Here is a 122,703-nt window from a genome sequence, read left to right on the forward strand (position 1 = left end):
TTTGCCTATTCTAGAAGTTCATTTAAATGGAATCATACAGTATATACTCTTTTGCATAAGGCTGCTTTCACTCAGCTTAATGTTTTTGAGATTCATCTATACTGTTATACATATCAGTAATTTGTTCCTTTTCATTGGGTAGTATTCTGCTGTAGGAATGTACCACAGTTTGTTTGCCCATTCTCCCACTGATGGATACGTGGGCTGTTCCCAGCTTGGAGCTATTGTGAAGAAGATGCTATGAACACTCTTTTACAAGCTCGTTTGGAAATATATGCTTTTATTTCTCTTGAATAAATACTTAGGAGTGCGCTTTGTTATTATAAAAAACTGACATCCTTTTCCAAAGTGATTGATCATTTTCTGTTACCACCAAACATGAATGAGAGTTCCAGTTGCTCCACTATCTTGTCAACATTTGGTATTGTCAGTCTCTTTAATGTTCCAGATAGGTATGTACTAATATCTCATTGTGGTTTTAATTTATATTTCCATGACAAGGTGGCTATAGCTCCTTGCCAAGGGTCACAGCTTAGCAAGCAGAGTACATGCTCTCTTGCGCAGACCACATCCTGTCCAACTGTACATGGCATCCCTGATTCCCATCTTCCTGTCTAGTGGGCACAGTGAATAAGAGCCAGCCCTCGAAGTACCATCTTTATTTTAAAGAAAGATAGCATTTATAGTGGTTGAGAATGGCCTTTGCAGTCAGACTGCCTGGACGCAGATCCCAGCCTCACCACATACCAGCTGGGTGGTGATGAGCAAATTACTTAACATTTCTAACTTGTTCTCTCAAACCTACTCATAGGTTTGTTGTGAAGATTAAGGAGATAATACACATAATATGCTTAGCACAGTGCCTGGCACACAGTAAACACTAGTAAATGTTAGCTGTTTTGTTATTGCTGTATCTGACTAGAAAAGTTATATATGATTATTGTAGAAAACTTAGAAAGTAAATAAAAGTAGAAAGAAGTTTAAAGTCATCCTAACCCCACTACTCAAAAATAACTGTTATTAACACTTGGTGCTTTTTTTTTTTTTTAGTATTTCCTATGTAAAATTTTTTAAAAAACACAGTTGACGTCATACGCTATATACAGTTTCATATCCTCTTTCCTATATTTAACTCGACATCATTAACATCTTGCCATGTCATTGCATACTCTTTGAATATTCTACACTTAAAGGGTGTGTAATGTTCCAGCAACAGATGTACCACATTCAGAATGTGTCCTACGTGTGTAAGGTGATAAGGCAGTGAGTTCAGGATCAACGACTCTAGGTATAGCCTTTACTACATGGGATATTTCCTTAGGAAATTTTTAAAGCCATTGACAAACATTGCCAAATTGGAGCACCATGTTAAAAACCTATCTTTTCACTTTTCCCTGAACATAAATGTATGTGGCAATAAAAAACGAAAAAAAAAAATGTTGTAAAGAAAAAAAGTGAGACAATACACGAATGTGAAAAAATACTCTACAATATAGAAAGTAAAAGCCTCTCCTCCCTCTCTTTATAATCCCACTAGTAAAGGACAATCACTTTGACATACACGCTTCCAGACCTTTTTTCCGTACATATACAACCATAGGTACAAGTATACTAACCCAAGGGTATGGGGGTTCTGGATCCTGCCCAAGCCTGCTTCCAGTCCTGACTCTGCCATGTGTAACTGTGTGACCTTGGGCAAGTTAACTAGCCTCACCGGGCCCTGTTTTAAAGGTCTCAGGCTATTGTTTCTGTAGGGATTTTCAAACATCTCCAAGGCCCTCAACCTCCTCAACCCTGGATAGCAAAAGGAAAGTGGATGAGAGCCCATTCTTGAAGCTGGGAGTCACCTGAGCCCCTTGGGCCAGACTTCCCTGCTGAACTGCTTCCCCAGACCCCCCACACCACGGGCAAATTTGGGGCCCCCGAGAATTGCAGCAGCTAGAATGGATTCACCTGGGCAAATGGGAAATTGCACAAATTTCCTATGCAGATGGGCGGCTTACCGAGTTACCCAATGCTCACCCAGGAGGGTGTGGTTACCTGGGAATAGGTGGGTGTCTGGGCCTCCCGTACCACTTAGAGGCCCAATCAAAGTCACCCTGTCCCTGTCGTGGGGGTGGGAGGGATACCACCACTTAAAGCTTCCTCAAAAACACACATCACCCTCTCCAGCCCAGGGAGTCAAGCTGTGGTTGTCACTGTGGCACAGGGGGACAGCTTACCGGACTTCTTTTTTTAATTTAATTTTTACTTTACATTGGAGTATAGTTTATTTACAATGTTGTGTTAGTTTCAGGTGTACAGCAAAGTGATTCAGTTACACATAAACATATATCCCCTCTTTTTCAGATTCTTTTCCCATGTAGGTTATTACAGAATGTTGAGTAGAGTTCCCTGTGCTATACAGTAGGTCCTGCTGATTATCTCTTTTATATATAGTAGTGTGTATCTGTTAATCCCAAACTCCTGATTTATCCTGGACTTTTAAATAAATGTGCAGCAAGTCACACTGAGCAACCCTCACCTCGCTTAGGTCTTCACCAGGAATTGCCAAATGCCGCCTCCAGTTTACTCGCCCAGGATCCCAGTCACATGGGTGTTTTCATTACCTCTCCAAGCTGACCTTATTCAACAACACAAGGAAAATCAATGGTGTGATTAATTATTAATCAGTGGTGTGATGAATTGAACTAAAACCACAAGACACGCCCTGTTTTGTCTGGAGACTCCGCAGAGCTGCCTCCTCCAGGGGGAGGGAACTGGGCCACTTGTTTGGCTTATTTACTTACGTGCACGCATCTGGCCTACTACATCGCATAGTGATTCAATTCAGGACAGGTCCATCGGATGGGCCAGCACCCAAGGTGGAACCAGGCTGGGAAAGGATGCTGGAATCCGGGAATCAGCTTCCCTGTAACCTCAGCAGCAGAATTCTCCTGTTTTCCATTCACCCTCTCTCTCCTTCATGATGTGTTTCCTCCCCGGAAATCTCATTAACCCTGAGACTTTCTGAACATTTTCCCCAGGTAGATGGGGCTGGCCCTTGGAGGGAGGGGTTACTCAGGTTGAGTTTCCAGAAAAACCCCACGTGCTCAGGATGCATCTGTGGACCCCCGGGAAAGTTACATAACCTCCTCAAGCCTCAGTTTCCTCATCTGCAAGAGAAGTTTCCTTGTGGGGCGTTGCAGGGTTTCAATAAAATGACACCGTGTGCCAGGCTTGCTTCCGGGCCTTTGCACATGCTGTCCACTCTCCCTGAGACACAGTTCCCCTCTGCCCACCGCAGCCCTAGCCCCTCCACTTGATTGACACCAACAATCTTTCCAGCGGGAGGCAAATGCTATTTCTTCAGAGAACACCCACAGCGTGGTCAGGTGCCCGGTAAAGAGCACCCACAGTTCCTCCTACTTGCCGTCCCCAGCCTCATCACAGCTATGATTTAAGTAATGTCCACCTCCTCGGCCCATACTGGGGGTCCCACAGAGCAGGGCTGGGTCTGAGTGGCTCATCCCTCCGTCCCCAGTCCCTGCACAGGTCGGAGGCTCGGTGGGCACTCAGGGAACATCAGAGTCCTTTTCAGAACCACGGCCTGTGGATCTGAAACCTCCGACACCTGCCTGAGGCCCTTAGGCTTGGCATCTTGTGGGATGAAGTTTGGGCGGAGGCCAAGGAGACTGTGGCAGAAGCCTCGGAGTACAGCCTGGGGTGCCTCGTGGCTCTGAGCCCCAGGCTGAGCTCCCCTGGAACTTGGGGTTCAGTCTGTTCCCTGATTCTGTGGTCAGATTAGGGGTGGGCAGGCTCAGACAGGCCAATTCTGAAGCACAGTCCACCGGGGCGGGCAAACCCTGGGCCTCACCCTGTACCCAGCGCACACGCAGGCTGCTACACGCCTGGTGAGACCCAGAGGGCTGCTCTCCCCATGCAGTTCCACCTTGTGTCCATTCCGAGAGAAAGGAAAGCGCCTGACAGAGTGTGGTCCCATCAGGCTCCTGCCCAGAAGGGAAAACACACAGACACACAGGCTAATAAGCACACACGTGCACACACACACTCGACTCAGAGAAAACTCTGGAGCCAGGCCCAGCCCTCTGCTGTGGTTTTTCACGGGCCCAAATATTTCTCCTCCTTGGGTTATGGGCTGAGGAGGGTGGGAATCCTGATAAACACGGCCCAGGGCCACGGGGACCTGGTTGTCTGTGTGCCCTGGGCAGTTACACTGAGAATAAGAATAATGCCAACAGCAGCAGGCCTTTTATCAAAGACTTATTATGTGCCAGGCACTGCGCAAGGCTCTTGGGAGACAGCAATGAACAAAAGAGGTAAGAAGCTCTGCCCTTGTGCAGCTTATGGTTGGAAAGACAGCTGATAAATGAACTAAATAAGTACCTTATATAGCGGGTTAGGTGACAAGTCCTACGTAGGAAAATAAAACAGGAAAGAAATGTGGGGCTGGGCAGGGGATGCTGAAAGTCTAAACAGTGTGACCAGGAAAGGCCTCCCTGAGAAGGTGACCCCTCATGGTCTCACGTAACCTTCTTAACAAGCTCTTGAAGTTATTACGATTTCATCCCCATTTTATGGATGAGGGAACTGAGGCTGAGAAGGGAAATGAACTTGCTCTGTGAGGGCAGAGTCGGAATTTGAACCCAGGCCTTCCTGACATCAAAGCCCTAACCTGCCCTGAGAGCCTGCCTGCCGGCCCCGAGGCCCCAGCCTGCCATGCCCCTTGAAGTGCAGACCTGCAGGACCCGGAGCTGTGTTCAAAATTCCAGCTGCTGGGTTACCTGAAGAGGGCCGGGCATGTGTCTCCAAGTCAGACCTGTTTGGGCTGGACAGCCAGGCCCCTGAAAAAGTTCTTTTGTGCTTTCTCAAAGGGCCTCTCAAGAGGGTTAAACACCCTCACATTAGTGCTAATTTGGGGCTGCCTTTCCTATTCAGCCAGTGACAAAGCCGGGTGTTTGCACAAGGGCCTGAGGAATGGGACCACACGCACTGCCAGGGAGCAGGCTCCGTGCCCGCAGCCACCCTGCCCTCCCAGGCACCTGTTTCTCTCTGCAGAGATTCCTCGTCCTCCTGCTCTAGCTCTGCCCCGCCACCATCTGAACAAGCCTTTGTCCCCCCCCCCCATCCCCGTAAAAACCCACTGGGGAACAACAGAAGCCCCATGTACAAAGGAGACCGTTGGATCTTGATTCAGTTACAAACCCCCATTGACATGAACCAAAAATGTTTGTCATAACGAAAAATGGAAACAACCTCATTGTCCATCGAAGGGGGAAATGGTTAAATAAACGAGAGAACATGCACACCAACAGATATTTAAAAAGAGTGAGGCAGATCTGAGGGTACAGAAACACACAAAGTGCTGCGCAACCTGCTGTTATGTGAAGAAAGAAAACTGCAAAATAATATATGTATATAGTGGGCTCTTATTTAGGCTGATTTAAAAACAGTCCCAAGTAGGTGCCTATAGCCCTTGATATGATCGTAAACACATAGGAGTCTGATGAAGAAGATTTAAAAATCATTGCACTTTGGTCAGAAAAATAATAAAAATATGCTATAAATGCTTAAAAATATAGAGGGTCTGAAAAGAATCCATCAAATTGTTAATGGGGAAGGAGCAACTGGCTGCAGGTGGGGATGGAGAAATGAAGGCAGACTTGCAATGTTTTGTTGCATTTTCCTCTGAAAGTTTTAAAATAATGGGAATATATGTGCGTATATATATGTATTTATGTATGAATATATCTGTGTGTGTGTGTGAGAGAGAGAGAGAAGTACTTTTTTTAAAAATAAATTTATTTCTTTATTATTTTTGGCTGTGTTGGGTCTTGGTTGCTGCGCGTGGGCTTTCTCTAATTGCTGTGAGGGGGGCTACTCTTCGTTGTGGTGCGCAGGCTTCTCATTGCGGTGGCTTCTGTTGCGGAGCACGGGCTCTAGGCGCGCAGGCTTCAGTAGTTGTGGCACATGGGCTCAGTAGTTGTGGCACATGGGCTCAGTAGTTGTGGCTCGCGAGCTCTAGAGCACAGGCTCAGTAGCTGTGGCGCACGGGCTTAGTTGCTCCGCTGCATGTGAGATCTTCCCGGACCAGGGCTTGAACCCGTGTCCTCTGCATTGGCAGGCGGATTCTCGACCACTGCACCACCAGGGAAACCCGAGAGAAGTACTTCTAATGAAGAACTCCCATTTTGTTATGCGCAGCCAATTCTCGTTATTTGTGACAGTTACATCCTATGACGTTGCCACGAACCAATGAATTGAATGAGACAATTCTGAACCAGTGATCCTACAGGAAATACAGGGTTAAGTTCCTGCAAGCCTCTGATCACAATATTTTCATCCACTGATTAACATACAACCTTGTTTTGTGTGTTTCTGTTTAAATGCATCTTATTTAATATAAATCGTTGACTCACTAATATCGACCCCAGCCTGTAACTCGTGGCCGATTGAAGCTTCTGACACATGTGTGTTCTCCGTCAGCCCCCTCACGGCTTTCCTGCTGTAGGACACCGGACAGAACTTCAGCACTATGCTTGGGAGCCATTTTAAACAGCGAAATCAGCAAGAAAGAGCACAAAAATGTGAAAAGCGCGATACCAAATAGTGCACAAAAAGGATCCGTGTTTATTTATTTATATTTTTCTTTTCCAGCCGCACTGAGTGCTTGTGGGATCTTAGTTCCCCAACCAGGCATTGAACCCGGGGTCCTCGGCAGTGAGAGTGCTGAGTCCTAACCACCGGCCTGCCAGGGGATTCCCCAGGACCCGTGTTTACAGTATAAGAACTGACATGAGAAGGCAGAGCCATGGCTGGGAATGTGCTGCTGGGCGACTCAGGTTTTTGTCACTTTGTGCATGTCCCAGGATGATCACGAAAGTGCCTTGAGTATTGATTTGGGGATTACAAAGAAATTTTAGCGAGTAGGCATGTTCACAAATGGGGATTGACTGTATATACTTCAGCCTTCCTCCCACACCTGGGATCACTCTCATCTTGGGTTTTTAAGGTTCCATTTGGCTTCTGCAAGCTCCCTGGTGCTCACGCCAGACCACTGGCAGGCTGTGTGATCAACATCTGAGCTCAGTTTCCTCTCCCTTGCAGGGTGGAGCATCTGCACACTGCCTAACAGAGTGCCTGACGTGTAGCAGGTGCTCAAAAACGGCCACTGTTACCATCACCACCATCGCCCCGTGATGGGCACTGGGGGTTCCACTGAGGTTTGACAAAGGGCTGTTTACACCAGAACTCCAGGCTGGCATCCTTTCCATGTATTCTTTGTCCCACCTTTCCCTTCTCTGGCTGCACCAACAAAAGCAGACAACAATCTGAATATTGGAACACTGAAGGCAATAAAATTACTTCCTGACACCAGGTTGAATGGGAACTTTTCCCCTTTGAAATGATGGTCCTCTTCTCTTCTCTCCCATCACCTCAGGTGTGACCCTGGGGCTCTGCTCTCGCCTTGGTATTCCCATGAGACTGCTTAGCACAGATCTCTCTGGCTTATGGTTAACAGTCAAAAAAAAAAAAAAAAAAAAAAAAAAATGCTTCGGGCTCAGAGCCAGGATGGCAACTCACTAGGGCTCGGCTGCTGCTTACTCATCAATATTCCCTGTGCTCAGCACAGATCAGTGCCTCGTGAAAGGCTATCAGCTGAAAAACTAGGGCCCAGGAGTGAACGGAGCTTCCCACTCCAAACCTCCCCCAGTACCAAGGAGAAGGCAAAGATCATGTGTCAGCAGTGTGTGCTCAAGAAGCAGTATCTCACTTACTGATATTTTCAGCTTAGTCTAGTGTATCTAAACCTCCTAAATGGCCCTAGACAAATTTTTTCACTCTAACGAAACTGTGATTTCATTAGAAATTTCACCCTAATGCAACCTGGGAGAATAATGTAAATTTCAATTTTTAATTTTAAGAAACTTTTAATACTGGAGAGAATAGTCAAGAAACAAAGGGAACAATGGACAGAGTTAGCACTCAAAACATATTTGTGGAGGGGTAGGAAAAGGGAGGAGGCTAAATGCCTGACAACTGGATGACCAGACAAACTAGCAAATGAACCAATGCATGAATGAAATGGAACCACTGTATCTCCCCCACACCTGACCACGGCTGGAAAGGGAGAGTGGTGAAGTGAGTTGGCCAACATAGAACAGGCATTCGCACAGCAGGTATACTTGCTATGTGACTGGTTCTGTGCTGTGCCTTTTGAATGTATTAACTAACTGAAACCTCAAGCCAATTCTAGGAGATAAGTATTACTGTCCCCGTCTTACAGATGAGCAAACTGAGGCCCCTGAGATGCAAAGCAACTTGCCCAACCTCACAAGGCTGGTTAGCAGGGCAACTGGACTTGAACCCACACGGCTGGCTCCGGAAGCTGCCCTCCCAGCCACTACGAGACACTGTCCCTCTGGGCTGTGATGGCTCTGGTCCCTCAGAGACACTCCCAGGAGGCCAACACCCTACCCGGTGGTGTGAGAGAGGGGTTGTGCCCTGCTCAGGATGGTGCCTAGATCCTGCTGCCCAAATCACTGGGTCCGGACTCCTTTGCTGCCTCTTTCCCATTTCTCCACAGTCTGGTTCCAACAGAACTTTTTGCATCTTATCTCCTTCTTCTTCTTTTCCTGCACCGAATGCTGCGTCCCAGCCCGGCTGCTCCCTGGTCACACCCATGCGTTCCTGTCTCTCCGCCTATCCTACTGCTGCTCCTGCCCTGGCCCAGAATGTGTTCTATTGCAATCCTCCCCACGTCTCCAAGCCAAGCTTCGATGCTACCTAGCCCATGAAGCCCTCCTTGGTTGTCCCTGCTGGAATGCATCACACCTTGCCTGCCTTTAGGCGTCAGTAGCTGACTCTTATCATACCCCCCGCCCCCCCCTCCGACCTGGTCCTCTCCCCCTCCGCCCACCATTCCCACCTTAAGAAAGTCTCATTGACCAACAGCCTGCGCTGCACCTTCACACCCCTCCCCGCCCCAGACCTTAAGATGCTGGAGAGCAGGGAGCTTAGACTGCCTCATGCCCTTGTCCCCACAACCTGGCACTGCAACTGACATAGTGAATGAACGTACTTCTGACCTCTTGGTTATAATGAGGGTATTAACAGTAAAAGTCGATGACAGTTTAAAAGTCATCTGCTCCATGAGTCCATGTTCCGCTGCTAGCTGCTAATAACATGCTGGCGTCCCAAAGTCCTTAATTCCAGGACTCCTTAAGGCTCCCTCAGTACACACCACTTTTCATCACGCTTCTGTGCCTTTGCCATGCTGTTCCAATATTTGGAATGTTCTTTCCCATCTCAGTTGCTCAGAGAGAGAATCCAATCCTTGTAAACTTGGTTCAATGTCCCCTCCTCTAAGAAGCCTTCCCTGACCACTCAGGGCCCTCTTTTGCCCCAGAGTGAACCACTTCTTCTTTCGAGTTTCTCTGCACGTCACACCTACCTGGGTGGTTACCAAGCTTGCTGCTGTACTGCAATGGATATTTCCGTGTGTCTGTCCCCTGATAGCTCTTTGAGGCCAGGAACATGTCACATCATCTCTATGGCCCCAGGACCAAACATGGTAATGTTCAAGCATATTTTGGGGTAGATTTCTCCAAAAGAAAATCTATGTGTATCAGGATAAATTACTACACATGTAGTGCTTAGAACAGTGTCTGGCACATAATAACTGCTACAGACATATGAGCAATTGATACAGCCCAACGGAGCTGTGGTGAGGATTAGATCAGATCATACTTAAAATGTGCCCTGTCCAGAGCCTGGTGTATGGTAAGATTTCAATTGACAGAAGCTGTTATTTAGTATGAATTTAGCTCAAATTCAGCACATTACATATGAGCTCTTGGGGGAAAAAAACAAACCTGGACAGAAACTCCAAGGCTTTCGATCTCACTCTGCAGTCTCCTGTGAAAGGGAAGTGGGTGTGTCCTGCCGCCTGACTCAGAGAAGGGCGCCCCCTCCCACCTGGTCCTACCCGTCTTCTTGTGTCTGCCCATCCGTGCGGTGATCAGACTTGACCCTGGAGAGTAGCAAAGATCCTATCACTGCCCCAGGGTGGGGGCTGGCAGGAGGGGTTATAATTATGGGTTTCACTGAAATCGTGGATATAATGAATGCTGCTTTCTGCGGCTCCTCTAAGGGTTCTGTGGGCCCCTCCACGACCCCTCCTGCCTGGGTGCCCCCAGAAGCCGGCACTCCCAGCCCAGCGACTAACTTAACTCACTGTGTGTGCTAAGCACTTTATGTGAAGTATCTCATTTAATGCTCACAAAGGGCATTCTTTTCCCCATTTCACAGATGAGGAAACCGAGGCTCAGGGAGGCAAAGGGGGTGGCCAAGACAGGCTCCAAGGTCTTTTTGACCCTCGGGCCTGTGATCTTAACCTCTACCCCAGTTTGCATCCCAAATGGTACCAAAATCTGGTAGTAATCATACAGTTAAGAAACTGGGCTCTGGACCCCAAGAGCCCTGGGTTTGATTCTTGGCTCTGATCTGTGTCATCCTGGGCAGTCACATCACCTCTCTGAGCCTGGGTTTCCTTCCAGGTTTGTTGTGAGGACTAGCTGAGAAAATGTATGTAAGTGTCCGTAAGTGCCTGGGACAGATGAGGGTTCAGTAAGAGTCGGATAACATTCATTCACTGTCATTGTCGTTGTTAGGCTGCAGAGTCCTGAAATCACCGTCTACATACATACAGACATCAAGGCGTTAAGAAACCTCTTGGTATTAGACATGCCGCATGTGACATTTCCAATTTTGTCCAGATCCTGAGTCATGAAAAAATGCACTGAGTCCTGGGGTTTCCATTTCGCTTTTATTAAGCCATCAAGTTGTGGGATGTATAGTTAAGCAACAGGATCTTGAATGGAAAGCAAATGAAATGGATCCCCCGATTTGCTGTGTGAGTTGCATCCAGTCAATGAACCTCTCCGTTCCTGAGTTTCTCTCTGAGGCTCGTAGTGACCATAGGGTAGAGCCTGGAGCTCTTGGAGGGAAAGGGGTTTTAGAAGCCCTGGGTCATCCTGTCCTTGTTTCCCTTTTCCTGTCACCTGTTTCCGTGATGAATGCCTGGGAGGGGAAGATGTGCAACAGGGAGGAGGAAAGGAAGGGGACTGTTATTTACTGATCTGGGAGCACCTCTTCAAGACAAAGCACAGAGCCTCATGTCTCCTGTGACCCACTTCCCTCTGTGGCCCCGAGCAAGTATCACCCTGGCTCGCGGTGACTATGCTACGATCACCTCCCTCCAACTTACTCACCTCTCCCGGCGAGGCAGGAAGGAAATACCGCGCCTGGCATTGGGCAATGCCAAGGCCCAGGCAGGGCTCCATTAAACCCTGAAATGAACCCTGGGTCCCATCTGCCGGGCCCCATCCCCAAGTATGCTGGGGCTTCCTAGGTAATTTGTGAGCTTCTTCACTTTGCCTGTTATTATGTTCCTCTTATTAACGAGTGGGCTTAGGACATTCAGGACTTCCTTAATTATGGCTTCCTCCTTCCTGAGCATTCTGTCTTAGGATTTTTGACACTGTACCGGACAACTCGGTCTTTCCACTGGAAACGGCAAGGTGTGGGTTGAGAGACGGAGATGCCCGGCTCTTTCCAGTGGGCAGACGGGGAGCTACTTCAGCTCAGGCCCAGACGGGCTCTTGCTCCCAAGGGCCACCAGCCCACCACCTCCTGTCCCCGGCGGGCAAACCCCACACACAACCAGAGTGGAACTGGGGAGATTCTGTACACACATTTCTTTTAAAATTCAGAGGCCCAGCACTTGGTCTCTAAAGGTAGTAGAGTTCTATCTGGTTCACTGCTCTTTTGAGCTTCCTGGTTTCTGAGGTAGGTCTGTGGGGCAGCTTTTAACTTTTGAGGCACTTTTCCCTCAATTTCTCTTGGGCTGAGATCAGTGGGGGGAAGGGTTGGAGGTGAGGGGACACAGTCCCAGTGAACAAAAACGCCTTTCTTTTCATTCCATGGCATTCGACACACCAGCACGCTTAATAAAACAGGTGGCAGGCCCGGCGAATCCAGGTGCTGATTCAGCCCTGACACCACTTCCCTTTCATCTTGGGCCTCGACTGTTTAACAGCCGCTTAAGGAGAAGAGATGGAAGAGTTTATCTCCTTAATACGCCATCCTGAAACTGCTGTGTGTAATCGTGCTCGTCTCCCCAGAGGCTGGGGGCATCATTTCTGGTTATATTAGTAATTTATCTGGTGTGTCTAAGAACTATTGATGAGGTCATCCTAAAAAACAACAACGACAAAGATGAACCATTGATATGGTTTTTTTGGGGGAAAAAAAAGTAAGTTTATAAAACACAGTATCTGGTGTGCAATTCCATTTTTTGGTAGAAAAAAGATCCACTTTGGACAGAAATACAGTTTGGAAGGTTTAAAAGATAGCATTGAATGGTGGTATAATGCGGTTTTTAAATTTTTTAGTTATTTATTGCCTTTGGCGATTTTGAAAAATTTCTCCAACAAACATACATCATTAGAAATTTTCTTAAAAAAAGAGAAACCCACAACCCCCAGGATATCCATGGTTAATCAAACCCAGGCTTAGCTTAAACTGTCTCTCCAACGCAGACAAAAAATCTAGATGTCAGTAGCTAATTTCCACTTTTATCCCTCATTCCTCAATTCAGGCCCACCTCCCCCCAAGCCCAGGGGGTTGAAGCTAATGAGAAATTATCGTTCATCATTTGTGTTTGACTCTGTAGCACATTTTTTCCCCTAGCCCTGGCTTCTCCCCATAATGAGAGCTGTCACCGAAGTACGCAGGGGTGGGAGCGGCTGTCTTTCCACAGCCCTAAAATGTTTAGTTTCCCCAGCCTCTGCTTTCTCCTGAAAGGCCAGGGATTAGAACTACTGTTCCGTTCTCAGAGGGGGTTTGTTTATAAAAATTTTCTGTTTAAACCTGGTTTGAGGCAACCAGAACCTTGAGCGTGGAACCAGCCTTCTCTCTCCCGTCTGTCTGGGGCTGTGTCCTCTGCAGAAGCCAGGAACAAGCGAGGCCTCAAAGAGAGGCTTCTGTTACGGTCTCTTCCGCTTTCTCGAAAATGGTCTGCCTCCCCCCTCACCTGAAGTTAAGCCTGGAAAGTCTTGACATCACGTCACTTTAAGGAAGGAGAAGGGCTTATAAAAAAGATCTAGAAGATCGGGAAGATGACAACCGGTCGTTTGAGAGTAAAACAACATTTTTGGCTGATGAAGCTTGAAAACTGATTTTGAAACCCCAGATCCTAGTTCCCAGGGGAAGGGGAGAAAAAGCCTCCAGGCAGGAGTCAGCTACCGTGGGCCATTGCTCCTCAGCTGTTCTCCTGAGCCTCGCTTCCACTCACGGTCACAAAGCACCGCGGCCCGTGAGGAGGGCCTTCCGAGTGGCCCAGCGCTCCCTTGGACCTGCTGCCCTGCTGCTGTTTCAGATGACAGGATGCACGCTTCAGAGGGAGGCAACCTCCCAGGAGATTATATTCACCCCAAGGAAGACTTGTGTGAGGAGGGCTTGGGGGAGACAAGAGTATTCGAATGCATACCACGTGCACGGTGGGCACTCGATAAATGAATCTTGGAAAGCTGTCATTAGGAACGTGAACTTTGGAGCTGGTGGATCTGGGTTCACAGCCCGGTGCTGGCACTGAGACCTGAGCGGTCCTGAGCAAAGGAGAGCTGAATGCCCATGACCTAGGGCTGCTGGGGAGATGAAGTAGGAAAGCTGTCATGCGGTGCAGAAATGAAAGCGTAAAACAATACCTGGCAGCACGAGGGAACTTAGGGAGTGTCAGAACTGGTCTGTATCTTGATTGTGGTGGAGGACACACAGCGTGATGCATTGTCAAGACCCACAGAACTGCGCACCGCGAAGAGTGAATTGTGCTTGATGTAAATTTTTTAAAAATTGGTTATCTCAAAGATTTCTTCTGGTTTTGACATTCTATGGATTTCCTCACCTGTAAGACAGAGTTGTTATTGGAAAGGAATGATTAAACTGATATGTTTCTGCATTGTGATGGGAAAAAAAGATGTGTATCCTTTTATAATTTCATTCTTTCACCTCAGTGTCCTGATACCCGTCTGCCTCTGGTCCCTTCGGGATTTACCCAGGCCAGAGATGGCCAAGGGTGCCACTCAGAGCCTCCTGTGGTCACCTGGAGCAGCAATACCTCAGCGCTGCACCGTCCAGTATGGTAGCCCTGGCGTATGTGGCTGTTGAGACTTGAAATGTGGCTACTGCTACTGAAGAACTGAATATTAAATTTTATTTAATTTTTAATTAATTTACATTTAAACTTGGAAACTGAATCAGTGTAAAATATTTTCCTATTAAAGACAACTTTATTCAGACAGAGAAAGACAAATATCATATGATATCACTTATATGTGGAATATAAAAAAATGATACAAATGAACTTATTTACAAAACAGCAACTGACTCACAGACTTAGAAAACAAACTTATGGTTACCAAAGGGGAAAGGTGGCAGGGTGCAGGGTGGAGGATAGATTAGAAGGTTGGGATTAACATATACACACTACTATATATAAAATAGATAATCAAAAAGGACCTAGTGTATAGCACAGGGAACTCTACTCAATACTCTGTAATAACCTATATGGGAAAAGAATCTGCAAAAGAATAGATATATGTATATGTATAACTAAATCACTTTGCTATACACTTGAAACTAACACAACATTGTAAATCAAATACACTCCAAAAGAAAAAAGAAAAAAAGAAGAAAAAGACAAAAAAAAGACAACTTTATTGCTTTGGTAGGACTACATTTTTATTTTTAATATATTGTATAATTAATTTTAAAAATTGAGATATAATTACTATATCATTAAATTCACTATTTGAACGTATACAACTCAAAGGCTATTCATACATTCGCAAGGTTGTGCAACCATCACCACTAATTCTAGAACATCTCTTCACCCCCAAAAGAAACCCTGTACCTATTAGCAGTCACTCCACAATCCCCCCGACTCCCAGCCCCTGGCAACCATCATCTACTTCCTGTCTCTATGTATTTGCCTATGCTGGACATTTCATATAAATGGAATCATGCAACATATGGTCTTTTGTGTCTGGTTTCTTTCCCTTAGCCTCTGTTTTCAAGGTTTCCTCATGTTGTACTTTATTCCTTTTTAAGGCTGAATAATACTCCATTGTATGAATATACCACCTTTTGTTAATTCACCAGTTGGTGGACATCTAGGTTTTTCCACTTTTTGGCCATTAGCCCTTGAAAATGTAGCATCCAAATTGAGATGTGTTATAGTATAAAATATATACCAGATTTCAAAGACTTGTACAAAAAAAAGGAATATAAGATCTCCTCATTAATACTTTGTTTATACTGACTACACATTGAAACTATTTTTAATACGTTGGGTTAAATAAAATATATCATTTTTTTAAAAGAGAGCCTAAGAACAAGGCAGGGGAGGTGTGAGCTGTTGAGGAGGGGGCGGGGCCTGTCCCCCCAGGATCTCGCCCTTCAGTGCCCCCTGCCCAGTGGTGAGCCTGAATGAGGAGCAGGGTGGGCCGGGCAGCAGCAACAGTCACTCTTGGAGTCACCCTGCCTTGGCACCGAGGGGAGCTGCAGAGAGGACAAGTCCAGGCAGGAGGTGGTGAATGATCTCCCCCCTGGGAGGGGAGCCGGGACTGCAATTATTGGACAAAAGGAGTAATTGGAGCGGCCTGTGACAACAGCGGCTTCTCCTTGCATCTGGCCTGTGCCGGCCCACAGAGTTGCTCAAGTCCCCACGAGCTCCTGGGCTCCTCTCCTCGCCTGGGAGCAAGGGCAGCTATGGGAGAGGCTTTTTTCCTCTGGGCACCAGGTGGCTGGCTCCTGAGCAGCCATTGCGAGGCTGGAGCCCAGGCCCTGCTCTGTCACTACCTTGCTGTGTATCCCCGGGCAAGTCCCTTCCACTCTCTGGGCCTTGTCAGAACTGGATTAGATGATTTGGAAGGTGTTTTCCAGCTTTAACGTTTTAGGGCTCTGCAAAAAGTCCTGAGTTAGATGGATGTGAGCTCAGTCCTGGCTTTATCCTTACCAGCTGCGTAACTTCTCTGTTCCTCATTTCCCCGTCTTTAAGATGGAGAAAATAGGGACTTCCCTGGCGGTCCAGTGGTTAAGACTCCCCGCTTCCAATGCAGGGGGCGTGGTTTCGATCCCTGGTCGGAGAACTAAGATCCCTCATGCTGCATGGTATAGCCAAAAAAAAAAAAAGATCGAGAAAATAATTGTTACCTCACAGTGATACTGCAAGTGTTAAAAGAAATAGTCATTGCTGACACTTAGCACTCACTATGTACCAAGCACTGTCATAAGTGCTTTGCACGGATGAGTTTATTTAATCTTCCCACCAAACCCTCTAAGGCAGGTCTCATTAGTCCCATTGTCCAAATTTTCATATAGTGAGGATGCTTCAGAGCAAGGGTTTTGAACCCACAATGCCCAGCTCCAGAGTCTGTTTCCTTATCCGCATGCCAACCTGCCTCCAGCACAGATGGGAAGCATAATAAATCCTCGATAAATGTTGGAAGGGAGAGGAAGGCAGAATCCCATGATTGTTAAAATACCTCTGTTGGAATCACTATTGAGCAGATGAGGACACCAAGCCCCAAAGGATAAGGTGATGTGTCCTGGGCCACCGCCAAAATGGTGACAGTGTGAAACCCGAGTATCCTGGCTCAGAGCTCCCCTAAGTATTTGAAACTGGAGTGGATCTCTAGTTATACATGCAAATCTGCTGGCAGATACAGAGCCCCGGCCCAGGCTGATCTCAGAACTTATCACATGGCTGATTAATATCTGAATATCAGGGCAGTGCTTCCGGAACTGCCTTTGCCTTCCTCTGTGCATAGTCTCTGAATTTCCTCCAGGTACCATTCTTAGTTGTTAGGTTTTGCATTATTAAGAACTGGCTGTTCAGGGCACTTAAAGTCACTCTGTCTTCTGAGACTCAGTTCAGATATTTCGTGAGTGTTTATTATGAATAGAGCATGTACTAGGCATGGGAGCTACACATAGAAGGAACTGCCTCCCTGCCCTGCCCTCTGGGAGTTCCCAGTTGAATCAGACAGATAGAAGAAATCTCCTTGCTCAAGAATAATTGCTTATAGATGGACAAAAATGATAAAAGCCAGTGTTGGTGATGGTACAGGGAAACAGTCACTCTCATTCCTTGCTGATGGGGAAGGAACTTGGTGCAAACTTTCTGGAGGGCAGTTTGGTAACAGGCATAAAAAATCATAAAATTGTGCCTACCCTAAAAACCCCTGCAATTCTACTTCTTGAAATTGGCCCCAAGGAAATAATGATGGCTGGGCACAAAGATTTAGCCATAGTTAATTTCACACAGCATTGTTTATAATAATGAAATATTGGATATGACCTAAATATCCATCAGTGGGGGACTGATAAATGAGGTCAGTCTTCCATATAAAGGTCGTCATGGAATATCTGATGTTGGAAAGAGATTCACATTGTTGGCTAGTAGGGGTAAAAAAGCAGGTTACAAACAGTATCTATGGTGTGATGGCACTTTTTTTTTTTTTTTGGAAGAATATGCATTTGCTGTAATAAGAGCTAACTTTTTTTTTTTTTAAGAGGTAACATTTGTTGAGTCACTTTTAGGCATTGTTTCAACCCTATAACATAGATGCTCTGTTTAAAATTTAAAACATTTTTTTATATCATAGATGCTCTTTTTATTTTCATTTTACAGTTGAGGAAATGAGGCTCAGAAAGGTCAAGAGACTAGCCCACAGGTATATAGCTAGGATTAGAGTCCAGCCAGAGAGGCTGTGCATTTAATTGTGGGGCGATGGTCTTCCTCTAAACAGAATAAAGGGTAGGAAAGAACAATGGTGGTTCTCTTTCGATGGAAAATTATCAGAATTTAATTTTTTTCTTCATTATATTTACCTGCATTTTCATTTTCTCCCCCTCTCAAAGACCAAGGGTTGCTTTTGAAATGAGAAAAATCATTATTTTATTTCAAAAAACACTGACCTGTTGAATTCTACAAATCAAAGAAACCAAAAGCTTGACCTGTCAAGAGGGTTTTTCCCTGGCAAGTCCTCCACTTGCCAGAGGGTTGTTTCAGGCTGAGGGCAGAAAACCCTAAGTTCTGATCTTTAGAACTGTAATGGGGGAACCTCATCCCCCGCCAGCCCCCCTCAGGCAGAATCCCAAAGGGCAAGGTTCCAGCTGGTGGGTTCCAGTCTTCCCATCAGCCCCTGAATTCCAAGGCCTGGACTTCACCAGCAATTCAAAGGTGGGCACTCAGGTCATAGTGGCCCCATTCTTCATATTGCAAGGCTTCCAACCAATCCATTTCAGAATGAGGTAGGCAAGGAGAAGCCCAAAGCAGGTGGCAAAGATACTTAAAAAACAAAAGAAAGATTTTTTTTGTCCCAGATCAGCTAGGGATCCCCTGGAGTCACCCCCACCAGGGAGTTAGCTGACATTTTTTTCCTCTTGGGCTGACTGGCTGCTGTGATGTGTTTATGATGAAAGTATCTGTCACAACAGCTCTTAGAGGACTATAGCCTGTGTTTCCACCCTCTGAGGAAGGGAGGGGTTGGGAGCAGGCCAAAGCACTGTTGGGGGAGGGGGGAGGAGGAGGCAGGGAGTCGTAATCATAATAAAAATAGCAAAATGATAATAATAATACGCTCAACAAACATTTACTGAGAACTCACACATTCTGAGAGGTTTACATGCATTGTCTCATTGAATGAACCCTCCCTTAAAAGCCATGAGGTAGGCACTGTTATTATACCAGTCTCGAAGGTGGGAGAACCCAGGCTGAGTGATATTAAATAACTTGCCCATGGTCATGTTGTGCGGCTGATAAATGGTAAAGTTAGGGTTATAAACCCAAGTCCTCCTCTTGTTAAGTACCCACTTCCTGGAGCTGTGGGAGCCCCCCAAAGCCTTTACATTTCCCAGAAAACACACACACACACACACACATTTTCAATTTCAGGGAAACTGCTGTTTTCAAGTCTCTTGGCTAGAAAGATGTCACATTTCTCCTGGATTTATGTGATGCCACTTTGGAGACAGTCCAGCTAAATGGCTCTGAGATCAGGCAGTCCTGGGTTTGCATCCTATTTCCAGCACGACACGTTTCTGTGACCTTAGGTCTCAGTATTCTCGGTGTACAATGGAGACTCATAATAATAATACATACACACACACACACACACACACACGCATACGATCACATAAGCTTGGAAACAAAGATACTATTAATTTGCCTGTATTATAATGTAACACAGCTAAACCATTCACATTTGTTATGCATGTTTTTCTGTTTTCAGACTTAATGGCTACTCTGAATTTATCCCATGGGGTGTGTGTGTGTGTGTGTGTGTGTGTATACCTATATATACTTGTGTAAACACATGCATATATATATAATTAAATATATGTGTAAGGAACTTAGCACACAGCTTGGCACACAGTAGGTGCTTAATACATGATAGCCGTTTTTGTTGTTCTTTATTTTTATGAATCTAGCCTCAACTCAATCTCGCAAACATTTGTCAAATACTTGCTGTGTGAGGGCCTTCCATGAATAATTCTCATGGAAGGCTGTCTATGTTGAGTGATGGGCTGCCAGTATAGACAGAGTGCTTTGAGAGAATAACAGACAAAGGAGTGCATTCTTGGCAGGGAGATCTAACTGGTAAGATTTTAATTTTTAGATTAAATTTACAATACAGGGAAATACACAAATCTTAAATGTACAACTCAATGAATTCTGACAAATGTACACACTCATATAATCACCACTGGAGTCAAGATATAGAGTATTTCCATACCTGAAAAGCCCCTTTGCGTCCCCTCCAATCAATCATACTCCTCAAAGGCAACCACAGCTCTGATTGTTGTTTTCCACGATAGATTAGTTTTGCTTATTTTTGATCTTCGTATAAATGGAATCATTTATAATGTCCTCTTTTTGTGTCTGGCTTTCATTTAACATGGGTGGCGGGTTCTGAACTGAGCCTCGTTGCTAGGATTGAATAAGTATCAGTGGGGGCAGGGGAGGGAATCTGAGGCAAAAAGAATAGCCTGAGAAAAGGCAGGAAGGGAGAAAGACAAACATAATGTGTTTTGGGGGAGGTGCTGTGACTAGAATAAGGGGTACTCAATGGGAAGTAGTAAGAAAGAAGGATGAAAAGGTAGGTTGGAGTTTTATTTTGCAGGGTTTTAGATGCCAGGTCAAGATATGTGGACTTGATCCTGAAGGAAGCAGGTTGCCACACAGGATTCCTGGACAGAAAAGTGGACTGATGAGATCTGGGTTTTGAGACGATATATACACAGCAGGAAGCATAAAATGGAGTAGGAAGAGTCTGGAGGCCAGGAGACTAATTATTTGATCATTCATTCATTCACCCAAAAAGTATTTATCTGATTCTGGGCTCTGGACTTTGATTATTCTCCAGTACATTCCATCCCTGGCTCTGGTCCTTGGAATAGGAAGTGAATAAGTGTTGTAAACCCTGTCTGCTGGTTGTTTCAAATTCTACTCCACCTCTTCCCAAGTTCTGAAAAATCCCTGATTTTTTTCTGAAAGTAGCATCCTCATCAAGTCTTGTTAACAGAATCTTCATCCCCATTTAGTATGTATTTCTCAAAGACCCTACTGAGCAGACATCACCTTAGATTATTTTGCATGTTAGACTAGCCCAGAGAAATATGAAGGTCAATTTTCTGCTTTGGTGGTGGGCTGGGGGTAGCATTTCTCTAAGTGTGTTTCACAATGGATCACTGGTTCTATGGGTTTTATAGGCATGTGGTGGAGATGGGGGCAGGGGGAGATGATTTCATGGTCATCTCAGTTTGGGAAACCTTGGGTTGAAAAAACAAAACAGGATTCCTAACTGCAGAAATTTTCAGAGACTTGACTTGATAGCTGTATATTGTTAATTTCTAATAAGAGCATCTGGTATGAAGCTTTTCCCAAGTATTTCGATCCCAGAACCTTTTCTGCCTGGAGCATCTTTGGCATTCTTGGGTCTCCCAGAATGCATTTGTAGGATTCCCTGACATGACTTGAGAGGACTCAGAAGCAGTTTGGGCCCAGGAGAGTTACAGAGCAAACTGCCCAGGAAGGTTGAGCCAGAGCAGGGTAGAGCCCACGGCTGTGAAGAAGAGGGAGCTACTTCCTCAGGAAGGCATAGGGAAAGGAGCAAAGGAAGTGGGCTTGAGCTGGGCCTAGCAGTTACACAGAAGTAGGAAGAGGAAAGAAACTTCCAGCTAGAGAAGGAACTGGCTCAGGGCTAGACTGGAGCCTGGAAAGGACATCCACACTGCAGAATTCTTACAGAAACTTTATCTTCAAAACTGGCTGCATCTGGACCCTGCATTTGCTGGACAGGAGGAAAGGGTCCATGGTTACTGGCCATTGGACATGACAGTGATCAGGAAAGAGCGTCCCCCATCGCAATATCTATCCCTAGAACCAGCCTCTTTCCCACAGACAGAGGAGCCCTGAGCTGTCAAAGGACTAAAAGATGATCAGGTGGGTCTTCCAGAAAACAGAGTCTGAGATTTCATAAAAGGTGAGCAGATCTCTGCCTGGGCAGACTTCACCAAGAAAGCTTCACTTAAGTTTGCACACTGAAGTCATGGCTGCAGCAGATGTTCTGCAATAACACAAGTCCCAGCACCACCACTTACTCTAAGCAAATCACTTTACTTCTCTGGACCTCAGTTTTCTCACCTGAAAAATTAAAATAATATTTTTTCCCCACAGTGAAGCCAATATTTTTTTTTAAGTAAGATAATGGGTATAAGATGTCTGGTACGCTGTTGGGTACTCAGGGCTTCATAAAAGATACCTCTGTTTGTTAGTTACCACCAATAAATTCCTCTTAGGCCCACTGTCTCTGTAGAGGGAAATTTGTTACGTTAAAATGGTTAAGTGATGTTTTACTATAGAGGGTAAAAACTGGTAGAACGAGTTGAAACCAATTGCTTTTCATTTTCTGCAAATCCCACACATCTCATCCCCCTGCGGGTTCAAACAGAGCATAAGAATAACTCAGTGGGACTCTGCACTAACGGAGACTCACTGGGGAGGGACTCTTGTTCTTAGGGATGCTGAACGCCTCCTCCATTCCCAGCATCTGTCTCCTGCAGGGGGTGGCTCAGACTGCTTGGGGGGCCAAGAAGGGGGGTAGGGTCAGAGGTCACTAGACCAAAAAGAAAGCGTTCTAGTTCCCTGGCGGGGCCTGTTTTACGACAGATCAGAACATTCCCAGCCTCCAGAGGAAATATCCTTCCCTTGTCATAAACTAATCCATTCTGGTAGAGTGAAGGGTGATGCTTGCTCAAGGCACAGAAGGGTAAAATCCCAGGGTATGATGTTGGGGGCTGGCTAGTTCATTGTGACGCTTGCTTTGCTTTCTACACGGAGTCCTGGCTGTGGCTCTAGAAAGCATCTTGGGGTCTTTTTAACAGTTCCTTGGGTCGAGAAGCTTCAGCCTAGAGGCTGCTGGATGGGGTGGCTTTTGACGATGGTGTCAAGGTCCTGGGATTTGTGAAATGTAGTCTTGGCAGATAAAGGCATCTGGTACTAATTCTTTTTTCCTTTCTTTTCTTTTCTTTTTTTTTTTTTGTACCTTCGAAGTCACAGTTCACAGATCTTACACAGCTAGAAAGAACCCAAGTGACCTTCAAACCCAAAACTTTCATTTCACAGTTGAAGAAACTGTGGCTCAGAGAAGGGAGTTAACTTGCCTAAGGTCAACACAGCCAATGAGCAGCAGAGTTGGAACTCAAACCCCAGTCTCTTGACTCTGGGTCCAGCACTGTCTCCCCCACTGCAAGACAATAGTACTGATAACAACTATGTGCTGGGCACTATATTAAATGCTTCACATGCATTTAATCCTCATAACCACCCTATGAAGTAAATACTATTATTATTCCCATTTTACAGATGAGGAAACAGACTCCGAGACACAAGTTATGAAGTTCAGGGTCCCAGCTAACAAAAAGCTGAGCCAGGTTTTGAACCTGGGTCTAGGGCTCTAGAGACCTGGAGCTTGTCATCATTAACACTAAACTATCTAATGCACAATAAGTCTTTAAATTGAGAGCTTTAACTTTCAACACCCCAAGCCACCTCATAGGCTTCAGGGAACCCCCAGGGACTGGAGAGTGGAAGAGAGTGAAACATAAGCTCCCGAGCTTGTCCCATCCAGACAGGGCTGTGTCTGAGATGCCACTTAGTCCAAATGAAATACTGTGACCCTCTATTGCCTCATCAATCCAGAGGCCACTAGTAGTTTGGAAATATGTACAAACAGCCAAAGCCACTGGCTAGAGAGTCAAGTCACTGTCATCTGCCTATCAAGACTCTTATCTCCATGGAGATTTCCCTAGGGCCCATCAATGGGTAAAACTGTGGGTATCTGCACATGACCTCGGAGGGTACGAATGACTGAGTTTATTGTGAAAGGGGAGTAGGTTGAGGCTGAAGGAAATCTCTCTTTAGGGAGAGCTGTCAAGCCGTGACTCAGATTTCAAAGGCTCCTGGGCAGAGGGGAACACTTATGCTCACGTCCCCTGTGAGGCTGGGGAACCTGGTGACTAAGTTCCATCACCAGGCACACCTGCCCTAGGCTGAGTGGCAGGAGCAAAGGAAGAGGCAAGAGAGGAACTCACTGTTTCACTGGGGAGGCCAGATAGGCCCATCCCTAATGATAGCAACAATAGCTCACTTTATCAGGACTTAGTGTACAAGAGTGGTGTAAATGTTTGGCATGTGTTACCTCATTTAAAACCCTATAGGGACTTCCCTGGTGGCGCAGTGGTTAAGAATTCACCTGCCAGTGCAGGGGACACCGGTTCGAGCCCTGGTCTGGGAAGATCCCACATGCCGCGGAGCAACTAAGCCCATGTGCCACAACTACTGAGCCCACGTGCCACAACTACTGGAGCCCATGCGCCTAGTGCCCGTGCTCCACAGAAAGAGAAGCCACCGCAATGGGAAGCCCGCGTACCGCAACCAAGAGTAGCCGCTGCTTGCTGCAACTAGAGAAAGCCTGCGCACAGCAACGAAGACCCAAGGCAACCAAAAAAAAAAAAAAAACCCTACAAGGTAGGAGTGACTTTAAAGATGAAGAAACTGAGGATCGAAGACTTGCCCAAGGTCACACAGGTAGTAAATGGTAGAGTCAAGATTTGAACTCAAGTAGTTCATCTCCAGAATCTAAGCTCTCAACTAGATGTGCTCTACCGTCTGTGCGTGTGTGCGTGCGTGCGTGTGCATGCGTGTGTGTGTGTGTGCATGCGTGTGTGTGTGTGTGTGCTGGGGCAGGTGCTCTGCAGTACAGACTCCTGCATCACCTGGAGGCTGAGATTAGAGAACTCTCGTGGAATCCTCCAACACACATGAATCCGTGAAATTCGATAGCAAAAAAGATTTAGCAAAACTCCAGTTGTAGATAGAGAAACGAGGAAAGGTTTTCCCCAGTAGAGGGATTTGATGAAGGTTCACCCACCAGGCTTCCTTGTGGGCAGAAAGAGACAGTATTCGTTTCTCTCCGCAGCCTGTGGTACACATGCTTGACCAGAGCAGGTCCTCACTAAATTGACTGAATGACTGCTTGTTCAGGCAACAGAAAGTGGTGGTTCGGAAATTGAGCTTTTGAGCCAAACAGCCTGAGTTCAGTTTCCAGCTTGGTCACTCTAGGGCCGCGTGACATGATGAGGTTCCTTTGCCTCTAAGCCTGTTTCTACACCTGTAAAACAGAGGTGATGGCTATACCTAAATCTTTGGGCGTTTGTGAGGATTGAGTGGAACAGGGTGGGTAACGTGCTGAGTACAGTCTGGCACATCGTTAAGTATTAAAAAAATTAGAGCTACTCATTAAAGAATACCTTTTTTTTTTTAAGGCTTTTAAATTAATTAATTAATTTGTTTATTTTTGGCTGCGTTGGGTCTTCGTTGCGGCACACGGGCTTTCTCTAGTTGCGGCGAGCGGGGGCCACTCTTCATCGCGGTGCGCGGGCCTCTCACTATCGCGGCCCCTCTTGTTGCGGAGCACAGGCTCCAGACGCGCAGGCTCAGTAATTGTGGCTCACGGGCCTAGTTGCTCCGCGGCATGTGGGATCTTCCCAGACCAGGGCTCGAACCCGTGTCCCCTGCATTGGCAGGCAGATTCTCAACCACTGCGCCACCAGGGAAGCCCAAGAATACCTTTTTTAAATAAGTATTTAAAAAATGAATAATGTGTGAACACAGCTGGGTCAAGAAGTGGAGGAGTTTCCAGAGCAATCGGGGAACGCAAGAGGGGAGGAGATGGAGCCAAATAAATGAGCCTGGTCTGGGAGGGAAAGCCGGCCACAGCATGGCACGTGCCCAGGCAGCGTGGGCAGCCTGTCCAGAACACCGGCTGAAAGGTGAGTTGGGGCAAGTGAGGGGCGGTGAATGGCTGGTGACCTGTGAGTGACCACCTTCCCAAGGGAAGAGCCCGAGGGGCCTGATCCTGGTGTAAGACATGGCTCTTAGGCCCCTCTAGGCCACAGTTTCTAAATCATTCCCCCTTCCCTTCCCCACTGCTTGACCCCCTTACCGCAAACTGAGGGACTTAAAATTCTTCTGGGCAGGCCAGCCGTGGATTCAGAAAAACCCTCCCCTGAATGTCCAAGGTCCAAGGTCAAGCACTTAACCTCTGACCACATGGCCTCTGTCTTCCCCAGAAGGTACTGAGCTCAGAAGGCCCTAGCAAATCCCTTCCCCTCCTACCACATCCCCCTCCAGTGAGATCAGATCTAAACAAACACCAGAGGCAGCCTTGGAAGGAAAACCCTTAAGGAAAAGGAAGGGACCTTATGGGTTAATTGTGCCTATTTGAACCTCCCTGAGCCTGAAGCAGGCCACACCCGGCCCATCCGCCCCACCCGGCCCCACCTCACTCTAACCTAGGAAGACAGCCCTGACCCCAGACACTAACTTCTTCCATTCAGCACTGGGGTACCAGGACCCCCTCTGTCCAAGCCAGGCCTTGGACATTTTTCCTCTGTAGTTCCTCAAGGAAATCCTCATCTGAATCCCCAAGTCCCCAGTTTGACCCCTTCAGATAGATGAAAGAGAGGGGGAAATACATTTTTAGCCTTGTTGCCAGGGTGGTAGGGATTAACAGGTGTTTCTCAGCAAACCTCTCTTATTTGGAAGTGGGCAGTATCTTGTTTAATGGCCCTTTTCCGATGCAGACTGATGATGGCCCACAGTAGCAGGTGGGCTACTAGGGCCCGAGGCCAGGTGCCTGGAAAGAGTGGACCTCAGGGGCTGAGCCAGCTGGGTTCTGTTCTTTCCAGTGGGTCTTCTCCTTCCACGATTGAGGCTACATTCTTCCTGGCACCCCTCTCTCCAGCTGCCTCCTGTTCTGTCTGGTTCCTGGCAACAGAGAAAGAACCTCCAGACAGCACTCTGGCTGCTTCTTCCTTCTCAGCTCAGGGATAAGCCTTCTCTGATTTATTACTCTTTAATAACTGTAAATAGTTTCTTTTTTTTCCTCTATTAACGGAAGAAATAATGTCGACAGATAAGCAAAAAGAATAAGCTATAAATCACCCCTGAGCCTATTACCCATGATACTCTCTGGTATCTCTGGTACTCTCTGGTGTATCTTTCCTCTTCTTTCTCTATTCATGTAAATGGATTTTAAAAATAGGAATGGATTAATTTACTAAAGGTAGAGTAAGTGAAAGACTTAAAGTAGGGAATCAGACCCAGGTTCAAGACCAGCTCAGAGACTCCCTGGAAATGACCTTGGGTAAGTCACTTCACTCCTAGGCCTCACTTTCCTCATCTATAAAATAAGGATAGTAGTACTTACTTCACAGCGTTGTCTTGAGGATTAAATGAGATTAAACAACTGAGCCCGGTGCCTTGCACACAGCAAAAACTCAAAAATGCTAACAATTGTGCTGTAAGTGTAGGAAGTAATTTCCATGGTGCTAAGGGGCCTTCTGTAGCATCCTTTTGAACCATGACTCAGTATCCAACTACAATTCAAGTATCTTAATTTACTTCACTGAGTCTCTGCTGAAGGGTATTTATATTAATTCTGATTTTTCAGGATTGTAACAATGCTCTGATGCATATCCTTGCAGATAACTCTTTGCACACAGATTATTTGCTTAGGCTAAATTCCTATGAGTGAAACTGTTAGATCAAAGGATGGGCTAAAATCTAAAGCCAAAGTTTGGACTGATTCACACTCACTCTAGCAAGGAGAGAGCCTGTTTTCTCTCACCCTTGCCAACACCAGGGTTCAGCATCTTTTCTTTCATCTTTATCAACTTGATAAGTGGAAAAAACAAACAAACAAACCCTACTTGTTTGCTTGTTTCCAGGGTTTTCAGACTTTCTCTTGGTTTTTTTAAGGGGAGCTTTCAGGATGACTTGAGACCCCGTGATTCCTCATGTCCTTCCATTCCTCTAGAAGGAATGTAGGTCATGTTATTGGCAGAACTGTGATAAAAATCTAAAGTACAGAGTGTAAAAGGGCCTAGAGGCTGCCCAGTCCTTGTCCTGACTCTTCATGAGCACAACTTCCAGGTCCTTCCATGCCTTCAAATCAGGGCTATATTCTCTATGTCTGGTGTGTGGCCTATCCCTCCACTTAAGTCCAGGGACAGGGTAGAGAAGAATATTAGGATGAAATAGACCTTTAGGTGAACATCCAGGATGGTACTTACGGGACCCACAGGATCCATAATGGTGTCTATGGTAACGCTTTATCCCAAATTTGAGGTTCCAATCCAAACTCCTTTGCTTAAATAGGGGTGCTTTCTCTGAACCTCAGCTTATGTATCAAATGGGGCCAGTAATACATTCTGCCCCCACCTCTCTGTGGCCTTATCAGAGGAGATAAAGCATAGGAAAACACTTTGTAAACGGAAAAGAGCTTTGCACATAGAAGGGGCTGTTTCTAAGGGAGGTTGAGTGCTGAGTGCTGTGAACTAAGCTGTGTATTGAGGCTAGAAATGGGTGGTGGCTGGGGACCCCTTCCTAAGCTGGGTGCTCACCTATAATACCAGCTACCTACTCCTTGCCATTGGTTCTACATTGAGATCTTATTTAATCCTCAGGTCAACCCCACTGAGGGATGATGGGGACACTGAAATTTACAGAATTGAGTCACTGGCCCAAAGGTATATGCTAATAAAAGGGAGGGCAGGGATTCAAACTTTGGAGGTCTTCCCTGTGGGGTGGGGGTAGAAGGCCACACAGCTGATTTGCCCAGAACGTCAATGATCTTGTGTAAATTATACACATTCACTCATTTTTCATTTATTCAACAAATATTTATTGAACACTTGTTGAGACCTGGGACAGGTGCCATGTGAGATTTATTTTTCCTTGTAGAGTTTCTGCAGTCCAGAAGCTAACAAATCCTTCCCATCTTGCAAATGTTATCAACCGACCTATCTTTCTTCCCTCCTTCCCTCTTTCCTTCCTTCCTTCCATCCGTCCATCCATCCATCCATCCATACTAGGTTTTGTTCCAAAAAGGAACTCAGGAGGCTGACTGTTTCCATGGCTTTGGGGTCAGGTAGAGGTTGCTTTGATCCTATCTCTGTTACTAAGTAGATAGCCAAGTGACCTTAGATGAGTTACCTCACCTCTCTGATTCTGTTCCTCTTCTGTAAGATGGGGATAATTATGACCACTACTCCATAGGACTCAAGAGAATTACATGATATGCAATAAAGCTCCTGGACTGTGCCTGGCATGTACTAAGGACACTGGGTTATCTCCTTTAACCCTCACAGTGATCATTTCACTGAGGAGGAAACATGGGTAATGAGGAGGTGAAGTTGCTTGTCCAAGGTCTCGGGCAGTTGACTCCAGAGTTACTCCTTCAGTAACCTGGCCAGTCTCCAGGAGTTTGCCAATCTCTGCCTGGGATGAATTATGCGATCCCATAATGCAGGGAGGAGTGAGATAAAGCATCTAAAGACAGTATCATAGAGTAAGTGCTCAGTAAATGATAATAATTCTAATTAAGATCCGATCTGATTCCTGAGCTCACTGCCTAGAGCCTGCAGGTTGGACAGCCCCCCAATCTCTATCCATGGACCTCACAGGGAAGCTCTGGACAAGGACTGAGTTTTTACTATCTTTATCTCCATCTTTACTCCAGGAAGAATAGGGACAGGATGACCATTTAGTCAAAGGGCATTTATTTTGGTTTAATGACATTTACACTGGGGCTTTGTTTAGAATTTCTAATTACAAAAGCACCATCAATGCAGAAAATTTGGTGGGAGAGGGGAGATAGGGAAACAATTAAAATCCTGTCATTTCGGCACCCACAGAGAAGCACTGTTGACATTTGGGTATTTGTCTGTTCTATATTTTTATATAGGCCAACAAATTTTCATTAAGTTTGGGATAATCATGAAGTGTTTTTTCTTTTTTATAAATTTATTTATTTATTTATTTTTGGCTGCGTTGGGTCTTCGTTGCTGCGTGCGGGCTTTTCTCTAGTTGTGGCGAGCAGCGACTACTCTTCTAGTTGTGGCGAGCAGCGACTACTCTTCGTAGCGGTGTGTGGGCTTCTCATTGCAGTGGCTTCTCTTGTGGGGCCTGGGCTCTAGGTGTGCAGGCTTCAGCAGCTGTGGCTTGTGGGCTCTAGAGCGCAGGTTCAGTAGCTCTGGCGCATGGGCTTAGTTGCTCCGCGGCATGTGGGATCTTCCCAGACCAGGGCTCGAACCCGCGTCCCCTGCATTGGCAGGCGGATTCTCAACCACTGCGCCACCAGGGAAGCCCAACCATGAAGTTTTAATGTGTTAGAAAAGGAAGGGCTGTTAGCAGGACCATCATGCCCAATAGTGCAGGTCTCCTGCTGTAAACAGCCCTGTGACTGTGCAGTGCACAACCTTCACAGATGTACAAAGCAGCCCTGGCTCTCAGCACTCACTTAACTCATGGTCCTAACCTTTACTCCTCCCCAACATGCCAAGAATGTCACACTCTTTTGGAACAGTGGCTCACGGGCAGTCATGACCCTGGAAAGCAGAGGGAGGAATGAAGGACTGTGCCATCCTCCAGGGGGGCAGATTACGATGTCTGGAGGTGGAATATTTCTTTTACAGAAGTAATCTAGAAAAGAAAACCTAGGTGACAGTATGTACCTCTGCCCTTACAGTGATTCACTCGTCTTGTCTTATAGAGAGGGAAACCAAGGCTCTGAGAAAAGAGATTTACCCAGTCACACAAGCTGGCAAGCAGCCAGTGGTTGGGCAGAACTTGAACCCAGGATAATTCCTAACTTAGTCTAGTTCTACAAGAGTGGAGGTAGAAAGATGTGGGTTCAAATCTCAACTCTTTCACTTAATTAGCTTTTGCCTTTTGCCAAATCATTTAACCCCTCTGAGTCTCAGTCTCTCTGCCTGTGAAGTGAGGTAACAGCTTCCTCACTGGGTTTAAATGAGAATTAAATGAGGGAATAAAAGCTTTCCTAACAATTACTGAGTGCTCTGTGCCAGGCGCTGCACAAGGCACTTCACATACATCATCTCATTTAACTCTCACAATAAGCCTATGAGGGGGATACTATTTTTATAACCATTTACAGGTGAGGAAACAGGCTCAGAAAGCTTAAGTCACTTGCCCAACATCACACAGCCAGTAAGTGGTTGGGCTGGGATTTCAACCCAGGTCTGCCAGTCTCAGAGCAATACTATCGGATAACACAGGTAACTCTTAGCACTCTGTTTGCAAATTACAAACATGAAATAAATAGCAGCCATCATTATTTACTATTATTGTGAATATAATTATTATGTCACATATGATTGGATAGTCTCTGTTTTCAATCTCCTCTGCCAAGAAACCAAGAACTGGGCCAATCTGAGAAGGGGAAGAGACGGCAGCCCAGCCAAGCCCTGGCCACGCCCATGCTACAGAGGAGAAGGAGGGGGGCAAGAGCGGGAGCAAAGCCTGGGTAGTGTCTAAAACCTTGGCGGCTTTCAACGAAGGCCTACAACAGCCAGTACCTCCATATTGGGAGGCTTAGCTCCTGCTGGAGGGGTCTGGTGACCTTATAAACTGGCTCATGGTACCCTGCCTACCTATCCCAGACGACTAGTCCCTCCATCTCATCCAGGGTGCCTTCTGGAGCCTTCCATGTGTGGAGACAAAGAAACCCTCTGCCCCATGATCTGGGCCTCTGCTGATCTCTGCAGATGGGTGCGGGTGATTAAAGACGCAAGATCCAGAGGTAGAGGGAAAGGACCCATTTTAAAGAGCCCAGCGAGCACAGACACGCTGCCTGGAATCCCAGCCTCCACCTGAGCCCAGCCAGCATGAGTCACCCCCACGGCCCTTTACCTGTGAGTTGCAACACAGCTGACAGAAACTCCACAGCTTTTCAGGAGGTGGGCGGACAGGTACACAGACAAGTGTGCCATCCTTTGGGCTATAGTAAGCTTTGCAGTTACAACTGGCACCAAATGGCCCTCCTGCCACCAATAACCCCTGTCGAGTGCTTGGGCACCCAGGCTCTGCTGTCAGATCAGATCCCAGCTCTAGCTCGACCACTCCCAGGCCCTGCAGCTTAAGTAACTTATTTAATCACTTCGTACCTCAGTTTCCTCATCTCTAAAACAAGCATAACAGAAGTGCCCATTGCATAGGGTGGTTGTAAGGATTAGATGAGACAATGTATGCAAAGGCTTAGCAGAATGCCTGACGCACACGGTACACTGAGTGCCCACCACGTGCCAGACACTGTGGAAGGCGCTGAAGATACAGCAGTGAACAAGACAGACAAGGTCTCTGCTCTTATGGAGTTCACACTCTAGAAGAAGGGGAGAAAGACGATAAACAATTAGAAACATGTCCAAAAGTCATAAGGGATTTGCAGAGAACCAAAATTAAGTGGTGGGATACAGTGACTGAATGTCTACTTTAACAAGGGTGGCAGGAGAGGCCTGCTCTGAGGATGTGGCTGCATTAGCAATTATTATTATTATTTACTATTATTTGTCAGGACCCCCTTGGCTATCCCCAACACAGCCTCCAGTGAGAAACCAACCTCTGACAGTTCTCAAACCCGGTACCCCCTTTCCATAGGCCTGACTGCACCCCAAGGGGGCTCCTCTGGATCCTTACTTTACCTTGAAAACCTCCATCAAATTGGCAGGAGTAGCTGAAACCCCGCCTTTCCCTGAGAGAGGAAGGAGTGGGCCAAGGTGAGGCTCCCAGGCACGCAGAGCAAAGAGATAATTTGCCAAAAGGGGGGTGGTGGGGGGAGAACAGAAAGAGAGAGAGGAGAAACAAAAGATACCAAGATTGGCTTAGATTCAATTTCAAATTAATCCTGGTGGAAGCTCTAAAAAAAAGCTCTAGCATTCTCCTGTTTGTGTTTGTGGATCTTCTGGGTTTACCAACCTTGTTTTTTACAGGAGACAGCTCATGGCAATTATTCCACAATTACTTAGTCTAACGGGCATCTGATTTCTCCTGCGTTTCCAACACAGAACGAAGCACTTATTAGAGTTTGTGAAATGACTGGCGAGCTAAGGCTTTGGAGGTGACCGACTTCGACTTTTCCATCCCTTCTGTGCTGGCCGGAGGTATGTGGTTTGCTCACCCCTCATTCAGATCTGTATCACACCAAATAACAGGCTGCCTCCCACCCTACTGCCCCACCCCCCCTGCCACCAACACACCCCCCCCCAGACTATAAACTCCTCTAAGAGCAGTGACCCTGTCTTTTTGGCCTCTGTCACCTCAGAACCCAGAGTAGGGCCTGGCACACCACAGGTGCTCAATAAATGTCTGATGAATTGTGGCCACTGACTTCAGCTCAAAGGGAAAGCCAAATTTGCAGTGGGATGACTGAAGATTCAGATCTGGGCTCTGACACTCACTAGCTCATGCCCTTGGGCAAGTCACGTTACCTCTCTGGCTTCCATTTCCTCACCTGTGAACTGCGTGTATTGGGGAGGAAGAGAGCGTGATAATAACAGCTACCACAGTGGGTCACTGTGAAAGTCAAAAGAAATCACCCGAATAACTGTAGAAGACTATTCAGAAATAAGATGTCGTTATCTTAAAGGGAAGCTCTAGGAAAAAGAAAGGGAACTTCTACAGAGACCCACAGGGGAAGATCTGCTCGCTCCTTTGAGAATTCCCTGGTGGCTGTGAAGTAGTTGATGCTGGGTAGCGGAGGGGCCCAAGGAATTAGCGGGGGTGGGGGGATGTTCCGGGGCATCCACGATGCCCCGGAACATCTTATCTAACTAGAAAGAGGAATCGAGATTTCCTGCAGCCAAGTATCTGTTTGTCCCTGTACTTTTCCTCTGGCTATCTTCTCTCCAACATTTTTTTCTCCTCCCTCCTCCTTAATCTCCACCCCCCACCCCCTCACCAAGGAAGGAATTGGCCAGCTCCACCCATGGCTCCGCCCCCAGCTCGGCAGGCCAAGAGTTAACAGCTGCACCTGTTGAGGTATACCTGCTGTCGCCGGCACCTGTACCTGTAGCCAATCAGAGCCAGAGCTGCCGGGAACCTACCTGTCAGCAGAATCCCGACACTGAAACCTCAACATAAATCAAACACTTCCCTGGGCAGGGAATGTCTGTGTCAGGCAAGAATTAGAGACGAGCGGTCAGCAGAGCCTCGGTGCCCGGTGCCGATCCATCCGTCAAGCCTGGGAGCCTGGGAGCAGGAAGATGTCGAATGAACTTGAGTGAGTAAACACCGGTGGATGCCTGGCGCGCTGTGAGCATGGAGGCTGGATGGGGTTTCTAGAAGAGGAAAGAGCAGGGAGGCTGGCGCCAAGATTCACAGAGCAATTTGTAAGGGTAAATGAATGGGCTGACGATCTCATCTTGGCGTGCTGCGGCAAGCCCCGTCTCAAGCTAGAGCTGAGTGTTTCCCTGGGAAAATAATTTTTTTTTTCCCTTTCTCTCTCTGCTGAGCAGTTTCGAGCCAGGTAGGGAAACACAGGACTGAAACTGTGAAGGCTTTCAGCACCACTTTCTGATACTGTGAAGGGGGCCTTGGAAATCAGAGACAGCTCCAATCCCATCTAGGCTTTCTATCTTCTTGCCAAAAGGAACTTCTTTGAGGTGGTTCTAAGAACTGTCTTAGGCAGAGAGTTGGGTTTCTCTAAAGGGACTTGTTTGTTGGGTTGGAACAGTCCCAAGTGGGAAGGTGAAGTTGCTGGTTAAACACGTGCACTCTTTAGTCAGCTTGACCTAGGTTCAAATCCAGGCTCCATTCCTCATGGGCTGTGATATCTTGATTTGGGCAAGTCATTCAACTGACCTGCGCTTCATTTTCCTCATCTAGAAAATGGGTACAAGAATGTTTTGTAGGATTCTTGAGAGAATTAAGTGTGATAAAGGCTGTAAAATGCTTAGCACAGAGCCAAAGTCTGAAGATGCATTCAATAAAATGTAGTTGATTTCACTCAGAGGCGGTTCTAAGGCTGAGGAGGCTGAGATGTGGTTTTCAGTGAGGTCATCTCTATTGCCTGACAGGACACAGGTGCCTTCCTGCCCATATCTGGGATTTAGAATCCCCACTGGCTGATGATGACTTTCACCATGGACCCCTGGCTTGGGGTCCAGACCTCAGAGAAGGTGGGATGAGGCTGGGATTCTGGGCTGCTGTAGCCTGGGTTTGGGAAGCTGGCAGAAGCCAGGCTTCTAAGATACGGACTATCCTCTTCCTGCCACCCTCAGAGGTGAGTAGGCAGAGTCAAGGATTGAACAATCTTTTTTTCTAGCTACTCCTTAATAGACTGTTTTAAGAACTTGAAGACCTGAGAGTAGAGCAATTGGTGGGTCCTGACTGCAGACAAGTTTCCATGATACCAGTCAGCTCTTGGATTCTCTGGGGTTAGCTAACTATGTTCATGGTACAATAACTGGGCATCGAATTTCTCTTGAATGGGCTCCCTGGGGCTGATAACGTGTTAACAACTAGGATAAGAACAGGGGCAGTGGAGCCAACACCTGGGTTCAAGTTCCAGCTGCCACTAATTAGCTGTGTGACCTTGGCCAAGTCACTTCACCTGTCTGAATGTCAGTTTCCTCATCTGTAAATTGTGGCCATATTGGGACCCACTTAATGGAGCTGTTGGGGTATCCAGTAACTTTAGACAAGCAATTGACTTAAAGGCTGGTAAGGAGCAATCTAAAATAGCCTTGTTACTTCATACAGAAATAACCAATCAATGAGCATTTCTGAACCTCTTGCTTTCTATTTTTCCATACTTTGAAAACAAAAAACATCTTCTGATGTGTCTCCATCCCAGTCAGATCTGTTGGTTGAAACAGCAGAGGCTGCGGACAGAAATGTATTCATTGGTGCCCCTTAGGGGGTAAATGTCCTGAAGCTGGGTTACTTAAACAAAAAGGTTTCCTGCATTTCTCCTCCTTAATGATTTGAGTTTGAAGTCAGAACTCCTGACAGTAGAGGCTTCTCCGGTTGGGGTGGGGTGAGGGGAACCTGTGCCTGCTGTGTAATTGCTGGCAGACTCTGAAGTCACCACTAAAGATTACAATGACAGCGTCTCAGTGCCTGGGGGCTCAAGTGCCTTTACTGATAAGGGGGGTTGAGGGGTGGAATCCGCTGCTTGGCTTGCAAGTTTTGAGCTCCTGCTGCTGCTGCATTCCCCCTAGACGTGTAGAGTTAAGAGGACTGGTCCTAGCATCCATTCTGATCCCGACAGAATGACCACCTCTTGCTGGGCCTCGGTGTAGTAGGAAAAGCCGGACTTGCACATGACTCTAAATTCTGCCACTTAGCAACTTCAGGATCCTGGTGAATCTGCTTCTCCTCCCTGACCCTCAGGTTCCTCCTCTGTCCAATAAGGACTATAAACACCCACCTGGTCAGGGAAACAGTGAGCTCCCGTATGTAGGCCAGCCGGCCCGGAGGAGAAGCTCCATAAACGTGAGCCCTATTACTAGGCCACTTCGAAGGCCGGCGCTTGAAGAGCATGGAGGCCAAGGTGGTGGAGTTAAAAGCCAGCTCGAGGCAGCTGGCGGGTGGAGCGCCCGGGACTTTTATGTGGTCGGGCTGGGAGCATCTGCCAGCCTCCAGGACTCCGCAAACCTCCGGTGCCTCCATCCCGCTGTTCTCGGCGCCTCGGGGGCTAGAGCCGGTCGCAAGGGATGCTGGGGCGGCGAGGGCGCAGGAAGTCGCTGCCGGACGCCCACTTCTCGCGGGAAAAGAGCTTCCGGAGCGGGCGAGGGGCCCCAGGCCGGCCGCCATGTTTGGAGTCCCATCTTTAGAGTGCGCGAGGGCCTACTGGGTGCCCGGCCGGCCCGCGCTGTCCCGTCCAGCCCGTCGAGGATGTGAGGGAATTAAGATTAAGTGATCAGCACGTAGTAGATCTATCGAATGGAGGAGAGAGAGGGAAGTGAGCGAGGCGCGCCAGGATCCCCCTCTGCAGCCCCGCTCGGGCCGCAGTCTGGGCCCCCAGCCGCCGTCTGGAATCATCTTCCTCCCCGAAATCTTGGAGAGCCGAAGCAGAGGGAGGGAGGGGCACCCGACCCATCCACCGCTCCACCCAAGCTCCGGGAGCGCTGAGCTGCAGACTGCCTGCAGCGCTGAAAGAGTTAACTAGGAACGCCTCCCGCTGTGGTTTTGTGGTCGAAACCATGATTGCCAGGAGCAAATTTTTGTCGTGCACGAGGTGTGTTATTAAAAGTCGGAGCTACGCTGCTGGTGAATGAAAAGTTAAAAATCCTCGTTAAGGCCGGGCTGTAGAACAGGCGGACTGGACCCACAGTCCGAGAGGCCCCTCGACGACCCAAACGGCGGCGGTCCCTGCCACTCGGCCCGCTACCCTCGCCCAGGAGGCCCGGTCGGTGCCTGGAGCCAACAGGGTCTTGAGGGCTCCACAAAGAGGAGGAGGAGGGGGAGGAAGGGCCGCAGGGCTGAAAACACAAGTAACATACCCGAAGCGCCCTTCGGTTAAAACAAAAATAACAGCCAAGCCTTTACTTGAGCGCTGACTCCACATCGGACACAGTGTCCGGTACTTGATAAATACATCACCTCCTGTAACCCTCCCAGCAATCCACTGAAGGATGGGAGTATAAATATAAGGATGAGGGGATTTAAGCTTGCCCCAGGCAATATCTTCCCAACACCTCGCTGAAGAGCTGAGATCTTACCAGGGGCCAAAAGACATCTCGCTGAAGAGCTGAGATCTTACCAGGGGCCAAAAGGATGCCCACACCAATGTGCTACCCTGCTTCCTACCAGCACAGATGTTGAAAAAAGACTAGGAGATATGCCAGACTGCTAACAGTACTTATTTCTGAGCAGAGGAATGCAGGTGAATTCTAGCCTCTGCTTCTAATTTTTCTATATGTTCCATATTTTATATATTGTGTTTTACAAATCCGTGTTACTTTTGAAATGAGGCAAGGAAGGAAAGAGTCATTATTTTTAAAAGAGAGAATTGTTGGTTCCCCTAATTAAAGAAAAAACGGTGTTCTCGAAGTGTGGTCCTTGGACCAGCATCCTCAGCATCATTACCCGGGAACTCCTTAGAAATGCAAATTCTCAGCCCCACCCCAGACCTACTGAATCAGAAACTCTGGGGGTGGGGTTCAGCAATATGTGTTTTAACAGGCCCTCCAGGTGATTCTGATGCATGTTCAAATTTAAGAAACATCGGCCTAGAAGACCTGCCAGAGGATTGGAAGGCAGGAGATTCCCAGATCCACCGCTGACCTACAGTGTAGTAGCTGAGTCAGCAGGCCGAGAGCTTTGCTATGGGGTCACACCTGTGTTTGAGCCCAGCTCTGCCATGTACGGACTGGGTGACTTTTGGATGAGCTCCTTAACTCTGTAAGTGAGCTCTCTGAGCTCTGTAAGTGTCAGTTTCTGCATATGTAAAATGGTGATAACACCCACCTCACGGCATGTATGAGAACGAAAAGGCACAAGGCCTGACACATAAAATAACTTAGCTCCTTTCCTTCCCTTGTCTTCCCTCCCCTTTCTGGAACTCAGCTTTTCCATTTGTAAAATGGAGCAAATAATCCTGGCTGGCTGCCCCCTTGTTCTATTCCTTTTGCCTCCTTAAAAAGGTCAGAGCAACTGATCTAGTGAAAATCTTGAAGGGAAATTCTCTCACAAACATTTGATGTTATTTCACTGAGCCTTCCTAGGAGGTCAGCAAGAATTGGGAACTTTTGAGGGTGGGGACAGCATGATATTTACCTTTGTGTCCCAGTACCCAGCACAGGGTCTATTCAGCAGAGTGAATGAATGAATGAAAGGATGTGGTGCCCTGGGTCTAGAGGTAGATTGCAACTTCTTTCACATCTCAATTGAACAAAAGAGGAAAAAAATAGGAAAATTGGACAGGAAACCAAGAGGAGACTATAGCATGAAAGAAAAGGAGGGAATTTTCAAAGGGGAGAAAGTGAGTTTCTGGTATAATTAGAAAATGGCATATGATTAATTTACATGCAGCTAGAGGCTTTGGCTGGAGCCTGACGGCTCTCAGTTAACTTGCCCACCTGGATCCAGATGATGAAGCTGGCAATGCTTGCCCCTCTTTATCTGGGAATCTCCAAGCATCAGGTCTCCTTCTGCCACTAGTAGAAGGAGAAAGTGAGGCTGTGAGTTGTCATGCAATTTTCTGGGGGCTACCCCACAAAGTGAGTATTAGTAGTAATAGTTCACGTTATTATGTGCTGGCATTGTGCTCATCACTTTGCCTCCATTATCCCATTGCATTTTCTAACAGTAATACTTCACAAAGTTCTCAAGATTAAACAAAATGATGACTAGAAATTGTTGGGCCAGCACCTGGCACTTAGTAAGCCCTCAGTGAACAATAGCTATCATAACTCTGTGAGGTTAGTGCTCTCACCTTCCCCCATTTTTTTACGGGTCAGAAAATTGAGGCACAGAGAGGTCAAGTTGCATAAAGTCACACAGCTAGTAATAGCAGAGCTGAAACTGGAACCCAGATCAGCATAGCTCTGGGGCCCACCCTGTAACTATTAGTTCACACTGCCTCATTCAAACTGGAGTCATTATAGAGCCATGCCCTAGGCGCTGCCATTTCCCAGCTGAGGCCCCCAAGTGAGCCCCAGCATGTGATAAGGCACATTTCACAACCTGTGCATCCAGAAACCAGATGGGCCACTGTCAAGCACAACAACCCCGGAGCGCTCCTGTCATGCCCGGGGAACACCTTACATGGGGATGACTGAAAAATGATTCCTCCATGAGCAGCTGTGGCAGGGCCGCCCTGTGGGTAATTAGTGAATGTGATTGATCACTGCTGATGAGGCTGGGTGGCTCACAACAGAGTTTGACAAGTCATGGGGTGTATCTGGGTGTCAACACCCAGCTCAGGCAGCCCCTGGAACTCTTCCTCCTCAGGCTGGAGGGAAGTGGGGCCCAGATCACTGGATCTGTCCTGTGTCAGGCACCTCCTCTGGTGGGGTTTGAGGCTGCCCCCTTGGTGGTGAGTTTTCTTCCCCCATCTGTAAGATTGAGTCAGAGGCCTTACTTTTCCATCTCTGAATTACTGAAATGTCTTTGAGATAAGGTAGTGATTGAGCTGAGTACTGGACAGGAAGCTAGGAGACTTGATCCCAATCCTGCTCTGTGCTGTGTGTCCTTAGGCAAGTCACACCTGCTCCCAGAGACTAGATTTCTAGGGAATTCTCTGGCGGTCCAGTGGTTAGGACTCGGCTCTTTCAATGCTGAGGGCCTATGCTCGATCCCTGGTCAGGGAACTAAGAGCCCATAAGCTGCGTGACGCAGCCAAAACAAACAAAACTAAAAAAAAAGAGATAGACTTGATTTCTAAAGTCTCTTTGCACCCTAACTGGAACCCAAAAAATCTCAACTAATGGCTGAGACACATTCACTTACTCTCACTGGGAGTTTTAAGTGGCTCAGCCAGAATGCAGTGAGCATTAGGGTCTGAAAGGACTTGGGATGAAACCCTACTTCACCACTCTAGGCACTTCACCACTCCAGGCTTCTGAGGAGGCAGCCTTGTGAAGGTTCTTGATGATGGAAGACAGAGACCTCTGTTCTAGGCCTGGCACCATGAGATGCCAGCTGGGTGGCCTTAGGCAAACCAGTGGCCTTCTCTGTGGCTCATTCTATCCTGCTATCAAATGGGGATAGTCATACCTTCTCTCCCTACCTTACAGGGGCGTTGCAGGATCAGAGGTGATGACAAATGTATGAGAAGCATGTTGAAAAATATAACACGCTATGCAAATGTGAGGGATTATCAAATCTCAGACTTGAGTTTCCTTTTTAATGGGCTGGCCTTCCTTGAAACAAGGCAACATATGCAAAAAACCTGGCTCACACCTGTCACACAGTAGGCAGACAAGCTCTGGGAGCTGTCCCAGGCTTATGCCTTTGTCTTGCCTTTCACCTGGAAAGTCCAAGATCCTCCCCACCCATCTTCACGCCCCTCTCCCCCTCCACCCCTCTTCTCAGCCAACATCTAGCCATTCCCCAAAGTTTAGGCAGGTCAGAAGTCCTCCTGCTTCTTTTCCTTCATAGCTTTCTTCACCTGATAGTATCTGTCCATTTGTTTTTGTGGTCATGTCTGTCTTGCCTGCCACTAAAATGCAACCTCTATGACAGTAGGGATCTTGTTGTCTTGCCCACCTAGGACAAAGCCTGGCACATAGTATAATAAATATTGATAAATATTTATTAAAATGAAGCGTAGATGGTTAGGTGGATGGATGCCACCCAGATTTATTGTTTTTTCCCCTCTCTTCTACATCCCTTCTTGGAAACTAGTGGTTGGTGGAAAAGTGACTAGTCATGGAATTAGATTCCAGGAGTCTGGCTTTGTAACTCCCTCAGCCAGTCCCCTGGAACAGGTCACCTAACGTCTCTTTCCCTTGTCTATTTCCTGGTCTGTAAAGTAGAGATAATAACATGTCATATATGTCGAGAGGCTCCAAGAGATAATGAATGTGAAAGTCAAGGCAAGGGGTTATTACAGTGTCTCTTTTGTTTTTGATGTGGAACCTGGTTCACAAACAGGAGGCTTGGAGAGGATGTTAGTTTAAGAACCTCAGGCAGAGTCTCCGCTTTACTTTCATTTGGGGGTTCTAAGAAGATGATGATCATGATGGTGATGACGGTGATGATGCCAATTATTTACTAAGCGATGATTCTTTGGCAGGCTCTGGGCCAAACACATTTCTTATGTTAATGTACTTAATTCTCCCAACAACCCATGAGATTATCCCCACTCTAAAGTAGCCAGCCCTGGTAACTCCATCACGTGACTGTGCTCTAATTTTCTTCACAGCACTTGTCACTAACTAAAATTAACTCATTTATCTACTTGTTTACGGTCAGTCTTCCCCAATTAGATTGCAAATTCCAAAGGGAGAAGAGCCTTATCTGTCTTGTTCTTGGCTGATTCCCCAGTGCCTAGAAGAGTCCCTGACTGGCACACGGAAGATGCTCAATAGACCCATTTAACAGATAAGGAAATAGGCTTGGAGGGGCTAAGTACCTTACCCAAGGACACACAGTTACTCGGGTCTGTCAGGCGATGACCCTGTTGCTCTTCCTCCCATGGTGCTACAGATTCTTCTGTGCTGCGGCCTGGTGGAGACCTGATGGCTAGAAGGCTGCCCAGAGCCACTTCCTCTCCCTATACCCTCCTCCCCGGTTTCCCTTTCACCTTCTGATGGCTGAGGAGTTTGGCCTTGGACAGGGACACCAACAGAGAGTTTGTGGAGGCCCTCGGGGAAGGTGACCGCATAGGTTGCAGTCAGCTGGTTTCCCCTCTTTGTTCTGGCTCTGTCTCCCATTAGTAGGGCTCACTCCTTCCTGGAACACTTTTCACATCCTCACCCACTGGGCCCTCAACTCTCAATTCTAATCTTTAAGAGAACAGGGAGCCAAAAGTTTTTGGATCAGTATTTGGCACTGAGTCAATGCTAACTAACCTTATCCATCGCCAAGACTTTCTAGAAGCCAAATGCTTAGTCTTGGAACGTGACACTGATTGGTAGCATACTTGGGAACCAGGACTCTAGAGCTCCCAGCGCCTGGCCAGAAACTCTTCCACTCATCACGCTTCCCCACTTAGTCCCTCTTGACTTGTGTGGGTGGCAAATCCCTTTCTGTCTTGCAGTGGAGGATTGGTTCAGTTTATTCCAGGGGAGGGGAATTGCCAGAATAAAAGAGGCATTTAAAAGGAGACTAGCATGGGGTTAGGAGCTGCATCTTGGAGTCCAACAAGTCCAGGTTCAAGGTGAGCCTCTGCCACTTACTAGCTGAGTGACCTTGAGCAGGTAATATCACCTGAGTCTCAACTTCCCCTAAACCTATTGTGCAGAGTAGATATGATGATGCAGAATAATAGGTGGAACAGTATCTGCCTATGGTAAATTCTTGAGGTATGGTAACTGCTGTGTATCAAGGAATCAGACTTTGGGATCCCAACAGGATGGATTGGAGACCACTGTAGACCAGAAGAACCCCCCAAATGAATAGCAAACATTGCCTGTCCTTTCGTTTCTGATGTGACTTTATCATTGTCTTCTAAAAATTAACTTTTGAATAGGGTAAGATAACTGATAGCTCATCAAAGCTGATAATGGTCATTCCACCAGAGTCAGCAAATTGGGGCTCCAGGCCCAGATCTGCCAGTGATTTGCAGGGTGACCATGTCTTGTACCACGTTGCAAGCCTTTGATGTCTAGCTCCAAGCTGGACCGAGAGCACAATTTTTTTTTTTTTTGGCATATTACTCCTTTATTAGAAATTATAAATGAGGAATTATTTCAACACCTGAAGACCAAACTACAGCATAAGATTCCATAGGCTCAAGATTTTTGACATTCTGGAAAGAGTGTTCTGTAAAGTATATCCTTTCCGTGGCATGGCAACATCATTCTTTTTGTATTAAGCACTTGTTGTGTGCCAGAGACAGTTTTAAGCATTTTTCCTGTGATGTTGCACTCAATCCTCACATCCTACATGGTGGGTGCTTTTATTAGACACATTTTATAAACAGGGAACGGTGCTAAGCGCTGGGATTCCTTGTTGACCCAGAGAGTGGTCCACCAGGCCTTTCCCTGCTTCTCCTATGCCCCCTTGGCTTAGGAGTTCCGTGTAGGCTGGGACTGGGAGGGGTTGGGGGCAGCCACCTGGGCTTGCTCTGTGAGTTCCTCTAACCCCAGGCCCAGGAGGCAGCTGGGAGGGGCCTTTTCTCACCTCTCCATCTTAAGGCCCTTGATTTATAGAAGCAGAAACTTGAGGTGTGCCTCCCTCTACATGCCCCTGGAGCAGGAAGGTTTCTGTCATCTCTCTTTCCTGTGTGACAGCTCCCTCTCCCTCCCTTTCAGAGCCCAATACCCCACACCCTGGCGCTCAGTGAGATGGGAGACGCTGCCCTGGAAGAAGCCCCTGGTTGAGTGCCACCCCCGACCTGTCTGGCTGTGGCCTGTCTGCTGTTCCCTCTGTGTCTGAGAATGCAGGCTTGAGCCGCGGGGCAGCAGGAGGGCACTTCCTGTGGTGTGATTTGTGACGGTCCTTGCCCACCCACCAGTCTGCCACAGTGCCTGCGATTCCACAACTAGAGCATTTCTCTGTTGTGGTAGGGATTGCCCTCTTGCACTATGGTAAAGCTGTATGGCTTAGTGGAAAATGTGTGGCTTTGGTACTAGACAAGCCTGGGTTTAAATCCTGGTTGTGTCATGGACTAGTTGGGTGATTTGGGGGCATTTTCTTATCTCCTCCGAGTCTTGGGTCTCTCCATCTGTGAACTGCAGCACATGATCCTTACCTCTAAAGTTCTTGTAAGGAGCAGAGCTGATGAGTGGAAAGTGTTCATATATAGTGTAGTAAACGGCAGCTGGCATTACTCCTATGTCTCTAGCATTAGAGAATCTATGAGACTCACCTAGAAAGGGGGGCACCGGGGCACCAGGACACCAGTCTCAGGAGTTCTCTTTTCTCAGTCTGGCTGTCCCCAGCTTCTCACCTACCAGTATCCTTCACACATTCTTTGCTCTAAAGTGAACATAAGCAGGACTTTCCCACCTCTATGCCCTTGCTCATGATTAAGAGCATGTTCTACACCAGTGATTCACAAAGCGTGGTCCCCAAACCACCAGCATCAGCATTACCAGGGAACTTAGGGGTGGGGCCTGGAAATCTGTGTTTTAACAAGCCCTCCGTGTCATTCTGAGGCAGCAAAAGTTTGAGAACACTATTCTATATTACAGCATCATCCTGCTTAAGCTTGAATCCCCTCTGGGCCACTCACTAACCCACTAACTGGGACCTTGGGCAACTCCCTTAACTTCTCGGAGCTTCAGTTTCCTCATGTATAAAATAGGGAAAATAATACTACATGCCTCACAGTGTTGTGGTGAGAATTAAATGAGATAATCCATGAAAAGTGCTTAGCTCAGTGCCTAAAACATGGTCAGTGTTCAATAAAGATTAGACATTATTTTTATCATCATCATCATTAATCTGTATTATGTTCCTATTCCTGGGACACTCGCCCTACATATCTGAGTGATATAATCCCCCGTGCGGAGTGTCCCCAACTAAAATGTCTGCCTCCTCCAAAGAGTCTTTCCTGATCTCTTACCTTTGAGCCTATGTGGCTTGTATTTGTCCAAGTTCTCAGCACGGCGCCCAGGTTCTGCCTGCCTAGGGGTGCCCTGCAGCATTCCACTCCAGTTCCTGGCATCTGAGCAGCTGCTTGGGCGCTCTACAATAAATGTTGGTCTGAAATGCCATTTCCCAAGACCAGGTTCTGCCTGTGGGCTTCCTTGCTCGGGCTCTTTCTGTTCCTCACCACACTCTCTAAGTTGAAATGATCTCCAGCCTTCTGTGTCTTTCTCGGTCTTGAGGAGAAGTTCATCAGAAGAACTCATGCTGAGTTACCTGGAAATTTTATTCTCTGCAGCTTTTCATTGTTACTTCCCATCCTTGTTACACTAATTCCCCTTGAGTAAGTATCTACCATGGAAGCATTTTATTGAATCTTCTCTGAAGCCTTGCGAGGTTGGGATTACAGTCTTCATGTTGTAGATGAGGGAACTGAGGCCCCAGGTCTACAGCTTCTACGTGGTAACATTTGGTGGTGACCCAAAGCATCTGGCTCCAGAGTGTGGATACATTCTACTGCTCCATCTGCCCAGTGATGACAGAAGAAGCAGTTTCAAGTTTTCAAGGCTGATAACTCTCTGAATTCCTGGGTGTTGCTCTGAGGCTGACCATTCACAGAACTTCTGCTGGGACAGCCTAAATTTGACCTTCCCTACTTGCCTTTCAGTTTCAGATCCGTACGGCTGCTAAAGAACGACCCAGTTAACTTCCAGAAATTCCCCTACACTAACGAGGATGAGGCCTGGAAGACCTACCTTGAAAATCCCTTGACGGCGGCCACGAAGGCCATGATGAGAGTCAATGGAGACGATGAGAGCGTTGCGGCCCTGAGCTTCCTCTACGATTACTACATGGTACGTTCGCCACCTCTGGGCATGCCCCCCTCTAACGGACTGTGTGTCTTCGCTTTCAGGCCTCATGGCTCACTAGCCCACCATGACCACCCCTAACCCCTCACCATGTTCTTTCACACCTCTGGGCTTTTGCACATGCTGTTCCCTCTGCCTGGTACCCTCCCCTTTCCCCTAGCTAAACCGTGCTCTCAGCTTTGGGCCTCAGCTTCAATGTCAGCTCATTCCACCAGAGGCGAGGAAGGCTTTCCGGGGTCTCCCATTCTGTGCCTCCTCTGGGCACCCTCAGCAACCACCATCCTTTTCCTTGAAGCTCTCCTTAGAAACTTGCTGTTTGTGCATTTATTCCTCCATCTCCCCCATGACACTGAGCTCCTGGAGGGCAGGAATCATGTCATGATCATTACTGAGCCCCTAGCACCCCATACTGCCTGCCACACAGTGCTCAATACGTGTTGATTGAATGGATCAAGGCCTTGGCCTTACACACCACAGCAATACCCCCAACCTACCATCTTCTTTCTGCCCCTGTACCTTAGGTCATCCCAGTTGCCCTGTCATCCCTACCTGCCTATTCTAACCCCACCACCTAGAACATGCCTTTTCCTCTTGAATCCATTCCCTTCTTTCAGGACCCTTCCCAAGGCCCACCTTCTCTTGGAAGCCATGCTGCCACATCACCTCTCCCTCTCCTGAGTGTCTCACTATCGTTCATACCCTCGCTGCCATTATATGCATTGTAATACCTCCTGACAGACCATCTTTTATTGTTCTCTAATTGTTTCCTGGGCCTTGGCCTTGACTCTGGGAGACTGTCAGTTCCTGAGAACAGGAATTAGGCACTCTCATATATGATAAGTGTGCTTAAAGCTGTCAGTAACCACAAGTACATTACACACGACATCACCCCTCTTCCAGTGCCTGTGCCAGACATTGCTAATGGATTACAAACTGTATTCTCACTGAGGGTATATGAGGACACAAAATCTTTTTCAACCTAGTAGTCCAGGCAGCCACTACCCATCTGTCTGAATTGTCATATGACAGCAAACTTTCTTGCTCTTCCTAGGCTGGGTTATTTCTCCAAGAGACTTTCCCAGATCTGAGGCTGGGGGACATGAATAGCTAAATATTGTGATAACTGAATCTGAACTTGAAGATTTAAAGCCACCTTGTAAATAAGCCCTCAAATTCACAGGCCCAAGAAGTAGTTTACCTATTCTGCTACACAAAGGAAGGTAAACTCTCTGTAAATTCAGAGGCCAAGGGGGGAAGTGGCCTCAGATATGAGAAAGCCCCAAATTATCTCTCTGGCTTTGGTTCTCATCCTGGAGTGGTATGGTTACCCTACCTTACCTTCTCCCCAGCAGACTGATAACATCCTCATAGCATTTGATGGAAAAGAAATTGGAACTAACTGCCTCAGCCTGGCGACATGGTAGGAGCCAGAATTCTAGGTCTGAGCTTAAACTCCAGCCTGTGATATATAGCTTGAAGTTGGGCCGTAAAATAAAATCTAGCATCATCTCCCCTGGGCAAGAGGCCGTTCCCAGGGCCAGAGTGGTGGGGACAGGCTCTGAAGGTGACGCTTGCAGTGGTTTATTGCAATATAGTGTTCCGGTGAGATACACCTGCCCCCCTCTTCCCATCCCAGAGCATGTTAGATTCAGAGCAGCACTATGTATAGTAAAGACATGATCTAATGGTGTGGAAAGAGCACCAAGTTGGGAGTTCGAGACCTGTTCCTACCACAAGCTGGCAATGTGGCTTTGAGCAATATAGTCCTAGAGGTGACCACTTACCATTTCTTACTGAATGCTGGGCACTGTGCCAGGCACCTTTCCTCATGCTCTTCCACGGGGTGAGACTAAGAACCCAGGCGTTGGAGTCACTAGGCTGGGTCGGAGACCTTGTTCTGGCTTTATTAGCCTTAGGGAGAAATGACCTGGATGCTCTAAGATACAATATTATGACCATAATCATGAAAGATAACATTTACATAGTCCCCTCCATGTGTCAGGTGCCGGTCTAAACACTCACAGCAGTCCCAGGGGTTGGTATCACTATTATTATTCCTGTTTTACAGATGAGGACAACGAGGTGCAGAAAGGTTAAGGGACTTGCGCAAGATCACACAGCCAATACGTGGCAGATCTAGGAACTAAACCCAAGAGGTCCACACTCCTAATCACTAAGATGACGGAGCCTCTCTTGGCTTCAGTTTCCTCATCCATATAAGGGGGATAACATTAGTAGACATCATAGAGTTGTTGTAGGGATTAAATTAGAGGACACAGAGAAGGCACATAGCACAGGGTCCAGTGCATAGGAAGTACTCCATTAAAAAACAGTAAACATTATTTTTATTAATAAATCTTCGCAATCCCCTTGAAGTAGAGTTCATGATCCCCCACTTGACATATGAAGAAACTGAATCTCAGAAAAGCACTGTCATTTATCCAGAGTCACACAGCACTTTTAAGTGGTAAAGCTAGAACTTAAGCTAGGCCTGCTTGACTCCAAATTCCATGATTCCTAACTGCTAATCTTGGGGTACTGCTCCCCACTCTGTAACTTGGGGCTCAGACTAAATGATGGCCTGACAACTCGAAGGACTGGTGGGTTTTCTCCCAGTGACCAAGATAGCTACCCTGCCTGGCCAAGTTCCCCGGAGGGGGTTGAGGCTCCTAACAGCCAGATCGTACCCAAGAGCCATGCATAAATCCTTCCTTCCTCTCCTCTCAGGGCCCCAAGGAGAAGCGGCTACTGTCCTCCAGCACTGGGGGCCGGAACGACCAAGGAAAGAGGTGAGGCTCGCCGGCGCCACCATCTCTGTCCCTTTGCCCTTCCCCACCCCCACCTCTAGGCCCCTTATCCCCTGGGCACAGGAGGTACAGTCCTTAGGGCCCACCGTACTCTTAGGGGCCCACGAAGGCATTGTAATCTATTTTAAAGTCAGAAGAAAACAATGAATATGATCCAACCTGGGTTATATTTGTATTTATACCAATGCAATTGTAAAAGGTTTTTAAAATATTTTTATGGAGGAAGGGATCTATGAAGGCAAAAGAGACTAGGGCCCACAAAATCATAGTGAGACCTTGCTTGAACACACAGACACACAGACACACAGACACACACACACACACATCCTAGGTGCCTGCAGGCCACGTGAGCTGGAGTTTACTGAAAACAAACTTCAAAGCCATAGTGGTGGAAAAGCCCTGATGGAAGCTTTTCTGTCCTAGCTCCAAAACCCTCCCTGCAGCCTCAAGGGGAGGGGGCACCTATGTTCCCATATTTCTTTCCCTTGGCTCTCTTGGGCCTCTGCCTGGCATTAGTGCCTCGGGGCACTGATGTTCCTTTTCTTGTAGAAAGCAGCCCAGGCCGTGCTTATGGCCAGATGGGCACTGGAAGGACCCTGCCCCCCTTGCTCCACTTTTCCTTTCCCCGCACTGGGCAGGGCTTCTGCTGGGAAACCTTCTGGTCTCCTCTCTGCCCTCGAGAACATCCAAACTGCTAAGGCAGGCATTGCGACTCTTGCGGCTGGCTCAGGGCCCCTGCACTGCTAGAAACAGTGGGCTTCGGTGCAGGAGACTTTTCTCAAAACTAATTTTTTAAAATGTTGTTAGCTTTTCTGATTATAAAATAATACCTACTTGTTATAAAATATTCAAACTCTGTAGAAATGTATAAAGTAAAAAAGGAAGAAAGGAAGGAAGGGGAGGAGGGAGGAATGAACTGGCGGATTACATAATATATTTGTTCATCTGAAGAAAATTGTTTATAGGTGTATGACAGTTTTAGGGAAATTATGAATAGATAAGTAGAAAATTATAAAATGAAAAAACTCATTAATATCATAATTCCAATAACAACAAAAGTTGTTCTAAGAAAAGTTATAGTAAAATTTTTGGCCAGCCAGGAAACAATATTTGTATAATTATAATAATTAAACTATTGTTGTAACTATTTTTAAATTTAGTTTACTTTTTAAAAATAAATTTGGTATAGTAACAAAATAAATATCCATACTGGGGCTGGGCATTGAGAAACAGAAGTATGGTGGTGGGAATGGAAGACTGGCACAATTAAAGGAGAGCACCCACTGATAATAGAATCATCTTATTATAAGGTCTGTGTGTTCACTCAGTGTCTCTGATTCTGTGAATCTCTGGGCCTTATGTGTGAAAATAGTCTATCTGGCTCTTTTGACAACCAAGTGAGGACCATATGTAAAAATTCTTTGGATTCTGTAAAATTAAATGCATTAAAGTCACTGTTATTTTTGCTAAAAAAATAAATAAAGTAAAAAAATAAGTTTCTTGTAATCCTACTTCCCTGCCCCCCTTAATAGTTTGGGGTATATCCTTTCAGACCTTTTTCTCAACGTACATTAACTGTACTCACAAATACCCACTCTTGCCCACACCATGGATGACTCAATACGGTTTTTTTAGTGTGGGGACATTTGACTCTGGATAAGAAATAAATAATTAAACTTTCAGTTTTTTTAATTACCAAGTACTGTAATGGATAAAGCAGACATTTGCCCCCTGAACTCTGAGCCTGTACTTGGTTCCATTCTTGACCCCCTCCTCCCTGCTCATCCCTGTGACACACTGGCTTGCTGCAGTATCTTGTTTCACACATGTTGGTAAGACCTAACATTACATTGGATTAAAGGAGGTCAGTATGTCAGTGTGATGGTCACCCTCCAATCCAGCCAAGGAACCCCCGCCCCTCAGAGAGAAGAGGTGCACCCACTTATCCCTCCTGTCTCTCCTCAGGTACTACCATGGCATGGAATATGAGATGGACCTCACTCCCCTTGAAAGTCCCACGCACCTCATGAAATTCCTGACAGAGAATGTGTCTGGAACCCCAGAGTACCCAGATGTGCTCAAGAAGAATAACCTAATGAGCTTGGAGGGGGCTGCACCCACACCGGGCAAGGCAGCTCTCCTCACCCCAGGCCCCAGCAAGCTGGAAGCTGGCTCTGTGGACGGCTACCTGCTGCCCACCAGTGATGTGTATGATAATGGCTCCCTCAGCTCCTTGTTTGAGAGCATTCATGGGGTGCCTCCCACACAGCGCTGGCAGCCTGACAGCACCTTCAAAGATGACCCACAGGAGGTGAGGGCCCACCCCCATATCCCTCACAGCATCCCTGGGTGTAGTCACACGTGTACGGAAGGAGAGAAGACAGTGAGGCGGTCAGAGCTTTGGAATGCATGGGAGAAAGAGTCCTTGAGCTGAGGCAGGGCTGCCATGTACTGTTGTCCAGGTTGTACACTATACAACCTTCACAGTTGTATGCAGTGGCCCTGGGCTGAGGTCCCAGCAGAACTGAATGTGGTCATTTATTTTCTCTGGATTGTGTTTCTCTGCAGTCGCTGCTCTTCCCAGATATCCTGAAATCATCCCCGGAACCCCCGTGTCCAGAGGACTATCCCAGCCCCAAGAGGTAAGTCAGCCTCCCTGGACCCTTGGCCACCTGGGCAGTGGGCTGCCAGAAAGACCCTACTGTCCCCAGAACAGGCATCGTCAGTGAATGAAAAGAGGGGAGTGAAGGCACATAAAAGAATAGAGTCATTTCTACATCCCTTTCCTGGGCTGTGACAAGGACCTCAGAGCTCAGCACCCTGTTAGAAAACCAAGGTTCTGTTGTCCTAGTCTTCCCTATAACTTTGTCACCCCTCAGGGGTCTCTGGTTTCCACTATTCATTATTCAGGAGGACTGTGGCTCAATAAAGCCATTAAATAGAAACTCTGAAAAAGAGGAAACTGAGTCCCCAGGAAGTAAAGTGATTTACTGAGGTCACATAGTAAGGCCATAGCAGAGCCTCGGGCTTCCTGCCCCACCGCCCTTTGGGATGCTCCTGCCTGGGAGCCCAGCCTCACTCTCCTCCCCCTCCTCCCCGCAGTGACTTTGAGTACACCCTGGGCTCCCCGAGAGCCGTCCACCTCAAATCGGGCGAGTCGCCCATGGCCTACCTCAACAAGGGCCAGTTCTACCCTGTCACCCTGCGGACCCCAGCAGGCGGCAAAGGCCTTGCCTTGTCCTCCAGCAAAGTCAAGGTACTTGGGCAGTTGGTGCGGGGGTCGGGTCAGCCCTGCCGGCCAGGGACCCCAGGGAGAGGGTGCTGTTGTGTGACTGCCCATCGCCACGGAGCGGGGGAAACTAAGCCAAAGGGCTGGGCCGCTTGACCCGGGCTCTGGCGAGGGATGAGGCTGCCTGGGCCTCTTCTGAGGCTGGGGGTCACAGTGACTGCTGTGCTTGCAGAGTGTGGTGATGGTGGTCTTCGACAACGAGAAGGGCCCGGTGGAGCAGCTGCGCTTCTGGAAGCACTGGCATTCCCGGCAACCCACCGCCAAGCAGCGGGTCATCGATGTGGGTAAGAGCCCGCCCGAGCCCTCCGTCCCGGTCTCTCTTCCTCTGTCTCACAACAGACACACACACACACACACACACACACACACACACACGCACACACACACACCCCCCACTTAGGCCTTGCTTGCTGTGCCCCTTTTTCCCAGCCCCCTCTGACCTCTGCAGGACTTATTTCTGACTCCAGCCGCCTGCCTGGCCTCTGTCTCCAGGTCAAACGCTGTGGGGTTTGCAGGGATTTGCATCTGTTGGCTGGAAGCAATGACCTCTTTTCTGTGTTGCTTTGGGATAAACAGGACCCTGGGGACCCTAGCAGTGTCAGATAAATACACCCCTGGGATGCTGACCTGCTTGTCCCCATCAGGGGGCTTGGCCAATTGAGACACAAATGCATAACAGTGCAGGCAGTGGGTGATTTGGAAGGCTTGAAGCACAGTGCAAGGGCAGTTCTGCCTTGGAAGCCGGAACCTTTGGGCTTTGTCAGAGGGAAGGGGACAGGGGGAAGGCCTTCTGTGTGTGCCACCTTGTCCCGGGCCCCGCGATGAGCGGGAGGCACTGTCCATCCTCAGATCTCCAGGTTGTGGCTCTATCACTCTCTTCCTGGCTGTGTGGCCTGTGTCACCTCCCCTTCCTGGGCCTTGGTTTCTTCCGCTGTCAACTGGAAAAACGGCAGCTGCCCTGCCTGCCTACAGAGCTGTTTCTGCCTTGGAGCCACGTGTACTAGAGAACATAATACAAATAGGGATGATTCAGTGACTTATCTGAGAGGCCAGTTAGTAAAGTGGTTAGGAGCCTGGGTTCAGGAGCCAGACAGAGCCGGGCTCCAGTCCTTACTCTGCCTTTTATTAGCTGTGTGACCCTGGGCAAGTGACCAAACTTCTCTGAGCTTTGTTTTCCTCATGTGTAAGCTGAATATTCATAATATTGTTGTGAGGATTAACTGAAGGCTTGCCATATTGTAAGTGTTCGATAAATGACAGTAGTACTATCATTTATTTAACATTACTAGTTCAATACTAGTAGTACTGGTACTACGACTTTTACTATGGCTATTACTACCACTATTACTGCGATTATTACTACTACTACTACTGCTTTGTCTGGGAGATGTCCTAAATCACAATCCCATGAAAAGTATAAGCTCCACCACAAAATCATGAGGGCCCTGGCCTAGTTGGCAAAGTTAAGGAGTCCTCTGGAGTTTGGACAGATCTGCTTCTCAGGCTGGACCTCAGTTTTTCCACCTGTAGCCCAGGGCACAATAACTAATTTCCTCCCTGCATTGAAGCATGGTCCTTGGGGGAGAGGATACAAGTCCCTGCCAAGAACAAGGCCCACCCCCTAAATGACCCCTCCCCATGGGGCCCCCAAATCCCTTCCCTTCTGACTCTCCTTCTGGTCTCCTGTGGTTTCAGCTGACTGCAAAGAAAACTTCAACACTGTGCAACACATTGAGGAGGTGGCCTATAATGCACTGTCCTTTGTGTGGAATGTCAACGAGGAGGCCAAGGTCAGTGCTGGGGGCATGGCCAGAATGGGGCTAGGCTGCCAGGAAGTCCCCATCCTGGGAAAAGGGCTTGCCTGTACCTATGATTGTGGCAGCTGCTCCGATGAGGGCACCAGTGGAGGAGGCAGGATACCTAGTGTGGAGAAGCCAGGAACGCTGGGCCCACTTCCCAGCTCTGTGACCTTGGACAGATGTCTTAGCTGAAAATTGGGGTGTAACCATAGCACCAACTGATAGGTTGGCGTGAGGATCAGGTGCGATAAGGAAAAGGTAGAGCACAGCCTGGCACAGAAGCGGTGGCTGTTGTTAATTAATCCAATCCACCTATTTACCAGACAGGAAAACTAAGCCTTGCGCGTGGCCACACAGCAAGCTGCTGCTGACGCCAGGTTTCCTGACTTGTGGGCTAGTGCAGAGAGTTGCAGGAGAAGTGCTTTGGAGTCTGGTAGATAAGGGCTTAAACCCATTACCTCACTTCTTGAGCGCATAGGAAGGGAAGAATAATCTGCCTCTGCCTCCTAGAGTTGTGGTGAAGATCCTACGAGATCACGCACGTCAAAGAGACAGGCACGATGCCAGGCCCATCGGAGAGACCTGAGAAATGGAGCCTCTGGTGATTTTTTTTCACACCAGTGATTAAGCCGTTTAGTGCTTGAGACCAGACTTGAACTCACCTGTGCTGCAGTGTCCCTCTGTGTCTTGGTTTTCTGTTTGGACAGGTGGCATCATGGAAAGGGCACTAGTCTGCAAGTTGGGGACTGGGTAACCCTGGGCCTGTCCCTTCACCTACCTGGGCCAGACTTACCCCATCAGACCAAGGTTGGATCCGGCTCTTGGCAAGGGCCTTTCTGGCCTAGAAAAGCTGGGGGCCTAATCCCTGTCTCCCTGCCTTGCCTCATGGGGCGGTCCAGGCTGCCTGGAGAAAATGGAGGTGAAGGGGCTCTGAAAACAACAAAGGGAGGCACAAAGGCGAGGGATTATTATTATTCAAACAGACACCAGGGACTGAGGGAGGAGCTGGGGCCTCCAGTTCAGGGAGGGGGGAAATGAGTTTCGTGGGAAGGGAGAGGTGGGTTTCGGTTGGGATTTTCTCACAGCCTCTTAAGCCCCCAGGCTTGGGTCTTTCTCAGGCGTGAGCTGGGTGGGGGCTGCATTAGGGCTGAGCTGGCTGAGGGGGAGGTATGTCTGGCATGCACCTGTGGGCCTGGTCCCCCCCAGCCAGGGAAGGAAGGGGGTCTGCTCAGGTACCACACCCCACCCCCACTTGTGCAAGTCAGGGTCATTTCCAAGGGAAATGCCGCAAAGAACAGGGGCCAGCCTGGAGTGGGGTCTGGCCTAGTGTCCCACGGAGGAGTCAGCAGTAGGCAATTGCTAGGTGAGCTTGCCAAGAGATGCCCAACTAAGACTGACCCCAGGCTGCCATCAGCTGCACATAGGCACATGGGTTGAGACTCCAACTGTCCCACTTACAACAACAGTTACAAAATATCCAAGCCCCCTAGATTTTCTACCAGCCTCACAGCCACAAGAGGTAGGTTTAATTGTCCCCATTTTGCAGATAAAGAAACTGAGGCCTGTGAGATTAAAGGACTTATCCAAAGCCAGATGGCTTGAGAGGCAGAGGTCTAAGTGGCCCGATGTCCAGGCTCATTCCACCATGCCACCCTGCCCAACTCCCTGTGGAAACGTTAACAAGTCACATCCATGCTCAGAGCCTCAGTTTCCTCAGCTGTACAATGGGGGTGACTGGTTCAGCTATGGCTAGAGCTGGTGGTTGCCGCGCAAAGGGGCAGTGTCTCACTCTCTGTGGCCCAGGGCCAGCAGGAAAGTGGTCTTCTGGAGCTGGCGGGGAGGGGGATTTGGCCCTTCTCTACCTCCTTGCTCTGAGTTGCAAAAAAATGGGCTCTGGATTTTAAGCTCCTAAAGGACCCTTAGTCTCCCTCCCAGGGCCTTGAGCCTTTGGGCTGCCCTTGGCAATCTAGTGGAAGCTGCATTGTCCACTGATGAAGACCTGAGCTCAAACTCCGGTTCCCTTACACATTCCCTGTGCCGCCTTGGAACAGCTGCCACCCCTCTCTGAGCATCAGTTTCCCCGTCTGTAAAAGAGAGGTGGTGATGTTTGCCTTCCAGAGGCGTTGTGAAGTTAAGGGTGCCCACCAGGCACACGGTAGGCTCCATAATTACACAGGGTGGTTATGGGACAGCAGGCCTGGTGACCTGGGTCAGCTGTTTAGCTAGCTCCCTCATCTGTCCCCAGGTGTTTATCGGCATCAACTGCCTCAGCACAGACTTCTCCTCGCAGAAGGGGGTGAAGGGTGTCCCCCTGAACCTGCAGATCGACACCTACGACTGTGGCTCAGGCACTGAGCGCCTGGTACACCGAGCTGTCTGCCAGATCAAGATCTTTTGTGACAAGGTGGCTGCGGTGGACCCTCTGCTGGGCCCTGGGAGGGAGAAGGGCCAGCCCCCACCTGTGCATCCTCCCCAGCCATTCTGGGGGTGTCTGTCTCTGTTTCTTGCTCTCTGAATGTCTCTCCCTGTGTGCTTGTCATTTGTCTTGGTTTCTCTATGTATATTTTCCTCTGCTCTCTGCATTTCTGTCTCTCATCCCTTCCTCTTTCTGAAGATCTCTTTCTAGATCTCTGTAAATAGTTCTCCAGGTTTCTTTTTCTCTGTGTCTGTCTGTCTTTTTCACATTTCTCTTTCTTCTTATCTCTCTCCGAGTCCCTTTCTCTTTTCTGTTTCTCTCTCTGTTCCTCTCTCCCCACACCTCTCTGTCTCTCTCAATTTCTTCTTTCTCCGTCTTTCTATTTCTCTGTCTCTCATGGTCTACCTGACCTCAGGGCTGGGCTGCACTGGGCTGGGCCGAGTGCTGGTACCTTCCCGTTTCCTGGTCTCACTCTGGGAAGAAAGCAACACCAGAGGGCTGGTCCACATTTAAGAGGCAAAGCAGCCAGCCCCTCCCGAGACCACTGGTGACCCCTTTCCCTCGTCCCCCACAGGGAGCGGAAAGGAAGATGCGGGATGACGAGCGGAAGCAGTTCCGGAGGAAGGTCAAGTGCCCCGACTCCAGCAACAGTGGTCAGTGGGGATGGGTCACAGCGGGGCTGGGCTGGGGTGAAGGGTATCGGAGACTAGAGCGCAGCGGTCGGAGGCGTGAATGGAGGGACCTCAAGGCACAATGCCTTCCTTTTCCCATCAGGCGTCAAGGGCTCCCTGCTGTCCGGCTTCAGGGGCAATGAGACCACCTACCTGCGGCCTGAGGCAGACCTGGAAACCCCGCCGGTGCTGTTCATCCCCAACGTGCACTTCTCTGGCCTGCAGCGCCCTGGAGGGGTGAGTGTCTTGGGCTGAGAGAGGGTTGTGGCCCCTGGGTGGGGCTGTCTTAGCACAGACCTGCAACTCGACCATTACAGGCCAATTTAGATGTTGATAGGTCCTGATATCATCAAATTATCTTTACTGAATCCCAGGGGACTAAAAAAATGTATATATGGTCATATAACTTCAGTGACCTTTTCTACTGAAGAGAAGAATGTTAATAAAGAAATGGACTTCATACCCATCGAAATGTTCACTCCTGGAGCACGCACAGGGCAGGTTTCTAATATCTGAGTCCCAAGTTAGACTGTAGCCGCATCAAAGCTGGGTGGCTAATAATCGTCACAGCAACACTTGTGAGCGCTCACTTTACTCCAGGCGCTGCTCTAAGTGCTTTCCATGCGTTATCTCCTTTAGCCCTCACTACCTCCCTGGGAAGTTGATAATATGATTCTCCCTGGATTCATGGCATGGAGATTGAGGCTTTGAGACCAAAATTACATAGGACGTGGCAGAGCCAGGATTGGGACCCAGGCAACCTGGCTTCAGAAACAGTGCCCGTTACCATGAGTTACACCACCTCTCAACACAGGGAGCCATTTACCAAGCACCTTGACCGGCCAGCGGTGCTGGGCCCAGCCTTTTGCTGCATTGTCTCGTTTCCCCCTCACCTCACCTGGGCAGCCCAGCCCAGCCATCCTTTGTGGTAGAGACTGTTATTCCCACTTTCCAGGCAAGGTCACTCAACAAGTCATTGGCAGAATCAAGACCCCAGAGCCTGTCTGTGAGTTTGCTTTCATATTAAACAATCTGACTGTTGCCTTCCACTGAGCTCCCACCGTTTAGGTGGGAATGTTTGCAGAAATGGCCCTCGGTGTACAGATGTGTTCAGTGCAGTGACTTCAAACAATAAGACAGATTATGGTGCTGAAAGAGCAGCCAGTCCTGAGGTCAGCCCTGGCACACATTCAAAGCCTTCTCTGTGTCCGCCACACAGCCTTCACTGCCCTGAAGTAGTTCTGTGGCCCCCATAGCACAGGAGGCTGCAATAACCCACTCTCTCTCCCCAGCCAGAGGCCTCAAGTAGGGAGATGACCACCTGGGCGCAAAGCTCCCTTGTGGGAGGAAGAAGTGGGGCACCAGTGCTTGTACCTGTGAGCCTGAGAGGGGGGCCCAGCGGAGCGGGAAGAGCAGAAAGGCCGGTTCTGAATCCCAGTTCTGCCTCCTGTGGCGTGTTGCCCCCGAGGCTCTGCCCTCTCGGGCCCGGGGGCCTACCGCACAGGACTGGGGATGGCTGCACCAGGTAGCACGGCGCCAGGCGCACGTGAGGGTTCAGAAAGACTGCCTCTTCCCCTTCCACTTCTTTTGCCTCCGCTCCAGCTACCTAGTTACCAGCTGCAGGACAGTCTGCAGTGCCAGCCCTTCTGGGCATGCTGGGGCTCAGATGCGACTCACTGATTCTGCCACCCTTTCCTTAGCGCCTCATGTGTTCACTGAGTCCCGACTCATCCAACCGGGGCTTGGTGCTTCCTTTCAACTCAAGGTCTCAGCTCACTTTGAGGGGACACACCTGCGCAGAATGAGCTAGAAAGCCATTGAAACTGCATTCCCCCGTATCTCCCCACAAAGATGGTTCATCCCAGAAACCTCCAGCAGCTGAGGGCTACTCTCATCTTCCTGTATGTGATGGAAAATGTCTTTCTCTCCATTGCAGGCAGTGCCCTCAGCAGGACACGGCACATCCAACAGGTACGGAGAGAAGCAGCCAAGGGCCTCACCTCCCTGCCTGTCCCCCCTTTACTGCTCGTAAGCTCCCAGCCTGCCCTTCCCTTTGCTGTCCCCCAAGCCAGAGGCCGGGCCCAGAGGAAGCAGCCTTGAGACTCTGCCCCCAACCCCCAAGCTAGACTCATGCTCCTTTCTCACTGAGATTGCCTGAGTTTTTATGGGTTTGTTTTATTTGAAAAGTTGGAGAATCTTTGGCGAGACACCTGCTTGTAAAATGGGAAAGAGAAAACCTCTGAGATGGTGCAGATTTGGAGAGTAAGGAGGGGCGCTGTGTGGGAGGACTTAGGGGAATCAACCCCGTGTCCCCTCCCCCCACACCCACCAGACTCCAGGAGGCCAAGCGGGGTGGCCAGGGCCCCTTGGCCCTTCAGCCTAGGATGGACCTCCACGTCCTTCCCTCTGTCAGCCACAGTCCCTTCACCTCCTCAAGCGTCAGCTAGAAATCTGTCAAAGGAGGCAAATGGCCTCCTGAGGATGAGGCAGACATGAGAAGCGGCATGTAATAGAATCTTTGCAGACGGGAAAGCGCTTCATGAAGACCATGTATTGTCGGTATCTGTCTCCTCCTTTTTTTTTTTTTTTTTAGAAGAATAAACCAAAAATTTAGTAAAAGAATCCCACATGTTAAAAATTGGTAAAATGTAAAGAATAACCAGAGTAGGTCAGCCAGGATGATCAGGAAGTCCTCTCTCAAGAAAGAGTGAATTCGGGAGAGCCCCACAGGTGAGTCAGTCTCCTCCTTATAAACAAGAAGTACTTTTCATAAGGTTCTTTCACACCAAATTATATCACTTATTACCTCACGACAGCCCCAGTGAGTCAGGCAAGCAGGGGTTTTTGCTCTATTTTATAGATGAGGAAACTGAGGCTCTAGAGGAAGTGAAATGACTTGCCCAAGGTCACACAGCTTTTAGGAAGCAGAGGCAGGCTGGAAGCGAAGTCTGACTCACTCTAAAATCCACAAGCCTCCCTCCTCCCACTGACTCACGTCCAACTCGATTCTTTCAAAAAAGAATAATACTGATGATGAAACAATAGTCCATATTTATGGAGGGTCTACTGTGTGTCACACAGTAGTCACTGTTCTAAGAGCAGCATGCATTATCTCCTTCAGCCTCACAACTTTATGCAGCACCCTGCTATAGATGCAGACACTGAGGGGCTGTCCCCCTGCTAGGGAGGGGCACGGCTGGGATTTAAACCCATGCAGTCCAGCTCCAGAACCTGCTCCTGTAACCTCTGTCCCACTGCTTTGTGCCCACCCTCATAGGGTCTTCTTCACCTCTGGGGCCCCTCCGACCCTGGGTTCCTCACAGGCCTCTCCCTGCCATCCCCACAGGCTGCCTCTGAAGCGTACCTGCTCACCCTTCACCGAGGAGTTTGAGCCTCTGCCCTCCAAACAGGCCAAGGAAGATGACCTACAGAGAGGTAGCCTCACTCCCACCCCATCCCACCCCCAGCCCCCCACGAGGCCTCCCCAAAGCCTCAAACTGATTCTGGTCCAGGCAGCCAGGGCAGCGCCCACCCCAGCGGGGAGAGCACGAAGGGCTGCTTTACTCCCTGGAGTTTGGGGCTGGGCCAGGATTTGAGTGAGGGGATGGAGCGGGTAAGGAGGGCATCCAGGGTGCTTGGAGAGACAGCCACGGCGCTGGGGGGCTTCTGCCTCTGACCTTGTTTGAACGTGGGCGTCCTGGGGCAGCTGGTAAGGCAACAGGCTCATGATGTTGGGCAGGTCCCCCCCACTTTCTCTAATGGGGGTAGGAGTGGGGTGGGTTTTCAATACCTGGCTTTCTGTCTTTGACACAGTAAGTCTGTGACTTCCTGAGAGAGGGGTGCTGTAGCTGACCATCAGGAAGAAACCAACCAGCAAGTAAGATCAAAAGCTTCCAGCAACCTGGAACTGAGCCTTGCACCCCACTTGGTGTTATATCAATACTGCCCACAACAACTCTGTGAAATAGTGGCTGGAGCTGCCCCCATTTTCCGTCTGGAAAAAATGAGGCTCAATGATATTAAAAGAACTTCTTCAGGGTCACAGAGCTGGCAGGTGGCAGAGCAGGGATTCAAACCCGCCAAAACCAGCAAAGTCTGAGCAAGTGTGTGGGACCTGCAGAGCCAGGTAGGGTGTTTCCCAGCTGGGTGCAGACCCTCATTAAGGATTTGCTCTTTTTGCAGAAATCAATGTTAGGTTGCAAATAATGTTTTTTAAGATTCTCCCACCCCCAGATGTTCCCTTGCACCACTAAAAGCCACCCTTTGCTTCTCAGTGCTGTTGTACGTGCGGAGAGAGACCGAGGAGGTGTTTGACGCCCTCATGTTGAAGACCCCGGACCTGAAGGGCCTGAGGAGTGCGGTAAGAGGCCTTGTGGGCCCCGCCCTCCCTGGCCACTGCGGCTCTGCCGCTCCCATCTCCCCCACTCTTCGCCGTAGAGTTCCGATTTCCCGCAGGAAGACTCTGGGAAGGAATACGCTGGAACGCTGGCTTTCTGGTGGCCCACCCGTCCCACCCACCTGAGGGCGCCTGTGGGGCCCGGCTGGTGGAGGCGCGCCTCTGAGATGTTATCTCCCAGCCAGAACCCGGGCTCCACCCTGGGAGTCGCACGCACCGTAAATCCTCCGTGATCTGATGGTTGCTGTCTGACAGGCCAGGGCTTTTTGTTGGCTTTGCAAACCTGTTTCTATTTTAATGGGGATGAAACCCCGAAAGGCCAGGCCCCAGAGATACCCTTTTTTCTTTCCCAGAGGGCCTCATTCCTCCAGCTTGTGGTTGGACGGGGGGCGCTGGCTGGGGCGGCTGAAGGTGGTGTCTGGGCAAGGAGACCTTCCCCAACCCCCCAAACCGCCAGAGAGCAGGTGAAACAGCCCTGAACAAAATCCACAGCAGCTTTGTGGTTCAGCTAAAAATTGAGCACACACAGCCTCCGCCGGGGCCAGCTGTGTTTCAAGGTCGAACCACACAGAAAAGCCAGATGGTTCTAAGATGTCAGGTTGGGGAAGGGAAAATGAATCAAGTAATAACATAGCTACCTTTTATTGAAGACCCACTGTGTGTCAGGCATCTTGTCAGGCATGCTGCATTTGCTAGCTCACCATATTCTCTTAACAACCCTGAAAAGTGGGTACTATTAATGATCTCCTCATTTCCCATAAGGAAATAGCCAAGGTAACTAGAAGTGACAGAGCTGAGGTTCCAGCCCAAGGTCTCTCCACTCGGCTATGTTATCCTGTTCTCTTCACACAGCATCAGCCCTGCTTGGCACCAGCCCCAGGAAGCCGGGCTCACAAAAGGCCATTAATGTCACTAGAATATAGACTCAGAATCTTTGGGTTGGACAGTACCTTAGAGGGTCAGCTCCCCATCTGCTGCCCGAGCTCTCTCCTCAGTACCTCTTCCGAGTGGGTGCCCCCTCTTGACGTGCATACTTCAGGGATGGAGAGCTCATCGCTTATGGCGCAGCCATACAAAGCAGCTGTCTCTGTACAACATATAGTTAGAAAGCTCCTAAATTCTTGCTTAGGCTGACTTGAGATCTTCCTGATAGCCTCTAGCCACATTGCTTGCCATTAAGATAAGTAGTCTAAGAACTTTTCTTGCCTGGAGAGATCTCTGTCAAGGCAGAGACCAGTTGAGGAGATTGATCGGCTCCTCTTCCTGAAAGGCCCAGAGAGGACAACCTCAACCTGAAGCTTGTTGCTTGCGGTTCCCTGCAGCTCCAAGGCAGCCAGTAGTACTAACCAGCAGCCTTTGACCGAGCTTTCCCCAGGGATGGCGCTGGGCCGGGCCCTTGACATAACCGTCTCAATTCCTGTGCAGAACCACCTGTGTGTACATCCCATCATGACATCCACTTTACAAATGAGGAAACTGAGGCTCCATGAAGTAAGGTGACTTGTTCAGAGTTCTGCAACCCCAGGTGGTGGAACTGGGACCAGACCAGTTCTGTCTGCCCCACAGGAGACTTCAGGAGGTCTGGGGAGAAATGGGCTGACTCTGTGTGAGCTCAGCCAGGTTGCTGAGGCCTCTGAGCTGCAATTTCCTCACTTGTAGACTAAGCTCCAATGTTCTGGGATGTGATGGGGGCAGGAAATCTGGGTTCTAGGCTAGGCCTTGGGTGCGTACCTTATCTTCTTCAATCTCAGCATCCTCACCCATCAAATGGGGTAAATAGTTCCTGCTAGAAAGGGTCAGTGTTTGGGTTATCCACCCCTCCCCCCCTCACAGCAGGACAAGAGCATCCCTGTTGCACCACTTCTGAAGTAATAATGACTATTTATTTGAGTACTGACATTTATTTAGTACATACCAGGAACTGTCCTAAGTGTTTTACATAGACCAATTCATTTAATTCTGTCAACAACCCTATGAGCTAGGCATCATTTCCATCTCCACGAGTGGTTTGCACAGCTGGTCAGCTAGCTGGTGAGTGGGGAGCCCTCAGCACTGGAACAATCCAAATGTCTGATGATAGGCAAGGATTGAGGGAAATGGCGGATGACCTTTGTAATAGTTTACAACCACTAAACATGCTGTTGGTCAAGAGTTTGTTGTGGTATGGGAAGGCTTATAACATACAATGATAAGTAAAACTATCTACGTGGAATATAAAAATACCCGTGTACATGGCCAAAAGACAGGAAGGAATACACTCAGATGTTATTAGTGTTCATCTCTGGGATACAGGATTATGGATCAGTTATAATTTTCTTCACTGTATTTTTCTACAATATGGGTATATATTACTTTTATAATCAGGAAATTAAAAGTCACGATAGAAAAGACTGATATAAACCCAGTTTTGGCAGCAGATGGTGAATCTCCTGTCATCCTCTTCCAGATCTCTGAGAAGTATGGGTTCCCTGAGGAGAACATTTACAAAGTCTACAAGAAATGCAAGCGGGGGTAAGTGCCCAGCACAACTCTCCCTCCTCACACCCCCACCCTGCCCCTTTCCCTCTAAAACGTTGGCTCAGGGAGCTCCCAGCAGGTTCGCCCTGCCTGGCAGAGGCCTGCTGCTCGGAGCTGAGCTGTGTCTGTACTTGGCCTTGTGGAGAGGTGGAGGCGACGTGGAGTTGGGGTGGAGAGCGCCCTATCAGGCCAAGGCCACCTGCAGAGACCAGACACTGATCGCTGTTGGGAAGGAAAGGAGTGGGAGACAGATGCAAGGGTCTTCATACACCACCTACTCAGGGGGAGAGGGAAGCACAGGGCCACATGTCAGAAATAACCGAGGTAACCAAGTCATTTGACTATAATGGTAATGATGATAGTGACTGTCATCACTTAACCACCTACTACGTGCCACATACTAGGTTAAGCTTATCTCATTTAACCATCACGGCCATACCATGAGGTAGATACCATTACGCACATTTTACAGATAGGGGAGTTGAGGCTCAGAGGTGATAAGCAATGTTCAGAGGGGCAGGAACAGTGGAGTAAAGGCACAGAAGCAGAAGGGCCCAGCAAAGTTGCTACCGGCTGAGTCAGAGGGTCCGAGAAAGAAATGGCTGGCAATGAGTCTGGGAAGGGAGTTGTGATTGGACGTCATCTTGAGGGAGCCCAGCCAGGGATGCTCCACAGGCCTCCTCCATCTTCAAATCTGGATGAGGCAGGAGGGAGTAAAGCTTTACCTTCCAGGGGGCCGGGCAGTGACTGCCACCTGCCACGGGCTCCAGAGGGTTAGTGCTAAGGACCACAGTAGCCTTTGCTCTCTGCCCAGGAGATCTCTCCTTGGCAGGGGTGGCATGGGGGGGTGGAGTTGGAGGGCCACGTGGTGACGGCCCTCCCAGGCTACCACCTCCGTCAGAGCCAGTGAGCCGGGCCTCTGCAGCCCTTGCTGCCTAGGTCACTTCACCAGCCCAGCATGGGGGCCCCTGTGCAGTGAGGAATCATGACTGCCTTTCCCTGCCTAGAGGATCCTGGACTAGGGCCCTGGGAACCACCCCCCCCAGCCCCTCCCCGACCCTGAGCAGCTCGGACTGACCCTCCAGCTCCGGACAGCCTGAGACTAACTCCCGCTACTCTCCGCGGCTCTTCCTGGAAGGTGCTCAGGCTTTGCCCTGTGGCTACTGTCTGTGGCTCTTCTTTCAGGGGACTGCAAAATGAGGCATGTTTTGTACTCAAGCTGAGGGCCCATCCAGTCAGGCCCAGGGGCCACCTCCTTCCTCGCAGACAGGCCTCCTTCCCTCCCCTTTGGCTCCCACCCAGCCTCCCATAGAAGGGCCGGCGGTGGGGGGAAGGTGTGCAGCCCTGCAGCCCCTGGGAAAGGATCGTTTGGTTTTGGTTGTATGAATGTCTAGGGCTCTTTGTGTATTTTTTTCCTTCCAAGTTTCGGTTTCAAACTGGGAACTGGAGCTCACATGCTCTGTGGAGCGGAATCCACCTCATAGCGGAGGGCAGGCTCTGCTTTGCCCAGACAAGCCCAGCCCCACTTCCCCTTTGGTGCCAACGTCCACACCCCCTGGCTGCCACCCCACCTACCACCGCCGTCCTCTCTTACAGATCCCACCTCAGGCTGCGCTGAGGGGCTGGGAAATGCCTTGTGTATGACTGCGTACAAAGATGCCCCATAGCCCCACTGGCCGAGTTGCAAGTCTTTCCCTTAAGCCCCAGCCAGATATTTCAACTATAATTATACTAACTTGCATTTGTGGAGCGCTTCCTACATGCCAAGCGCTGGGTTAAGTAACTCCCAAGCATTGTCCCGTTGACCATTTGAATTTGGTATGATTATTTCTACAGATGAGGAAACTGGGGCTCGGGATAGTCCCAGGTTACAGAGTTAGTAACTGGCCGGAGGAATCATGGCCTGTCTAAAGCCCATGCCTGCACCCACTATTTTATCTTGCCTCCTGCTTGTTCCCTTAACCGCTAAGCAGTGTGCAAATAAAGGCTGTGGCCAGGCCAGCAGATTGATATTTGCCCAGCTCCATAGCCCAGGGCATCACCCAGCGGCCCTTCAGAAGCACCCACACCCCATACACACCCCAGCTATGAAACCTCAGGCCTAGGATTGTCTGCGATGCCTAAATGAGAAGAATCCCCAAAAAAACCTGTTGGGAGAGCAGAGGCAGGCTCATTTGCTGCTTCCCTCATCTGAGGAACAGGAAATTGTAATCACTGGCCTCGTTTATTTTCACAGAACCCTCCAGAAAGTCCTCTGGACAAGGTAGATACAATCAGCTTTACAAGCACCACTGAGTATGCTTGAAAGATTAACAAATACATTGTTTTTGCTGGCGGCTGGCCAGGGTTTCTATGCGAACTAGGACAGAAGACAGCCAGAAGCTGGCAAGTGACAGGAGGCCCACATTCTGGGACAGCAGCTCCTGACAAGCCCCTGCCTCTAGGGCCCGGTTGTCATTGACCTCTGAGAGGAAAGGGTCTGTGGGCCTGTCTGGGGTCCCCTGTGCGCCGGCATGCGCTCTGGGCCTTCTGGGAGGCCCTGCCTGAGAGTAGGCCTTCAAGTTAGTGCACGTAGGGCACTTAGTGCCTGGCACCTAAAGCACTCAGTAAATGCCACTATAGGAGACTAAAAAAAGCACCGACACTGACAAAGCGTCCACCCCTCTGCCCCAACCCTGGTCTCCTCTGGTCTGTTCCCAGCCGGCAGCTCCCAGACAAAGATCCCTCTGTGAAATGAAGGAACTGCACACAGGACCCAAGGAAGCAGGATCTTATAATTAGATGCTGGCGGTCAGCACCCAGGCCTCGGAGCCTGAGCCCAGACCTCCTTCCAGAAGGCAGCAGCTGCTTGATGCTACTGCAGAGACAACTGGACATGGGCCGTAGGCTTCAGCCTACTGCTGTCTCCATTATGCCTCCTGATCTGGGGGATTCGGGGTCGGGGGACAAAGCCACTGCCTCTCCTGGGGTCCCCGGGGAAAGCAGACGGCTGGCTACCTGCCAGGAGTAGTAGTCTGGGATTCTCACCGCCCTCCTTCCTGCCCCACTTAAATAATCTTGCCTCATCTTGAACTCTCCCCAAGCCCTGGATTTTGCCTTCCTTTTATATGCCACTTCCTAACTTATAATTATAGGGTTTTGGGTTTTGTTGTTGTTCTTCTTCTAAAAAAATGATGCAGTGGAAAGAGACAAGAGTCCAGATTCAAATTCCAGTTCTGCCATCTCTTAACTGTGTGATCCCAGGCAAATGACTTTGCTCAGCTACCCCATCTATGAACTGGGGTGATACGGTTATAAGGATCCATTCTCCCGGGCCCTAGTAGATTCAAAACTCCTGGAGGGCGGGACCTAGGATCTCTATGTGGCCCTTGTTTTTGTTTGGAGCAAGGTCTTGAACATGGAAAGACCTCAGCAGATGCTGGTGAAGTGGATGGAGGGGTGGATGTAGGAAAACACCCGCCCCCATTACAAAGAGGAAGCTGCTGTGCTCAGGTCAGGTCACAGCCCGGTGGGTCCTTCACTGGGGAGGCAGCTCCTAGAGGGGTGCCCTTGGCTACACTATGGCTTTGACCCTCTGCAGAGGGCCACACCCACCGAGGCGCTGTCCCTCTCAGGTTGGCCCAGGTCCTTGCCTGAAGACTGTGGGGGGAGAGACAGCCAAGCTCCTCAAGTCCACGATGCCGTCGCTGAGATTTCAGCTTCCTGGGGTGAAACTGAGGGGGCCTTGAGTGGCACCTGCTTGTGGATCAGGCAGGCACAGCTGAGTGACACATCGCAGCCTGCTGTTGAACCCAGACCTCACGGGTCCGCCCGCCACACGTCCTGCACTTGAACTCACACGCCGTGTCCGAGGGCTCAGTCTGGCCTGGTGACTAAGGCGCACTGTGCTGGTTGCTCAAAAGTGTCCACACTCGTGTGTGAGGAGAGGCGATCTGGTGCAGTAGGTGGGCGTGGCTGCCAGCAGGCCTGGGTCTGAGTTGGGCTCGGCCACTGGGGAATTGTGTCCTCCCCTGTAAAGTGGGACAGTGAGTGCCCACCTTGTGGGTTGTTATGAGGGTCAGAGAGAAAGTCCAAGAGGTGCCTGAAGTGCTGGGGATGTCCGATAGGTAGTAACCGTCCCTGTCCCCCTTTACTCAGAGGTCCTGCAGACAAGGGGCCCAGCCCATTCTACGCATGCCTTCTTTTCTCTTCCAGAATCTTGGTCAACATGGACAACAACATCATTCAGCATTACAGCAACCATGTCGCCTTCCTGCTGGACGTGGGGGAGCTTGACGGCAAGATCCAGATCATCCTTCAGGAGCTGTGAGCCCTGAGCCTCCACAGCCGCACACCTCTTGAAGTGGACTCCAGGCGAGGGGCCAGCTGGGAAGTGGCCCCGCGCCACACACAACCTCTCCTCATGCCTCAGTGCTGTTACTTGAATGCCTTCCCTGGGGAAGAGGCCCTCAAGTCACAGACCCACAGACGTCAAGGCCAGGAAGGGACCTGGGAGGTGTCCTGATCCGAACCTTCATCTCGTGCTTGAATCTATTCTCCGAACTTCCGGCCAGAGCCTGCCCAGCCAGAGACAGTGTCATGTTGCTTAACAAGCCCAGCAGGCTCGTTCCTCCTCGGAAGCCCTTCTCTACAGCCCCTCTCCCGCAGGCTGCCGTTCGGATGGGGGAAGTGGACCCTGTCTCCACAAGCTGACTTGACTCTTCCCGTTCTTGACTCTTCCGTCAACTTCAGACCAATGAGTCCTCACCCTTTGGTCAGTTAGTTAACTTGAAAACACTTGATTCTCAGTGCAAATGACTTTTAAAAGACACTGTAGTGGATATACTCTCCTCATAGACGTACTTCCTCAACACTAGACAGCAGCAGAGGCGACCGACTGGAACAAAGTGGCCTCGGTGTAACACGACCGCCATGCCTGCTCACTACTGTATACATTTCTTATTTACAGTTTTCATTTATGTTTTATATATATATAAGTATATATTGTATATATATGCAACATTTTATATTTTTCATGGATACGTTTTTATCATTTCAAAAAATGTGTATTTCACATTTCTTGGATTTTTTTTTTAGCTGTTATTCAGTTATGCATTTTGTATACTCGTATGGTATTTAGTAATAAAATTCTACGTATGTATTACTTCAAATGCTACACTAGTTCCTTTTGTGAAAGTCTTCCAGAAGGAGAGGGTGAAAGTAAACAAGGCCTCTCTCCTTCTCTATCCTGTAAGTGGTTTGCCTCGAACTTGAAGGGTGCTGGTAAGTGCTGGGCCCTGGTGAAGCAGAGGTGCCACCATGGAAGGCGGCTTGTCCTGATGCCCAGCCTGTCCTGTGTGGCCTGTCCTGTGTGGCCTGTCCTGTGTGGTCCCACAGGCTGAACGTTATGACGTCAGGACCACTGACTCTGGAGAGGAAGAAGTCCCAGGATGCCCTTGCCAAGGACCTCACAGCTGGGGCAGTGGGCAGAGCCCAGGGCCGGGCGCCGTGTGACCGCGCTTTCCTGCCAGTTCTGCCCCCATGCTCTCGACCAACTCACTCTTCCTCTTGCCGGCTCCTACCCGCTCACAGACACGATCCAGCCCTCTTTCCCCGACTCTGAGGTCAGTGACGTCCTGTCGGTAGGTTGGAGGGAGTGTTTACACCGCAGGAATTGACAAATGCTACAAATCATTGCCTTATTGCCCCTAGAGAACAAATGGCAAATCAGAGCTTCCTCCCTCCCTCGTCCCTTCTGGCTGACCAGCACACCACCAGCTCTAGTCCTCAGCTTCTTTGGCTGTAAAATGGGCGCGGTCTACCTGGGTCATCAGGTAGCTGTCATCTTTGGAGCCCCAGGGTTCACCGGTGGGTCTCAAAGGCCCCTACAATGTGGGGGAGGGGACAGCAGGCAGCCCTTGGGTATCCTCCCCAGACTCTGTCATAGCAGCTCTGCTTTCCTTCGTTTACATACTAAGATTTTTCGAATTAACTTTTGTCTGAACTAAACTTAAAAAAAAGAAGTATGAAAACCGTGGATGTCTCCAAGGGCCTTCCGGCTCTGACAGGAGGTCTAGAGTCCTAATTCCCAAGGCCCTGTAGCCAGGACTCAGGTCAGGCAAGTGAAGCCCTAGCCTCAGGCGCAAAATTAAGAGGAGCCAAAGAGCTCAGTAATCAAGTTAAATCACAGTCCGATGCAATGCTTTTGAAATTAAGGCCAAAAAAACCATGATAGAATATCAATACTTTGACGTGAGGGTCAGTATTACTGATGTTTCCTGTGGCCTCTGACTCCCATACAGCTTGCCTGGCACCGCTGGAGCGACCCCATGGAGCACCCAGAGCTGCTCTGCCCACTCCGGGCCTCGCTGCTACGTCACCCTGGGTGCCGTGTGAGGGTGAAATGGCAGAGCGTATGCAGAGTATCAGCACGTGGCCAGGCACGCAGAGGTGTCCCGCGTCTGTTCGTTTCCTTCCAGAGCCGCCAGAAGCAGGACGGCGGTCTTCTCAACCTTGATTGCACATGGAAATCACCTAGGCAGCTTTTATCCCCACTGCCCAGACCACACCCTGTAGAAATTAAATCAGAATTTCTGGGGTTGGGGCCCAGGCCTCAGTACTTTTAAAGCCCCCCAGGTGATTACAATGTGCACTCAAGGTCGAGAACCACTGCGCTATGGCCGTCGTTCCATAGGCCTTGCTGCCTTTGCAACCTGCCAGTGTCTGGCGGGACTAATGCACACAGGGAACTTTGGGGACCAGTGCAAAGCCTGCTGCCGAGCTCAGGAGTGGGACCTGCAGCTCCACATCCACCTCCACCCACGGTCTCCAGCCAAGATGCCAGGGCCCATTTCTCTCCCCTCCACACGAACAGACAGCAGATGAGGCCGTCAATGCCTAGGAAGGCCATTTGGACCTCAAGCAAAGAGAGCTCTGAAAGGCTTGAGGAAATTCTGCCCTGCCCTCAGAGAAGGTTGGGGAGCAAAGGGCAGCTCCTGAGCCCGACGGCAGCCATTCTGGGGTTGTCCTTCTCCAAAGAGTGGAAAGGTGAAAGGAGTGAAGGTTAAGTCCTTTCCAAACGGGGGTCACTGGTGGCTGGAGGAATCGCCATCCCCTGCCTGCAGGTAGCTTTGCACGGTAGACAGCGAGTGAGTGAGGGGAGAAAAGGATGGATGAGGAACGCAGGAGTGAGGGAATGAACAAATAATGAGGAGAAAGAAGGAGGGAGGGAGGGAAGGATAAATAGGTCGACAGGCAGTTGGATGAACACATGGAGGGCCAGATGAAGAGTTCAACAATTAGGTGTATTTACTAGACCTTTGCTGCTCTAAGTGTGGTCCACGGACCAGCAGTGTCGGCATCACCTGGGAGCTTGTTAGAAACACACCTAAAACTAATACAACGTTATATTTCAATTATATCTCAATTCAAAAGAAAAAAGAAAAAATACGTAGACTCTCGGGCCCCACCCGAGATCTTTTAATAAGATCTCCAAGTGATTTGCATGCACATTCAATTTTGGAAAATACTATCAGTACATCCTAACCCTAACTAGACACTTAACAATCACACCAAGAATGTTAATAAAGATACCACTGCCCAGACCCTGCCTCAGATCAGAACTTTGAGGGTCGGGCCTGGGCAGTCTCTATAATAGCTTCCGAAGTGATCCTACCATACAGATGGGGCTTGAGAACCATAGGGCTGGACAGAGCTGTGAGCAGCCTATGACATCTTCAGAGAGGCTGGGTACAACCCAGGCAGACCCTCTGAGCTCAGGGCCTCAGCTCCAGCCGTGTCTTCTATGGAATACCCCGATTCCGACTGGCCAAGAGCAGCCCTGCCATTCTCCTCCCAGAGTCTCCGCTTTCCTGACCCCACTTGGAGGGGTTTCTATAGAGACAGTCCTCACCTGCTGGTGCTCAGCCCAGCTGCCCCAGGGAGGAGCGGCCTGTCTTGTTTTCTATGCGGTCCCTCAAGCATCTGCCTGCAGTGATCCCAGGGCTGGCTGCTTCCCCCAGTGGCCTGCTAAGGTCTCCTAGGGTCAGAGGGACCTAAAAGCCAAGGCTTTCAGGTCTGGCCCTATTGTCAAGAGTCTGGGTTCAAAGAAAGGTGCAGCTTCAAGTGTCAGCCTTAAAGGGGTCTTCCAGAATTTCTAGCGCCGAAGTGGACAACTGATGGTTAGCAGAAGAGGTTCCTTTAGCCTGAACAAAAAATTTTTAATTGAAATATGGTTGTTGACATCTCCGATCAAGAAGTTGCACATTTTAAAATTTCCCAGGTTCTTTTGAAAAGTCTGCAGATGTGGCAACAGGTAGCTGGCCTTTAGATGGGCAGCATTCTCAGCTCCTGGACCTCCTCTCGCCTCACCTGTCTTGCTCCCTTGCCTTGCCCACCCAACCCTGCAAGTGCTTGACCTTGAACCTCCAAATTCGGATCCACCTCTTGACCTCTAGGAGAAGCTAAGGACCTGAGCGGACGCAGCACAAGGTGTCCATCTGTAGGTCCAGACCTTGGATGCTCTTGGCGCCGTGCTCCAGGCTGCCTCCTGGTCATCCCAAAGCAGTGGGGCACTTGCGGGAATCTGGTTCACAACAAGGCCAGCTTTGGTGAGAAATGAGAACTCTTTAACTGGACCCGTTGTTCCATCCTTCTCCCTCCCTCTTCCTCACCCGCCCCTCCCTGAAGGGAGAGGCAGTCAGCGGCCAGTTCTGGACTAACAGTCACGGAGGAAAGTCAAAGGAGAAAGCCAAGGGCAAGGGAGGGACACGCGGAGGGGAGGGAGGTGGCACAAGAGGCTTCCACTTACAAAAGCCCAAGACACGTGGACAGTTGGGGAAGGAGGGGATGCGTGGTTAACTCCAGTTCCTCTTGGTTCTTTGAGAATCTTGTCCTCTTGCTGAGGGGGACCAACTTGGCGGGCCAGAAAGGATCCATTAAAGATCATATTGAACTTGAGCACGAGGTGGGAGGGACGGAGACCAGGCCAGGGAAGGGGAAAGGCCGGGCAAAAGTAAGAACCTGCAGGCGCCCCTCAGCCGCTGTGCCCAGGGCTCTGGCCCCAGAGGGTCCTGCCCACATCTGCCCCTTGTGTGCGGAGCCAACAAATGGATGTGGAGGCCTCTCCTGAAAGTGGGTGATGAGCTCACGTGACCACGGTGACGCTGCCATGCTCTTCCTAGGGCGAGACACGAAGGCTGAGCTGGGGGCGAGGGCCAGGCAACCCCTTCAGGTCCCTGTCACAGCGCCTGTGGGCCTTCCCGGCTCCTGGAACTCCGGGAGGAGTCTGGAGGTCAAGGCCAGAGCATGGGAGTGTGCCGGGGCCGCGGCCTTGCGCCGCCCACCCTGTGGCCCCGGAGCCCTGGCTCAGCATCAGGCTTCCAGACGGGGCATCTGCCATCGGCCACCTCCTCCTGGATCCTGAGCTGCATGAGCTCTGAAGGCTGAGGGGAGGCGGGCCAAGCCAGGCCGGAGGGCACGTGGCCAAGTAACCAAGGGGGCTCTGTCAGGTCCTCACTTCTGCTCAGGAATCCACTGGGGTCCGTGGGGTGGGGGTCCACGCTCCAGGGGGCAGCTCAGGACAAGGACAAGCACGGCAGGCCAGCTGTAACACCAGGCTGGGGGCAAGGCCGTCCCAAGTCATCAGCCGTCACACACGAGATGGGCGCTCTCTGAATGACCGTCCGGGGTGCCTGGGGGTAGAGCTGGTGGCCGGGGGGGTCTCCTTGAGCTCGGATGAGGTGACTACAACACTGGGATCCATTTCTTGTCCTCATTGTAGAGAAAGGACTGCTTTCCAGGGAATTCCGGCTTGTATGTGGCTGTGAGAGGAGAAAGAGAGAGTGTTGAGAGGGAAAAGGCCAGTTCTCAAGGTCCTGGCACCCGGCGTCGGAGCGCGTGAGGCCGGCGGGACCCCTGCCCTGGCCCCTGCACCTGACATGTGGGGAGACAGGGAGGGAGGGACTGGCCCTAGGTCGTCCGGCTCTGAACTGGCCCAGGCGGGACTCGAACTCCGGCTCCCCACCTTCTTCAACTCACTAACTTTTTTAACAGAAGAAAATTTACAAAAGAGTTTTGTAGGAAATTTGAAAAGAAATGAATAGAGCAATACTCTTATAGAAGCAAGGTGTCAGCTTAATGCGGTTTTGCTTTGATTTAGTTCAGAAATTTCTGGAAAACTGAAAGCCATCACAATAGCAGCCAGGACCACGCAGGGCTTGGGAACCACAACCCGGTGTGGCTGGAAACTCTCGCGTTGATGCTGATTTGTTCACGAGGGCCACGCATGGCCTCCGGTACACCCTCAGGAAGCTGCTGAGGGGTCCAGGTAGACCTGCGCCCACTGGAAGCCAAGAAGGCAGATGTTTGCATGTACTTACTCTGGGAGGCCCTCAGGGAAGCCCACCTTGGCCTAGGTGATCACAGCCGCAGGCCCTGGCCTGCACCTGCACTCCAGGTGCCCGCATGGAGAAGACGCTCGGAGAAAGCTCCTAGAGGACTGGGCCAAACAGGGTCAGATGAGGATCCGGCTGGTCTCCGGGGTCCTGGCACCACCACTCCATGGGGCATTCGTACATTTGCGGGACCAAGCTGAGTTCTGCCTGGACTGACCAGATGACCCGTAGGTCAAACCTCTGCCGTCTTATTGGCTTATCACTACGTTTCCAAGGACAGAGCCATGAGAATGATATTCTCCCTGTCCCGCCTACCTTACATTTTACTCACCTGTGTGTGTGGAGGGAAGGGGACGCCTCGGGGGGCCAGCGCTGAGCCTCAGTCATCTTTGCCAACGCAGTGTGGGAGCATCCGCGATGCTGATTGAGAGCCTGACTTTCACAGGCCTGGCGGCCACCTCAGCCCTTGCCTTCCCCCTCCCACGCCACCAGCCCATCAGCACACGTGTCATCCCCCAATGCCATAAACTCTGGGCAGTGTCGGGGGTGGTAAATAGCTAGGGGCTCCAAGTAGGCAGGGGAGTGCAGGGACCACCCACTGGAACAAGTCCCTCAGACTATCAGCTCTCAGGCAGATCCTGGGCGTAACTATATGGCTTGAAAGAGCTGCTCGGGTGGAGCCCTGTTTTATTTCATGACAGACAAGGCGTCGAGGGGAGAGAGTCTGGGCCTCTGCCCTCCACTCACCCTCCGCAGGGCTATGACACCTTGCTCTCCGGGCCTTTCCCATCTGGGAGGTGACCCCGCCAGACTAGACCCGCGATTTAAACATTCTTAAGAACATGAACTTTTTAGACAAAAGCTATGGCTCTTTTCCCCAGAAAATAATATCTGCGTGCTTCAAATCTGCAGACAATTTCAGGGTCACAGACCCCCTGGAGCCCAGCTTTGTGTCTCTTGAAACAGTCATAGTCCTCAGTTATAAATCCCTGACCTGGATCATCTCTAAGAGCCCTTTCACCTTAAAAAAATAAATTAAAAAAAAAAAACAAAAACCCACCTTTCATACTCTGAAAGTGTAAGCTGAAAAGTCTTCTAGATCCACTCTAACCCCTGTAAACTGTTTGGCAAACAGCCTATAAATCAGTGGTATTTGATGGCCCAGGAATGACAAACAATTCCAGGTTTGGTTTTTACAATCACTGAAAGCAATCCTCTGACCTGGGCCGGGCAGGCCTGGCTGGGACGGCGCCACTGTCCACCGGCTGGTGTTGGACACGAAGGATGCACTGGAGATGAAGTGCCTGGGGGGCCCCGTGTAGTCCACGATCTCATACTGCCCAGGGCCTGGAAGAGGCGGCTTCGGGGGCAGAGGCAAAGGCTGGGCAGAGAAATTTAGGATGGGGTTTCTCCTTCAGAAAAGACAAAAATGGGAAGATGTCACTAAATCAGTCTATTGGAGAAATGGCAGTTTTTCGACATAGCCAGGACCTGCCCAGCACCCAGCCATTTGCGAGAGGACTGGATGAGGCACTGGGAGACCTGTTTCTTCTTCCGGCTCCACTGCTGGTGATCTGGGGACCCTGGACCCCAGTCTTCCCACCTGCACAAGGGCGATCATAACGGTACCTACCCCGTAGGCTTGTTTTCAGGGTTAAAGGAGATGACACACCTAAAACACGGTAGTCAGGACAGGGCCCAGCACAAAGTGAGAGCTCAGTACATTTGTCGTTGTGGATGACGGATGTCGTTGAGCTGATCAGGAATGGCAGAAGGCATCGATGCCATGTGCCAACTCTGATCGCTTGGTAGTGCCTGGCTGGAGCTCCATGTAAAGAACTGAGGCCTCGTTTGGACTCTATGGGAAGAGCATTGGTGAGCCACTTGTGATGTCTGCCATGGCCAGGAAATGGGAAGAGGCATCCCAGATTCCAAGGATTTGCCATCCCAAGACTAGTAGATCTTTAGAGGCCATTCCAGCACTGACATCTCAGAAACTTATTAAACATCTTTTTGGCAAGGCAGGATGTAGGAGTGGAAAAATACTGGGTTGGAAATCAAGAGACTTCTGAATAACGATCACCACTTAGATTGCAGTTGTTTTCAGGTCTGTCTTCCCCCGTTCAGGAAAGGGAGTCTTTTAAGCCTGTTACTGAGAGAATAAATGAAAGAGAGAACCTGTATTCGAGCCCTCACTCTGTTACTAATTCACTCTGGGACTCAGTCTCCCCATCTGTAAAATGAGGGGGTTGGACATGACGACCTCTGAGGTCCCTTCCAGCTGTGACCTCCCATCTGGCCTTGATTCAGAGAGGTCCACTGGGTTGCCCAGGAATCCTGGGATTGTTAACGGGGAACGCCCTACCCTCCTGGCCATGCAATAGAAGGGCTGCCCACTTCTGCCTCACATCTGAAGCTTTTTCTAAGGTTTCTCACCAAAATGAAAGAAAGATTTCTCAGAGCCTTGAATGGCCCCAGGAGACTCACCACAGCTCAAAGCCAACCCATCCAAACAGAGGAGGGAACTGGGATGCCCAGCCACCGGAACTCTGCCGCCCTTTGGCCAACACCTTCTGAAGCAGAGGCATTCTTAGACTCGGAGAGCTAGAGGAGACCTAGAGATGTCTTACCCAACATCCTTATCTTGCTTAAGAAGTTGGTGCCCAGAGAGAAAAAGTGAGTCACCCAATGTCACAGAGCAGGTTCGTGGTAATGCCAGCACTGGAACTCAAGTCTTGGTGACTAGCAAGATGGGGAGGGCATTGTGGCAGAGGAGAATTTTCGAGTTTTAGAGTCACACAGACCTGAGTCTGAATACCAGGCAGCCAAGTCCCTGGACCTCTCTGTTCCTGGCAACAAGGAGCAGTAACACTCACTCCTTACATGCGGGTTCATGACTGGAGAAAAGCTATGTAAGGTGCCCAGCAGAGCGTCCGAACACAGTAAGTGCTCAGTAAAAGCAGGTGTGTTATTACGACGATCCCTTGCAGCACCACCATCCGCTGCCTGGACGGGCAACGGAGCCTCAGGAGAGTGAGGTTAGGGGGCCTCTCACCAGAGTTACCTTGGGGCAGGGTGGACACTCCCACTGCCAGCGGAGGCTGCTGGAGGCTGCCTGCTAGAGGCTCACATCTTGGGATGGAGGAACAGCTGGCTTGGATGTGTATATTTAGGATAAAGGTGTCCACAGGAAAAGGGGGGAAAACGTTGTCTCCTTTCTTTCCCTCCAGTCTGCGTGGAAGAACTGGTTCCAGTGTGTGATCCACCACTCTCCCCTTACAAACAAAAGCTGGCGTCTCCTTGTTCCGGCTGCATCACCCCTTCAGAGCACCCTCAGAAATTTGAACATTGAGAGACAGGCTTGATTCCTGGAAGTTAGAGGTGGAATAAGCCAACCACCGCATGAGCTTACTCCATGGGTCCGGGTCGCCCGGAGTCTTTGAGGAAACTGTGAGATGTCTACTCTCCTGACCAGGGACAGCCTGCAGGGAGCTGGGCAGCGGGGGTCAGCGTCTCACCAGATTCTTGCTGAGAGTGAGTGAGACAGGTCCCTTACCCTCCCCTCCATCCACATGCCCAGGAGAGGCTTGGCCCCACCAGCTCAGCTCCCTGGATATTCGGACAGTGCCAGCCCCGTGTGCAGCTCTGTGCCAGGCACTCTGGGGGGTCCAGACTGTTCTGTGCTAAGACACAGACCCTGAATGCCCCGGAGGGCTTGACAATCCACTGCCAGTGACAATCATGACCGGTGACAATTTACAGGCTTTGCATTCAGACAGACTTGAGTTTGAATCTCTGCTTCCCCATCCACTAGCTGTGCATCCTTAGAAAAGTCTCTCAATCTCCCTAAGCCTCAGTTTCTTTATCTGTAAAATGGTGGATAATAATACCTGCCTCCCAGGGTTGTTATGAAGATTAACGAGTGCTTTACTGGTACCATTTTTTTTTTTAACATGAAATGTTAGAATAGAGGTGAGAGAGACTAATTCCAACTGGGTGAATCCAGAAATCTACCCTAGAAGAGGTAACATTTGCTCTGAAAGGTAAGCAGGAATTCTTCGGGTAGAAAAGGTGGAGATGGGGGCATTTCCCGCAGAGGAAACAGCAGGGGCAACACCCTGGAAGAGGGACAAACCGTGCTCCATGGGGCCGGGATTGGGGCACAAAGAGCCAGAGGCTAAGCCCCTGGACCACCTTCAAGCCTCCTTCCACCCGTGAATTCTGGGTTGTTCGCTTGGTTTTCCAACCAACCCCCCTTACAGGCCCTGAGGAGGAGCTAAAGGAAAACTCCTACCAGTGGCCTCCCAATGCAGCCTAACTCCCAGGTCACCTCCCAGAAACACCCAGCACAGGGACTTCCCTGGTGGTCCAGTGGTTAGGACTCTGCGCTTTCACTGCTGTGGCCCCGGGTTCGATCCCTGGTTGGGGAACTAAGATCCCACAGGCTACCCTGTGCGGCCAAAAGAAAAAAAAATAAGTGACCAGAAATACCCAGCACAGCGCTGTCCAACGACTCCATGCCTTTGCCGTGCTGTTCCTTCTGCCAGGAGCACCTCCTTTCCCTGCCAACTCTGATTCCCTCTTTGCTTCTCACCTCCTCCAGGGAAACTCCCCCGGCCACAATCCTCCCCCTTCCCCGCCTCCCTTCCTGGGCTCCATAGAGGAGCACCGGTTTTGGAGTCAGATGAACCTGGATTCCACCCTCTGCTCTACCACCCGGGAGAGTCTGTGTCCCCTGTAAACTCTATGTAACAATCCTGACCCGTGGGAGAGTTGGAAGATGATGCTGTAGAAAGTCTGTGAAAACTCTGAGCAGGGGGAAGCTGGCCCCTCAATACACTGTAGCCATTCTTCTCTTCTCTGCACAAGACACATTACTTTTCTATGCTTTTTACTTGCCTAGCTCTTTAATGCAGGGGATGGTGTCTTATCCATCACTGAGGCCCTGGTCCCTATTCCCGAGGACATTTGCCTAACTGCAGAGAGAAGCAGGGGGGTTGAAGCAAGTAGGGGAGCCCAGGCATCTGAACCCCACCTGACAGTTTTATCCTCATCCGGGGCTGGTCCTTCCATGTCATCATGGGGCTGGGCAGATCACTGAGGTCAGACTGAATCAAACCCAGGGCAGCCACAGTGCATTGTAACCAGGGCTTTTATGAGCCTCATCGCCCAGTGTTAAAAGCCAACCTGGTCCTGCCCCGTGGAAAAAAATATCTGTCAAAGGCTCTGAGTTGGCCACAACTGGATTAAGTTGTGTTTGCAGCTTCCAGTGTGAGCTGTTTGCAAATCACCAAAGAATAATGAATGTCTCAGAGGACTCAGCAGGTCACTTGGGGAGGGCATCTGAGACCCTCGGGACACTCCCAGGCACAGATTCACTCTGCCTCAGGGATTCCCAGGGTCGGGAGGGATAAAGGGGCAATTTTTTTCTCATCATTAAAGGGCAGCCGATTGCCTCTGGGGTGGAATGCGGTATCTGTTTAACAGGGTAGTGGGTGACAGATTACAGCTGCTTGGGAAGAAGCATCCCATATCTAATTGAAAATCCCAGGGGAACTTTAGGTGGGTCCAACGTAATTACCCAAATTGGAGTGGGGCCGACGGGGCTTGATTCTTCGGCTCTGGCTGTGACAGAACAGCGTGTCTGAGCAAAACCAGTGGTTTAAAAACTCCAGGAAGCAGATCAAGGGTTAGAAAGATGTCAGTGGGTGTTTCACCTCCCTGCTGGCGTGAGTTGGAAGGCAGCACCTAGGAGGAAGTATTCTGATCTCCAAAAGCCCTTCCCCTGACTCACCCTGATCCACTGAGTCATCGCTGTGACGGATGCTGAAGACCTACAGAAGTGAAACCCTGGCTGATAGCCTCCCCCAGAGACCCCCTGGAAGCTGGTAAATCCTCTTAGCTTTTGAGTCAGCAACGTGGCCTTAACAGAGACACTCTGTGACGTGTTCTTCAGCTGAGGAGCCCAGAAATGGCCATGCCAACAACCCCACAGCTCCTCACAGCATCCGTGCTGCGGGGCCACTCAAGAAACATCAGGTGAGTGCAGAGGACTCGCTCACACGTTTCGATAAAAGTACAAATGACGCACGTCAAAAGCTTACAGTTTGCCAGACCTGGTGAGTTATGCGGGTCGTCTTTTTTTATCCTTGCAAGCCTGTTGTAAAGTGTGCTTGCCCCAACTCACAGAGGATGAATTTGAATTCCCAGGGAGTTAAGTGACCCCCCCCACCACGCCCCTACCCCCAGCCTCCCAGGGCTGGTGAGAGGGGAAGGCAGGAGTTTCAGCGGCCTGACTCCCTGCCTGTGCTAATGCCCTCGGTGCCACGGCCTCTGCAGCCGGTTCCCAGCTCAGGAGGCCAGCAGGGGTCGGTAACACGGCACCAGCGACCCCAGCGAGAATTAACATCTCCCCCGGTTCTCCCTGCATCCTGAAGAAAGCAGCGCCGAAATATCATTTTTGCAAACTGGAACCCCACCCATGAATGGGGAGCCACACACTTCCAAGCAAGAGAAACAAGGGCAGGCCTCACATCCTGTCACATGCGTGTGACACCTGGGCAGCCCGTGCTTCCACAAAAGAAACACTGTGGTGATTCTCAGATTCTCCACCACTGCCCCATGCAGCTCCCGGAGATCTGAGTATGATTAGGCTTGATGTGGACAAAGTCTCAGCATATCGATGGGGAGGAAACAACGCAGACCTTCTCCGGGGCCTGACAACCCCAGGATGGGCCCTCAGGTGCTCCTGCCCCTCTCTTCCCTCCAGGGTCACAGGAAAGGAAACAGAATTTGAATTTGAGAGACTGGAGTTTGGATACTCCTTCAATACTATCATATTTGGCTGTATCTTTTCTTTATATTACATCCCTTTCTCCATCATCCCACATAAACGGATGGATGCTATTTTGGAATAAACAACAGCACACTTTAGTTTTATCTCTTTGCTTTTAAATGAAATTACAGATTTCTCAACTTCATCCTTTCCATGTCAACTCAACAATATATACTGGACTTCCTCTGTGGGTCCTGGCTGGCCCCATGTTCACTGCCTCCGTACGCTCTCCAAAGTGACATGGTGAGCAAAGCTGGGGTCACAGAGTGTGAGAAATGGAAAGATTTCCCCTCTTTTCACACATGGAGAAACAAAGGCCCAGGGAGGCGCTGAGAGCAGCCCCAGACCGCAGAGCCTGCCGTGGAGGCTGGGGCACTGTCCACTCACCAGGGTGAACCCAAGTTTAAGAGACACTGGGTTTGACAGGTCTCTTTACTGTGGGCCTTCTCAGAGCCTTTAATAAGCTCATGTATACTGTGATGCACCCAGGGGCAGAGGGATTGTACGCAGTGCTTCCTAGGTTTATTAACCGAGGATCTACCATTCACGAAGCATCACAGAGAGCCAGTGCGCCCCAGATACCCCCAGACACACCAGCACTACTGCACTGCTCCCATCAGAAAGCTGGCGCCCTTGGGGGGGGGGTGTGTGGTCATGCAACCTTGGGGCCCACACGATCCGGCGTTTTGTGGCACGTTCCTCTGCCTTGCTCTGGAGTTGTTGCCAGGTGAGCCTGAAGGTATGGATGGTGCTCTGTCCACGTGAGCTCCCCCATAGCCCTCAGCACAGCACCAGAAATCTCCAGGGCCTGCTGACTGACAGATGCAAATGCCATAAAATGAGGCTATTTCAAACCACTGGTCCAAACTCGGATGCAGGCCAAATGACACTGCTCTGGGGAAAGCGGTTAAACACCGAGGGTTCCTCACTCTCCTCTCATCGTTTCCCTGAAGAAGCTTCCAGAGTCAGGGTGGGGGCTTGAGCCTCCATGCCACAAAACAGCTGCATCCACTATCATCATATATCCTCTCTAGGATATAGAATAATAGCTGTTGTAATAAGAAGAGTGAGAGCTATTTTCAAGCACTTTCTCATCTAATCCTCACAGAACCCCCATGAGATAAGGTTCTTATCTCCACTTAATACATGGAAACATGGAGGCTCAGGGAGGAGAAGTCTCTGCTAGAGACAGAGCTGTGATTCTCACTCAGGTCTGCTAACCCCTAAGCCTGTCCTCTCTCCCACTCCATTTGGGGGCAGCATAGGGAAAGGTTGTGCGTAGTGGTGCCCAAGCCAACCCGGAGGCAGGAAGTCCCTGACGTTTGGAGAGAGCCTGTTCCTGGAGACTTTCCCGCCCCGGTCCCGAGTCCTGCAGCCTATGAAGGGTCAACCTGCAGAACCCCAGATCCGAAGGGCAGAAGGGACTCAGCGGGTGGACTCCATCTGAGGTCTGAATCCCTTCCCCAGGTCCTGGGTTGGACTCAGCAGGCTCATGTCCTGCACCTCTCCCTTACCCCTGACCCTTTGCCCTGAGCTGATGGTCCGAGTAGACCCTGTGTTGCCAGCCTCCCCGGGCCACCCAGGCTTCTGACCCCCTGTGGCTATGCGCCCAGCCAGCTGCCTGACCTCTCTGGAGGGTCCCAGGTGGCTATACCCTTAGTCCCAGCCCCGCTGGTCAGCCCTCCCAACAGCCAATCCTGTTGAGAGTGACAGGACGGCTGACCTTAGTGGCACTTAGTTCTAGAAGTTCTAGACCCATTTGAGGAATATTAAGCCCCGTGAATTTTTGAGCCTCTGAGGTGAAAGTAACATTAAATGTCCAGGAGATTAAAGAAAGTAACACAAATCCCTGTCTTTTAAAATTTGTGTTATTGACTCACTATTTGTACCTACTATATCAAATATATTATTAAAATCAGAAAGCAACTTTCAGATAAATTATCCCCACTTTACTTTACAACCAAGGGCATGCAGGCTCAGAGGGGTTAGCACAGTGCTGATGGTCACACAGCATGAATAGAGCAGAGCTGAGGTTCAAATCTAGCAGGTCTGACCAACTCCAAAGTCTAGGCTTTTAACCTATCAGTACAAAGCTATGAGAGTTTCACCACTTTCGTATATCCTGCCACCCCAGTGGAGATTTTATATTATAAAAATAGAATAATATCAGCACCAGGAGAGTACAGCAACATGGGGAATGTTGGAAGATCCAAACAGTCCTGAGCCTGAGTCCCAGGGGCGTCTCAGGTTAGCTGTGTGGACTTAGCAAGCCTTTCAGCCTCTCTGAGGCCTGGCTTCCTCCTCTATGAAGTAAGAATAATCATTCCTACAGTAGTTGTTATGGGGGCTTCCCTGGTGGTGCAGTGGTTGAGAATCCGCCTGCCAATGCAGGGGACACGGGTTCGAGCCCTGGTCCGGGAAGATCCCACATGTCGCGGAGCAACTAAGCCTGTGCGCCACAACTACTGAGCCTGCGCTCTAGAGCCCACGAGCCACAACTACTGAGCCCGCGTGCCTAGAGCCCGTGCTCTGCAACAAAGAGAGGTCACCGCAATGAGAAGCCCATGCACCGCAACGAAGAATAGCCCCTGCTCGCCACAACTAGAGAAAGCCCACGTGCAGCAACAAAGACTCAATGCAGCCAAAAATAAAAGAAATTAAAAAAAAAAAGTTGTTATGATCATTGAAGAAGATGTTAAGTTCCTGGCATGCAGTAGTTACTCAATAAATACTACGTATCCGGGGCTTCCCTGGTGGTGCAGTGGTTAAGAATCCGCCTGCCAATGCAGGGGTCATGAGTTCAACCCCTGGTCCGGGAAGATCCCACATGCCGCGGAGTAACTAAGCCCGTGTGCCACAACTACTGAGCCTGCAAGCCACAACTACTGAAGCCCGCACGCCTAGAGCCCGTGCTCCACAACAAGAGAAGCCACCGCAGTGAGAAGCCCGTGCACAGCAAGGAAGAGTAGCCCCCGCTTGCCACAACTAAAGAAAGCCTGCGTGCAGCAACGAAGACACACACACACGCAAAAAAAAAAATACTACGTATTCAACCAGTATTTCTTGAGCACCTGCTATGTGTCAGCAAGGGCCCCAGGAGAGCAACTCGGCCTGTGTCTGCCAAGCTGTGACACCCCTTCTTTTTCTCCCCAGGTTCGGGTCCTTCCCCAGAACCACCTTCCAGAAGAAACATCAGATTGGTCAGGACTCACCGGATAAGAGGCTTTTTCTGAGCTTTGGTGTGACCTTTCGGGTTGTAATAACCGGGTCCTGGGCCTGTCGACGTCAGTGTTAATCCACGGCCAGTTTTTGATTTAAAACAAGACATTAATATCTTCGGCGACTGCTTCACAAGGGATTCGTTGACATTATAATGCCCTGAGCAGAAAGAAATTTTAACACAGAATAAAGAACTCCTCTCAAATAAATAAAAAGCAGTAAGAATACATTTAATGACTATAAGGCAGTATCACTCCAGGATGGTCAAGTAGAAGGGGCCTGGAATAACTGAAAATAACGCTCACCATTTAGAGAACATGTGTCCGTGCATCACATATGTAGCTCATTTAATCCTCACGGCAGCCCTGCAAGGTGGGTATTAGCACCTCCATTCTAAACATGAGGAAATAGACTCAGAGATATTCAGGAATTTGCCAAAGGACATTCATCTAACCAGGGCCTAAGCCCAGCTTCCTCCTCCATAAACTAAGGATAATAATTCTTCTAACAACTGGGAGGCTATGGTAGAAAAAGAACATTTTAGGTTCCTGGCACATGGTAGCTGTTCAGTAACTATTATGCAATCAACAAATATTTATTGAGCACCTACTATGTGGACCCAGAACCACCTTTCTCCAAGGTCCATGCTTTCCCACCATGCCTTGTCTCAAGAAACTGTCAGAACATAAGTGATTTGGTTGCACACAAAGCTTTAAGGAAGAAGAGAATGATCTGAGCTGGGGTAAAGAGGGAGCAGTCTCACCCTAAATAACAAGTAACCCTGTAAATGGGGGCAGGCATTTTGGGGTGCAAAGCGGCAGTACTAGGCAAAGGCCTTCAAGATGCTGCACACTTTGACCCTGGCTTCCTATTACTTGGAAATTAAGGAAATTATTCAACATAATGGAAAAGCTCTAAGCCTAAAGATGTACACAACAGCAGTAGCTACAGTGTGAGAAACGATGAATAGCCCAAAGGTCCAAGTACAAGGGCACAGTTATGGGAAAACAGCCTAATCCGGTGGAATATCAGCCCTGAGGGTGGTAAATGCAAAGGCCATGAAGCTTATGGCAATGTTCTCGAAAATAAAGGTGAGCGAGAAAAGTAAAATAGAGCCTAACAGTCTATACTGTATATACTGTGATATCAATGTGCAAATGGATACATGTGAATAAAAATAGGTGGGAACCCAGAAAAGTGGGAAAAACTATATTAATGGTGGTATTGTGGGTGGGAAAAATATTTCAAATTTTCTAAACACTGTAAAGTTAATTTTTTTAAAAATAAAATCGACTTTTTCATTGCAACAGCACTGAAAACAACAATATGGGACATATTAGCAAGATTTTATTTAAATGGTAATACTCAATGATGGCAAAGGTGAGGGAAAGCATATTTCTCATAGAAGCAGGAGGATAAATTATCTCTGTGCTGAAGGGCAATTTGGTCACAAATACCAAAAACCTTAAATATTTTACATACCTTTTGACTTAGCAATTTCACGTTAGGCAATTTATGTAAGGAAATAATCTTGATTGTACACAAGTTGTGAGCTATAAGGATGTTTGCTCCCACTCTATTTATATGAGTGACCCATTTAAAACAATCTAAATGCCAGCAAGAGGGCATTTGTTCCTTAACTGATGGTACCACCAGATAATGGAATACTATGCATCCATTAACAGAAGATGTTCTAGGAGGATTTTTTTTTTTTTTTTTTTTTTTAATTTTATAGCTACTTTATTTATTTATTTATTTATTTATGGCTGTGTTGGGTCTTCGGTTCGTGCGAGGGCTTTCTCTAGTTGCGGCAAGTGGGGACCACTGTTCATCGCGGTGCGCGGGCCTTTCACTATCGCGGCCCCTCCCGTTGCGGGGCACAGGCTCCAGATGCGCATGCTCAGTAGTTGTGGCTCACGGGCCCAGCTGCTCCGTGGCATGTGGGATCTTCCCAGACCAGGGCTCGAACCCGTGTCCCCTGCATTAGCAGGCAGATTCTCAACCACTGCGCCACCAGGGAAGCCCTAGGAGGATTTTTAATAACATGAAAAGATGGTCCCAATATATGCTTAAGTCAAAAAAAAAAAAAAAACAGATGTCCAGTCAGCAGCATTTATAATACTGGTATATATCTCTCAAATTATCTTTCTGGGTTTTTTACATATACATATACTTATTTTTAATTTTTATTCCCCCTACCAAAAAAAATAGTTTAAAGCAACGCTTGATTATAAAAATGTTAAAAAGCAGAAGCAAGGGGGAAAGGCATTCATGCTCCCATGGCCCAGAATAAACCAGGGTTGAACTCTGTGCTGTATTTACCCCGGTCTTTCCATCGTGCACTGGATGCTGTCTCATGGTGTTGGGCCCACAGCGTGGATTCCATTGTGTCACCCACGTTTTTCAAGTGACACTTTACCATAGTTGTTTCCCCATGTTCTAATAACTTTTTTTTTTTTTAAGGAGAAATAGAGAGGAGGACGTTGGGGAAGTGCTTGGCCTTGTGTTCGATGCAGCCAGACTTTAGAAGAGCCAGCCAGCCAACGTGTAAAGGTGAGCATTTTGCCCAGAACTGAAGGCAGACCAGACCCGGCCCTCAGCCCCTGAGCCCGGGCACTCTGAGCGGGCGGAACACAGCAGGGATGCCAAGCACGGCTCCACATCTGGTTTCTTCCCACAAGGGGGAGAAGCAGAAACCACAGCATTTTTCTGAGAGGTCAAAGCAGATTGTTTCTCTCAGAGAAGCAGATTCCCCAGGCTGTGGCCCCTGGCAAATTTGGGGGATGTGGGGAGGGTCCTGAAGGCACCAGGCAACGAGTTGGATGTAGGGGGGGCCTGGATTCAAATCCAGCAGTGGGACCCTGGACTAGTCACCTGCTTTCTATATATCATTTTTGCTTGTAAAGTGGGAATATAATAATATTAATAATAACCCACACTCTCAGCACATATGTGCCAGGCAACACTCCATGGAGTTTTGAAAGCTCCTGGCACACAGTAGGAGCTTAAAAGATGCTGGTGCCCACCTCTCCCCTTCCTGTCGTGTTACAAGGGGCCCCTCGGGACCCTCCCAGAGGGAGGAGCTGCCCACTTCCCCAGGCTCTCTGGTGGAACCTCTGGCCAAACCCCAGGGATGCTGGCTTTGTTCTCCTGTATAAACAAACAAGGTGGGGTTTTGCCTGTGGTGATGCAAGGCAGGGAGCTTTAGCCAGGCTTAGTCTCCTAATTAGGGCTGGTTTTGTTATTCAGCCTCAGACTGATCTTCTCAACTTCAATCTGGATTTGCTGAAATCTGACATGCGCTGTGATTTTGTCCACACCCCCATCTGAGAAGCATGATTGCAGAGGTAAACCCTCCCTGCTCCTCCTCTGGGCTCTGGGGCCCAGAGCTCCCTCGGGGGTCTTCTGGACCTGTTTGGGAAGGTCTAGTCTAACCAGTGCTCCTGGAGTATGGACTGCTATGTCACCAGACCCCTCTGGAAAATTTTCACTAAGGCTGGTGCGGGGAGGAGGTCTGAGGGCACAGAACAGGTGCAATGCCTTTCCCCAGCCCAGCAGGGAAAACATCTGCAGGTGAACCCTTGTGTGTTCCTGAATCCCGGAGGCTTCAGAAGTCACACTGGGATGACGGGGTTAAAAGGTTCCTCAGTCAGACACCTCTGGGCTTAGGCCTGCCATTTATTAGCTGTGTGACGCTGAGCAAGTTGCTTCAACTCTCTGGACCTCCATTTCCTCACCTGAAACACAGGACTAAGAGTGTGGCCCTATGAGGACAGATGTGTGAGGACCGCGTGGAAAAACTTAGCACTGAGTAGGTGCTCTGTGAACAGAGCTATTTCCCATCATTTGATGATAGATGATGAAGCCGCTTTGTAGGCATGGGAGGAAAGGAATATTGCAGCCGAGTGTCCAAGGATCAAGACGTATTGTGTGCGCCGCCTCCCCCCAGTGCCTGGGATGGCACCTGGGGTATGCGCACGGGCACACTTCTGGCATGAGAAGCCCCTCCCCAGCTGGCTGCCCAAAGCAGGTGCGCTGGGTCTGGAAGGCAGGCCAATGTGATAGGCCGCCCCAGGGTCCATTTCCAGAGCCGGCCGTTCTTCTCCTGAATGGGGAGCCAGTCTTCTCCTCTTTGTACAATACCTGCCTGCACCCCCTCTTCCCCCAATGCCTAACTCCTTCCAAAGAGACTCCCTATGAAGGAATGGGTGCCCTGATGATCAGATCTGGTACAGGAAGCCTTAGGTCAAGGCCAGTGAGAGGCAGCTGCTTACCTGGGGCAGGTCCTGTTTTAGTAATAGTGAAAAGTCCTCTCTGGGTTTTGGACATGAACCCGGCTCGGGCACAAACGTTGTTTGTCTGTTTGCAGCAAGAGACAGAGGCCTGGGGGAGAAAATAAGCACGGTGTGCTCAGTGTCTTGCCTTTCTTTGTCCTTGTTGTTGTGTCTGGACGAGGGGCACTTTGGGGTAAAAAAAAAAACAAATTTAAACGTGTCTTCAGAAAATGAGCGGACGTGAGTGGAAAAGGTCACACTGGCTGTGCCTTCACCTTCACCCCAGCTGGAGTGGGGGAAGAGTTTGTCATCGCCAGCCAGTGTCTGGTGACCCAACACAACACAGAGGACGGTGCCCTGAACCAGCCGGCGGACCTGACTTCCGGGCTCGCTCCCCGCACACAGGGCAGGACATCCTGCTCAAACGGATTAATTTCTCTGAATTTGAGTTTTCTCGTCTGTAACATGGATCAGATAATCCCTGCTCGACTAGAGGCAGAGTGTTGTTGGGTTGGGGGTAGGGGACAGCGGGTCAACACAAATCATCTGTTTTTTTTTAAAAAGTGTGTAACGTTACACAGGCAAATTATTTTCATTATTTTTTCTACGATTTTCATTCTTTTCGGAACACTTAGTCCTGCATAGACCCACCCTGATTCCTCACTGCTCAAATAATCCTTCTATACGTGAGGGATTTAGGACATACAAAGAAATTGTGTAACTTAAGATTATGGTCAGATTTGTAAGCACTGTCTTGACTTTTCTGGGCTGACCAGAAATTTAGAATTTTGGTTGACCCAGGCAATATACATTAGAGAGTGTCCAGTGAGTTCAGAACTCTAAAAATAATTTTGGAAAAAAAAAAAAGAACCCTGAGATCATTCTTATGATGAATCATAAATATTTTAAAAGCAAATTTGCAGTCAGTCTCCTGTATTCATTAGATAAAAGATGCAATAAAAATTGTGCCTGCAATGGCTGGAATATTTACTGAACGAGTGAAACTATTTGCTGGGGCCAGGATGGCTTGATTTTCTGTGCTACTCCTTTGTCAAAAAAAATGTTTCTCGAGAAATGCAGATGGCATTTTGATTTTGTGTTGACAAAGGCGGAGGAATTTAGTTTTTCCCAGGGTCCTAACGGCCAGACTGCCTGCAGAGAGGGCAAACAAAAAGATCAGATGGACCAGGCTAATTACTGGACACGGGGAGAAGAGCCAGGATGCCGGAGAGGAAGTAATAACAGGTACCAAGGGACAGGCTTCCAATAGAGAAGCGGGGGATCGCAGTAAGCAAAGGTAGAGAGGTCTTGACAGCCTCAAAGCACAGTGTGGCTAACAGGATTACCGCATTTCTGCTCCTCGCCAGTTGACTCAACCATTGTTCTCCAGGTCTGAAAAAAGCCTCCTGTAGACAAAACACTACTTCAGCTTTATTCCTCGCCCAGACAGAAAAGCAACAGAAAAAGGGGGCATTTTTGTATACACTGAGTGTGTGTGTCGCTGGAAGATTTCACCATTAGACTAAGAAGAGTCAGCTCCACTGGCAGGTTAAAAAAGAATGAAGCAGATTTATTGTATTACCATGGGAAAAAACAAATCCCAGATATAATTAAGTAGAAAATGCACACGTACCGTGGACAGTATAATCCCAAAACCAAGGGGAGGACCAAAGGAGGAAGAGAATATGAACAATATTGCCCCTGGTTTTTGATGTTTGTTTGCAGAGCAGAATGATGAGGGACTTCCACTTTCTGGCTCATAGGTCTCTGTGATGTTCGAAGATATTTTATGATGAGGATGTATTATTTTCAGAGCCACATTAAAACAATAATGAACAAAAACCATGCAAACTAAAATTGCTCTGCTGGCAGAGTCCTGACGTGGGGAACGGTCATTTCCTGATTAACAAAGGAAGTTATTCCTTTGGAGTCATAAACATTTATTGCATGATTACTGCATGCCAGGACCTGAGCTGGGCCTCGGAGATAGGAAGCCAGGGTGAAGGAGCAGTGCGCTGGGGAGGTGACGGTGTGAAGCACTAACACTACAGTGCCCTTCAGCGGCCCCCGGGAGGACGCAGAGGGGGCGCTCACATGGAGACAGCCCGCACTTGGGTCTGTCTCCCAAGGAACCCGGCCCTCTCTCAGGAATGGCAATGATGCAATGGCCAAGCACCTTCATTATCACTTGCCTGGACCAGACCTCGACCTCTCTTTTGTTAGCATGACAGCTTCCTAACTGGTTTTTCAAAATCCACCCTTAACCCACACTGCAGTCCATTCTCCACACAGCAACTGGAGGGGTCTTTTTTAAAAGGTACATCAGAAGACATCACTCCACACCTCCTATCCTCCTTCAAGGAGGGCTTCCCAGCACACAGAGAACAAAATTCGAACTCCCTCCTGGGGTCTTTAGGGCCTTGCATGGACTGGTCCCTGCCTATCTGTCTGGCCTCTCCTCGTCCCCTCTCCCCCGAGCCCCCCTAGTTCATTCTACTTTAGATACTTTAGGGTTTTTTGGCTGCGCCACGCGTCTTACAGGATCTTAGTTCCCTGACCAGGGATTGAACAGGGGCCCACGGCAGTGAAAGCACCGAGTCCTAACCACTGGACCACCAGAAAACTCCCTCTAGCTACCTTCTTACAGTTCCCCACGGGCTAAGGTGTTTGCTGTCCCAGGACCTTTGCACATGCTGTTCCCCCAACTCTGGCTCTTCCCTCAATCCTTGAGTCTCAGTCTGAGGACCTTCTCTGACCACCCAGTCTAAAGTACATGGTATTGCCAACCTCCACACCCCACACATACTCTCTTTCTCAGGCTCTAACTGTTTGTCTCCCTCAGAGCTGGCCACAGGAATCATTTTGTTTGTCTGTCTCCTAGTTCTCGTCTTGAGTTCCCCACTGGAATCTAAGCTGTATCACTGGTCTGGCACAGAGCAGCCACAGGATTTATGAAGGGAAGCCCGGCAGGGCTGGAACATGGGGACTCTGCTCACTCCCCAGCTTTATACCTCGGCACCCGCCCATGCTCACCGATGCGGGAACAGTCCCTTCAAGCTGGCTAACTTTGGGCAAGTCCCTTCCCCTCTCTGAGCCTCAGCTTCCTCTTCTGTAAATTGAGAATAAGAGAATCCACTTCCCGGGTTCTTGTGAGTATGAAATAAGTGAATACACGACTCTCAGAACAGCACATAGGCCATGAAAAGTGCCTCATCATATCATCATTATTCTTATTTTCAGGCTCTGATTACCCTGGGAGAAGAGTATCTAGAGCTATACTACCCCAAACAGTAGCCACTGGCCACATGTAGCTATTGAGCTCTGCAGACATGGCTGGTCCACATTCAGATGTGCTGCAAGGATAAAATATACACTGAATTTTAAGGACTTAATAGGAGGGAAAGAATGTAAAACATCTAATTAATAATTTTTATATTGATTAGATATTGCAATATCTTGAATATACTGGGTTAAATTGAATATATAATTAAAACTAATTTCACCTGTTTCTTTTTACTTTTAAATGTAGCTACTAGGAAAACTTAAATGACGTATGTGGCTCCAGTTATACTGATACTCCTTTTGGACCGTGCTGGCCTAGCAGGCACTTATATTGCTTTGAACATGTTATAATTGATTGGATTCATCGTAGAAGGTAGGCAGGATCTTTGTAGTCAGAAAAATAAATATTATTTATAAATATTATAAAAGAAAAAGGAAATTTAAAACTTAGAAGTATTCTAAGACCAAAATATTCTTAAATATGGCGTAATAATATTACTACCTTACATACAATTCATGTCTTAGGTATTTCAGAGTGTTTTCACATTTGTAGTCTCATATGCTTCTTATAATAACCCTGTAGGGCAAGTATAATTAATTCCCTTTTACAATTGAAACTCAAGAGGTAACGGGGCTTCCCTAAAGACAGTTCTACCAGTTTTCATGTATTGTAGAGTCCTCGTGCACCAGATATTGTGCTAGGTAAGCACTCAGCCTAGACTATCTCATTTAATGTTTGCATTAACACCATGGAGTAGACATATAACCCCACTTTACAGATCAATAAACTGAGTCCTGAAAGGTTAAGAGACTTGCCCAAAGCCATACACAGTTAGAAAATGGCAGAGTCGAGATTTGAACCTAAGTCTGTCTCTTACCTGTTAACCACACCATTCTGCCTCATTGACTACAAAGTGATGGGAAATGGCGAACCACTGCTGTTAAAAAACCCAATTTTCTGATATGGAAAGACAGAAGTTTATTTTCCCTGTAAGAATATAATAGTGTCTGCAGATAAAGTGGTACGTAATATAATCATTGTTACAGATGAGAAAACCGTCCCAGAAAGCTTATGTGATAGGAGTAATTGCAGTAAGTATTTTCCTGGGCAGTGGTCTTCCCACTGTTCCATACTGACCTCTGTGTTGCCCACATTTTTCTCTGGGTTCTGCAAATTCCCTATGAGAGTTTTGCCCAGCCTCATGTAGCCATTGGGTAGTCAGCAAATGCTAACTGGCTTACCAATTGCAGTAAATGCTATTCCCCAAAGCTCCCCCCTTCCTTTCTTTTATTTTAGTAAACCATTCATTCAATATATATTTAAGAAGCATAGGCAGTGTTCTTACATTGTAATGGTTTGGTGCGGGAGTTTCAAATTTGAGAACTTTCGCGAAGCTTGGCAACTGGAACATGCTGGAACAGGAATTACTGAAGTCTTTCTTCGAAACAAAACGTGATGGTATAGTGTACGCGTTAGCTGCGGGGTATTTAGAGACGATGGTGTCCAATCGGGCACACTGTGAGGAGAAAGTCAAAGGAATCCACATCATCACGTATCTTATGGCTCCGAAGGACAGATGTCAAAAAGATGGTGACCAGCACCAGGTCTAAAAACATTTTATAAAAGGTGAAACCCTGGCAGGTAACAATGATAAAATGACCTTGGGCTTTGAGAATTTGCTCTTGGAAAATGCAAGTTCAGACCTGTGTTAACTTCTGTAAACTAACTCTAATTATTCATCTTATGTTTGGGACTTGGCAAAGATAATTCTTCCATAAAAGCATTTCCACCCAATCTCATTTCAGGCCACTTATACTTGACTCATCAGCTGGTGGGTGATTTATATGATGGGACGCTTTAGACTTGCTTCTTCCAACCTTGGTTTTCCTTTGAGTAAAACCCTCACTTTTTGTTTCTAAGTTTAAATAATCCAAATTTCCTAAATAACAAGTTTGCTTCTAACATCTTGAAGGTACGAGGCTCCATAGGGCTTGCCTCCCACCCACACCTCCTATCCACCACCTAATCACTGATTTCATAAAACTCTACGATATTTTTGCTGTTTCAACAGAAACCAATCCTACTCCTTCCAGGAAGCCATGATAAACTATTTTCAGTTAAAAAAACAAACAGAATCAATGTTTGCCAAATGAACAGGGACAAAAGCTATAAAAACTAGGCGATAACATCACCTTACCCTGGGATAGTATGGCAAGTATTGAAGTCTGATAAGACAACAACAAAAAAATTTCATTATTTTATGGTTAAAAGCTTGAGAACATTGCCCTGGGTTTCCTCCACTTGACAGGGGTCAACAAACAAGCACAGAAAGTGGGGGAGGTGTGGGAAGGCATTTGCCCCTCGCCCGACTTCACTCTGTACGAGGCGGCAATGGTTCTCACCATCTGGTTCCTGGACCACCAGTAATGTGGGTGGATGTGCCACCAGAAGCAGGAGTGTTCTTTCCAGAGTCTCAGCTGTCCTGAGTCTAACCTGGGTTCGAGTCCCAGCTCCACCTCCTCCTAACTGTAAGGATTCATTGATGTTCCCAGAAGTAAGGTCACCCCAGCCTTGGACTCACTTTACCTTTGCATTTGGGGCAATAGTTAACCCAGTACTTTGCAGGGGGTGTTGCACTGGATCCTCATGACAACCCTGGGTCGAGGATATTATGATTATCCCCACTTTACAGATGAGGACACTGAACTTCCTCAGCTAGCGAAGTGTTGGAACCAACATTCTCGACTCCATGAGAGGATATGGATCAGATACCCATTCTGAAGAAGAATGAACCAAGAGGAGTCACAGCAATGTGTTCGCATCTACAAGATGAACAGCTGATAAATGCCTGTGGGAGGTGTTAGTTCTGGAAGAATCACTACCTGAAATCTGCTGTACCCAACAGGGCAGACACACCTCTGCTCTTTCCTTCTAACTTCCACAGAAGAAGGGTGGCAAGGTCAGACCTTCCTTGGTGCTGCCATTTGTAGCATGTCTATCCTGAGTCACCCAACAGAGTGGGCAAAGCATGTTCTTCTAAAGCGCTAGTTCCCAAAGTGTGTTCCTCAGCCTTCCAGGTCTGTGAGATAAGGTTGTGTTGGTGGTAGCGGCAGCAGGGAGAGAGTTCCAGGGTCAAATAAATTTGAGAAATTTCACACCATGTTCCCATTTTGAAGATTCATAACACACGTTGGTGTAGTAAATGCTCTGGGAAGGTCTGCAATAAAGAAACCTCTCTAGCTTTGGGTTTTTTTCTTTTAAAAAAAGACTGGGACTTAGTTGCAGCATGCAGGGACTTAGTTGCAGCATGCAGGATCTTCATTGTGGCATGTTTAGTTGCAGTGTGTAAGCTCTTAGTTGCAGCACGTGGACTCCTTAGTTGCAGCATGCATGTGGGATCCAGTTCCCGGACCAGGGATTGAACCCAGGCCCCCTGCATTGGGAGTGCAGAGTCTTACCCACTGGACTACCAGGGAAGTCCCATGTCTAGCTTTGTTTAAACAGCCTTTCCCAACCTTCCTCCATCATAGAATCTTTTGGCTTAAGATACCTACTAACATACTCTTTGGGAAAAACTGTTCTAAAAAATTCCTATTCGAGGCAAAGTTTCATAAAGCATTGCAGTAGAATTAGTCTGAGTCTAGCCGAAGTTGGCAGTCACTCACCAACCCTCCCCGCCCCTTGGCTTTCTTTTCTTTTCTGAACCTTGTTCAGCCAGGCCTCTGGTCTCCAATTTGGCCACATGCTGGCATTTATGAACCTCTCCCCAGCTCTTCCAGAGCCACTGCTGCCACCACACAAATACAGAAAGGCTATGGACACCTCCTCCCACCTGCCCCATTTAACTTCCTAGTCCGTCCCGTGAATAATTCTGGAGCAAAGCTTTGGAATACAGTCGTGAAGCTCTTCAGATGATTTGAATTTAGGCGGATGACAGGTCCTCTCAGAAGGCTGGGTGCTGTCGCTCCAATAGTCATCAGGAAGCTTTTAAAACGTGTTGACCCACAGAGTCTTTTGGTCAGCCTCACCCAGGGAGGCACACTCCTGCTGGCCGTACTAGCTCCAGTAAGGCAGACCTTTCTCTGATGGGGACTACTTTTAATTCCCTCAGGGAATTGGGATCCGGAAACAAGAGGCACTGAATGTGAAAGGCAGCAAAAGAAGGGGCGGAGGAATGAAATTCTCGTCCAATTTGGGAAGGAACTAGGCGAGATGTGGGGATCTCCTGACAGACTTCCACCAACCACTTAAAGTCCCTTCCCAAGGATATAGGAACTTATGTGTTTGTAAACATAAATAGAAACCCCCATATCCATCACAGCGGGGAGAGGAAGACTGAACAACTCATCTTCTGCCTTCTTTTGGGTTTGGTCTGAATTTTTTAAAGACCTGATTAGATCCTGTCATGCACAGAGCTTCCCTTGGACCCCTTCTTCTCCAGGCGGCCCAACCTCGTCATTTGGAAAGTTACTACATGTAAAGCCTAGCAGGGAATTGATGGTGTGCTCTGATTCAGTGCCTTCTCTGGCACCAGGCAGGAATGGGCAGTGCCACTATTTGGCAACGTCTCAGAGAGAAAACCTAGGTGCTGCAGGAAGTCTTGTTTGTGACTCAGGTGGTGACAATCATAACATTCAACATGTTTATAATGCTCTGCAGTTTCAAAGACTATTTTACTCATTGCAACGTCAATTTGCCCATCGCCTCCAGGGAGTCTCCACTCGATGAGGCAACTGGGACACGGAGGGTGACGTGCTTGAGGTCACATCGAGAACCCACAGCTGAGTCAAGATTGGGTCTTAAGTCCTGTCTCTTGTGCCAGGCCATCGTGAGATGGCACTTCTTTTGCAGATCGCTTTGGAGTCTCTTTACTCTCAGGGCTTGGGACAGAAGGAGAAGTAGAGGCGTGGTTATTCTGTGAACTCACTGGGGGCATGTGCAGCCTCAATGTCTTTGTTAATAAGGAGTTAACTCCAAAGTCGGTTTTCTCCTTGAGTATTCAACCCTGCCAAGCTTGAATTCCAATAAGTGGCTGCATTCAGTGTGTCTTAAATGGTCTCTTTGTGTGTGGTTTTAAAAAAAAAAAAAAAAATCAATTCCAGTGTCAGGTATCGTAATACATTTTTGCAAGAGATTATTATAACTTTTAAAGGGACAGACGGCATATGTGTTTTGTTAATGCTGGAGTTTGGGTTTGCTTTCTTTTTCACTTTCCTCCCTCAGCTAGTCTTACCCTACTTTGACCCTTTCCCCTTGTTATATCTATTTTTCTTGCCAACTGATAGATGTTCAAATAAAGACTATCCTTGCCCAGGTCTGGTCAGAGACACTGGAACTTCATTTAGCTACTTGACAGTTGTAGCCTTCCACAAAGATAAAGATCCACATCTTACAAAGGAGAGAAATGGGGAGGAGAGGAATATCACTAAATTACCGGCCTGCTGCCTGTTTTCTTTTTGGTCCCATCAGATTTCTCAGTAACTCGAATAACCCAGTTAGATTAAGCAGTGTAAAAAGTCCTATTAGGGCAAGATGTATAATAATAACTTTTTTCCTGGTTTGCCTAAAAATCTCAAGAAAACATTTGTAAGTCCATTCCACATTGACAAAATTGGTTTTGAATGATCAGGTTCTGAATATTCTTCTAGCTTCTCTTCCCACTCTGGCAACGCGTAGCAGTGGGGAAAAAAATTCCTTAAAGACATAGGCTCCAGTTTACCTGCATGAAATTTGAGGAGGCAATTACTCTCCTAATTAGAACCACGGGCCTTTGGAGAGAAGGGACCAGTTGTCCAATGTATGATTATGCAATGAATGAAGGAAAGTACCGAGCAGTTAATGTTCAGAGAAGGGGTTCTCACCACAGAGGGAAAAGTACACGTCCCTTTCTTAGACAACGACACACTGTCAAACACAGGTGACTGGTGAATGACGTTGTAGAACCCAGGACCTGGGATATCATCCTGAAAGGGAAGAGAACGTAGTGTCATTGGGATACTTTCAATTCCATGGTGCTTTTCTGCAAGCTTTACGTCCATTAACACTAAGCCTTACTGTGATCCTCTGGGACAGGCAGGGATGCCACCTCGTGGATGACAGCCCAGCTCCACCAGTTCCTGACCTGCCCAGCCACCATCTCAGTCAGCAAGCGCTGGGGCTGGAATTCCAACCCGGGTCTGGGACCACCCCCCAGGGCCCTTGCTCTTTCCACTGTGCTGTACTGCATTCCAGGAGAATGCTGTTGTTTCTGTGTGCCATTAGAGATATGAGCAGAAAATGCAATCCTGTGTGCGGCAGTGGCTGTGCAGTGTGTGCGTGCAGTGTGTGTGTCAGTGTGGGTTGACTGGGTTCACCAAACCCACGGCGAGGGAAGGGTGACCGATTTCATGTTCACCACACCCCACCTGACTCAGCTTCCTCCCTAGCCTTTCAGAAGAGAAATCAGGGAGTGTTTCTGTTTATAAAGCAAAATGAAACAAAAACAACCTTCATCCCAAACAAGACCATTTCTAACTCTCAGACAAAAAGAGGCAGGTTCATGGGCTCAAGTCCTAAGTGATGCAGGTACGTTAGAGAGGAACAAACAAAAGCTTGATTTCTAAGCTCATTTCTGCCGTTGCAGTTAATTGGGCTTGCGTCTCATTTCCCATGCTAGTTGCCAGGGAGAAGTAAATGTTGACAGAAGTTGGCCAGGTAAGTGACATGAAATGATAAGGATGCCCCACCGTCTCGAGAGTTTACTGGGTGCCTCCTTGGTGCCAAGAGCTTTTCAAAGGTTGTCTCGTTTAATCCCCTGGTGAGAAAGGGATGCCCCCATTTTATACATGGAGACACTGAGGCACGTAGAGATGAACTTGCCCAAGGTCCCACTACTGTCAGTGGCAGCACCTGAATTCAGTGCTACAAGATGGTGTATACAAGCCTTTTGCAGTGGGGCTATTATCAGGTCCATTTTAAGGAAAGCGAAGCCCGGAGACGTTGGGGCCGCAGCTAGTAAATGGTGAAGTGCAGATTTAAACCCAGGCAGCCTGACTCCAGAGCTTGCTACCTCCAAGATCTGTCACCCAGGCTCCTCCTGTCCCCACCATCCCTACTACCTTCCTCAGAGCAGAGAGAGAGCTCAAGGCACCATCAGGGCCTTCAAGGACTCTCCAGTGTGGCCCAAGCAGTGTGTGATTATGGTTTAATATAAGGGCTATTAACAGGTTCTTCTGTGCTGAATTTTAAATGCAGTGAGCCTTTGAGCCTTGCAGGTGGGGGCAGGGGAGCTGATTCCTGCCTTGTAGGTGATGATGGTCCCTGGTAGACAGAGGGGGAGCTGACTACCAGGAGAGTGAGGCAGGCTGCAGGAGATGCAGCCCAACCAGAAGAACCCTAGCATGTGGGTGCGATTTGAGGTGCTACAGGAAGGAACAAGAAAGAGGTTTTTCTAGGGGGCTGTTTGCAGGACTGGCATATGTTTATTAATGGTCACTGCATGCCGGGCACTGTTCTGAGTACTTCATACACACTAGCTCATTTAATCCCCATTTTAAAGATGAGAAGACAGGGCCCAAAGGGATAAGGACCAAGGTCACGCAGCAAGTAACAGAGCCAGAATTTGAACCCAGGCAGTGTGAGGACAGTCTACTCTTGACCACTAAGCCAAACTAACTCTCAGACGAGTGCAGGATAAAATGTGCAGGATAAAAGGAAAAACAATCCCACTGAGTTTTGAATTAGGATTCTAGCATCAGTGCTGCTACTAGCTAAGTAACCTTGATCTAGTCACCTCTCTAGACCTCAGTTTCCTCATGTGTAAATCGAAGGTGTTGCACTAAATGCCTTCGGGCACCTTTTAGCTTCCAGAGTCCCTACAGTGAGGGAAAGCTGAAGCAGGAAATGTAACTGCGACTCTTCTAGGTTTGAAGAATAAACAGTCTTGGACATCTCCAGCCCCCAGTCTACTGCCACACTCCCAACACCAGCATCAGCCCACAAGAATTTTCTGGGCACCTATATGTGTCTGAAGATCTAGGGTTGCCAGATAAAACACAAGCCTGCACGGCGGCTCCATCCCACCCTGCCCAGTTCAATGTGAATTTCAGATAAACAACAAAAAGCTATTTTAGTATAAGTAGGTCCCAATCAATATTTGGGATATACTTATACTAAAGTAGTTTGTTATTTATTTGAAATTCTTTTTTTTTTTTAAGGGGTTGGAAGGAAGGCATGATCTTCTTTTTATGTTAATTAATTAATTTATTAATTTATTTATTTTTGGCTGTGTTGGGTCTTCGTTTCTGTGCTAGGGCTTTCTCTAGTTGCGGCAAGCGGGGGCCACTCTTCATCGCGGTGCGCAGGCCTCTCACTATCGCGGCCTCTCTTGTTGCAGAGCACAGGCTCCAGACGCGCAGGCTCAGCAATTGTGGCTCACGGGCCTAGTTGCTCCGCGGCATGTGGGATCCTCCCAGACCAGGGCTCGAACCCGTGTCCCCTGCATTGGCAGGCAGATTCTCAACCACTGCGCCACCAGGGAAGCCCCTATCTGAAATTCTAAATTAAGAATCCTGTATTTTTATCTGCCAAATCTGGCAACCCTCCTGGACCTTAATCACATTTTAATTCTGCCACATTGCAAACTGGTTCGAGTCCAGGACAAATATGAAGAGAACTGTCACCTCTTAGCCTGGAGGGAGCGCGTGCTGCCTATTTGCTCTTAATGAATATCCAGGAAGGGTCCTCCAGGCAGCAGGATGCTGGGGCTTGCCAGTGGCGGCTCATGAGGGCGACTGTTAAATATTCAGAAATGTTGCTAGTGGTAGCTTGAAACTGACCAGGGTCGGGGGGCGGTATTTACACCACAGAGATTGGCCAATGCTCTACATCAGAACTTTCTTTGTGGAGGAGAGAGCTGGTTTACCAGCACACCACCACCTGCACTCCACACCAAGTAAGTTTCAAAGCTGCCTGGAGGGAACGGTCCAGCTGCAAGGAGTTCAAGCTTTCTCCTGCAAAAGCTAGAGGGGGTGGATGGCTCCCTGGGAGGGCAATAAAAGTCCAACCTTTGGCCTCTGGGATAACAGCTCATGTGACTAATGTTACATGAGGTTGATGAGTTCTGGCCTCTCAGCATCTCCCAGAGAGGAGAATCCAAGTCGAAACTGGTGTGAACTCAGCCAGCCCTTGGCTTCTTGGCCGAGACCACCCCAGAAGGCAAAAACCAAATAAACCAACCGAATAAAATGGGTGTGGGGAGGGAGGAGGGAAGAGAACTATTCATTTGAGCTCTGCTGACTGCCTGTTGTGTGTTCCACGGGGAGCTCTAGGCCAGGGCTACACCCGTTGTCCCCTGTGCACGCGAGGACTGAATGAGTCAATGCACGTCCCATCAGCCGCATTACCAGTCCTCAAGTTGCCACAACAGCCTCAAGGGAGCCAGGACCTTCCCTTGGCGGCTAAAGACCCTCAGGGTGAGATGGAGCAAGAGATGATTGGCTGATGTTGCTGCGCAACATTTGGTGGAAATGCACTTTGAGAGCTCTTTTGAAGGATTAAAGTCCCAAATGGGCAGCACGTGCCAAGGGCGGGACACAGATTGACATTCACTTGACCTTGGGATAGGCTTAGAGAGGTCATGAGGAGGAGGGGAAGAGAGGGAGCAGGGCATTGACCCCCTCACCCCAGACAGCTCCTTAGGGTACGGGAGGGCCTAATGTCCACAACCTGGACCCAGTCACATATGCACACAGCCTGGATTTTCTAGTCCCGATTTCATAGATTCTGTCCAATTAAGACTTTCAGGTTTGTCAACCCATTTCCAGGTTGGAAAATGCGGTCTCTGCTGGATCATTGGCCAAAGCCCACAACACTAGAGCTGCCTTTTGACTCTTCAGGGATGTTCCACCCTGCTTTGGTCTATTTTGGGGGTGGCCAGCTGGGGTTCTCAGCAGTGCACAAGAAGAATGAAAACTAAGAGTCTGCGGAAGGGCTAGCGGTATATAACAGGAGGAAGACACGCCTGAGGTGGAAACAGAGCCCTGTCTAGTGGTTAACCCACTGGCAAAAGTGCCCAGGAATTTGGGGTTCCTGCGGGAACAAATTCCTTTTACAAATGCCTCTGGTCTGAGGGTCTCAGGACAATGCATCCATCCACCCTTTTGTCAGGCTGATGTGGCCAAAGTGGTGATAGCATGGGCCAGAAGACAGGAGAGCCAGTGTCTGCCCCCAGGGCACGTCCCCTCCCTGGGCCTCAGCCCCCTCATCTGTGAACCTGCAAAGAGGCAAGTGCAGGTGTGGAGATCTATAGTTTTCAACCCCACTCCGGGCCTCCATGAGGAACTCAGGGAAAGGGGGCCCGAGTTGGCAGTGGCTTCGAGCAGCAAGTCCCCTTTACCCGCTCCACCGACGGGCCTCAGCATGGGATGCTGTCACAGATGGGGCCCCTCTGCTGAGCCCAGGGATTTTGGTGTCACTGAAGCCCTTCTGGTTCAAACCGTCTACAACCCCGAGAAGTGCCCCTTGTAAGACGCCCTTCCTCCTTTCTGCTTTCTCCCCTTTCCCCGCCCCAACTCCATACACTAATGTCTGGCATCAAAGTTTCCACGCCTCTGATAGCAGAGGAGAAGGGAGAGGCAAGGAGCGTACTTCAAGCAAGAAAATGACACTTTTTTGTTCAGAATGGGGATCTCAGAAATGAAAGATCCCTGGGTGCCCTCAGGGAGCAACCAGGAAAACTGGGATGAGTTCTCTTGAGGAGATTGTTTCTTAGTGGCCCAGGTGAAGAGCAGGTGTGGGGGAAGCCCAGGGACACTGGCCACCTGGGCAGATGAAAATGGGGACCAGGTCTTTGCCCATTGCTGGCCTGGCTGGGTTGGAAGCACAGTCAGACAAGAGAAGCCAAACCTGCATTTTCAAAGCATCGGTTCACATCAGTATCGTCTCTGAGCACCCGTGCTCCTCTTTTGCAGAGCCCTCCTCTTTGTTAACTCTGGTGTCAGCTCATTAGCAGGCCCTTGAAATCCCCTGAGTGGAATTTGGGCCAAGACTCAATTCAACAAGCACACACTGAAGTCTGCTGTGGGCCAGGGCCTGGGTGGGGGCACCAGGATACAGGCGGTTGGCAGCTTAGATGTTCTAGGAATGGGATGGAGGAGACGCAGCAAAGCAATGCAAGATGGATGGGACAAGTTCCCGTGGCTCGTAGACTAGAGTTGGGATCATTCATTCGACCCACTTTTGAGGGGCTTTGGGGGTCTGGAAAGGACAATGACTGCTGCCCGAGGAGTTCTGGCCGGGTGGAGACAAGATGTGCATGCCCATTACCACCCTGCCAAGCCGAAGGTGCTTGGGCATTCAGGGGAGGGTGTGCTGGCTTCCACCCGGGAGACGCCAGGAAGCAGTGTGGGAGCCTGGAGCTGCTGCCAGGTCATCCTCACTCGGCCTGACCCTGGCTGTGCCACTTACTTAACCCTCTTTGTGTCTCAGAGTCATTATCTGAAAAGTGGGGATAATAACGGGACTTAGCTCCCAGGGTAATCGATTATGGGGATTAAATGAGTTCACAAAGGCAACATCTTCAAGGGGAGCCTGGCACACCATCTGTGCCAGCCAAGTGTTTGCGATTTCCACCAGCGTGTCCTGCAGACCCCTGAGGAAGGGGTGCTGATGACTGATATGGAAGAGGTCAGGCTTCTAGAGCAGGAAGGTCGGGCAGACCCCACTGTGGTTCAAACACGCAGCTGAGTGCACATGTGGGGAAATTATCACCTTGAACGTGGCGGTCTCTGCAAACTGAACTTCCTTTCATTGAAAAATCTCTGACATTAAAAAATTCATGGGCTTCCCTGGTGGCACAGTGGTTGAGAGTCTGCCTGCCAATGCAGGGGACATGGGTTCGGGCCCTGGTCTGGGAAGATCCCACATGCCGCAGAGCAACTAAGCCTGTGAGCCACAACTACTGAGCCTGCGCGTCTGGAGCCTGTGCTCCGCAACAAGAGAGGCCGCGACAGTGAGAGGCCCGCGCACCGCGATGAAGAGTGGCCCCCGCTCGCCGCAACTAGAGAAATCCCTCGCACAGAAACGAAGACACAACACAGCCAAAAATAAATAAATTTTAAAAAAAAATCATTAAAAAATACCCCTGGTCTGGTGCCTTATCAAGGTAATAAGTGAACCGTATTAACTTTGTACAATTTCACCACAAATTAAACACTGTCCTGCTTACCGCTGGGGAGGGTGGATTTGCTGTCAGGCTATGTCTGAAATTAACATGTATTTTAAAACTGTGCGTCTAGAGGAAAGGGTGTCTGTATCCTACCAGTATCCCTTCATGTGTGCCTGGAAGGGATTAATCAGGTTTAGGATCATGGAATAGTAATCCCTGGCAAGGGCCTACCTATTATAACATCCTTATTTTTAAGATGAGGAAACAGAGATGCAAAGACTTAAAGGGAGTGTCCTTAGTGTTACACAGCTTGGGCAATAGTGACCACAATCCAGGGTGGCATGGGGACAGAATCGGGAGGTGGGGGAGGAAAATATCCCTCGGGTGGCTGGGCTATGCTCGGTACCAGATTAGGCATGTCTCTTCATGCACCCGGTGTCAACAGCACATCTGTAAATAACTGTAAAATGTTCAGGGAAGCAGACTTCATTTCTAGCAGCCAAAATTGCCAGTCCGGACACCGAGCTCAGTGAAGGATTCCTCGTATGCAGCAGTCAGATTCTCACGAGGAATGTGAGCTGGGCAACGAGGCCCTGAAGTTTCTCTCCAAAGTCAGACTGATAAGGTAAGTGCACATTTCAGAGGGCACTGATTCTCTGTGTTAAAGGTGTGCTAGATGGGTCACAGAACGAATGTGAGGACACAACCAAGTCATGAGATGAGGCACAGGGTGTGTACGATTAATGTCATAAGAAGGGTGGTGAGACACCAGAGTTTTAAAATCTGCTTTTAATTTGTATTGCCTCACTAAATTATTGGGTGATGTTAAACAGAATTCTTAACTTCTCAATGCCCATTTCTCTCAGGAAGAATGAGAATAATGAGCAGGCAATAAGACATTTTCTTCCTGTTTTTATAGCTTGAAGAACCTAAAAATGTATAATAATCCAAACTGTACATTTCAGATGAGGAAACTGAAGCCCAGAAGAGTCAAGCGATTAGTCTAAACCCAGTCAGCTAGTAACAGAGCAGAACCCAGGCGACAGGGTTTATGGATCCCATGCCCTTTCCAAAAAATTCCATACTTATTTACAAAATGCTTTCAAATGCTTAGATGAACGTTTTCACATCGTCAAACCAACGCAACCACGTTTGAAAAGTACTAATCAAATTTCTGAGCTATTTCTCTCTATAACGGATGCTGCCTATAGCTTTGGCTGGCTGCCACCTTGGTTCCTTCAGCAGGAAAATTTCTGAAAAGTAATAGTCGTTTAAAATGCAAACTTTAAACGCCAGACCATTCAGTTTCTGGATTTGAGTCTTCAGAACATGATCATGTAGAATGGGGCCTACACACACGACATCTTCCCCTATCTTGAGCTTGGTCTGTTTGGCGGAGGCATTTTCAGAAACGCACTCGCTGACTTTCATAGATGGACTTGATGGGTTTGCGGGCCACAGAGGGAGGTGTGGTGCCATGTGTGGACAGAGCATGAGGCTTAGGAGTGAGCTGGGCCTGGGTTTGAGGTCTAATTCTTTCAACATTGATTCAGCAGATAGTCATGTGGGGCCTCTTATGTGTCAAACCGTGCATTGTGAGACCTCAGGTGGGTCATTTAACTTCCCTAAGCCCTGGTTTCCTTTTCTGTTAAATTAAGGTATAAACCCTTCCTCTTAGCATTGTTCAGAGGATTAGAAATATGGTCTAAAACTGGTTTCACGCATAGCAGGGATCGGTAAATGGTGGCTGTCGTTATTTTTATTGGAGGTTGGCTGCAGATATCTGAGAGATGGACAGTATATTATCGGTAAATTGACAAATGGAAAACCAGACAAAAAAGAGACAGAGAGACAGATGGACAGTTAAAACATAGAGAGGAAACTCCTGAGCGGATAGCTTATTTATCACCGTTGGAGGAAACCTACAAGTAATTAAAAATATATGTGTGTGTGTACACACACACTATATTCTTTACTATTTGCATTCTTGGAATCCTAAAATATCAGAAGTGGAGGGAACTTAAACATTCTCTAGCTCAGCGCTCTTGTTTACAAAGGAGGAAACAGGCCAAGGGGCACTGGGCTTGTGGAGGAGTCACCTGCGTTCAGGACCCGGATCTCCCCATCCCCTCTCGCCATCTTGGCGAGGGGGTAGGATGAAAAACATTTTTAGAATGCAGCAAAAGGTAACTGACATGATGACTCCTCCAAAAGAATGTTATTCTAAAGGTCCTAGTTAAACAAAAAAAGGAATGAAGATGTTAAAAGACTCTTGCGTCTGCGAGTTGCTTCCGCCCCCTGCTGGTGAGAGGGGAGAACATCAGACCTGGGCTTTCAGCCAGTGAAATTACAGAAGTTAGGTGAGGACCCACCAGGACCCAAGCAGAACGTTCCAGATCAAAGAGAAAAAGAGACACAGATATTTGGGGAAGAGGGTAAGGAAGGGGGAAATGCAGGAACAGTTCTAACACATTGTCAAAGGAAGCTTAAAAAAGGGGGGGGTGTCATCACAAAGGTAATTTTACGTTTATTAGACACGTTTATTTTTCCTTTTATGTTATTTGAAGAAAGTCTTGTTCTTCCTGTCATGTTTTGAGTGAGGCTGGGGGGAGGGGGGAGGAAAGGATTTTTATCTTTTACTTCATACGTCTGGGATTTTTGCATTTTTGATTTTTATAGTAATTTTAAAAATACATTTCTTGTTTAAAAATGTTTGGTTTCAGTGTGGCCCCATAAGTCCAGACATGTTTTCCACTGGATTTAATATCTTTCCAGCTCATTCCTACAGCCCAGTCAGAGCACACAGCTGGAGAGGGTGCTGCAGCTCCTTGGATGACACTGCCCTCTACTGGTCACAGAGACAGACGCACCAGCCAGACTCACGTGTCTGCCCCCTGAGGCTAAAATCCAGACTAAAAGTAAAGCACCTCTAAGACAACGCCATTACCTTTTTATGGTAAAACCTCTTGGCTTGACTATTAAATCCTTTTTTTTCTGATTCTGGAATTCTGGAAGGCTGATATTTAAAAGGAATGGAGGATTGTGTTGGATACGCAGCAGTAAAACCTAAACAACAAAAATAGAATAAAAAATAGCACAAAACACAGAGCTATCTGTTAACATTTTGTTTTAAATGGAATAAAAAGAGAAACTTGCCTATTGACAAGAGATAAACATGAAACTGGATTTTTTTTTTTTAAATACCCTCTTGGTAATTTATTGGTTCCCGCCCCACCATCCCCCCCCCCACCATCCCCCACCATCCCCCACCCCCCCCCCACCCCAAGCACCTCCAGCTCTTAAACTAGTGAGACTTGGTCACACAGCTGAAGCATATTATCAAGGGAAGAGGAAGGATCCGACAGGAAAGGCGTTCTTGCCAAGGAGGAAGGGGACACAAAACCATTTGGAGCAGCCTTGGAAGAGGAGCCAGGCAGGGGGACAGAGCAAGAGTCCTCACTCATCCTCAGCCCAGAGTCACAGATCAGCGAAGCACCGTAAAGATACAGAGAGGTCAGGAAATCCCAGAGCAGAGTGGGGCTCGCTCTCATTCTTCAGGACACAGTGCAACACAAGTGTAAGTTTAGGTTTCTGCTTTGAGCAGACTTGGGGTGAAAAAGCAGAAGGGGATCATTTATAGAAAATCAAGTTAAAATGTTATATGTCTGGGTTGTGATGTATAAATGATATACAAACTCCCCCTTTTCCTTCCTTCCACTCCCAATGAATGGTGCAGAGAACCAGAGAAGAGAGAGCTACACAGAGAAAGAGTTCCGGAGACCTGCACTGGGTTCCCCTCAAGTAGTTTCCTGAGTATCAATCAGCCCAGGCATGTGAGAAAACTCCCCAAGGCTGGGGAAAGAGTCACCTGAAAAAGTTAGAGTAAACAATACCTGAACACTGGGAACAGGAATAGCTCCTGTTCCCACAAGTCAGAGTGGAAAACCTCATAATTCATGGAACACAAGGAGAATATGCAGAAGGGTTTTGCCTCAGAAATAGGGTAAAATTACCCCTAGGCTAAATGCTTCTCTGGTTCCAGCTAACAAAGCTTAAAAGCAAGACTTGAAAAGATCAAACTTCCCAAGTAATTTAACTGCATCCCAGAACAAAACACAAGAATTCATAGGACTACTAAAATATACAGTACCCAACAGGTAAAAATATCTGGCATTTGATAAAAAATTAATGGGCATGCAAAGAAGGGAAAAAATACAATTCACAATGAGGAGAAAATAATCGATCAAATCCAATTCAGAAATGATATAGATGATAGAATACAAGAACATTACATTATTACAATAATAATTGCATTGATATGTTTAAGAAGCTGGAAAAAAGATTGAACTTATTAAATAGGTACATGGAAGATATAAAGAAGATCCAAATCAAACTTCTACAGATGAAAGCTAAAAAGTCTGAGATTAAAAATACACTAGACACTGCAGAAAAAAGACTAGTGAACTTGAAGACATTGAAATAGAAACTATCCAAAACAAAACACAGAGAGAAAAAGGACTAAAAAATACAGAGTATCAGTGAGCTTTGTAAAAACTTCAAGGAACCTAATATACGTTCCAAAGAAGAGAGGTGGGAGAGAGGAAATAGAAAAAAATATTTCAAGAAAAAAGTGGCTGAAATTTTCCAGATTTGATTTAAAAAAAACATAAACCCACAGATCAAAGAAAGGCAGTGAAACTCAAGCACATGAAACAGGAATTTAACTACACCAAGGCACATAATAATCAAATTGCTTTTTGTTTTTTTACTTTTTATTTATTTTTTAAAAGTTTTTGGCCTCACCACACATCATGTGGGGATCCCAGTTCCCTGACCAGAGATTGAACCCGTGCCCCCTGCAGTGGAAGCACAGAGTCCTAACCACTGGACCGCCAGGGAAGTCCCCATCAAATTGCCTTTTAAAAGTGATAGGAAATCATAAAATCAGGCAGAGAAAAAAGACACATTACACACAAAGCAACAAATATAAGAATAACAGCAGATGACCATCAGAAACAACATCTGTTAAGGTACCAGAAGGGAAAAACTATCACCCTAGAATCCTGTACCCTGTAAAAATATCTCTCAAAGATGAAAGCAAAATAAAGACTTTTGAAGATATACAAAAACTAAAAGAATTAATCACCAGTAACCTGGAACTACAAGAAATGGAGGGAGTCCTTCAGGCAAGAGAAAAATGATACCGGTTGGAAATCTGGATCTACATAAAGGAATGAAGAGCTCTGGAACTAATGAATATTTAGGTAAATGTAAAACGTAGAACCCTGAGTATAAATTGATGCATTTAGATATAAACATAAAATTTAAATCATTTTTAAAATAATTGACTATTTAAAGCAAAAACAGTAACACTATTGTGACATTTATAACGTATGTAGAAGTAAGATATTTGACAGCAACAGTGCAAAGGCAAGGAAAGAAAAAATTAAAATATACTGTTGTAAGGTTCTTCTACTATGTGTGAAGTGTAATAATATCACTTGATGGTAGAATGTGATAAAATTAAAGATGTATATTATAAACTCTGTAGTACAGATCAGCAAACTTTTTCTACAAAGGGCCATAGCCATAGTAAATATTTAAGGCTTTGCAGGCTATATTGTCTCTGTTGCAACCATTCAGCTCTGCCATTATAGAGTGAAAGAGCCACAGACAACACATAAACAAATAGAGGTAACTATGTTCCAATAAAATTTTATTTATAGAAACAGGCAACAGGTCAGATTAGGCCCAAGGGCCAAAGTTTGCCAACCCTTGCTCTAAAGCAACCACGAAGAAAACACTGCAAAGAGTTATTCCTAAAATGCCAACAAAGTAGACAAAATAGAAATTAAAAAATATTCAATACAAAAGAATCCAGAAAATGTAAATAAAGAACAGATGGGACAAATAGAAAGCAAATAGATAGATGGTAGGCTTAAACACACACCAATAATCACATTAAATTTAAATGGTCTAAACATCCCAATTACAAGACAGAGATGGTTGGATTGGATAAAAAAGAAAGACCTAACTACGTGATGTCTACAAGAAATATACTCAATATAAACCCAGGAATAGGTTAAAAGTAAAAGTATGGGGAAAAGATACACTATGCTATCAAAAGAAAGCTAGGTATTAATATCAGACAAAGCAGATTGCAGAGCAAAAAATATTACCTGCAATAAAGAGGGTAATTTCATAACGATAAAGCGGTCAGTTCCTCAAGAGAATATAAAAATTCTAAGCACTGATATACTCAATAACAAGAAATTCAAAATACAGGAAATAAAAACTGATAGAACTGCCCGAAGAAATAGAAGATTCCACAATAATTGTCAGAGATTTCAAAATCCCTCCCTCAATAATTTAAGCAAGTAGATAGAAGATCAATAGACATACACGACTTGAACAATATTATTACCTAACTTGACCTAACTGATATTTATAGAACACTCCACCTATCAATTCTATACAATCTATCCTAGAAAACTGAAGAGAAAAAGACATTTCCCAAATCATTTTATGAGGCCAGTTACTACCGTGTTACCAAAGCCAGACAGAGTCATTACAGGAGGTGAGAGGGAATCGCTATAGATCATTAACCCTCATAAATATACATGCAGAAATTCTTATAAAAATGTTAGCAAATGAAACTCAACAATATATAAAAAAGATAATACATCATGATCAAATGAGGTTTATCCCAGTGATCCAAAGATAGGTTAACATTTGACGATTAATATAATTCACCATATTGACAAACTAAAAAAGAAAAACTATATGATCATGTCAATAGAGGCAGAATGGAATCATACAGTATGTACTCTTTTTTGTCTGGTTTCTTTCACTGAGCACAGTTATTTTGAGATTCATCCATGTTGTTCAAGTATCAATACTTCATTGTTTTTTATTGCTGAGTAGTATTCCATTGTATAGAAATGTGACACTTTTTTATCCATTGTTGATGAAAATTTGAATTGTTTCTAGATTGGAAGTATTACAAGTAAAGCTATTAACAACATTCAATCCCAACTCTTAAAACGGACATAAATTTTCATTTCTCTTGGGTAAATACCAATGGATTTGGTATGGAATGGAATGGTTGGATCATACTTTAACTTCTTTGAGAAACTGCCAAACCCTTCTCCGAAGTTGTTGTATCTTTGTATATCTCCACTATTAGTGTATGAGAGTTATTGTTACTTCACATCCTCAACAACAATGGGCAGTCTTTTTTTTTTTTTAATAAATTAATTTATTTATTTTTGGCTGTGTTGGGTCTGTTGCTGCGCGCGGGCTTTCTCTAGTTGCGGCAAGCGGGGGCTACTCTTCGTTGGGGTGTGCAGGCTTCTCACTGCAGTGGCTTCTCTTGTTGCAGAGCGTGGACTCTAGGCGTGCGGCCTTCAGTAGTTGTGGCTCATAGGCTCAGTAGTTGTGGCCGCGGGCTCTAGAGCACAGGCTCAGTAGTTGTGGCGCATGGGCTTATTTGTTCCACAGCATGTGGGATCTTCCCGGACCAGGGCTCGAACCCGTGTTCCCTGCATTGGCAGGCAGATTCTTAACCACTGCGCCACCAGGGAAGTCCCATGGGCAGTCTTTTTAATTCCAGCCATCCCATTAGATGTGTAGTGGTATCTCATTGTGACTTTAATTTGCATATCTCTAGTGACTAATGATGTTGAGCATCTCTTCACATGCTACTTGCTATCTGTTTATCTTTTTTTTTTTTTGGTAAAGTGTCTGTTTAGTAAATGGAGAAAGCACTTTGTAAAATTCAGTGTTCTTTTATGATTAAAAGAAAACCCTAGCAAACTAGAAATAGAAGCAAATTTCCTTAATCTGATAAAAGGTATCTATGACAAAAGCCTACACCAAACATGATACTGAAAGCTTTCTCTTGAGATAGAGAACGAAACCAGGTTGACTGCTTTCATATTTCTGTTCAACATAGTACTGAAGAACTTTAACCAGTACAAAGGCCAAGAAAAATAAATAAAAATACATAGATCAGAAAGGAAGGAAATAAAGCTGTCATTCATAGACAAGATTGTATATGGAGAAATTTCAAAAGAATCTGTAGATAACCTATTAGAGGTAATAACTGAATTTAGCAATGTCAATATACAAAAATCAATTAATTTTATTTCTATACCAGCAGCAAACAATTAGAAAATGAAATTAAAATAGTACCATTTACAAGAGCATAAAAATCAAATGCCTAGAATAGATATATAGAAGATATGCAAGGCCTCTACATAGAAAACTATAAAACATTATTGAGAAAAATTTAAGAAGACTTAAATAAAAGAAAGGATACACATGGATTGGAGAACTCAATATTGTAAAGATGTAAATTATCCCCAAGTTGACTGCTAGAATCAATGCAATCTAAATCAAAATGACAGTAAAGATTTTTTTAGGACATTAATGGGATGATTCTAAAATTTATATGGAAATTCAGTGTGGCCAAGAGTAGCCAAGATAAACATAGTACATAGTTGAAGGACTTATACTAGAAAAGAAAAAAACTTGTTATAAAGTTACAGTAATTAGAGGTGGTATTTGAACAGCATAAAAAAATCCAGAAGCAGACCTGCATATACATAGACATGATTTACAACAATGATAGCACGCGGAGTAGTAGAAAAAGAACGCTCTTTCAATAAATGGTGCTGGGCAATTGGATATACATACTGACAACAATAGATTTGGACATCTTCATACCATGCACACAAACAATTCCAAGTGAATCATAGGTCTAGATGTGAAAGGTAAAATAATACAGTTATTAGAAGAAATTATTTTGGGATAGGCAAAGATTTCTTAAATAGGACAGATGTATACACTAACTATAAGGGAAAATATTGATAAAATGGCCTATAGTAAAATCAAGAGCTTCTCTTCATTAGCACACCATTAAGAGAATGTAAAGGAAAGTCACAGTCTGAGGGAAGATATTTACTTTACCTATAGCCAACAAACGGATACAGTTCTAGAATGTTTTCAAGAACTCCTAAGAAAAGAAAAACCCAATAGAAAAAATGGGTAAAAAACTGGAAGAGTCACTTCTCCAAAGAGGATATCCTAAAAGTCAGCCAACACATGAAAAAGTGCTCAATCTTTTTGATCAAAGGACAATGCAAATTAAAACCCTTATGAGCTGAAAATGTTGGTGAGGATGTGGAGCAACTGGAATGATCATACATTGCTTGTAAGGAAGTAAAATTGGCGCACTCACTTTGGAGAACTGGTGGTATCAACTAAGCTGATCATAAACACACCCTACGACCCAGCAATTCTCCTAGGTATAGACCCAAGGAATATATACATATCTGTCCCAAAAGACATGAACAAGAATAGTCATAAAAGCTTTTAGTCATAGTACCTCAAAACAGGAAACAATCCAGATGTCCTTCAATAGTATAATGGATAAACTAACTGTGGTATATTAGAACAAAGAATGCTATACCATGTTATGGCAATGAAAATGAACTAATCACTGATACATGAAACATGAAGTTAAATCTCTCAAACATAAGAGAAAAAACCTGAGAGAAAAGAGTTCAGGGCTTCCCTGGTGGTGCAGTGGTTGAGAATCTGCCTGCCAAAGCAGGGGACACGGGTTTGAGCCCTGGTCTGGGAAGATCCCACATGCCGCGGAGCGGCTGGGCCCGTGAGCCACAATTACTGAGCCTGCGCGTCTGGAGCCTGTGCTCCGCAACAAGAGAGGCCGCGACAGTGAGAGGCCCGCGCACCGCGATGAAGAGTGGCCCCCGCTTGCCACAACTAGAGAAAGCCCTCGCACAGAAACGAAGACCCAACACAGCCTAAATAAATAAATAAATAAATATTTAAAAAAAAAAGAGTTCATATTGTATGATTCCAATTTATATAAAGTTCAAAACAGACTAAAGTAATTAATGATATTAGAAGTCAGGATAGCCATAGTGTTTACATTTGCAGAGAAGGGGGACAATGCCCAGGAAGGGACAAGACAAGGGCTTCTGGGATGCTATTGTTTATCGCGGGGTCTGAGAAGTGATTCCGTAGGTGGTGGTTTCTTTGTGAATATTCATTAAGCTGTACAATTATGATTTGTTTTCTGAATATATATTAAGCTTCAATTTTAAAGTATTAAAGAAAAAGAGAGAGCACTAAATCAAAAGATGGGAGGAAGAAAGAGAGGTCCAGCTGTGGGTTTGAGAGCAGCAGGGACTCTAGAGGCCCACCAGGGAGGTGGTAATACCCCTAAAAGAAAAAGCAGTGGAGTGAGTGAGGATCTTGGAACGAAGTTTCCAGCCTCAGCAATGATTCCCCAAGCCCAGAGGTAGTCCCGGATTAGTGCATACTACCAAAATCAAAGGAATACATGGGCTGAGACAGTGGAGCTCTCACGTGTCTGGATGCATGACCCATGATCTGAGTACCTCTCCCCTCCCTCACCCAGACTCCCATCATCACATCACCTTTTTCCACTGAGAAAGATCCAAAACTTGAAATAAGGAGGAATAGCATTTGTGTCAGTAATGGCTGGAGTTTAACTTTCCAACAACCTGGCAGAATGGGGGCTTGGGTTAAGTTTTAGGAAATAAAGTAAGATCTCTTCCTCCTTCTTGCCCCCCTCATCCTTTCTTCTCATAGTTTCTTCCCAATCATCACCCTAGAGGCAGTGGGAGAATGACCAAAGCAATCTATTTGATATACTTAAGAGTGGCCTTGTGGGTATAACCCAGGATTTACTATATTCCCCTAAAATTTGCTCTTACATACTAAAATGAACATATGTCAGGAGATCTCGTCCCCAAAGACCTCTGTTATAAAATTCACTAGACCTTTCTGTACTTTGTCAGCCTTTCTGGAATATTTTTTGCCAGAGTGTTGGTCTTTTTGCACGGAATTGTCCATCTTAGCAAAGTTCTGTGATATATTCCACGTGTTTGATGAAAAACTTGACTGTGTGTTCTTCTAAGCACCTGAAACAGCAAAATACAGCATTTGTAGGGATCACTTCACAATCTTGGTAAGTATGTTGATTGGGTTCTGTTGTATCTGCAGGATAAACTGAGAAATCTTGTGGGTAGAGGCTGAGATTTACCAAGTTCTACGACCCCAAATCCCAAACACATTGCACTGCTTGTAGTAGGAACTCTGTAAGTGTTCTCTGTTGATGTTGCTTACAGAGCTCTTGTAGGTATGAATTTTATAAATTTATTTCTACTGAGATAATTTACATACAATATAATTCATTGGTTCAAAGTGTACATTTTTAAGTTCTGGCAAGTGTTTACAATTGTGTAAAATACCACAACAATTAAGATATAAATATATCCATCCCCCCCCCACCCCAAAGCTCCCTATGTCTCTTTGCAGTCAATACCCTCCCAACCCTGGCATCTGGAAACCACTGCTTTTCTTTCTGTCACAATAGTTGCCTTTTCTAGAATGTCATATATGTGTAATCATACAGTATATACTGTTTTGTGTCTATTTTTTTTCACTTAGCACAATGCTTTTGAGATTCTTCCATGCGGTAGCATGTATCAATAATTTGTTCCAGTTGCTACACATTCTCACCAACACATTTGGTAAGTCTTACTAATTTTAGGCATTCCAGTGATTGTATAGTGGTATCTCATTGTCATTTTAATTTGTATATTTTCATGTGCTTATTTGCCATTTGTTTACCTCCTTTGGTGAAGTGTCTGTTCAAATCTTGACTATTTTTTTAAACAATTGGGTTATTTCGCTGTTGAGTTATAGAAGTTCTTAATATATTCTGGATACAAGTCCTTTATCATATATGTGTTTTAGAAATATCTGCTCCCAGTCTGAGGCTTGCCTTTTCATTTTCTAACAGTGTCTTTTCAAAAGCAAAAGTTTTAATCTTGATCAGGTCGAATTTATCGATTTTTTTTTTTATGGTTTGTGATTCTTTTTTGTCTTGTCTAAGAAATCTTTGCTTAACTCAAGGTCACAAATATTTTCTTCTATGTTTTCTTCTAGAAGTTTTATGCTTTTAGCTATTATGCTTAGGTCTAAGATTCATTCTGAATTAAATTTTATATTTGGCATGAGATATAGGTCAGGTTTGTTTTATTGCATTTAAATATTCAATTGTTCTAGCACCATTTGTTGAAAAGAATATCCTTTTCTCTATTGCATTATTTTGGCATAGTCATCAAAAGTCCAAGAATTCTGTTCTTTTGACCTATATGTATACCCTTATACCAACAGCGCACTATCTTGGCTTTATAAGTTTTGAAATCAAGGTAGTTGCAACTTTGTTCTTCACTTTCAAAATTATTTTGACTATACTAGTTCTTTTTCAAGTTATTATTATATAAGTTTCAGGAGTACAGAATTGTAATTTGACACCTGTGTATGCTACAAAATGATCACCACCACAGGTCTAGTTACCATCCATCACCATACAGTTACATGCCCTTCACACATTTCACCCACACCCCCAACACACTTCCCCTCTGGGAACCATTGGTACTAGCCCTTATAAGCTCTTTCGAATTACCATGCAATTTATACAACTAGCAGGTCAATTTCTACCAAAAAACCTCTTTGGATTTGAATTGGGATTGCACTGAACCTATAAAACAATTTAGAGAGAATTAATATCTTAACTTTGTCGAGTGTTATGATCCAGTAACGTGGTATATTTCTCCAATTATTTTCAACATTAAGTATGACGATGTTAATTGTAGGTTTTCTTATAAAAGCATTTTATCACTTCCAATCCTAGTTTCTTCAGAGTTTTTAACAAGAACAGGTGTTGAATTTTATCAAATACTTTTTCTGCATCTATGGAAATGATCATATTATTATTCTTTTTGAGTATTTTATGGGATTATATTGATTGATTTTCAAATGTTAAAACAACCTAGTATTTCTGGAATAAATTCTACTTGATCATGATATACTATCAATTTTGTATATTGCTGAATTCAATTTACTAAAATTTTGTCAAGGATTTTTTTGCATCTGCATTCATGAAAGATATTAGCCTGTAGTTTTCTCTTTTTTGTAATGTCTTTGGTTTTGGTATCAGAGTAATGCTGGCTTCATAAAATGAGTTTCTCTTTTATTTTGTGGAATAGTTTGTGTAGAATTGGTATTATTTCTTCCTTAATTTTTTTTTTAATTTTTATTTATTTATATTTTATTTTTGGCTGTGTTGGGTCTTCGTTTCTGTGCGAGGGCTTTCTCTAGTTCTGACAAGCGGGGGCCACTCTTCATTGCGGCGCGCGGGCCTCTCACTGTCACGGCCTCTCTTGTTGTGGAGCACAAGCTCCAGACGCGCAGGCTCAGTAGTTGTGGTTCACGGGCCTAGTTGCTCCGCAGCATGTGGGATCCTCCCAGACCAGGGCTCCAACCCGTGTCCCCTGCATTGGCAGGCAGATTCTCAACCGCTGTGCCACCAGGGAAGCCCTCTTCCTTAACTTTTTGATGGAATTTATGAGTAAAGCCATTTGGGCCAGGAGTTTTTTCAGTGGGAAGGTTTTTTTAATGACAAACTCCATTTGCATGTTAGATATAGAGTCTTCAGATTATCTATGTCTTCTAGAATGAGCTTTGGTAATTTGTGTCTTTCAAGGAAGATTTTCCATTTCATCTCTGTCATGTAATTTATTGGCATTAAGTTGTTCATAATAGTCCCTTGTTATCCTTTATGTCTGTAAGTTCTGTAGTAATGTCCCTCCTTCATTTCTGATATTGGTAATTTGCATCTTATATCTTTTTGTTAAGACTGGCTAGAGGTTTATGGATCTTTTCAAAAGAAAACAGCAAGGGGTTTCATTGATTTTTTTTCCCATTTCCGTTTTCTATTTCATTTACTTCTACTATTACCATTATTATTTCCTTCTTTCTATTTATTTTATGCTTTATTTGCTCTTCTTTTTCTAGCTTTTTAAGGTGGAAGCTTAAATCATGGAATTTAGACCTTTCTTCTTTCTTAATATAAGCATTTAATACTGTGAATTTTCCTCTAATCCCTGTTTTAACAGCATCTCATGTATGTTGAAATGTTGTGCCTTCATTTTCTTCCTAAACTAGCTTCTATTTTTCTTATAATATCTTTTGACATATGGTTTATTTGGAAGACTGCTGTTTAATTTCCAAGTGGCTGGAGGGATTTTGAGTTTTTCTGCTGTTATTGGATGGAGGTTTTTTAAAATAAATGTCAATTAGGTCAAATTGGTTGATAATTTTGTTCAAGTCTTTTATATCCTTATTGATTTTCTCTTTATTCATTCTATCAATATGGAGAGAAAAGTGTTGAAATTTCCCACATTATATTATTGTGAATTTGTTTATTTCTTTTTTAAGTTTTGTCAGTTTTTGCTCTATGTATTTTAAAGCACTGTTTGGTGCATGCACATTTATAATTTTTACCTCTTCTTGGTGAATTGAACCCTTTATCACTGTGAAATGCCCCTCTTTATCCCTGGTAATATTCCTTGTTCTGAAGTCTATTTTTTCTGATATTAATATAGTCACTCCAGTTTTCTTTTGACTACTGTTAGCAAACTGTATCTTTTTGCATCCTTTTACTTTTAACCTATCCGTGTCTTTATATTTAAAGTTGGTTTCTGAAAGGTAACATATAGTTGAGTTGGATCTTGGTTTTTTAAAATCTGTTCTGGTTATCTATTTTTGATTGGAGTGTTTAAAACTTTTACATTTAATGTAAAAATTTATATGGTTGGATTTAAATCTACCATTCTCCTATTTGATCTTTGTTCCTTTTCTCCTTCATTCTTTTGGATTAAATGAGTATTTCTTATGATTCAATTTTACCTTCATTGCTGATTTATTAGCTATACTTATTTTATTTTTAGCAGTTGCTTTAAGGTTTAGCGTTTACATCTTTAATTTATCACAATAAAAAAAACCACCACTTCACATATAACGTAAGAACTTTACAATAGTATACTTCCATTTCCCACATTCCATACTTTTTGTTATTTTGAGATACATTTTAGTTCTACATGTATTATGAATCTCACGTTATTATTTTTTTTAAAGACTTGTTTTAATTTTATTCATTTTTTGGCTACATTGGGTCTTTGTTGCTATGTGCGGGCTTTCTCTAGTTGTGGCGAACGGGGACTACTTTGTGTTGTGGTGCACGGGCTTCTCATTGTGGTGGCTTCTCTTGTTGCAGAACTCGGGCTCTAGGCGCGCAGGCTTCAGTAATGCAGCTCAGTAGTTGCAACATGCGGGCCCTAGAGCGCGCGGGCTTCAGTAGTTGCGCTGTGTGGGCTCAATAGTTGTGGCGCGCAGTCTCAGTAGTTGTGGCACATGGGCTTAGTTGCTCCACGGCACATGGGATCTTCCCAGACCAGGGATCAAACTCATGTCCCCTGCATTGGCTGCCACCAGGGAAGTCCCTCATGTTATTTTTCATTTAAACAGTCAATCATTTTTTAAGGAGATTAAAATAAGAAAAAATGTATTTTATATTTACCATTGTCAGTGTTCTTTAATTCTTTGGGTTTATCTAAGCTTCTGTCTGGTATCATATTCCTTCTGTCTGCAGAACCTATTTTAACATTTCTTGTAGTGCAAGTCTTCTGATAATGCATTCTCTAGGTTTTTGTTTGCCTAAAATAATCTTTTTTTCTTTCATTTTCTTAGTCATTTTTATTGGTAATAGAATTCTGTGTTGACAGTTTCCCTCCTCTCCCCAACTTTAAAATATATTACTCCATTGTCTCCTAACTTGCATAGTTTATGATGAGTGATCCATTGTAATTCTTATTTTATACTCCTAATATATCTTTTTTACCCACTATTTTTAAGTTTTTCTGTTTATCACTTTTATTCAGAAATTTGATTTTGATGATGACTGCATCATTTTATTATTTTCTTTATGTTTTTACTATTTGGGATTCATTGAAATTCCTGAATCTGCAGATTTATAGTTTTCATCAAATTTGGAAAATATTCAGCCATTAGTTTTTCAAAAAATTTTCAGCCTTTCCCTACCCCAGCTTCTTTCCTGGAGCTACAAGTATACGTATATAGATTACTTAATACTTTCCCACAATCACTGAGATTCTGTTCTTTCCCCTCCCCCCCACTTTCATTTGGGCAGTGTATATTGCCTTCAAGTTCAATGATCTTCTGTAGTTTCTAATCTGCTGTTAATCCCATCTATTATATTTTTATTTCAAATATTGCATGTCTCATCACTAGAAGTTACATTTGGGTCCTTTTTAAAAATATTTTCCATTTCTATCTTCATTATGTTCATGTTTTCCTTTACATATTTGAGCATGTTTATAATACCTGCTTTAATGTCCTTTTCTACTAATTAAAAAAATTTTATTTATTTAATTTATTTATTTTTGGCTGCATTGGGTCTTCATTGCTGCACACGGGCTTTCTCTAGTTGCGGTGAGCGGGGGCTACTCTTCATTGCGGTGCGTGGACTTCTCATTGTGGTGGCTTCTCTTGTTACAAAGCACGGGCTCTAGGTGTGCAGGCTTCAGTAGTGGTGGCTCAAGGGCTCTAGAGCGCAGGCTCAGTAGTTGTGGTGCACGGGCTTAGTTGCTCCACGGCATGTAGGATCTTCCCGGACCAGGGCTCGAACCCGTGTCCCCTGCATTGGCAGGCGGATTCTCAACCACTGCACCACCAGGGAAGCCCCTTTTCTACTAATTTTATGATCTCTGTCATTTCTGGGACTGCTAATATTGACTGCTCTTTCTCTTGGATATGTGTCATATTTTCCTGTATTTTTCATGTCCAGTAATTTTGTACTGGACACTGGACATTGTGAGTTTTACACTGTTGGGTACTGGATTTTGAAGTATTTCTGTAGAGTGTTGCATTTTTTTTTTCTGTCCCAATTTCCAGTAACTTACAGACCCATATGCTCCTTTCCAGCTTTTTAAGCTTTGTTATAGTGAATCCAGAGCAGCTTTTACTCTAGGAATAATTTATCTCCACTACTAAGACATGATATTTCTATAGACTCTGCCCAATCAATCCTCATGTGATACAGTGTCTCTCTATTCTGGTTTATGGGAACATGAAGTAGTCCCAGTTCTGTGTAAGGCCCAGAAATTGTTCAGCCTACTGCTTTCTGGTGGTTCTTTCCCCAGTCTTAGTTTCTTCTCATGCATGTGCCCATCATTCCTCAGCCAAAGACTTGAGGAGAACTCTCTTCCTATTTCTGAACTTTTTATGTGCAGGTCCCTCCTTTATGGTGTTCTACCCTGTAAATTCCAGCTGCTTTGGTCTCCCTGAACTCTGATTTCTATCTCCCCAGCTCAGAAACTGAGGTTTCCCTCACCCTGAACTGTGGCCTAGAAACTGCCCCCAGCACTAAGCTGGAGAAATTGTGGGGCTCACCTTGTTTTTCTTCTCTCAGGGATTACAGTACTGGGCTCCCTGTTGTTCAATGTCTAAAAACCGTGTTTCCTATATTTCTCTGTTTTTTTAATTGTTAACAGCAGGAGCATGATTTAATTTTCATAGAAGTTAATCTTTCATGAACAGACTTTTTATTTTGCTCACCTTTTTTCCTAAGGAACTTACATCATTTATAAATACTAAGGAATGAAGGATTGAATAAATGATGTTATGCTCTACCAATCCTTTGCTCCTTCAGTATTTACTCTTCACTTTATTCTATCACCCTCACAGCAGCAATTCTCAATCGTTTATGGTGGACAATCTATACTAAAAACTTAATATTTAATATAATTATTGGCAACACACTCAAAGAAATTAAGAAATTAAAAACAACAGAAACAAGTCAATATTGATCACAGCACAATCACTACTCTAGTATAAGAATGTCTTTTAGGATCTATAAAAGCAGCCACTATTCACTTGTCACGTCTCAGTGCAATGTTGTTGTCTTAGTAATAACCATCTACTTCCCTAGCTGCAATAAAGCTGTTATTTTTTAAATGCATTAGTGTGCTAGAATTATGAGTAATTAGAAGAGATTTAAGCTGCTTATTACAACAGTAATATGTACATATTGTCAAATTTTTGGAAAGATAAATTTAAAAGATTTAAAAAAACAATCCATATTCCTACCACCCAAAGACAACACTATTAATAATGTTTTCCAGCCTTGTTACTGCATACCTGTGAAGCCAGGATGAGAGAAGGTGCAGCCCAGGTGTGAATGGAGCACTGTGCAGATGTGCCTCACTGGTGCACTTGCTTGTATAACTGTTCATGACAGGATGTCAGGGGCCTGGAATCTAAGAAAGAGCAATGAAGATATACTACCTTCCTAATCAACAGCATATGTTTAAGCAGTTCCCAGGTGAGGGCCAGTGCAGTGATCAAGAGTATCCAGTCCTCTATTCAAGGTTAATAGTCCTGGGTTCTGCCACTTAATAGTTCTGATTTGGATGAGTCACTTGACCTTTTAAATCCATTTCCTCCTCCATAAACGGAGATTGGTAACAGTACCTTCCTCTCAAGTTGCTTGTGAGGATCAAATACGATGATCCACAAGTAGTAAATGCTGCCTAGCCTACAGTAGGCTTGTATTAACATTAGATTTTAATACATGAATGGGGATAATATATTAACAGCTTAAAATAATAGCTGTCATTTCTTGAGCCCCTACACTCCTAAATCCCTTGTATAGAATACTTCACGTAGTCCTTACAATAATCCAGTGAGGTATTATCCCCATTTTACAGATGAGAAAACTGAAATTCAGAGGGAGGGGTTAAGTGACTTACTCAAGGTCACACCAGAAGTAAGAGGTGGGATCAGGCTTTGAACCCAGGAAGTCTGACTTCTGCTTGCTCTGAAACACTATAATAACCTCTAAGGCAGCACACACTAAATGTTAACATGCTAAATGTTGACATTTACTATCCTTGAGTGTGTATGGTTGGTTTTTTAAAAATTAGGACATTGCATAGAGTCCTGTGCAATGTACTATGCAAATAGAGTCCTATGCAAATATAGGCTGTCTTGAATTTTCACAGGATGCTGGGGGTCCCCAGAACTCAGTTTGAAAATTCCTCAGGCAGTTCACTGTTGGGTAGTTCTAACTGCTAGAAAGTTCCTGCGTGAATCAGCTCAGAATAAGTCTCACTCCTCTTCCATGTTGGTGA

General features: G+C 47.1%; 2 protein-coding genes across 8 annotated transcripts; one reads left to right on the plus strand and one right to left on the minus strand.

The window, feature by feature from the left end:
- Positions 1–33,624: 33,624 nt before the first annotated feature.
- On the plus strand, positions 33,625–68,584 carry GRHL3 (grainyhead like transcription factor 3). Of its 7 annotated transcripts, none has more exons than XM_036823746.1 (16): positions 33,625–33,770; positions 45,363–45,549; positions 48,292–48,353; positions 50,337–50,682; positions 50,940–51,013; positions 51,474–51,627; positions 51,833–51,944; positions 53,356–53,450; positions 55,705–55,863; positions 56,450–56,528; positions 56,650–56,783; positions 58,483–58,517; positions 59,824–59,981; positions 60,821–60,906; positions 63,389–63,453; positions 67,654–68,584. In XM_036823746.1, exons 1-16 carry the CDS (start codon positions 33,754–33,756, stop codon positions 67,766–67,768), a joined length of 1,878 nt encoding a protein of 625 aa, XP_036679641.1. In that variant the 5' UTR covers positions 33,625–33,753; the 3' UTR covers positions 67,769–68,584. The 7 variants fall into 7 exon arrangements, 6 of the variants coding, with proteins under 6 accessions (XP_036679641.1, XP_036679669.1, XP_036679652.1 ...); XM_036823736.1 differs by lacking the exon at positions 33,625–33,770 and adding an exon at positions 35,162–36,731; XM_036823752.1 differs by lacking the exon at positions 33,625–33,770 and adding an exon at positions 35,163–36,731 and having other exon boundaries at positions 59,893–59,981.
- A 4,300-nt stretch (positions 68,585–72,884) lies between these two features.
- On the minus strand, positions 72,885–114,549 carry STPG1 (sperm tail PG-rich repeat containing 1). Its single transcript, XM_036874431.1, has 8 exons — positions 114,424–114,549; positions 106,536–106,654; positions 97,305–97,406; positions 92,789–92,959; positions 88,161–88,269; positions 83,880–84,045; positions 75,054–75,244; positions 72,885–73,259 (listed from the first exon to the last, which is right to left on the minus strand). Exons 1-8 carry the CDS (start codon positions 114,494–114,496, stop codon positions 73,183–73,185), a joined length of 1,008 nt encoding a protein of 335 aa, XP_036730326.1. The 5' UTR covers positions 114,497–114,549; the 3' UTR covers positions 72,885–73,182.
- Between the last annotated feature and the right edge of the window lie 8,154 nt (positions 114,550–122,703).

Source organism: Balaenoptera musculus, chromosome 1, assembly GCF_009873245.2.
Source record: "Balaenoptera musculus isolate JJ_BM4_2016_0621 chromosome 1, mBalMus1.pri.v3, whole genome shotgun sequence".
In the NCBI taxonomy this organism is placed as follows: domain Eukaryota; kingdom Metazoa; phylum Chordata; class Mammalia; order Artiodactyla; family Balaenopteridae; genus Balaenoptera; species Balaenoptera musculus.

Excerpts from the sequence above, each read along its gene's own strand:
- GRHL3 (XM_036823736.1), top strand. The coding sequence starts at position 36,697 with ATGATTGCCAGGAGCAAATTTTTGTCGTGCACGAG. Across the intron at positions 51,945-53,355 it reads GCAGCGGGTCATCGATGTGG|CTGACTGCAAAGAAAACTTC; the intron begins GTAAGAGCCCGC and ends CTGTGGTTTCAG. Across the intron at positions 53,451-55,704 it reads ATGTCAACGAGGAGGCCAAG|GTGTTTATCGGCATCAACTG; the intron begins GTCAGTGCTGGG and ends ATCTGTCCCCAG.
- STPG1 (XM_036874431.1), bottom strand. The coding sequence starts at position 114,496 with ATGGACAATTCCGTGCAAAAAGACCAACACTCTGGCAAAAAATATTCC. Across the intron at positions 106,655-114,423 it reads GGCTGACAAAGTACAGAAAG|GTTTTACTGCTGCGTATCCA; the intron begins GTCTAGTGAATT and ends TTTGTTGTTTAG. Across the intron at positions 75,245-83,879 it reads CAGAAAAAGCCTCTTATCCG|GAGAAACCCCATCCTAAATT; the intron begins GTGAGTCCTGAC and ends TCTTTTCTGAAG.